Source organism: Oncorhynchus tshawytscha, linkage group LG08 (genome assembly GCF_018296145.1).
Source record: "Oncorhynchus tshawytscha isolate Ot180627B linkage group LG08, Otsh_v2.0, whole genome shotgun sequence".
NCBI lineage: Eukaryota > Metazoa > Chordata > Actinopteri > Salmoniformes > Salmonidae > Oncorhynchus > Oncorhynchus tshawytscha.
The window spans coordinates 81,451,412-81,561,411 of NC_056436.1; the positions used below are offsets into that span (position 1 = coordinate 81,451,412).

Below are 110,000 nucleotides of genomic sequence, written 5' to 3' on the forward strand. Positions count from 1 at the left end.
AGCTACAACAGATAACCTACAAATAACAGATAACCTACAAATAACAGAAAAGCCAAATAACAGCCAACAAATAACAGCCAGCCTACAAATAACAGCCTACAAATGGCAGCCAACAAATAACAGCCAACCTACAAATAACAGCCAATCTACAAACAACAGCCAACCTACAAATAACAGCCAACAAATAACAGCCAACAAATAACAGCCAACCTACAAATAACAGCCAACCTACAAATAACAGCCAACAAATAACAGCCAACAAATAACAGCCAGCCTACAAATAACAGCCAACAAATAACAGCCAACAAATAACAGCCAACCTACAAATAACAGCCAACAAATAACAGCCAACCTACAAATAACAGCCAACCTACAAATAACAGCCAACCTACAAATAACAGCCAACCTACAAGTAACAGCCAACCTACAAATAACAGCCAACCTACAAATAACAGCCAACCTACAAATAACAGCCAGCCAACAAATAACAGCCAACCTACAAATAACAGCCAACAAATAACAGCCAGCCTACAAATAACAGCCAACAAATAACAGCAAGTCTACAAATACAGCCAACAAATAACAGCCAACCTACAAATAACAGCCAACAAATAACAGCCAACAAATAACAGCCAACCTACAAATAACAGCCAACAAATAACAGCCAAGAAATAACAGCCAGCCTACAAATAACAGCCAACAAATAACAGCCAACAAATAACATTCAACAAATAACAGCCTACAAATAACAGCCAACAAATAACAGCCAACAAATAACAGCCAATAAATAACAGCCTACAAATAACAGCCAACAAATAACAGCCAACAAATAACAGCCAACAAATAACAGCCTACAAATAACAGCCAACAAATAACAGCCAACCTACAAATAACAGCCAACAAATAACAGCCAACCTACAAATAACAGCCAACAAATAACAGTCAACAAATAACAGCCTACAAATAACAGCCAACAAATAACAGCCAACAAATAACAGCCTACAAATAACAGCCTACAAATAACAGCCAACAAATAACAGCCAACAAATAACAGCCAACAAATAACAGCCAGCCAACAAATAACAGCCAACAAATAACAGCCAGCCAACAAATAACAGCCAACAAATAACAGCCAACTGTATAATGTGTTTTCCAGGCGGTGTATACGTCCACACTGGACGGTACTCTTGAAGAGGTGAGGTATGGAGTAGGAATGGAGTAGGTATGGAGTAGTACGGAGTATGTATGTAGTATGTATGGAGTATATATGGAGTATGTATGGAGTATGTATGGAGTATGTATGGAGTATGTGCGGAGTATGTATAGAGTATGTATAGAGTAGTATGGAGTATGTATGGGGAATGTACGGAGTATGTATGGAGTAGGTATAGAGTATGTATGGAGTATGCATGGAGTATGTATGGAGTATATATGGAGTATGCATGGAGTATGTATAGAGTATGTATGGAGTAGGTATAGAGTATGTATGGAGTATGTATGGAGTATGTATGGAGAATGTATGGAGTATGTATGGAGTAGGTATGGAGTAGGTACAGAGTATGTATGGAGTATGTATGGAGTATGTATGGAGTATGTATGGAGCAGTATGGAGTATGTATGGAGCAGTATGGAGTATGTATGGAGTAGGTATGGAGTATGTATGGAGTAGGTATGGAGTAGGTATGGAGTAGGTATAGAGTATGTATGGAGTATGTATGGAGTATGTATGGAGTATGTATGGAGCAGTATGGGGTATGTATGGAGCAGTATGGAGTATGCATGGAGTAGGTATGGAGTATGTATGGAGTATGTATGGAGCATGTATGGAGCATGTATGGAGCAGTATGGAGTATGTATGGAGTAGGTATGGAGTATGTATGGAGTATGTATGGAGTAGGTATGGAGTATGTATGGAGTAGGTATGGAGTATGTATGGAGTGTGAATGAAGTATGTATGGGGTATGTATGGAGTATGTATGGAGTTTGTATGGAGCAGTATGGAGTATGTATGGAGTATGTATGGAGTATGCATGGAGCAGTATGGAGTATGTATGGAGTAGGTATGGAGTATGTATGGAGTAGGTATGGAGTATGTATGGAGTAGGTATGTAGTATGTATGGAGTAGGTATGGAGTATGTATGGAGTAGGTATGGAGTATGTATGGAGTATGTATGGAGTAGGTATGGAGTATGTATGGAGTAGGTATGGAGTATGTATGGAGTATGTTGGAGTAGGTATGGATTAGGTATGGAGTATGTGTGGAGTATGTATGAAGTATGTATAGAGTATGTATGGAGTAGGTATGGAGTATGTATGGAGTATGTATGGAGTAGTATGGAGTATGTATGGAGTAGGTATGGAGTGGGTATGGAGTAGGTATGGAGTATGTATGGAGTAGTATGGAGTATGTATGGAGTATGTATGGAGTAGTATGGAGTATGTATGGAGTAGGTATGGAGTAGGTATGGTGTAGTAAGCTGATCCTTTCTGTCTATGGTGTTGTGGTTTTAAAGTCAATCTAAGCTGATCCTTTCTGTCAATGGCCTCTGGAATACTTCAGAAGACGGTGCGAATGACGTGAACATGATCCAAGCAGCTGATGTCGGCGTCGGTATATCGGGACAGGAGGGCATGCAGGTTTGTGTCAGGGCTTTTACTCTGAAGATTCTCTGACATAGCCTTGTCCCAGATCTGTTAGTGCTGTCTTGACAATGACCATATGATTTGACAAGACAGCACAAACACATCTGGGACCAGGATGAAGGTATGTATGGAGTAGGTATGGAGTATGTATGGAGTATGTATGGAGTAGTATGGAGTATGTATGGAGTAGTATGGAGTATGTATGGAGTAGTATGGAGTATGTATGGAGTAGTATGGAGTATGTATGGAGTAGGTATGGAGTAGGTATGGAGTAGTATGGAGTAGGTATGGAGTAGGAATGGAGTAGTATGGAGTATGTATGGAGTAGTATGGAGCATGTATGGAGTAGGTATAGAGTATGTATGGAGTAGTATGGAGTATGTATGGAGTAGTATGGAGTAGGTATGGAGTATGTATGGAGTATGTATGGTGTATGTATGGAGTAGGTATGGAGTATGTATGGAGTATGTATGGAGTAGGTATGGAGTATGTATGGAGTAGGTATGGAGTATGTATGGAATATGTATGGAGTAGGTATGGAGTATGTATGGAGTAGGTATGGAGTAGGTATGGATTATGTATGGAGTATGTATGGAGTAGGTATGGAGTAGAAATGGAGTAGTATGGAGTATGTATGGAGTGGTATGGAGTATGTATGGAGTAGGTATAGAGTATGTATGGAGTAGGTATGGAGTATGTATGGAGTATGTATGGAGTATGTATGGAGTAGGAATGGAGTAGTATGGAGTATGTATGGAGTAGTATGGAGTATGTATGGAGTAGGTATAGAGTATGTATGGAGTAGTATGGAGTATGTATGGAGTAGTATGGAGTAGGTATGGAGTAGGTATGGAGTAGTATGGAGTAGTATGGAGTATGTATGGAGTAGTATGGAGTATGTATGGAGTAGGTATAGAGTATGTATGGAGTAGGTATGGAGTATGTATGGAGTATGTATGGAGTATGTATGGAGTAGGAATGGAGTAGTATGGAGTATGTATGGAGTAGTATGGAGTATGTATGGAGCAGGTATAGAGTATGTATGGAGTAGTATGGAGTATGTATGGAGTAGTATGGAGTAGGTATGGAGTAGGTATGGAGTATGTATGGAGTAGGTATGGAGTATGTATGGAGTAGGTATGGCGTATGTATGGAGTATGTATGAGTATGTATGAGTATGTATGGAGTAGTATGGAGTATGTATGGAGTATGCATGGAGTATGTATGGAGTATGTATGGAGTATGTATGGAGTAGTATGGAAGTCCAGGAGCTGCCCGGACCACAGCCCCTCCAACGGCCTGGTGATTAATGGGCATACCCTGGGCATGGCTCTGGAGTCAGATCTGGTGGAGCGGTTTGTGGAGCTAGCTCGGCGCTGCCGCTCTGTGCTATGCTGCAGGGTCACGCCTTTACAGAAGAGCAACGTTGTTAAGGTGGTTAGGGAGAGACTGAAGGTCATGATCCTGGCTATAGGTAAAGAGATCCCCAGGATGGATCCATGAGAAGTCAATAAGAAAGTGTAATGTATTGTAAACTTAAACAGTTCTGTGACCAAATGGAATGTCTTAGGTTTGGGAAGGGTTTTAGAATGTCTGTAGATATCCCCTTTAGTGTCTATGGTGTTGTGGTTTTAAAGTCAATCTAAGTATAGCTGATCCTTTCTGTCTATGGTGTTGTGGTTTTAAAGTCAATCTAAGCTGATCCTTTATGTCTATGGTGTTGTGGTTTTAAAGTCAATCTAAGTATAGCTGATCCTTTATGTCTATGGTGTTGTGGTTTTAAAGTCAATCTAAGCTGATCCTTTATGTCTATGGTGTTGTGGTTTTAAAGTCAATCTAAGCTGATCCTTTCTGTCTATGGTGTTGTGGTTTTAAAGTCAATCTAAGTATAGCTGATCCTTTATGTCTATGGTGTTGTGGTTTTAAAGTCAATCTAAGTATAGCTGATCCTTTATGTCTATGGTGTTGTGGTTTTAAAGTCAATCTAAGTATAGCTGATCCTTTATGTCTATGGTGTTGTGGTTTTAAAGTCAATCTAAGCTGATCCTTTCTGTCTATGGTGTTGTGGTTTTAAAGTCAATCTAAGTATAGCTGATCCTTTATGTCTATGGTGTTGTGGTTTTAAAGTCAATCTAAGCTGATCCTTTATGTCTATGGTGTTGTGGTTTTAAAGTCAATCTAAGCTGATCCTTTATGTCTATGGTGTTGTGGTTTTAAAGTCAATCTAAGCTGATCCTTTATGTCTATGGTGTTGTGGTTTTAAAGTCAATCTAAGCTGATCCTTTCTGTCTATGGCCTCTGGAATACTTCAGGAGACGGTGCGAATGACGTGAACATGATCCAAGCAGCTGATGTCGGCGTCGGTATATCGGGACAGGAGGGCATGCAGGTTTGTGTCAGGGCTTTTACTCTGAAGATTCTCTGACATAGCCTGGTCCCAGATCTGTTTGTGCTGTCTTGACAATGACCATATGATTTGACAAGACAGCACAAACACATCTGGGACCAGGATATGAAAGCTTTTCATTCGCTGTCATTCTAAACTCAACCAAACACATGTTGAAGGAGCTGTGTGCGTTTGATTCTCTGTCCTTCTTAACTCAACCAAACACATGTTGAAGGAGCTGTGTGTGTTTGATTCTCTGTAATTCTAAACTCAACCAAACACATGTTGAAGGAGCTGTGTGCGTTTGATTCTCTGTCCTTCTAAACTCAACCAAACACGTGTTGAAGGAGCTGTGTGTGTTTGATTCTCTGTAATTCTAAACTCAACCAAACACGTGTTGAAGGAGCTGTGTGCGTTTGATTCTCTGTAATTCTAAACTCAACCAAACACGTGTTGAAGGAGCTGTGTGCGTTTGATTCTCTGTCCTTCTAAACTCAACCAAACACGTGTTGAAGGAGCTGTGTGCGTTTGATTCTCTGTCCTTCTTAACTCAACCAAACACATGTTGAAGGAGCTGTGTGCGTTTGATTCTCTGTCCTTCTAAACTCAACCAAACACGTGTTGAAGGAGCTGTGTGTGTTTGATTCTCTGTGTTTGATTCTCTGTGTGCGTTTGATTTGATTTAGATTTCATTTGGATACATTCTAGTCCTCATTTGGACTAATCTTCCAAGAGTCCTTAACAAATTTGAACATTTAATTTAAAAATACAGTGATGTTTTTCTGTTTATCTTCTGTCTGCAGGCTGTCATGGCCAGTGACTTCTCCATCTCCTGTTTTAAACACATGAAGAAGCTTCTCCTGGTCCACGGTCACTGGTGTTACAGCAGACTGGCTAACATGGCCATCTACTTTTTCTACAAGAATGTGGTGGGCATTTCACCCCGTCCATCCACCACCAATGCATCACACCAATCTAAACACTTGTGTTGATAGGCGCCTTACAATCTCTTCCAAGTCAGATATTCTTCTTCTTATTGGTTCAAGGCCCAGTAAGGACTTTGGGCCATTTATAATCTGTCCCCCAGACCTATGTCAACTTCCTCTTCTGGTACCAGTTCTACTATGGGTTCTCTGGCATGACCCTGATCCAAACTTTAACCCTAACCCTAACCCTAACCCTTAACCCTATCCCTAACCATAACCCTATCCCTAACCCTAACTCTAACCCTAACCCTAACCCTTAACCCTATCCCTAACCCTTAACCCTACCCTATAACCCTTAACCCTATCCCTAACCCTAACCCTTAACCCTATCCCTAACCCTAACCCTTAACCCTATCCCTAACCCTAACCCTAACCCTAACCCTATCCCTAACCCTTAACCCTATCCCTAACCCCCTAACCCTAACCCTAACCCTAACCCTAACCCTTATCCCTAACCCTAACCCTAACCCTAACCCCCTTAACCCTAACCCTATCCCCCTAACCCTAACCCTAACCCTAACCCTAACCCTAACCCTAACCCTAACCCTAACCCTAACCCTAACCCTAACCCTAACCCTAACCCTAACCCTAACCCTTAAGCCTAACCCTAACCCTAACCCTATCCCTAACCCTTAACCCTAACCCTAACCCTTAGGGGTCAGAGGTCAGGGTGTCACAACTCATTTCTATCGGTGAGAAGATGCTTGCTGTGTCGATATTAGTGTTGGTGGTGAGACCCCAATGTGTAATGTCTGTAAATAGATGAGTACTTTATTGCGTATCTCTTTAGGCTAAAATGTGTGTCTCTGATTTTAGGGATATAATCACTTTACATTTTGGATCTCCATGCTGGACGCATTCTATCAAAGTCTGGTTTGTTTCTTCATTCCATTTTGGGTAAGAATGACACTCGAAAAACTGTACAGTCACCTCTAATAGCTTGTATAATTTGGCAATTTCAGTGGACAATAACGTTTTCAAAACAAATGTAAAATATAATGAGTTAATTGTCACTTTTCCAGACCTACCATGGATCAGACATAGACATCTACACGTTTGGAACTCCTATTAACACTGTGTCTTTATTCACAATCCTTCTGCATCTGGCCATAGAGATCAAAACCTGGGTGAGTCACATCTGGTTTTAGTGAGCGAGCTACGGCTCTCAGCTATGGTCAAAATACTTTTTAATACACTCTAACTTTTCATTCCCAACCCCATCCATATCTGTTATATCTATTCATAACCATTCATATCTGTTATATCTATTCATAACCATCCATTCATATCTGTTATATCTATTCATAACCATTCATATCTGTTATATCTATTCATAACCATTCATATCTGTTATATCTATTCATAACCATTCATATCTGTTGTATCTATTCATAACCATTCATATCTCTTATATCTATTCATAACCATTCATATCTGTTATATCTATTCATAACCATTCATATCTGTTATATCTATTCATAACCATTCATATCTGTTATATCTATTCATAACCATTCATATCTGTTGTATCTATTCATAACCATTCATATCTCTTATATCTATTCATAACCATTCATATCTGTTATATCTATTCATAACCATTCATATCTGTTATATCTATTCATAACCATTCATATTTGTTTGTTGATCTTGTCTTGTTTACTTCTCTACCCATGTGTTATTGATAATATATTAGCCCATGTGTTATTGATAATATATTAACCCATGTGTTATTGATAATATATTAACCCATGTGTTATTGATAATATATTAACCCCATGTGTTATTGATAATATATTAACCCATGTGTTATTGATAATATATTAACCCATGTGTTATTGATAATATATTAACCCCTGTGTTATTGATAATATATTAACCCCTGTGTTATTGATAATATATTAACCCCTGTGTTATTGATAATATATTAACCCCTGTGTTATTGATAATGTATTAACCCATGTGTTATTGATAATATATTAACCCCTGTGTAATTGATAATATATTAACCCCTGTTTTATTGATAATGTATTAATCCATGTGTTATTGATAATGTGTTAACCCATGTGTTATTGTCTTATTGCTCCTCTAGACTGTAGTCCACTGGTTGATCATGCTGGGCAGTGTATCTCTGTACTTCATGGTGACCCTGGTCTACAGTGCTGTGTGTATCAGTTGTAATCCACCATCAGACCCCTACTGGATCTTACAGCAGCAAATGACTGACCCCATGTTTTACCTGGTCTGTGTCATCACTACTGTGGTCGCCCTGCTGCCCAGGTAAACATAACATTACTATAGTACTATATAGCATTTATATGTTATAATGTATATCTACAACTGAGTCATGCAGCAACAACAGACGGTCTACCTGGTCTGTGTCATCACTACTGTGGTCGCCCTGCTGCCCAGGTAAACATAACATTACTATAGTACTATATAGCATTTATATGTTATAATGTATATCTACAACTGAGTCATGCAGCAACAACAGACGGTCTACCTGGTCTGTGTCATCACTACTGTGGTCGCCCTGCTGCCCAGGTAAACATAACATTACTATAGTACTATATAGCATTTATATGTTATACTGTATATCTACAACTGAGTCATGCAGCAACAACAGACGGTCTACCTGGTCTGTGTCATCACTACTGTGGTCGCCCTGCTGCCCAGGTAAACATAACATTACTATAGTACTATATGGCATTTATATGTTATACTGTATATCTACAACTGAGTCATGCAGCAACAACAGACGGTCTACCTGGTCTGTGTCATCACTGCTGTGGTCGCCCTGTACATAGTAATGTACATTAAACTATATAATTACTTTAGCATATATATAGCTGTATTTCAATAGAAACCCTGAAAGGAGCTAGACTGTAGAAGGAAGTCGTACTAGTTTACACCATCATTTCTGTGGAGGCACTGTTACTGCTACCTGGCTAGCAGACAGTTTGGTCGGGGTTCAAGCTATGGATTTATTTATAAAAGTATTTGTCTTGGATCTTCCCTGGACGAGTGTTGGCTGTGTGTGTGTGTGTGTGTGTGTGTGTGTGTGTGTGTGTGTGTGTGTGTGTGTGTGTGTGTGTGTGTGTGTGTGTGTGTGTGTGTGTGTGAGAGAGAGAGAGAGAGAGAGAGAGAGAGAGAGAGTGAGTGAGTGAGTGAGTGAGTGAGTGAGTGAGTGAGTGAGTGAGTGAGTGAGTGAGTGAGTGAGTGAGTGAGTGAGTGAGTGAGTGAGTGAGTGAGTGAGTGAGAGAATTGGCCTGAGATTAAATTAAATGATAATCAGATTAACTGAGTTGATCATGAAGAGAAATATGATGGGCACAGAGCCCTTGATGACAATAATTTAGGGCCTCATTTCATTAGTTAAATGAGGCCTTAATAACAGTAATTCAGGGCCTCATTTCATTAGTTAAATTAGTCCTTAATAACAGTCATTCAGGGCCTCATTTCATTAGTTACATTATAATATTGATGTCTACATTTCTCTGTAGGTCAGTGCAGATGCTGAAAAGATCAGGGGTGTGTTGCGACTCAGTCAGCCTCTCTTCTCTCTCTGAGTTGAATCCATGCCCCTGAACGAGCTTCATATTCACAGACTTGACACACACACACACACACACGCACACGTGCACACACACACACACACACCCACGCACACAGAACTCAGAACGGGCGTCGTGTTCACAATGCTCTGATTTACATCAAATGGGCACATATTTTATACTGGCCTGCTTTCCCTCCACCACCACCATTACCACACCATCTCTCTCTCTCTCCTCCAGGTACACATGCCGTGTGCTGATTAACACAGTAGCCCCCTCCACCATCGTACGGGCTAGGCATCTGGAGCGACTGGACCCCACCACCAAGGAACAGTGGATCAGGGAGTGGAGGGGGCTCAGGGGAGAGAGCCCATGGGGGGTGGGCGCCGGAATAGACCCAGAAACAGGAGCCTTCTCTGGGCAATCAATGTCACCACTGCCTCACCATCATCCACCTTGGGGCCCTTCTCCTCAGAGCACAGTCCGGTTTGAACTCCAACAACAACCAGTTGAGACATCACAGAAAGTGACATCATGATGAACGTCATCACCAAGAGATCTCTGAACCCCTTTCTGTCTTGAGAACCTGGGGGATCCTGGGAAAACCTGGGCGATTCTGGGAGAACCTGGGGGATCCTGGGAAAACCTGGGCAATTCTGGGAGAACCTGGGGGATCCTGGGAAAACCTGGGCGATTCTGAGAGAACCTGGGGGATCCTGGGAGAACCTGGGGGATCCTGGAAGAACCTGGGGGATCCTGGGAGAACCTGGGGATCCTGGGAGAACCTGGGGGATCCTGGGAGAACCTGGGGGATCCTGGAAGAACCTGGGGGATCCTGGGAGAACCTGGGGGATCCTGGGAGAACCTGGGGATCCTGGGAGAACCTGGGGGATCCTGGAAGAACCTGGGGGATCCTGGGAGAACCTGGGGGATCCTGGGAGAACCTGGGGGATCCTGGGAGAACCTGGGGGATCCTGGGAGAACCTGGGGGATCCTGGGAGAACCTGGGGGATCCTGGAAGAACCTGGGGGATCCAAGGGGAAACTTTAGTACATCACACAGAGGAGCAATGAAGAATGAATTATATTTATTACAATGTCATTTTGACAAAGATGGGACTGATTATCTATATATGATTAATCAAGTGATGTGATGATAATGATGTCCAAAAAGCTATATTTGTATAATGATGCAAAGTATCACTACTTCTGTCTGTCTTCTGGTGTCAAATGCTGTGTCAAGTTTCCATTGTATTTGAATACTAAAATATACAACAGACAGAGAGGCACCTCTCTTCACTCTCCACTTCCCCTCAGAACAAGGGAGGCTCCACTCTTCTCTCTCCACTTCCCCCTCAGAACAAGGGAGGCTCCACTCTTCTCTCTCCACTTCCCCTCAGAACAAGGGAGGCTCCACTCTTCTCTCTCCACTTCCCCTCAGAACAAGGGAGGCTCCACTCTTCTCTCTCCACTTCCCCTCAGAACAAGGGAGGCTCCACTCTTCTCTCTCCACTTCCCCTCAGAACAAGGAACAAGGGAGGCTCCACTCTTCTCTCTCCACTTCCCCTCAGAACAAGGGAGGCTCCACTCTTCTCTCTCCACTTCCCCTCAGAACAAGGGAGGATCCACTCTTCTCTCTCCACTTCCCCTCAGAACAAGGGAGGCTCCACTCTTCTCTCTCCACTTCCCCTCAGAACAAGGGAGGCTCCACTCTTCTCTCTCCACTTCCCCTCAGAACAAGGGAGGCTCCACTCTTCTCTCTCCACTTCCCCTCAGAACAAGGGAGGATCCACTCTTCTCTCTCCACTTCCCCTCAGAACAAGGGAGGCTCCACTCTTCTCTCTCCACTTCCCCTCAGAACAAGGGAGGCTCCTCTCTTCACTCTCCACTTCCCCTCAGAACAAGGGAGGCTCCTCTCTTCACTCTCCACTTCCCCTCAGAACAAGGGAGGCTCCACTCTTCTCTCTCCACTTCCCCTCAGAACAAGGGAGGCTCCTCTCTTCACTCTCCACTTCCCCTCAGAACAAGGGAGGCTCCACTCTTCTCTCTCCACTTCCCCTCAGAACAAGGGAGGCTCCTCTCTTCACTCTCCACTTCCCCTCAGAACAAGGGAGGCTCCTCTCTTCACTCTCCACTTCCCCTCAGAACAAGGGAGGCTCCACTCTTCTCTCTCCACTTCCCCTCAGAACAAGGGAGGCTCCACTCTTCTCTCTCCACTTCCCTCAGAACAAGGGAGGCTCTACTCTTCACTCTCCACTTCCCCTCAGAACAAGGGAGGCTCTACTCTTCACTCTCCACTTCCCCTCAGAACAAGCCTCCTTAGGAAACACATTAGCCTGTTACTCTACCAATGGTTTTCAGAGCACACTGATAACCCAATCAGTCTCGCCTCTCTTCCCACCCTGCACCGTCCACCCCATCCTTACACCCCTCTCCAAAAAACAACCTCCACTTTTCCAGAACAAAGCACTTAGTATGTTTTATTTAAACTTCCCCTGCCTCACCTAGGCTGCTTTGTGTCATTAATGGCTCCGTATTCCCTATATAGTGCACTACTTTAGACCAGAGCCCTATGGAACCCTCTTCTCTTTATAGTGCACTACTTTAGACCAGAGCCCTATGGCACCCTATTCCCTATATAGTGCACTACTTTTGGCACCCTATGGTCCCTGGTCAAAAGTAGTGGACTATATATGGAATAGGGAGCCATTTGGGACACACCCAGACCTAGACACCTGAGAGAAATTTGCTCAATGGACAGACGCTCCAAATCCCATCCCATCACCTCTCGCTCTGTGGCCACAGACACACCGTACCATAACTCACGTGTCCCTGTCCAACTCCCAAGCTACCCATCATGACGTAGTTGGTACACTGCAGATGGTGCATCATGTAGTGGCGTTTTCAGTTCACAGACATCGGTCCAAATGGCACCCTACTACTTTTGACCAGGGCCCTAGCTGGTCAGAAGTAGTGGACTGTGTATGCATTAGGGTAACATTAGGAACACAGTTCATGTGTCGAGAATTTAGAACATTTAGAACACAGTTCATGTGTCTAGAATTTAGAACATTTAGAACACAGTTCATGTGTCTAGAATTTAGAACATTTAGAACACAGTTCATGTGTCTAGAATTTAGAACATTTAGAACACAGTTCATGTGTCTAGAATTTAGAACATTTAGAACACAGTTCATGTGTCGAGAATTTAGAACATTTAGAACACAGTTCATGTGTCTAGAATTTAGAACATTTAGAACACAGTTCATGTGTCTAGAATTTAGAACATTTGGAACACAGTTCATGTGTCTAGAATTTAGAACATTTAGAACACAGTTCATGTGTCTAGAATTTAGAACATTTAGAACACAGTTCATGTGTCTAGAATTTAGAACATTTAGAACACAGTTCATGTGTCTAGAATTTAGAACATTTAGAACACAGTTCATGTGTCTAGAATTTAGAACATTTAGAACACAGTTCATGTGTCTAGAATTTAGAACATTTTGAACAGTCCTGTATAAAGGTGTCAGGATGAGAACATCAAATTGTAATAAGTCTGGCCTGTCTGAAATTCAATGTCAATTCATCTATATAGATTATTTGATAATATTACAAAAATAAACCCACATATATACACAGGTCGAATAAATATGACATTTTTACATTTGAGATTTGTACATGGGATGTGATCACCCGTATATGTATATGCATCAAAGAAAGAGAAACGTCATGGGAAGGAATATATAAATGATCAAGTTCATGTTCAGCATTTGTGTAATTCAAGTGGCTTCTGGTGAAAAGGTCTAGCTGTGATTCCATTGGTCAAATTCATTATATTGTCTGTTTATATAACGTCCTGGCCTTCTCTACTGCTTCCTTCTTAGAACGGCTCTGCTCTCTAGTGGCTGATGTGGGAACTGCAATAAGATTATTTGAGAATTGGGACAATGTCACGGATGTTTCATCTCATGTTTGCTGATGGGGGTGTTACAATACTATACATAGCCCACAAACAACACACACCATGATTCATTCATTAACAGTGTGGTGCATGGAGGCCGTTGCCATGGTAAAACTGACAATCGTGAAATCTCTGATCTGAGTGTAATTTAATGCCATAGGTCTACTACTGTAGCCTTCGTGTGGAATAGCTCAAATGTCTTATAATTACAATTAAACAGTCAACCTTACAGTTCTCACTGCAAGAATTACAGGACCCATAGTAAATGGAAAATACTTCATTTATTTTTCATAAAATCTTGTCCCCAAGTCCCCAGGAAATACAATAGGAGTGAAACTAGGCCACATACACATAGTATTGTATGGTGTAGCCAAACCATCACGTTCCTTTATAATCTCACATAAAATGCAGCTGCACAGGAGTTCCACATCCTGTTTTTGTTTTATATTTTCACAAAGAATCAACAGCTGCTAGGCCTCTAGGATCCCTTTCTAGTCAACACGTGGCACACCTTACCATTTGGTAATACAGTCATCATATAATACACCTGGATATTAGACAACTGTTGATAAAGCCTCACCCTTTAATCAGACAAATATAAAACATATTTTAATATTTGCAAATATTATGATACTATTTGAGCCAGCAATATGTAGACGCACAAACTAACTCAGTCCACAACGAACTTATAAAAAACAGATGTATTTTGGTTGAATCAGAGCAACGAATTCCTAACAAACATGTTACAAAAAAACATGACTCATTTGTAATCATCCCCTTCTCCAGATCATTACCAGGTGGTCTGGCCACATCCCCTCCTCCAGATCATTACCAGGTGGTCTGGCCACACCCCCTCCTCCAGATCATTACCAGGTGGTCTGGCCACATCCCCTCCTCCAGATCATTACCAGGTGGTCTGGCCACACCCCCTCCTCCAGATCATTACCAGGTGGTCTGGCCACACCCCCTCCTCCAGATCATTACCAGGTGGTCTGGCCACACCCCCTCCTCCAGATCATTACCAGGTGGTCTGGCCTAATCCCCTCCTCAAGATCATTACCAGGCTGGCCGGCCACACCCCCTCCTCCAGATCATTACCAGGTGGTCTGGCCACACCCCCTCCTCCAGATCATTACCAGGCTGGCCGGCCTCATCCCCTCCTCCAGATCATTACCAGGTGGTCTGGCCTCATCCCCTACAGATCATTACCAGGTTGTCTGGCCTCATCCCCTCAGATCATTACCAGGCTGGCCGGCCACACCCCCTCCTCCAGATCATTACCAGGTGGTCTGGCCACACCCCCTCCTCCAGATCATTACCAGGTGGTCTGGCCTCATCCCCTCCTCCAGATCATTACCAGGTGGTCTGGCCTCATCCCCTCCTCCAGATCATTACCAGGCTGGCCGGCCACACCCCCTCCTCCAGATCATTACCAGGTGGTCTGGCCACACCCCCTCCTCCAGATCATTACCAGGTGGTCTGGCCACACCCCCTCCTCCAGATCATTACCAGGCTGGCCGGCCTCATCCCCTCCTCCAGATCATTACCAGGTGGTCTGGCCACACCCCCTCCTCCAGATCATTACCAGGTGGTCTGGCCACACCCCCTCCTCCAGATCATTACCAGGCTGGCCGGCCTCATCTCTCCTCCAGATCATTACCAGGTGGTCTGGCCACACCCCCTCCTCCAGATCATTACCAGGCTGGCCGGCCACACCCCCTCCTTCAGATCATTACCAGGTGGTCTGGCCACACCCCCTGCTCCAGATCATTACCAGGTGGTCTGGCCACCCCCTCCTCCAGATCATTACCAGGTGGTTTGGCCATCCTTCAGATCATTACCAGGTGGTCTGGCCACATCCCCTCCTCCAGATCATTACCAGGTGGTTTGGCCATCAGATCATTACCAGGTGGTCTGGCCACATCCCCTCCTCCAGATCATTACCAGGTGGTCTGGCCACACCCCCTCCTCCAGATCATTACCAGGTGGTCTGGCTACATCCCCCTCCTCCAGATCATTACCAGGTGGTCTGGCCACACCCCCTCCTCCAGATCATTACCAGGTGGTCTGGCCACACCCTCCTCCAGATCATTACTAGGTGGTCTGGCCACACCCCTCCTCCAGATCATTACCAGGTGGTCTGGCCACATCCCCCTCCTCCAGATCATTACCAGGTGGTCTGGCCACACCCCTTCTCCAGATCATTACCAGGTGGTCTGGCCTAATCCCCCTCCTCAAGATCATTACCAGGCTGGCCGGCCAGATCATTACTAGGTGGTCTGGCCACACCCCCTCCTCCAGATCATTACCAGGTGGTCTGGCCACATCCCCCTCCTCCAGATCATTACCAGGTGGTCTGGCCACACCCCCTTCTCCAGATCATTACCAGGTGGTCTGGCCTAATCCCCTCCTCCAGATCATTACCAGGCTGGCCGGCCACACCCCCTCCTCCAGATCATTACCAGGTGGTCTGGCCACACCCCCTCCTCCAGATCATTACCAGGCTGGCCGGCCTCATCCCCTCCTCCAGATCATTACCAGGTGGTCTGGCCTCATCCCCCTCCTACAGATCATTACCAGGTTGTCTGGCCTCATCCCCTCCTCCAGATCATTACCAGGCTGGTCCTCCAGATCATTACCAGGTGGTCTGGCCACACCCCCTCCTCCAGATCATTACCAGGCTGGCCGGCCTCATCCCCTCCTCCAGATCATTACCAGGCTGGTCCTCCAGATCATTACCAGGTGGTCTGGCCTCATCCCCTCCTCCAGATCATTACCAGGTGGTCTGGCCTCACCCCCTCCTCCAGATCATTACCAGGCTGGGCCACACCCCCTCCTCCAGATCATTACCAGGTGGTCTGGCCACACCCCCTCCTCAGATCATTACCAGGTGGTCTGGCCACACCCCCCTCCTCCAGATCATTACCAGGCTGGCCGGCCTCATCCCCTCCTCCAGATCATTACCAGGTGGTCTGGCCACACCCCCTCCTTCAGATCATTACCAGGTGGTCTGGCCACACCCCTCCTCCAGATCATTACCAGGCTGGCCGGCCTCATCTCTCCTCCAGATCATTACCAGGTGGTCTGGCCACACCCCCTCCTCCAGATCATTACCAGGCTGGCCGGCCACACCCCCTCCTTCAGATCATTACCAGGTGGTCTGGCCACACCCCCTGCTCCAGATCATTACCAGGTGGTCTGGCCACCGCCCCTCCTCCAGATCATTACCAGGTGGTTTGGCCACACCCCCTCCTTCAGATCATTACCAGGTGGTCTGGCCACACTAGAGAGGTGATAAAGCAGAGACTGGAGAACACCACTCTGTGTTGTGACACTGACCTACATACAGTAGTATTCCTGAAACCCAGACTGCAGGAAATAACTGTCACGATCGTTGTAGTGAGGAGACCAAAGCGCAGCGTGATGTGAATACATCTTATTTTAATGAATGAAGAACACACAGAACACTTAAACAAAAATGAACGTGACGCTATGACACCGAGTGCAGACACAGGCAACTACACATAGACAATAACCAACGAAATACCCAAAGAAGATGGCTTTCTAAATATGGTTCCCAATCAGAGACAACGATAAACACCTGCCTCTAACTGAGAACCAATCTAGGCAACCATAGACATATATAAACACCTAGATGATAAACAACCCCTTAAATGTACAAAACCCCTAGACAGTACAAAAACACATAAATCACCCATGTCACACCCTGACCTAACCAAAACAATAAAGAAAACAAAGAATACTCAGGTCAGGGCGTGACAATAACACCTAACAGGAAGAGGTTCGGTTTTACAATGTTAGATGAATTTAAAATATCATAACAACACAGCTGTATTATTGTGAACTGGGGTAATATTGAAGTAGACTTTTCTAGACAATGTAGCCGGTGCTATACTGCACCGCTGTAACTCTGCATTGTGTGTGGTTGATAGAGACTATAAACGTGGACTTTGGAGATCAGGTAGTTTTAATCAAGCAGAACTGACTCTCTGCATCCTGCATCTGCATCCAAAAGGAAATAAAACATTTGTAAAGCACATATGTTCTGAGACTCGTCGCCTCTTTCTCTCTCAGTGCATCAAAATGATTCTAGACATTTTCCAGAAACAAACCGGAAGAACACAATAACTGGAAAGTCATACTTAGAAGGAACAACTTATCATTCCTTTTCCCTTTCCTATCATTTCTCCTGGAATGATGAGACAAAGTTACAGGTCATTTCCCGACTGAGCCGACATATGCAGTGTTTACAGTGAATGCAGTCTACGCAAAAAAAAATAAAAAAAAGGAACATTGCCTTTAAATTTCAATCACGTTGTGAAGCTGAACTTCCACGATGCGGATTGAATAAACCCCAAGTATATACTGTTTGTCCTGGAAAAGACGGACCCGGTTAAAGGACTTCATCTTCTGATAGCCTTGAACATCTCTCTGTTGTCTCGGAGAGCATTATATCCAGACCCATGATGACATACAATCACATATAGAAGTTTCTGTCAATTGGTCTCTGTGGGTCTCTCTCTCCATCTCTCTCAATTCAATTTAAGGGCTTTATTGGCATGGGAAACATATGTTAACATTACCAAAGCAAGTGAAGTAGATAATAAACAAAAGTGAAATAAACAATACAAATGAATAACAGTAAACATTACACATACAGAAGTTACAAAATAATACATGTCATATTATGTCTAGTGTTGTAACATTGTGCAAATAGTTAAAGTACAAAAGGGAAAATAAATAAACATAAATATGGGTTGTATTTATTTATTTATAATGGTGTTTGTTCTTCACTGGTTGACCTTTTCTTGTGGCAACAGGTCACATATCTTGCTGCTGTGATGGCACACCGTGGTATTTCACCCAATAGATATGGGAGTTTATCAAAATTGGATTTGTTTTCTAATTCTTTGTGGATCTGTGTAATCTGAGGGAAATATGTGTCTCTAATACGGTCATACATTTGGCAGGAGGTTAGGAAGTGCAGCTCAGTTTCCACCTCATTTTGTAGGCAGTGTACACATAGCCTGTCTTCTCTTGAGAGCCAGGTCTGCCTACGGCAGCCTTTCTCAGTAGCAAGGCTATGCTCACTGAGTCTGTACATAGTCAAAGCTTTCCTTAATCTCTGTCTCTCCATCCATCCACCTCTCTCTCTCTCTCTACCAGGTAGGCATCATAACAGGGTACCACATGCGTCCCAGGTGCTTGGACACCTCTGTGTGTATCTGTTCTATGTCACTATAATCATCATCAGGCACCAGGACCTCCTCCATGATGGACATCTGAGTTAGTCTCTTCCCACACATCTTCACAAACTCCACCTCAGGTGACCTCACACTCCCAGAGGCCAATGGCTTACAGGCTCTTATAAGGCTCAGCAATCCTGAACAGCTCCTCATCCAATAGCTGCAGCCCATTGGCACAGACCACCAGCTCCTCTAGATGAGTAAAGTACAGGCCGATGTGACCCAACATCGCTGTGAAGTTAAATTTACGGATAAATTATATGAGCTACAATGCCAGAAGATATCACTTGAAACCATTTTATCAGGAATCACAGATTTTTTATTTAATTATTTATCCGTTGTTTTACCAGGTAAGTTGACTGAGAATGCATTCTCATTTACAGCAACAACCTGGGGAACATTTACAGGGGAGAGGAGGGGCATGAATGAGCCAATTGTAAACTGGGGATTATTAGGTGACCATGATGGTTTGAGAGCCAGATTAGGAATTTAGCCAGGACACCGGGGTTAACACCCCTACTCTAACAATAAGTGCCATGGGATCTTTAATGACCTCAGAGAGTCAGGACACCCGTTTAACATCCCATCCAAAAGACAGCACCCTACACAGGGCAGTGTCTGCCCTGGGGTATTGGGATATTTTTTTAGACCAGAGGAAAGAGTGCCTCCTACTGGCCGTCCAACACCACTTCAAGCAGCATCTGGTCTCCCATCCAGGAACTGACCAGGACTGACCCTGCTTAGCTTCAGAAGCAAGCCAGCGTGGTATGCAGGGTGGTATGCTGCTGGATTGTTGACAATGTGCCTTTTAAAGTGTTACCATGTTTGCAAAGAACAAATTCACGGTAAACACTGCATATGTTGGCTTAAATATAAAAAACTTTTTCCAAAGTGGTAAAACAAATAACATCTAATGGCAAAAGGTACATTTTTAATCTCTATCAAATCATTTCTGGGGAACAATTAAGTACTTTACTGTGATTGTTTTCAGTTAAAATGATCAAAAAGAACAGCCTGGTCTCAGAGCAAAACATATTATATTTGACAATAATCTTTGCCACTCCTATTAGTGTGCTATGTTACTTTAAATTACGCAACATTAATTTGCCCTACGTAAATCCGTGACACTCAAATTAGTATGATATGTTAAGTTTGGTGTGACTGTAGGCTTCATAAGGCATAAACAAAAGGAGGGTAGTCGGTTGGAGTGAATGGGTGGGTGTAAAATGGAAACGTTTAGCAACCCAAAGGTTGCGTGTTCAAAACTCATCACAGACTTTAGCATTTTGGCTAATTAACAACTTTGCAATTACTTCCTACATTTGAGCTACCTTGTCACTACTTAGCATGCTAACTAACCTTTCCCCTAACCCTAACCTTAACCCTTTAACCCGTTAAGCCCTATGATCACTTGGCTACGCATGCCTCTCCCTAATGTCAATATGCCTTGTCATTTGCTGCTTTGGTTAGTAATTATTGCCTTATTTCAATGTAGAGCCTCTAGCCTTGCTCAATACGCCTTAATGAACCCTTTAGTTCCACCTCCCACACATGCGGTGACCTCACCTGGTTTAAATGATGTTTCTAGAGACAATATCTCTTTCATCGTCACTCAGTGCATAGGTTTACCTCCACTGTATTCACATCCTACCATACCTTTGTCTGTACATTATGCCTTGAATATACTCTACCGTGCCCAGAAACCTGCTCCTTTTACTCTCTGTTCCGAACGTACTAGACAACCAGTTCTTATAGCCTTTAGCCGCACCCTTATCCTACTCCTCCTCTGTTCCTCTGGTGGTGTAGAGGTTAATCCAGTCCCTGCAGCGCCTGGCTCCACTCCCATTCCCGACACTCTCATTTGTTGATTTCTGTAACCGTAAAAGCCTTGGTTTCATGCATTTTAACATTAGAAGCCTCCTCCCCAAGTTTGTTTTATTCACTGCCTTAGCACACTCTGCCAACCCGGATGTCCTCGCCGTGTCTGAATCCTGGCTTAGGAAGACCACCAAAAACCCTGAAATTTCCATCCCCAGCTATAACATTTTCCAACAAGATAGAACTGCAAAAGTTGGCGGAGTTGCAATCTACTGCAGAGATAGCCTGCAGAGTTCTGTCTTACTATCCAGGTCTGTGGCGAAATAATTTGAGCTTCTACTTTTAAAAATCCACCTTTCCAGAAACAAGTCTCTCACCGTTGCCACTTGCTATAGACCACCTTCTGTCCCCCGCTGTGCCTTGGACACCATATGTGTATTGATTGCCCCCCATCTATCTTCAGAGCTCGTACTATTAGAAATACACCTCTGCACTCTTCAACCAGGATCTCAGTGATCACTGCCTCGTTGCCTGCCTCCGTAATGGGTCTGCGGTCAAACGACCACCCCTCATCACTGTCAAATGCTCCCTAAAACACTTTAGCGAGCAGGCCTTTCTAATTGACCTGGCCCGGGTATCCTGGAAGGATATTGACCTCATTCCGTCAGTAGAGGATGCCTGGTTTCCTCACCATCTTAAATAAGCATGCCCCATTCAAAAAAATGTAGCACCAGGAACAGATATAGCCTTTGGTTCACTCCAGACCTGACTGCCAGCACAAAAACATCGTACTGCATTAGCATCGAATAGCCCCCGCGACATGCAACTTTTCAGGGAAGTTGGGAACCAATATACACAGGCAGTTAGGAAAGCAAAAGCTAGCTTTTTCAAACAGAAATTTGTACCCTGTAGCACAAACTCCAAAAAGTTCTGGGAAACTGTAAAGTCCATGGAGAATAAGAGCACCTCCTTTCAGTTGCCTACTGCACTGAGACTAGGAAACAGATAAATCTGCGATAATCAAGAATTTCAATAAGCATTTTTCTACAGCTGGCCATGCTTTCCACCTGGCTTCCCCTGAACCCGGTCAACAGCCCTACACCCCCCACAGCAACTTGCCCAAGCCTCCCCCATTTATCCTTCACCCAAATCAGGATAGTTGATGTTCTGAATGAGCTGCAAAATCTGGTCCCCTACAAATCAGCCGTGCTAGACAATCTGGACCCTCTCTTTCTAAAATTTTCAGCCGAAGATGTTGCAACCCCTATTACTAGACTGTTCAACCTCTCTTTCGTATCGTCTGAGATCCCCAAAGATTGGAACGCTGCCGCGGTCATCCCCCTCTTCAAAGGGGGAGACACTCTAGACCCAAACTGCTACAGACCTATATCTATCCTACCCTGCCTTTCTAAGATCTTCGAAGGCCAAGTTAACAAACAGATCACCGACCATTTCGAATCCCACCGTACCTTCTCCGCTATGCAATCTGGTTTCCGAGCTGGTCATGGGTGCACCTCAGCCACGCTCAAGGTCCTAAACTATATCATAACCACCATCAATAAGAGACAATACTGTGCAGCTGTATTCATTCACCTGGCCAAGGCTTTTGACTATCAATCACCACATTCTTATCGGCAGACTCAACAGCCTTGGTTTCTCAAATGACTGCCTCGCCTGGTTCACCAACTACTTCTTAGTTCAGTGTGTCCGGACCTCTGGCAGTCTCTATGGGGGTGCCACAGGGATCAATCCTCAGGCCGACTCTTTTCTCTGTATACATCAATGATGTCGCTCTTGCTGCTAGTGATTCTCTGATCCACCTCTATGCAGATGACACCATTCTGTATACTTCTGGCCCTTCTTTGGACACTGTGTTAACTAACCTCCAGACGAGCTTCAATGCTTCAACCGATCGCTGCCCACACCTGCCCGCCCGTCCAGCATCACTACTCTGGACGGTTCTGACTTAGAATATGTTGACAACTTCAAATACCTAGGTGTCTGGTTAGACTGTAAACTCTCCTTCCAGACTCACATTAAGCATCTCCAATCCAAAATTAAATCTAGAATCGGCTTCCTATTTCGCAACAAAGCATCCTTCACTCACGCTGCCAAACATTCCCTCGTAAATCTAACTATCCTACCGATCCTTGACTTCGGCGATGTCATTTACAAAATAGCCTCCAACACTCTACTCAGCAAATTGGATGCAGTCTATCACAGTGCCATTCGTTTTGTCACCAAAGTTCCATATATTACCCACCACTGTGACCTGTATGCTCTCGTTGGATGGCCCTCGCTTCATATTCGTCGCCAAACCCACTGACTCCAGGTCATCTATAAGTCTTTGCTTTGTAAAGCCCCGCCTTATCTCAGCTCACTGGTCACCATAGCAGCACGCACTCCAGCAGGTATATTTCACTGGTCACCCCCAAAGCTAATTCCTCCTCTGGCTGCCTCTCCTTCCAGTTCTCTGCTGCCAATGACTGGAACAAACTGCAAAAATCACTGAAGCTGGAGACTCATATCTCCCTCACTAGCTTTAAGCACCAGCAGTCAGTACAGCTCACAGATCACTGCACCTGTACATAGCCCATCTGTAAATAGCCCATCCAGCTACCTCATCCCTATACTGTTATTTATTTTATTTATTTTGCTCCTTTGCACCCCAGTATCTCTACTTACACACTCATCTTCTGCCCATCTATCACTCCAGTGTTTAATTGCTATATTGTAATTATTTCGCCACTATGGCCTATTTATTGCCTTACCTCCGTTAACCTACCTCATTTGCACACACTGTATATAGACTTTTTCTATTATATTATTGACTGTATGTTTGTTTATTCCATGTGTAACTCTGTGTTGTTGTTTTTGTCGCACTGCTTTCTCTTGGCCAGGTCGCAGTTGTAAATGAGAACTTGTTCTCAACTAGCCTACCTGGTTAAATATAGGTGAAATAAAATAAATAAAACCTAACTCCTAACCTTAACCATAACTTTAACCTTGAACTTAACCCCTAACATAACATAATACATCATTCTAAAGCAGTCAAATGTAATATTTTATACTTAACGGGTCAAAGCAAACTGGTGCGATCAAGAGGTAGGATACTATACGTCCTACAATTCAGATTATACTGTACAACCACGATTATATTGGTAGACCAATGTAATGTAACCTAACGTAAAGTAACATACTGTAACATAGTAAATCGAGTGGCATTATTTTTGTAAAATATAATATTTATTGCTCTGAGACCAGGTTGCAAAGAAAGAAAAATTTGATTTTTTGCAAAGAGCAATTTCTCAAGCAGAATTTTGCTATGACTTTCTGGGAGTGGTTTGAGTGGGGAGTGTTACTGGCAGAGAGGTTTGGAATTTTTGTTCTTATTGGTCTATTAACTAATTTACCCCATGGTGATGTCACCATGGAAGGCCAAAACTCCTCCCACCAAAACAGGCAGACATTTTCAAACAGCTCTTACACTTAAAGGGCATTATCATCATTTTCATTTGACAGCATTATTCCAACCTCATAGTTTTGAAACATATCTAAAAATAAAGCACAGGAAATCTAGTGTTTTACTGCACTGGGCCTTTAAAGACAACATAAAGTGCTAAAAGAAATAGCATCTAATGAGTAAAGACAATACAAAGTTACTAGACAAAAACATTATACACATCACCTTTAATCACGGTCCTGCAAAAGTACAGGTGTGTGACTGGAGTCTCTTCTCTGAAGAAGGGCTTGAACTCAACGTCATTAAACAGGAAGAAGCACATAATGATGTTGACCTGAGGGGAGCTTTTATTTATCTTTTTCAGAAGTGGGGTTACAGGTACAAAAACCATCAAATAAATAAATGCATAAAAAGATAACCTCCGACCCATCCCCCCCCTCAGTCCCCATCAACCCACCCACCCACCAGCCTACCAACCCACATCCTCCCTCCCCACCCAGAAACCATGCTATATCAGTAGTTGGGTTTTACAAGGGACTCCATAGGCCAGCATAGCTGACATAAATTGTAACTATAGAAAGAAGGAGTTGCCTGGTAATGTGTATGTATCTATTAAATCTTGGAATGTTCTCAAGCCATTACTGTCCATGATATCAGGAAGGGGTAACGGTATGGATTCCACATTTAGACCATTGGCGGAGACCACCTCTTCCTGAGCAGTAGGAGACACCATATTACATTGGTTAAGGGATATATCAGTGGAGACCACCTCTTCCTGAGCAGTAGGAGACACCATATTACATTGGTTAAGGGATATATCAGTGGAGACCACCTCTTCCTGAGCAGTAGGAGACACCATATTACATTGTTTAAGGGATATATCAGTGGAGACCACCTCTTCCTGGGCAGTAGGAGACACCATATTACATTGTTTAAGGGATATATCAGTGGAGACCGCCTCTTCCTGGGCAGTAGGAGACACCATATTACATTGTGTAAGGGATATGTCAGTGGAGACCACCTCTTTCTGGGCAGTATAGGAGACACCATATTACATTGTGTAAGGGATATATCAGTGGAGACCACCTCTTCCTGGGCAGTAGGATATATCAGACACAGTAGGAGACATATTACATTGGTTTATAGTGGATACAGTCACCATATTACATTGTTTAAGGGATATATCAGTGGAGACCACCTCTTCCTGGGCAGGGCTCCATAATACATTGAGACCCCCTCTTCCTGGGCAGTAGGAGACACCATATTACATTGTGTAAGGGATATGTCAGTGGAGACCACCTCTTTCTGGGCAGCAGGAGACACCATTTCTCTCTATACTCAGCCAGGGGACAGAATAATCATGTCTAAACCAATTAAGGATGGGGTGAAATAGTAGAACCTGGAAATACAATTTAAAGTTTGGTACGGATAGTCTTCCCAGGTCTTTCCCTCTTAGTAAATGTATCTGGGATTGTTTACTTTGTCATATACATTTTTAAAGCGCACTATGAATTTTATCCCAATAGCTAAAGGGGGAGACATGAGAAACAGTGGACTACAGAAATTCAACCCTGACAATATATTCATCTTGACAATAGATATTCTGCTGGTTAAAGAAACTGGGATATTACTCCATCAACTGAGGTCGGATTGAATCGATTTCAGCATTTCTGGCAATGATTTTATCTAAAGAAGGAAATATCTCTACTCTCAAATATTAAAAATGGGAAATGATTGTGGATTCCATAAGTAGAGATGGAGTCCTCCATCAGGGTCCTGAGAGGCAGTAGTGTCACGCCCTAACTTGAGATATCTCTGTTTTCTTTATGTTTTGGTTAGGTCAGGGTGTGACTAGGGAGGGTAAAGCGGTTTGTGGTGGCTGTGTGTTGTGATTAACTCTCTGCCATGCAGATACTGGTCAAACTTGTCACATGCAAAAACAATGGAGAGACATTCTTTCTCAGTTGGTGCCTATCTTTGTTCTGTCTGAGTGTTTTGGAGGCAAATGCAACAGGTTGTCCTTTCTGTAGAAGGGCTTCGCCTGAACCTGTATCACTGGCATCACACTGCAGGGTGACTTCCTCATTCAGGTCATAGTATTCAAGCACTTGGTGTTGTGTGACTGACTGTTTGATGGTCTCAACTGATACATCACGCTACAGTATCCAATTCCAGTCACTCAAATCAAAGTTTATTTGTCATGTGCGCTGACAGTGAAATGCTTACAATGTCCTTGTCAGTCAGTGATCTGAGCGGCTCACACACATCAGATAGGCGGGGCATGAATTTTGCAAGAGAAGTCACAAACCCCAACAGCCGCTGAAGTAACTTTGACGTCAGTCGGAGGACCCTTGTTCTGAATGGCTGTTATTTTCTCTGGGTCAGGACGAAAGCCCGTTAGTGGTGAGAGGGTGACCCATGTATGTCACACCTGGCAGCTTTAACCGGAGTTTATTTCTGTTGACATCTCTTGCTCTCTGCAGGAGAGCCATGAGATGTCTGCGATGATCTGCCATCGCCCTTTTCGTGTGTGTCACCACAACCATACAGTAGAATGTCATCTGCGATCACACTCATTTTAGTCCCTGCAGTGCTTCACACTGTCTGCGCTGGTATTCTTCAGCTGCTGGCTTGATTCCAAACGGCATTCTCAGCCATCTATATCTAACTACAGGTGTCCAGAAAGTTGTTAGATAGCTGCCCACTTCATCAAGTTTGACTTGCCAATATCCATATTTGGCACTGAGTACTGAGAATACCTCTGCATTTGATTTCTTTGGTAGCCGGGTGGCGCATCTAGGGGGGTATTGTCATGCCTGCTGCTGCTCTTCCCCCTGGTGCTCAAGTGCGCCAAGCTCCCCAGATTTGCGCACTCCTGCCACCATCATTACGCACTCCTGCCACCATCATTACGCACTCCTGCCACCATCATTACGACTCCTGCCTTCCCCCTGTCACGCGCATCAGCGATTATTGGACTCACCTGGACTCAATCTCCTCTGTCATTACCTTCCCTATATATGTCTGGATCCTCACTCTGTTCCCTGCTTCAGCATTAATTGTTGTTTGTCTTTGTCTACCCGTGTGCTGACACTGTTCCTGTCCTGTTACCTGTCTGTTCCCCATTAAATGTTCAACTCCCGTACCAGCTTCTCATCTCTGGGGTCGGTCCTTATAGCATCTGGAAGTGTGATCTCAGTAAGGCTTCGTTGAGTGCACTGGGCTCCATGCATATTGGTAGTTAATCAGGTTTTTCAATGACAACCATGCTGTTAATCCAGGGTGTAGGCTCTGTGACTTTCGTGATAATGTCTGCATTGTACATATATGGCCTTTGTGATCCTTTCACTTTAGGTATCCGTCTTGGTAGCTGCTGCACCGGCCGGGCTGCATTGTCTACTTCTAGGTGTGGCTCTCCAGGAAGGCAGCCAAGCCCATCCAACACGTCCTTGTACTTGGAGATGATCTCCTCAGTTGTCATGACGACCTCAGTGGATGTGGTGCTTCGGGTGTTGACAGTGATGAAACACATGGCTGTGATTCACATGACCTGAAATTTGCTAAGAAACCTTTTTTCATCATGGTCTGTTTTGAAATTGCATTCTCCTGTTGTCTTTATCAGTGTGACGTCACATAGCTTGAGTGGAGCTTCGCTGGGTTGGAGAACTGGATTGCCGTCTTGCGTGACTTGCTGTAGGTCCCCATAGCTTGTGACATTCACTGTTGATCCTGTGTCTAGTTGACATTTAATTGTATGGCTGGGTCATGTGTCAAAGGCTCGTCACTGATTGGAGCTAGCTTAAGGTTAATTAACCATTTTTTTTTGTCTTGCTTTCCACAGAATTAACCTGCGTATCACATTGCCTCTGTTGTTTGGTCATTTGACTCATTATCTTCCTCTACTAGATTGAGTTGAGGTCTGTGTTGTGCTGGTTTACAAAGTCGTTTTGTTTGCCACATGCTTTACAGGTGACACCATACGCTGGGCATTTGGCTTTGGCGTGTATTGAACCACAGTAATAACAGGGTAAAACGTCAAACATATTTATGTAAACAGTTGTTTGGCATTCTATGTTTCTTATTATCCCCTGTAAACTCTCTGTTTACTATCATATGTTTGGCGTTTTGATTCTGAACGTCGCTCACGGGAGGTATAATGTACAGTCTCTGGTTCACCTCCATCAATTTTTCTGATTTGCCTTTGTGCTTGTTCACTTGAATGACACATCAATAGCTTTGTTCAGTGTGAGGTTCGGTTCTCTGAGAATGCGCGCTCGCCCAGCTATATTTTTAGTGCCTTTGACAAGCCTGTCACGGACTAGTTCCTCTCGTAATGCGCCAAATTCACGTGTCTGCTAGCTTTCTCAGATTTGCAATGTACTGCTCTGTTGTTTCACATTGACTTTGTTGACAAATATTAAACACGTACCTCTCCTAGATCACATTCCTGGATGGCTCAAACTGTTTCTGTAGCGTCTCTATCATTTTTACCGGGTCAGTTCTCTCTGCTTCAGGTAAGATGGAGCCCACAGAGATGGTCGCCTCTCGTCTAGTCCTTAGGAAACTACACAGTATTCGTTTTTTTATGTATTATTTCTTACATTGTTAGCCAATAAAATCTTAAGTGTCGTTACATACAGCCGGGAAGAACTATTGGATATCAGAGCGAAGTTGTCACGGCTGTCTTCGTCCTCCTCATCTGACGAGGAGAAGCAAGAAGGATCGGAGGACCAATACACAGCATGGTAAGTGTTCGTCATTTTAATTGAAAAAACTGAACACTACAAAACAACAAAATGACAACCGTGAAGCTAGTAAACAATAGTGCTGACACAAACACTACACATAGACAATCACCCACAACCCACAATGACAAAACAGGCTACCTAGATATGGTTCCCAATCCGAGACAACGACTAACACCTGCCTCTGATTGAGAACCATATCAGGCCAAACACAGAAACAGACAAACTAGACATCCAACATAGAATGCCCACTCAGATCACACCCTGACCAAACAAAACCTAAAAACATACAAAGCAAACTATGGTCAGGGCGTGACAGAGGTCAACTTACCAACATTACAACCAGGAATACGACTTTCCCAAAGAGGATCCTTTGTTCGCACCACCACCCAGGACATTGGATCTAATCCCAGAGGTCGACCCAAAACAACGTAGTCGGAAAAAAGGTAGACAGAGCGGCCTCCTGGTCAGACTTTAAAGGCATCCACACCACCCACCGCTTCCCAGTACATTACTCCCCAATGTCCAGTCTCTAGACAACAAGGTAGACTAAATTAGGGCAAGGGTTGCCTTCCAGAGAGACATCAGAGATTGTAACATTCTCTGTTTCACGGAAACATGGCTGTCTCGGGATACTAAGGAGATGATTGTGGACTTCAGGAAACAGCAGAGGGAACACCCCCCCATCCACATCGATGGAACAGTAGTGGAGAGGGTAGCAAGTTTTAAGTTCCTCGGCATACACATCACAGACAAACTGAATTGGTCCACTCACACAGACAGCATCGTGAGGAAGGCGCAGCAGCGCCTCTTCAACCTCAGGAGGCTGAAGAAATTCGGCTTGTCACCAAAAGCACTCACAAACTTCTACAGATGCACAATTGAGAGCATCCTGGCGGGCTGTATCACCACCTGGTATGGCAACTGCACCGCCCTCAACCGTAAGGCTCTCCAGAGGGTAGTGAGGTCTGCACAACGCATCACCGGGGGCAAACTACCTGCCCTCCAGGACACCTACACCACCCGATGCTACAGGAAGGCCATAAAGATCATCAAGGACATCAACCACCCGAGCCACTGCCTGTTCACCCCGCTGTCATCCAGAAGGCGAGGTCAGTACAGGTGCATCAAAGCTGGGACCGAGAGACTGAAAAACAGCTTCTATCTCAAGGCCATCAGACTGTTAAACAGCCACCACTAACATTGAGTGGCTACTGCCAACACACTGTCAATGACACTGACTCTACTCCAGCCACTTTAATAATGGGAATTGATGGGAAATTATGTAAATATATCACTAGCCACTTTAAACAATGCTACCTTATATAATGTTACTTACCCTACATTATTCATCTCATATGCATACGTAGATACTGTACTCTATATCATCGACTGCATCCTTATGTAATACATGTATCACTAGCCACTTTAACTATGCCACTTGGTTTACATACTCATCTCATATGTATATACTGTACTCGATATCATCTACTCTATCTTGCCTATGCTGCTCTGTACCATCACTCATTCATATATCCTTATGTACATATTCTTTATCCCCTTACACTGTGTATAAGACAGTAGTTTTTTGGAATTGTTAGTTAGATTAATTGTTCGTTATTACTGCATTGTCGGAACTAGAAGCACAAGCATTTCGCTACACTCGCATTAACATCTGCTAACCATGTGTATGTGACAAATAAAATTTGATTTGATTTGATTTGATACGTTGTCGGAGTCGGTACAGCCACCGGGATTCTTTATGTGTCGTGCCAACAGAGATAAACATCTCTCTGGGAAGAAGAAGGGCGGAGGTGTATTCCTCATGATTAATGACTCATGGTGTAATCATATCAACATACAGGAACTCAAGTCAAATGCTGACCATATTATCTCCCAAGAGAATTCTCGTCGGTGATTGTAACAGCCGTGTATAGCCCACCTCAAGCCGATACATCATAGGCCCTTAAGGAACATCACTGGACTCTATGCAAACTAGAAACCATACATCCTGAGGCTGCATTTATTGTAGACGGACATTTTAACAATGCAAATTTGAGAACAAGGCTACCTAAATTCTATCAGCATATTGATTGTAGCACTCGTGTGGGCAATACACTGGATCACTGCTACTCTAACTTCCGCGATGCATACAAGGCCATCCCCCGCCCTCCCTTCGGCAAATCGGACAACGACTCAATTTTGATCCTACCGTCCTCTTGGCAGAAACTCAAACAGGATGTACCCATGACAAGACTATTCAACGCTGGTCTGACCAAATGGAATCCACGCTTCAAGATTGTTTTGATCAAGCGAACTGGGAAATGTTCTGGGCAGCCTCAGAGAATAATATTGATTTATATGCTGATTCGGTGAGTGAGTTCAGAAGTCCATTGGAGATGTTGTACCCACTATGACTATTACAACCTACCCTAACCAGAAACTGTGGATAGATTGCGGCGTTCGGGCATAATTAAAAGCACAAACCATTGCATTCAACCATGGAAAGATGTCTGGGAACATGGCCGAAAATAAACAGTGTAGTTATTCTCTCCGCAAGGCAATCAAACAAGAGAAATGTCGATATAGGGACAAAGTGGAGTCATAATGTGACCAGCCACGTCACGGACACTGACGTCTTGCTTCCAGACAAACTAAAAACCTTCTTTGCCCGCTTTGAGGATAATACAGTGCCACCGACGCGGCCCGCTACCATGTACTACTGGGCCCCCCTCTGCTACTCTGTGGCCGACGTAAATAAGACATTTAAACGCATTAACCCTCGCAGGGCTGCCGGCCTAAACGGTATCCCTGGCCGAGTCTTCAGAGCATGCGCAGACCAGCTGGCTGGTGTATTTACGGACATATTCAATTGCTGCCTATCCCAGTCTGCTGTTCACACTTCATTCAAGATGGTCACTATTGTTCCTGTACCCAAGAAGGCACAGATAACTGAACTAAATGACTACCGCCCCGTAGCACTCACTTCTGTCATCATGAAGTCATTTGAGAGGCTAGTCAAGGATAATATCACCTCCACCTTACCTGCCACCTTAGACCCACTTCAATTTGCATACCGCCGCAATAGGTCCACAGACGATGCAATTGCCATCACACTGCACACTGCCCTATCCAATCTGGACAAGAAGAATACCTATGTGAGAATGCTGTTCATTGACTACAGCTCAGCATTCAACACCATAGTACCCTGCGAGCTCATCATTAAGCTTGAAGCCTTCGGTCTCAACCCCGCCTTGTGCAACTGGGTCCTGGACTTTCTGATAGGCCACCTCCAGGTGGTGAAGGTAGGAAGCAACATCTCCACTTCGCTGATCCTCAACACTGGGGCCCCACAAGGGTGTGTTTTCAGCCCCCTCCTGTACTTCCTGTTCACCCATGACTGCGTGGCCACGCACGCCTCCAACTCAATCAAGTTTGCAGACGACACAAGAGTAGTGGGCTTGATTACAAACAATGACGAGACAGCCTACAGGGAGGAGGTGAGGGCACTCGGAGTGTGTTGCTGGGAAAACTACCTCTTACTCAATGTCAACAAAACAAAGAAGATGATCATGGACTTCAGGAAACAGCAGAGGGAGCGCACCCCCCCCCTATCCACATCGACGGGGCAGCAATGGAGAAGGTGGACAGTTTTAAGTCCCTCTGCTGAACACATCACAGACAAACTGAAATGGTCCACCCACACAGACAGTGTGGTGAAGAAGTCGCAACAGCACCTTTTCAACCTCAGGAGGCTGAAGAAATTTGGCTTGGCATCTAAAACCCTCCCAATCTTTTAAAAATGCACAATTAAGAGCATTCCGCCGGGGCTGTATCACCGCCTTGTAGGGCAACTGCAACTGCACCGCCCACAGCCGCAAGGCTCTCCAGAGGGTGGTGCGGTCTGCGCAATGCATCCCCGAGGGCAAATTACCTGCCCTCCAGGACACCTACAGCACCCGATGTCACAGGAAGACACAAAAAGATCATTAAGGACAACAACCACCCGAGCGACTGCCTGTTCAGAAGGCGAGGTCAGTACAGGTGCATCAAAGCTGGGATTGAGAGACTGAAAAACAGCTTCTGTCTCAAGGCCTTCAGACTGTTAAACAGCCATCACTAACACAGAGACAGACTACATACAGACTCAAAATAATTGGCCACTTGATAAATGGAACACCAGTCACTTTAATAATGCAACTTTAATAATGTTTACATATCTTACATTACTCATCTCAAAAGTATAAACTGTATGTTATACCATCTATTGCATCCTGCCTGTGCCGCTCGGTCATTATACTGTTACAATCGCTTATCCACATATTTATATGTATATATTCTTATTTCATCCCTTTAGAGTTGTGTGTATTAGGTAGTTGGTGTGGAATTGTTAGATAACTTGTTATGTTACTGAACTGTCGGAACTAGAAGCGCAAACATTTCACTGCACTCGCATTAACATCTGCTAACCGTGTGTATGTGACCGATAACATTTGATTTGATATGAAGATGCCGCTGTAAGAGATGACATTCCTTTCCCCATCACGGTTAGCAGAGTTGCTATGCGGACTTTTGCTTCCTTTTTGTCCAGACCGGTAGCTATCCCATAGTTTTCCCATTGACAGAAATGTCCAGTTGTTGTATGTATCGCCCTTCATTTCCATAGGTTCTGGTTCTGGGATTACCGGGTAAGCCATTGTTGTCCTTATTATTATTATTATTTGTAGCTGGTTAGCTGGTTGGCACCTCCCTTCCTACTGTGCATTTATCCATGTGTCGTTTTGATGAGTTTACATTTTTTTTTTTTTCACCTTTATTTAACCAGGTAGGCTAGTTGAGAACAAGTTCTCATTTGCAACTGCGACCTGGCCAAGATAAAGCATAGCAGTGTGAACAGACAACACAGAGTTACACATGGATATACCTATTTGGTTCTGACTTCTGACTCCATGTTTTGTGAGGTGTTTGTTCGATACCAAACCAAGGTAATGTGGATTAGAAAGTCCGTACTTACGCAGCACTGTGTAGCATGCATACAGCTCCATTCAGTGCATGGTAAGTCATGCCTAACTTGGAAAAGAATAGAATGGAATAGAAATAAAAAACATGTCCAAGCCTAATCGACACAATGCCATTTGCTTTTTGTTCAGCTGTGAACAACATAGGCTACAAAATATGAACTATGCTAAAGGTATTCACAGATCCGTGCAAATGAAGCGAAGGAGACAAGGATAGGAGACAAGGATAGGAAACCAATGGATGAAACCAGTTTAGAATATTTAGAGGCAGCAGTGGTGTCAAGTACTTAAGTATAAATACTTAAAGTACTACTTAAGTAGCTGTTTTGGGTATCTGTACTTTATTTTACTATTTAAATAGTGACAACATTGACTTTTACTCCACTACATTCCTAAAGAAAATAATGTACTTTTTACTCCATACAGGAAAATGGTCTAATTCACACGCTTAAAGACCTAGTCGTCCCTCCTGCATCTGATCTGGCGAACACACTAAACACAAATGCTTTGTTTGTAAATTATGTCTGAGTGTTGGAGTGTGCCCCTGGCTAAATTTTTAAAACAATGTGCTTAATATAAGGAAATTAAATTATTTCTACTTTTACTTTTGAGACTTAAGTATATTTTAGCATTACATTTACTTTTGATACTTAAATATATTTAAAACCAAATACTTTTGGACTTTTACTCAAGTATGATTTTACTGGGTGACTTTCACTTTTACTTGAGTTATTTATTTTAAGGTTTCTTTACTTTTACTCAAGTATGACGATTAGGTACATTTTCCACCACTGAGAGGTACCCCCAAGTTCATCACATGTAGCAGGCAGCTCATCCATCTCTCTCTTGCGCAGGTCCCCCGCAATTTAAACCGTGTGACGTCACCATGGAAAACCACACATCGACACCCTAAACAAGGCATGTCAATGTTCTTGTACTTAGATACAAGCTGGAGTACAGCACTTGTTGCGGCTATAAGGAGGCCACTAACTTGCTAGCAAGGAAATAAGCCAGGAAAGTCAACTTTCTCCACCCTTAACAACTCCGAATATCGTTTTTGCAACGTCAACATCTTCAATTTAGCTAACGTTACATGGTTGTCTTCTAGTTAAACAGGTAAATATCTGAGAATGTTTTGTCTTAAATAACGTTTGCTTTAGCTACTTATAGCTATCTAGTTTTAGTAGCTAACAGCAGTTTGTTGGTGCTTGATTGGAAAGCAGATCCAAAGAATTAAAAGCCAGCTAGCCCTTGATCATGACATTTAGTGCATTTACATTACACATAGGAGTCATTGGAAGAATGCGTCTTCTTTATGGGGGAGTTTAGCCCCGACGAAAAATACAATCGGCTGCAACTGCGTTTAAACAGTGTACAAATAAAAAAATCTAATCATACTTTATTTGCTCCATGTTTCTAGAACCGTACCGCAATTGAGAATCCATTCATGTTTAAATGGAGTATTGGCTGTTTTGGCTTCCAGAACCAATGTATCTTTAAAATGAACATGTAACAAAACAAGCAATGTGAAATATATATATTTCATAAACCAAAGTTGTTAGCTAAGGTCCGAGTATTTTTTTATCTAACTACCTTTCGGTTACTAGTCCAATGCTCTAACCATTAGGCTACCCTGCCGCCCCTAGTAACATAGGTTCCTTTAGTCCATTATTGGACTAGCTATGCTAATATTATATAGCTATGATTTAAAATACAGATTGCACCTCATTAGAAAATAAATGACTGAGCATTTGCTGTGGTGTCATAGTTTTCTATTAATCCAATGTGAGTAGAAATATAACTTATAGAAATGTTATTTTCATTGAAAGTAAGTCTAAGACGTGGTAGATTTGTTCTATGTGCGCTATTTCTTCACTGCCCATCTTTAAAGTTAATTTTTGCTTCTTTGGCTTTCGGTTTTGTACACCAGCTTCAAACAGCTGAAAATACAAAAATGTTGGTTATTGAAAATATATTTCACAGTGCTTGTTTTGTCACAAACTATTATTTTAGTAACCAGGAAATCAAATCAAATCATACTTTATTTGTCACATGCGCCGAATACAGCAAGTGTAGACCTTACCGTGAAATGCTTACTTACAAGCCCTTAACCAACAATGCACTTCAAGAAGAGTTAAGAAAATATTTACCAAATAAACTAAAGTAAAACAATAACAATAGCGAGGCTATATACAGGGGTTACCGGTACCAAGTCAATGTGCGGGGTTACAGGTTAGTTGAGGTCATTTGTACCTGGGTGATTCTGCATCTTCGGGCACTTTGTCCCGGCAAGCTTTCAGAAATTAAAATGTATTGCAACACCATTTTACCAGTATTATAATCGTCTTTGATTTGTCTAGAAATAATGTCTGATAATGGCTGCGATTGTCCTATTTAGGAATGTATATATTTTCGTCATTTTTCTCAAACAGCCATAGACGAATGTCATTTCCATCACATCATTAAATCAATCAATGAAATTATACATAATATAATAATTTACCAAAAAATATGGTTGTGGTGGAAATGACATCTATTTCCACTCAAACCACCATGTCTGCTCACCAGCATCAAAGTCAGATGTTTTAAGCTATTTTGCTTGGCAAAGGGAGCACTCTGTGTACATGTACTCTTTCTTCAGGTTCTGACAGCACAGAGACTCACTAACTTTCTCAGTGTTGCTGCAGCTGATCACTTTGATGCTGTAGTTTGTCCACTGTGAACTGGAGGTTGGCGTGGGTTTTGCAGAGACATGTGTCCCTATCCTGGACTGTTGGCTTGACAACCCCAAAAGGATGTGTTTTAAAGAACTCATAGTAGGACATTTTTTAATCTCTGATTATTCCCTCTTAAAATCCTGATAAAGGTTCTGAATTGTGCCGTTCAAGAAGCACTTCTGCTTTGTCTTCTTGTTCCTCGTTACTGTCCTTTTCCCCTGTTGTTGTTCTACTGTTGACATCTCGTTGATAGAATCTAGTGATGTTCTCTTCTGTGGCTGTGCTAATTATGTCACACTGATTTTTCCTGGAGTATTGAAGACTTGTTGGTCTGTTTTCATTTGCCCTCATTGCTTTTGCTGAAAATCCAAATTCTCTGTTTGCAGCTTTGACCAGGCCGTACTTTCTCAGGATGTTTCCTCTGAGCATTTTTGAAGCCACTTGTTTGTCCTTGGCACTGTGCATTTTTTGATACTTTTGCTTTAACTCTGCAATGATGGTATTTTGAAACACTAAAATCCTTCTCAAGTTCTTCAGAGTTCCCTGCATTTTCTGTTTTGTCTTTGGGTAATTTTGTCTATCTATTTTCTTCATCAGTTGATCATTGCTTTTTTGTTGTTGGTATTTCTCAGTTTTCCGTTAAGCTTTATCAGGTTTGACATTTGTCATGCAAAGATCTCTGTTTTTGATCGACCTCTTCCACCTTTTTCCTTCCAGCAAGAATTAGACTTCTTATTCCTGTTGCAGACGATGAGGACGGGGTATCAGGGCAGGTGAGTTAGGGGCAGGTGAGTTAGGGGCAGGTGAGTTAGGGGCAGGTGAGTTAGGGGCAGGTGAGTTAGGGGCAGGTGAGTTAGGGGCAGGTGAGTTAGGGGCAGGTGAGTTAGGGGCAGGTGAGTTAGGGGCAGGTGAGTTAGGGGCAGGTGAGTTAGGGGCAGGTGAGTTAGGGGCAGGTGAGTTAGGGGCAGGTTAGTTAGGGGCAGGTTAGTTAGGGGCAGGTAATTTAGGGGCAGGTAATTTAGTGGCAGGTAAGTTAGTGGCAGGTAAGTTAGTGGCAGGTGAGTTAGTGGCAGGTGAGTTAGGGGCAGGTATATCAGGGGCAGGTATATCAGGGGCAGGTATATCAGGGGCAGGTATGTCAGGGGCAGGTATGTCAGGGGCAGGTGAGTTAGGGGCAGGTGAGTTAGGGGCAGGTGAGTTAGGGGCAGGTATGTTAGGGGCAGGTGAGTTAGGGGCAGGTATGTTAGGGGCAGGTATGTTAGGGGCAGGTATGTTAGCCTCATGTTCTGGTTGCAGGTCATCTGGTGACTGAGGTATTGTGTTGCCTGATAGGTATGTCTCCATTGTAACTGAGGTGGTGTGTTGGCTGATAGGTAGGTCTCCATTGTAACTGAGGTGGTGTGTTGGCTGATAGGTAGGTCTCCATTGTAACTGAGGTGGTGTGTTGGCTGATAGGTAGGTCTCCATTGTAACTGAGGGGGTGTGTTGGCTGATAGGTAGGTCTCCATTGTAACTGAGGTGTTGTGTTTCCTGATAGGTAGGTCTCCATTGTAACTGAGGTGGTGTGTTGGCTGATAGGTAGGTCTCCATTGTAACTGAGGTGGTGTGTTGGCTGATAGGTAGGTCTCCATTGTAACTGAGGTGGTGTGTTGGCTGATAGGTAGGTCTCCATTGTAACTGAGGGGGTGTGTTGGCTGATAGGTAGGTCTCCATTGTAACTGAGGGGGTGTGTTGGCTGATAGGTAGGTCTCCATTGTAACTGAGGTGGTGTGTTGGCTGATAGGTAGGTCTCCATTGTAACTGAGGTGGTGTGTTGGCTGATAGGTATGTCTCCATTGTAACTGAGGTGGTGTGTTGGCTGATAGGTAGGTCTCCATTGTAACTGAGGGGTGTGTTGGCTGATAGGTAGGTCTCCATTGTAACTGAGGGGTTGTTGGCTGATAGGTAGGTCTCCATTGTAACTGAGGGGGTGTGTTGGCTGATAGGTAGGTCTCCATTGTAACTGAGGGGGTGTGTTGGCTGTAACTCCATTGAAACTGAGTGGTGTGTTGGCTGATAGGTAGGTCTCCATTGTAACTGAGGGGGTGTGTTGGCTGATAGGTAGGTCTCCATTGTAACTGAGGTGTTGTGCTGGCTGATAGGTAGGTCTCCATTGTAACTGAGGTGGTGTGTTGGCTGATAGGTAGGTCTCCATTATAATTGTTTTCTTTAAAGTCTGTCTTCTATTCCGTTGGTTACATTTCCATCTCTTGTTTCTTTGTTCTCTCTTTGTAAGCTCAGAGATGGATATCACTTCTCCCTTCTCTTTTTTTCTTCCAGTATCTCTCCCTGTCTTTTTGCAGATGTTCCTGGTATTGTATAGGATCATTTTGTGTCTATATGTCTGTGACCTCTGCTGTTTTATGTGGCATCTTCTAAAAACAAAGAAACTACTTAAGTTTTCCAATTGTGCACACCTTGGAGCATTTTCTAGATTAAAGTAATTTAAAACATGATTAAATAAGCCTGTATAAAAAGTACAAAGTAATAACATAATGGATTTTTGTCATTTCCACCACAGTTAAGTTTGTGATGGAAATGACTGTGATGGAAATGATGCATATTGTTTAAATAAAATCCCCAAAATTGAGCCTGAGGACATAGAAGTTCTTGTAGTTGCAGAATTACCCACCTGTAGGTAGGGGTGAAGTGACTAGGCATAGATAATAAACAGAGAGTAGCAGCAGTGTACAAAATAAATTGAGGGGAGGGGGGTGTCAATGTAAATAGTCCGTTGGCCATTTGGTTAATTGTTCAGCAGTCTTATGGCTTGGGGGTAGAAGCTGTTAAGGAGCCTTTTGCTCTTAGACTTGGCGCTCTGTTATCTCTTGCAGAGAAAACGCTTGGGAAACTGGTGTCTATGTCAATTTTATGCGCTTTCCTCTGACACGCCTATTATATAGGTCCTAGATGGCAGGAAGCTTGGCCCCAGTGATGTACTGGGCCATATGTACTACCCTCTGTAGCGCCTTACGATCAGATGCCGAGCAGTTGCTATACCAGGTGGTGATGCAACCGGTCAGGATGCTCTCGATGGTGCAGATTTTGAACGTTTTGAGGATCTGAGGACCCATGCCAAATATTTTCAGTCTCCTGAGGGGGAATAGGTTTTGTCGTGCCCTCTTCACAACTGTCTTGGTGATGTGGACTTTAACGTTAGAAATGCCAATCCCAAAAATATAATTAAGCTACGTTATGCAAAGCTAATCCAAGGACTTTCATGCCATGGCTAGCTAACCTAGAGGAGTCCTATGATGTAACTTGTCTGAGGTCGATGTAGCTAGTCCTGAGAGCCCTAGATGTGTCCAAATTGTGTGTACAGTGACCCACCTGTCTCAGAGAAGCACGGGTTTGAACTTCTCAGTTGCCCCCTTTAGTGTGGAAATTGTGATCGAATCAACGTATTATTAGCCACTTTCAATGTAACATACCGAAAGAAACCAAACTGTGCAAGACTTAGTATGCAAAACTAACTATGCAAGAGATTTTGTTGTAGCTAGAATGCATCGGAGTAGGATTCTATTGCATTGACAGGCACGACTCAGGCCTGTACTGTAAACAGACCAGTGCACCATAACCAATCAGAGCTGGGGTAGGCCAATATGTAAATAAACCATTGCCATATATGGATCTGTGCCATACACTTTGAACTGGACTGTTTACACAGCATGAGCGGTTGTCAGTAGATGCACTTGTTTTGAGATCAAAGCCAGTGTGTGTACATGTTCATATCTTTCGAGTTATTAACCCAGTTACAGATCATGTGTAGTCAACAATGGGGGGAGTGATTGCTTCCTACAAGATGTGTGCATTTCTGGACATCTTTGAAAAACAAGTCAGTGTTTTTTTTATATCTTAAAGGGGCAGTGGTGTATTTTGAGATTGGCTTGAATAATCTAAGTAGCCAATGGGCAGAGGGTAATATAATGTGTCTGATTCTCTGTAATAATGGTATGGGAATAATGATGCATTTTATTTTGTAAAGTGGTTTCTTCCATCAAACAACACAACAACATTTTCAGTCACCTCCTTGTCTGAAGGACAAGTAAATAAACAGGTTCATGTCAAGCCATGTGTGTTTTTTCAGATGTCTGATGGTATGTAGGCCTTCATTGAACACCACACATTGGCTGATACTGTAGACTGAGTGATATAACAGCTAATTCCATGTTAAAATGTTATGGGAGACATTCTCTCCATAGTTTTTTATGGCAGGCCACTCTGGTATGCCTACATTATTGTCAAATAGCCATAGTATCAATCAATCAATCACATTTATTTATAAAAACCCTTCTTACAACAGCTGATGTCACAGTGCTGTACAGAAACCCAGAACCCCAAACGGCAAGCAATGCAGGTGTAGAAGCACGGTGGCTAGGAAAAAACTCACTAGAAAGGCCAGAACCTAGGAAGAAACCTAGAGAGGAACCAGGCTATGAGGGGTGGCCAGTCCTCTTCTGGCTGTGCCGGGTGGAGATTATAACAGAACATGGCGAAGATGTTCAAATGTTCATAGATGACCAGCAGGGTCAAATAATAATAATAATCACAGTGGTTGTCGAGGGTGCAACAGGTCAGCACCTCAGGAGTAAATGTAAGTTGGCTTTTCATAGTCGATCATTAAGAGTATCTTTACCACTCCTGCTGTCTCTAGAGAGTTGAAAACAGCAGGTCTGGGACAGGTAGCACGTCCGATGAACAAGTCAGGGTTCCATAGCCGCAGGCAGAACAGTTGAAACTGGAGCAGCAGCACGGCCAGGTGGACTGGGGACAGCAAGGAGTCATCATGCCAGGTAGTCCTGAGGCCTGGTCCTAGGGCTCAGGTCCTCTGAGAAAGAAAGAGAAAATTAGAGAGAGCATATTTAAATTCACACAGGACACCGGATAAGACAGGAGAAATACTCCAGATATAACAGACTGACCCTAGCCCCCCAACACAAACTATTGCAGCATAAATACTGGAGGCTGAGACCGGAGTGGTTGGGAGACACTGTGGCCCCGTCCGACGACAGGGCCAAGATACCTCCGACAGGGCCAAGATGCCTCCGACAGGGCCAAGATACCTCCGGACAGGGCTAAGAAGGCACGATTTAACCCCACTCACTTTGCCAAAGCACAGCCCCCACACCACTAGAGGGATATCTTCAACCACCAACTTACCATCCTGAGACAAGGCCGAGTATAGCCCACAAAGATCTCCACCACGGCACAACCCAAGGCCCAAGGTGGGGATCAGTAGACTTCTTGACCACTGATAAAGTAACTTAAAACCTCTTTGGGATAGGGGGCAGCATTGGAAAGTTTGGATGAAAAGCGTGCCCAGAGTAAACTGCCTGTTACTCAGGCCCAGAAGCTAGAATATGCATAGTAGATTAGTAGATTTGGATAGGAAACACTCTAAAGTTTCCAAAACTGTTAAAATAATGTCTGTGAGTATAACAGAACTTATATGGCAGGTATGAGAAGAAAAAAAAACTGAGAAAAATCCAACCAGGAAGTGGGAATTCTGAGGTTTGTAGTTTTCAAGTGAATGCCTATCAAATAAATATCCAGTGTCTGTGGGGTCAGATTGCACCTCCCAAGACTTCCAGTATATGTCAACAGTCTTTAGAAGTTGTTTCAGGCTTCTATTGTGGAAGGGGAGAGAATAAGAGCACTCAAAGAAAGTGGCTCAGCTGAAAGCCATAAGTTATTTATTGCACGTGGCCGTGACGTTCGTTCCCTTTCCTTTCTAATGAAAACTGTATTGTCCGGTTGTTTATTATTGAACATTTATGATAACACCCTAAGGATTGATTAGGAACATTGTTTGACATGTTTCTATGAACTTTAATGGAACTTTTTTGACTTTTCGTCTGCATGTTGTGCCCGCGTTTTGTGCATTTGGATTACTGGACTCAACATGTGAACATAAAGGAGGTATTTGGACATAAAGATGAACTTTATCGAACAAAACAAACATATTTATTGTCAAACATGGAGACCTGGGAGTGCCATCAGATGAAGATTATCAAAGGTAAGTGATTAATTTTAACGCTATTTCTGACTTTTGTGACACCTCTCCTTGGCTGGAAAATGGCTGTATGGTTTTCTGTGCCTAGGCGCTGACCTAACATAATCGCATGGTGTGCTTTCGCCGTAAAGCCTTTTTGAAATCGGACACAGCGGCTGGATTAACAAGAGGTTTATCTTTAATCCTATGTAGAACACTTGTATCTTTCAACAATGTTTATGACAAGTATTTGTGTAATTAGATGTGGCTCTCTGCAATTTCACCGGATGTTTGTTTGAGAAATGTTTGCATTTCTGAACATAACGCACCAATTTCAAATTAGGTTTTTGGACATAAAGATTAACTTTATCGAACAAAACAAACATTTATTGTGTAACATGGAGTCCTGGGAGTGCCACCAGATGAAGATCATCAAAGGTTAGTGATTCATTTTAACGCTATTTCTGACTTTTGTGACACCTCTCCTTGGCTGGAAAATGTCTGTGTGGTTTTAGTGGCTAGGCGCTGTCCTAACATAATCGCATGGTGTTCTTTCACCGTAAAGCCTTTTTGAAATCGGACACTGTGGTTGGATTAACAAGACGTTTATCTTTAAAATGGTTTATAATACTTGTATGTTTGAGGAATTTTAATTATGAGATTTCTGTTTGAATTTGGCACCCTGCAATTTCACTGGCTGTAGGCCAGGTGTTCCGCTAGTGGAACCCCCTTCCCAGAAAGGTTAAAGCAGGTACAGCCTCAGTGTTCATAGTAAACTCGTGCCAGAAGTTGCACATCATTTTCACCTAGTTCATGTTTGTGCTCAGCAGTGCTTAAATGTGCTCAGTGATGAAAAACATTAACGGGAACATTGCTTGTAGCTGCTTTTAGCAAAGCTAGTATTTACAGTGCCTTCAGAAAGTATTCATACCCTTGACTTATCCCACATTTTGTTGTTACAGCCTGAATTGAAAATAGATTAAACATTTTTTGGGGAAAGGCACACATCCGTTTATATAAGGTCCCACAGTTGACAGTGCATGTCAAAGCCAAAACCAAGCCATGAGGTCAAAGGAATTGTCCATAGAGACAGGATTATGTAGAGGCACAGATCTCGAGAAGGGTACCAAAACATTTTTGCAGCATTGAAGGCCCCCCAAAAACATAGTGGCCTCCATTTTTAAATGGAAGAAGTTGCCACCGTACACAACCCAAGGACATACCAAACACAGAACAGGCCTGGAGCAGAACAGTGTCAGCCTTGCACTTGAAGCAGTTAGGTGGCAAAGTGCCTTAATCACCGAGGCAGTAGGGGATGGAGCCTGACACCAAGGCAGTAGGGGATGGAGCCTGACACCAAGGCAGTAGGGGATGGAGCCTGACACCAAGGCAGTAGGGGATGGAGCCTGACACCAAGGCAGTAGGGGATGGAGCCTGACACCAAGGCAGTAGGGGATGGAGCCTGACACCAAGGCAGTAGGGGATGGAGCCTGACACCAAGGCAGTAGGGGATGGAGCCTGACACCAAGGCAGTAGGGGATGGAGCCTGACACCAAGGCAGTAGGGGATGGAGCCTGAAACCAAGGCAGTAGGGGATGGAGCCTGAAACCAAAGCAGTAGGGGATGGAGCCTGACACCAAGGCAGTAGTGGAGGCTGAAGGCACAAAAGCACTCACAAACTTCTACAGAGCCTGAAACCAAGGCAGTAGGGGATGGAGCCTGACACCAAGGCAGTAGGGAGAGTGAGCGCCTAACATGCAGTCAGGAGGGTGGGCGCCTGAAAATAAAAGTTGTTTGCTCTTTTGACCAATCGATTGGTCATATTGTTCAAACGCATATTTTTTTATGTGCAGACGCATCGCATGTGTTTAAATCAAATCAACTCAATGCACTGAGTTGGTCTGGTGCTTTAAGGGCTCTGTGTGATTAAATAATTAAGACACAAATTACTAGAGGGAGTATGACCGCAATTGATTTGATTGTGCAGAGCCAGGCTCAGAATTGCTGTGTAAAAATAAAAATAAATACTTCCATTGACTGTGTGACTGGCGCCCATTCTGCGGCAACCACCACAGAACATCAGCAGGGTTTATCGCGCTGTCCGTGTTGCTGAAGCTGCAACATAATTACAGCCAAACTCCGAACATCGTAACACATGTGAAAGCAAAATGAAGGCAGAGGACGTGACAAATATACTCAAAATGGGGGAATGTTTACTGGTTGCTCAGGCGGTAAAGGGGAATGTGTCAGATGTGTGGAATAAATTTGACTAGTTATGGAAAATACTGGAGATAAAGAAGATAAGGAGCCAGCACCCCGTGCGTATTATGTACCAAACAGGTGCTGTTAGATTACAATATCATTTGGAGCAATGTAAGCAACACTAAATAAATAAATAAATAAATAAATGATAAGCCTACCAGAGAGTCTGTCATGTTTTTTTGGTAAATACTTTATTACAGCAAAGACTATAAACAGTTGCATTCATTCGTGAATGCAATTTATGAAATTGACATTATTATGATCATCATTATAATAATAAGTAATAATAACAATAATAACAACAACAATGAGATCACAAAAAGGAGGGTTATTATTAATATATATTTTTCTGACCATTTGGAACAGTGTAAACGACACTAAATAAATTATAAACAACACTAAATAAATTGTAAACAACACTAAAGAAATTGTAAACAACACTAAATAAATTGTAAACAACACTAAATAAATTATAACTAAAACCAGAGAGGCTGTTCTAACAAACAAGAAAGTGTAAAGCCTTTTATTTCAGCATAGCAAAGATTAAAAACGGTTGAATTTGTGAAATTGGGTGATTCCCACCGATGTAGGCTATTAAACAAACACTCAAACAGGCAACAGAAACAGGATCTGTCTTCTGTAGATATATATATGGATGATTCATAAAGCCAGGCACATTCAACAGTTTCCCCTCTCTCCTCACTTTCCTTAGACAATTTTAAGGCAAGGGCTGTTTTCTGGTCCTCTAACTCTGCTGCTGTCTCCGCCACATTGTTCTCAATACCGATAAGGCTTGTTAACTTAGTTATTATTCACATAGCAACATGGTCTAGGAAAAGGTGCCAATTCAACAGCCCACTGATGTGTTTCAGAACCGTGGACAGAGACCGCTATCCAATGCGGGAGAAAACACATTGGGTATAATATAGGTGATATTAGTGTTGCGTCTTGTTCTTACCTAATATAACCATATAAATGTTCAGTAGCACATGTCTTAGACGTATGGACTGTGCCACCCCCACGGCCTCCGTAATGGATCAGTCCAATCAGACAGGTGTGGGGGGGTGTATTTTTTTGCTACTGCTCGACTAAAGCAATCTTGGTTGACCAACAGCCCATCGACTAAACAATGGACAAGTCCACTAAATGGGGTCAGCCCTAATGTAATATTTACTGGCCTGTTTTCTTTCGGTTTCTCTCTTGCCGTGGGAAACAAGATCCTTGTCATGAGCTAAGAAATAGTCTCTGACCTTTCTTGTTTGCTTTCTGGAATGTGAACTATTTTTTTTGTTTAACCATGCTATTTCCTTGTTGGTTCTCAGACTAAGGACTCACCATGACACTGAAGGCCAAGCTGAGCTCAGTATGTCTGGGTATAGAGGGGATGACCTGTGGTTCCTGTGTTCAGTCTATTGAGCTGCGCATTGGGCGTCTGCCTGGAGTCCTACACATCAAGGTGGGTCCGGTTTCCACATAGGGACTCCAGTCAGTATGATTTTTTAGTTCAGGAATAGGTGCCAATCTGGGGAAACTGGACCAATGTGTTTAACAGGTGTATAACAACTATAGGATAGGTCTATGTGTAAACCTACACATCCAGCTGATTTTACAGGATCTGAAGGATGTTTTCACCCTTAAAGCTTTGTGTTCATCATTGTCACCTTTTGAACTTTGAAACGGAATGTCTTCAAACTGCCAAGTCTGCATTTCTAATATATGCTTGACACCATTGTACAATTTCAAGAACTGTAAAATAGCTGCGTTTGCTAAACAAACAAACAAACAAAAAAACAGGTTTCAGAACATTATAAAAACTAGATGGGAAACTAACCAGTTAGAATTGAGAAGGCAGCAATAACACTTCTCATTTATATGTTACCAACCATCATTTTTATTTCATTTGACAAATGTCACCCAACATAAATATCCAGGCAGGTTTCCAGGCTGCATCCCAAATCTCACCCTATGCCCTACATAGTGTACTAATTTTGACCAGGGCCCATAGGTTCAACTATTTAGGGAATAGGGTGCCATGTGGGATCTAACCTCAGCCTCTTCCTCTCCTCTAAGGGGTTGGCTGGTTTATGTAGCTTAATTGAAGATAAACAGTGATCCGTAATTCCGTGTAGCATCTATAAGAACGTTCTAGATGGCAGTAAATGTGGCCTTCTCTGTGTGCTTACCCCTCAGGCACAGGTTAATGAGGATATCATGTGACGGTGTTGTTCCTGACTGACAGCTGGTCTTTACAGGACTGTCATTGGTCGTTGTGGGTCGATAACTGTCTGGAGGTTAGCAGACAGAGGGTTGGAAAATGTCATTCATTCTTTAAAAGGGGGATGTTAATGTGTGTTATTGTAAAGAACAGCACATGGCCTTAAAGGTAGGATTTATTATTAAAGTGTTTTCAGTTTGTTTGACGTACATATTTCCTGGTAGGTGTCTCTGGAGCTGAAGAATGCCAGCATCATCTTCAACCACAGCCTCCACACCCCAGAGGATCTGGCGGAGGCCATCGAGGACATGGGGTTTGACTCCATCCTCTCAGACACTACCACAGCCTCCGAGGTCCCCACAGACACACAGCTGATCCCCACCCCAGCCCTTCTCACCCCCGATGCCCAACGGGAGGCTCTGGCCAGGTTAGCTCAGCTCCAGGGGGTCCTGGAGGTCCAGGAGAACAAGGACCAGAGGGGGGTGTTCATTACCTTCATCCCTGCCCTGATCAGTGCACTGCAGCTGGGGGAGGTGGTTAGTAGCTTGGCCTCCTTCCTGGAGGCCCCTACAGAGGAAACCCTAGTCTCAGTCCCAGACCCTGTCTCAGTCCCAGCCTCTGTCCCAGCCCTGGTTCCAGGTTTAGCCCCTGTCCCAGACCCGGCCACACCCTCACAGGTGAAGATGCGTATCGAGGGCATGGTCTGTCTGTCCTGCATCACCACCATCGAAGGAAAGATTGGCAAACTGAAAGGAGTTGAGAAAATTAAAGGTGACTTACTTACCTTGTATTAAGTAGTAGTCATTATCATTTGATCGTAGTAGTCACAGGTTTTACACTGAAGGTCATTATCATTTGATCGTAACTCATTGAGTGCTGACCTAGTGTAGTGCTGACCTGGTTACAGGTCCAATTCAACAGTCTTTATATCAATATCAAATCATTTCTGGGTAACAATTAAGTACCCTACTGTGATTCATTTTGTTTCTTTTAAATTGAAAACAAACAAAAATAGCTTCTTAGCAAAGAGTAATTTCTCAATCATGAATTTGCTAGGACTGTCTGTGAGTGGTCTGAGTAAGGAGGGGAAAACTGAAAGGTTTTGGAACTCTTTATTGGTTTAACTAGTTTACCACCTGGGGATGTCACCAGGCAGGCCAAAATGTCATCCCATCAAAACGGGCAGAAATTTCAGGTGGTCTTTTCAAACAGCTCTTTTCACAATTTCACAGTATTATTCCAACCTCATACAGTTGAAGTCAGAAGTTTACATACACTTAGGTTGGAGTCATTAAAACTTGTTTTTCAACCACTCCATAAATGTCTTGATAACAAACTATAGTTATGGCAAGTTGGTTAGGACATCTACTTTGTGCATGACACCAGTAATCTTTCCAACAATTGTTTACAGACAGATTATTTCACTTATAATTCACTGTATCACAATTCCAGTGGGTCAGAAGTTTACATACACTAAGTTGACTGTGCCTTTTAATAAACAGCTTGGAATGAAGCTTGGAATGATGAAATAAATAAAAGCTGAAATAAATCATTCTCTCTACTATTATTCTGACATTTCACATTCTTAAAATAAAGTGGCGATCCTAACCGACCTAAGACAAGGAATTTTTACTAGGAGTAAATGTCAGGAATTGTGAAAAATGTAGTTTAAATGTATTTGGCTAAGGTGTATGTAAACTTCCGACTGTATAAAACACAGGAAAAACATCCACTGGACCTTTTACTGACCTGGCGTTCTATAGCAATAAATGAATATGGGAGGTTGTTGTAGTCTAGTATTCTCACTTAACATAAACTTGTCGTCAGAAATAATCTTGAAACATCTCAGAATCTCCTGTTAGTCTGTACTCCCCACTCTGTGATACTAGGATTGTTGGGAGATTAGAAATGTTTCCCCTGTGTGTTCTCCACCCAGTGGTTCTAGACTCCCAGGAGGCCACGGTTCTCTACCTGCCATACCTCATCACCATCGACGACATCATCACCCAGATCGCCAAGACCGGCTTCAAGGCCATGCCCAAGTCCAAGTCCCGCCCCCTGCAGCTGTCCGTCAGTGAGATGGAGTGGTTGCTAAGCGCTGCCTCATCACCCACAGAGCCGGTGGATACTTCCACCGAGGATTCTGAGGTGTCCACAGACTCGGCCCAGACTACCCTCAGGGTGACGGGCATGCACTGCCGCTCCTGTGTGGTAAACATCCAGGATAACATCTCCAAGCTGGCTGGGGTGACCTCCATAGAGGTATTGTTGGAGAGCGAGAGCGCCTCCATTCTCTATGACCCAGGGAGGGTGACTGTGTCTGGGCTACAGCAAGCCATCGAGGCCCTGCCACCAGGGATGTATAAAACCCAACCCTGGAGCTCTACCTCTGGAGGTGTTAGCCCTACATCCACCACACCACCACCGTCGTCCCAGGCCGGCCTCTCCTCCACCCAGCCCTGCTACAGCCAGCCTCTGACGGCCACGGCCCTAATCCATATCGAGGGGATGACCTGTGGGTTCTGTGTTCAGTCCATCGAGGGAAGGCTGTCTCAGAGGAAGGGGGTGCGGTCAGCCAAGGTGTCGCTGGCCAATCACAGAGGGGCGTTTGAGTACGACCCTCTCCTCACCCAACCAGAAGAGCTCAGGGAGGCCATAGAGGACATGGGATTTGATGCCTTCCTGCCTGGTGAGTTGATGGGCGGTTTGTATTATTTTATCCTCCTAACTAGGGTTTCAGCATTCAGTAAACATTACATACATTCCCAGGTTTTTCAGAGATCCTGGTTGGATGATTCCCTCCCTCCTGATTCTAGGAATCCTACAACAGGAATTTCTGTCTTAGGTGAAGTTTCCGGAGTTTAGTAACACAACCCCTAATAATATCTCTAGCTGTGAAACAAAACGAATTACTCTGTCTCTGTTTGTAATAATATCTCTAGCTGTGAAACAAAACAAATGAATCTGTCTCTGTTTGTAATAATATCTCTAGCTGTGAAACAAAACAAATGAATCTGTCTCTGTTTGTAATAATATCTCTAGCTGTGAAACAAAACGAATTACTCTGTCTCTGTTTGTAATAATATCTCTGTTTGTAATAATATCTCTGTTTGTAATAATATCTCTAGCTGTGAAACAAAACAAATGAATCTGTATCTGTTTGTAATAATATCTCTGTTTGTAATAATATCTCTAGCTGCGAAGCAAAACAAATGAATCTGTATCTGTTTGTAATAATATCTCTGTTTGTAATAATATCTCTAGCTGCGAAGCAAAACAAATTACTCTGTCTCTGTTTTGTAATAATATCTCTGTTTGTAACTCATGGAAACTTCCCAGAACAGTAGTTGGAGAACTGCCATAGAAAGCAGAATGAGAAATTGAAATGTTTATGAAACTCATTGTTGCTATGTTGTCCTTTTAGAAACCAACTCCCTGTTGACCGTCCCAGTTATCCGTCCCCCCTCGTCCTGCTCCCTGTCCCCTGAGGGTGTTAAGGAGCACCCGTACACCCTCGCTAAATGCTTCATCCAGATTGGTGGAATGACCTGTGCGTCCTGTGTGGCCAACATCGAGAGGAACCTGAAGAATGAACACGGTGAGAGGAGATGTGAGAATCAGGGTTATGTTCATTAGGGCATGCCATTTTTTTGCAACATTTTACTCCCTGTTTTATTTGGTAATAAACACAACTTAGCTACTGATGGGAACTATGGTGTAGTTGTATTAGGGACACTTGTTCTTTACAGCAGCTATCTGTCTTTCTGGGACAGTAAAGTGTCATGAACAGTTGTAAACTGTGTCATATTAAGATTTACGATTTTAAGCAACATAATGTAGGAGGAATGTGGAACGTATTTAGGAAGTTATGAAGACTGAACTTTTACCTTTTTCATAAAACCCCTTTTTTTAAAGGCATTCACCATTTCTACAGTTGAAGACGGAAGTGTACACACACTTCATTAAAACTCGTTATTCAACCACTCCACAAATTTCACAAATAGTGTGGAAAATTCCAGAAAATTATGTCATGGCTTTAGAAGCTTCTGATAGGCTAATTGACATAATTTGAGTCAATTGGAGGTGTACCTGTGGATGAATTTCAAGGCCAACCTTCAAACTCAGTGCCTCTTTGCTTGACATCATGGGAAAATAAAAAGAAATCAGCCAAGACTTCAGAAAATAATTGTAGACCTCCACAAGTCTGGTTTATCCTTGGGAGCAATTTCCAAATTCCTGAAGGTGCCACGTTCATCTATACAAACAATAGTTCTCAAGTATAAACACCATGGGACCTCGCAGCCATCATACCGCTCAGGAAGGAGACGCCTTGTGTCTCCTAGAGATTAACGTACTTTGGTGAGAAAAGTGCAAATCAATCCCAGAACAACAGCAAAAGACCTTGTGAAGATGCTGGAGCAAACAGGTACAAAAGTATCTATATCCACAGTAAAACGAGTCCTATATTGACATAACCTGAAAGGCCGCTCAGCAAGGAAGAAGCCACTACTCCAAAACCACCATAAAAAGGCCAGACTACGGTTTGCAACTGCACATGGGGACAAAGATTGTACCTTTTGGAGAAATGTCCTCTGGTCTGATGAAACAATAATAGAACTGTTTGGCCATAATGACCATTGTTATGTTTGGAGGAAAAAGGGGGAGGCTTGCAAGCCGAAGAACAACATCCCAAAAGTGAAGCGTAGTGGTGCTTTGCTGCAGGAGGGACTGGTGCACTTCACACAATAGATGGCATCATGAGGTAGGAAAATTATGTGCATATTTTGAAGCAACATCTCTAGACATCAGTCAGGAAGTTAAAGCTTGGTCGCAAATGGGTCTTCCAAATGGACAATGACCCTAAGCATACTTACAAAGTTGTGGCAAAATGGCTTAAGGACAACAAAGTCAAGGTATTGGAGTGGCCATCTCAACGCCCTGACCTCTATCCCAATAGAATATTTGTGGGCAGACCTGAAAAAGCGTGTGCGAGCACACACTTTTTGTGGGAACTTATTGTGGGAAGCTTGTGGAAGGCTACCCGAAACGTTTGACCTAAGCTAAACAATTTTAAAGCAATGCTACCAAATTCTAATTGAGTGTATGTAAACTTCTGACCCACTAGGAATGTGATGAAAGAAATAAAAGCTGAAATAAATCATTCTCTACTATTATTCTGACATTTCACATTCTTAAAATAAAGTGGTGATCCTAACTGACCTAAGACAGGGAATTTTTACTAGGATTAAATGTCAGGAATTGTGAAAAACTGAGTTTAAATGTAGTTGGCTAAGGTGTATGTAAACTTCCGACTTCAACTACTGTATATTAACTGTTGTCTCCATTGAGCATCAAACTCATGTATCAGTTTGGTAGGAAGGTGAATAAAATGTAACGTGTCTAACATTGTCCTGTGTTGTTCTGTGCAGGTATCTACTCTGTGCTGGTGGCCCTGATGGCTAGTAAGGCTGAGGTCCGTTATAACCCTGAGGTGATGGACCCTCTGAAGATAGCAGAGTATGTCAGAGAGTTGGGCTTCACTGCTTCTGTCATGGAGAACTATGAGGGTTCTGATGGAAGCCTGGAACTTGTGGTGAGTGTTCTCATTCTAATCAACACACCATAATGGTTTGATCTTCTGTTTGGTGTTCTGATTCTAATCAACACACATAATGGTTTGATCTTCTGTTTGGTGTTCTGATTCTAATCAACACACATAATGGTTTGATCTTCTGTTTGTTTGGTGTTCTGATTCTAATCAATACACCATAATGGTTTGATCTTCTGTTTGGTGTTCTGATTCTAATCAACACACCATAATGGTTTGATCTTCTGTTTGGTGTTCTGATTCTAATCAACACACATAATGGTTTGATCTTCTGTTTGTTTGGTGTTCTGATTCTAATCAACACACCATAATGGTTTGATCTTCTGTTTGGTGTTCTGATTCTAATCAACACACCATAATGGTTTGATCTTCTGTTTGGTGTTCTGATTCTAATCAACACACCATAATGGTTTGATCTTCTGTTTGGTGTTCTGATTCTAATCAACACACCATAATGGTTTGATCTTCTGTTTGGTGTTCTGATTCTAATCAACACACCATAATGGTTTGATCTTCTGTTTGGTGTTCTGGATGAATCTCACAATCATGATGTTTATAAGGCTGGTGATATTTCCACTGGCATAAGCACTGCTTCTGTTAACTCTTCCATAATCAAAGATCTCTTTATGTCTACACCATCCTAACTGGTCCTCATCAAATCTAATTGTATTGGTCTCATAATTTTATTTATTTAATTTAACTAGGCAAGTCAGTTAAGAACAAATTCTTATTTGCAATGATGGCCTACCCCGGACAAGGCTGGGCCAATTGTGTGCCACCCTGTGGGACTCCCAATCACGGCCGGTTGTGATACAGCCTGGAATCGAATCAGGGTCTGTAGTGACGCCTGTAGCACTGAGATGCAGTGCCTTAGACCGCTGTGCCACTCTTTAGCCCTGTTTACACATGTTTAGTGAAATACTTGTGTTCCAGGCTCCAACAGTGCAGTTGTATCTAATAATTCACAACAATACACACAAATCTAAAAGTAAAATAATGGAATTAGGAAATGTATAAATATTAGGATGAGCAATGTCAGAGTGGCATTGACTAAAATACAGTAGAATAGAATACAGTATATACATATGAGATGAGTAAAGCAGTATGTAAACATCTAAATCGTGTATTAACAGTACACTCTCCTCTCCACCTCTCTCCAGGTCAGGGGAATGACGTGTTCCTCCTGCGTTCACAAAATACAGTCCAGCCTGATGGAAGAGAATGGTATCGTCCACGCCTCTGTTGCCCTGGCAACCAACAAAGCCCACATCAAGTACGACCCGGAGGTGACGGGACCGAGAGACGTCATCACATTCATAGAGGTACTTCATTTTGTTTGTCCGTTCGTTTGTTCATCCCAGCTGGGTCATCCAACACCCTCTCCTCTGCCCCAGGTTGTTGCTTTAAATGAAGTATGGGATATCAGTTTGCCTAGTTAGATTTGTTCATTCATTTTGTCTGTTTATCAGAACCTGGGCTTCGAGGCATCTCTGGTGAAGAGGGATCACACAGGCAATCACTTGGACCACAGCAGAGAGATCACACAGTAATGGAAGGGAATGGGAGGTGTGGGATAACGGGCTGTTTAGCTTTTTACTCACTGGTTATTTAGACATCTTCTTCTCCATCTCTTCTTCTCCTCTCCATCTCTTCTCTTTTTTTCTTCTTCTCCTCTTCATCTCTTCTCCTCTTCATCTCTTCTTCTCTTCTTCATCTCTTCTCATTTTTCTTCTTCTCCTCTTCATCTCTTCTCCTCTTCATCTCTTCTTCTCTTCTTCATCTCTTCTTCTCTTCTCCATCTCTTCTCTTTTTTCTTCATCTCTTCTCCTCTTCATCTCTTCTTCTCTTCTTCATCTCTTCTTCTCTTCTTCTTCTCTTCTCCTTCTCTTCTCCATCTCTTCTCTTTTTCTTCTTTTTTTTTTCTTCATCTCTTCTCTTCTTCATCTCTTCTTCTCTTCTCCATCTCTTCTTCTCTTCTCCATCTCTTCTTCTCTCCATCTCTTCTCCTCTTCTTCTCTTCTCCATCTTCTCTTTTTTCTTTTTTCTTCATCTCTTTTTTTCTTCATCTCTTCTCTTCTTCATCTCTATCTTCTTTTCCTCTTTATCTCTTCTTCTCTTCGCTTAACACATATGGACCCAGAACTTAATGGAGCAGCTGACCAATTACACAATACTTTAGTTCTGGGTTAACCGAGATGACTCTTTATCTCTGTCTGTGTCTGACTAACTGTCTGTCTGTCTCCATCTCCGTACCTCATTCTCCAATTACGCGAAACTTTAGTTCTGGGTTAACCGAGATTACTCTGTCTGTGTCTGTGTGTCTGACTTACTGTCTGTCTGTCTGTTTCCATTCCCCTACCTCTCTCTTCTCCCAGATGGAGGAAGTCGTTCCTGGTCAGCCTGTTCTTCTGCGTCCCAATCGTGGGGATGAGGATCTACATGTTCATAGTAGATCACCAGATCAGCACGTCTCACCAGCACAACACCACCGCACAGGACCGGGAACACTACCACACCACCATGTTCCTGGAGAGACAGCTGTTCCCAGGCCTCTCCATCATGAACCTGATCTCATTCCTCTTCTGTGTCCCTGTACAGGTAGGAGAGATGGACTGAGAGGGAGAGAGATGGACTGAGAGGGAGAGAGATGGACTGAGAGGGAGAGAGATGGACTGAGAGGGAGAGAGATGGACTGAGAGGGAGAGAGATGGACTGAGAGGGACTGAGAGAGATGGACTGAGAGGGAGAGAGATGGACTGAGAGGGAGAGAGATGGACTGAGAGGGAGAGAGATGGACTGAGAGGGAGAGGGACTGAGAGGGAGAGAGATGGACTGAGAGGGAGAGAGATGGACTGAGAGGGAGAGAGATGGACTGAGAGGGAGAGAGATGGAGAGATGGACTGGACTGAGAGGGAGAGAGATGGACTGAGAGGGAGAGAGATGGACTGAGAGGGAGAGAGATGGACTGAGAGGGAGAGAGATGGACTGAGAGAGGGGACTGAGAGATGGACTGAGAGAGGATGGACTGAGAGGGAGAGGATGGACTGAGAGGGAGAGAGATGGACTGAGAGGGAGGGATGGACTGAGAGGGACTGGACTGAGAGGGAGAGAGATGGACTGAGAGAGGGAGAGAGATGGACTGAGAGAGGGAGAGAGATGGACTGAGAGAGGGAGAGAGATGGACTGAGAGAGGGAGAGAGATGGACTGAGAGAGGGAGAGAGATGGACTGAGAGAGGGAGAGAGATGGACTGAGAGAGGGAGAGAGATGGACTGAGAGAGGGAGAGAGATGGACTGAGAGAGATGGACAGAGAGAGATGGACAGAGAGAGGGAGAGAGATGGACTGAGAGAGGGAGAGATGGACAGAGAGGGAGAGAGGACTGAGAGAGGGAGAGAGATGGACAGAGAGATGGACAGAGAGATGGGGAGAGAGATGGACTGGGGAGAGAGGGAGAGAGGACTGAGAGAGAGGGACTGAGAGAGGGACTGAGAGAGATGGACTGAGAGAGATGGACTGAGAGAGATGGACAGAGAGAGATGGACAGAGAGAGATGGACAGAGAGATGGACAGAGAGATGGACAGAGAGATGGACAGAGAGAGATGGACAGAGAGAGGACAGAGAGAGGAGAGAGATGGACAGAGAGAGATGGACAGAGAGAGGACAGAGATGGAGAGAGATGGACAGAGAGATGGACAGAGAGAGAGATAGGGAGAGAGAGAGGGAGAGATAGGGAGAGAGAGAGGGGAGAGAGATGGACAGAGAGAGAGGAGAGAGATGGAGAGAGAGAGAGGGAGAGAGATGGACTGAGAGAGGGAGAGAGATGGACAGAGAGATGGACAGAGAGATGGACAGGACAGGGAGAGAGAGGGGAGAGAGAGAGGGAGAGAGATGGACAGAGAGAGGGAGAGAGATGGACAGAGAGAGGGACAGAGAGATGGACAGAAAGGAGGGAGAGAAATGGACAGAGGGAGAGGTACAGAGAGAGGAGAGGTAAATAGACAGAGGGAGAGGTAAATAGACAGAGGGAGAGGTAAATAGACAGAGGGAGAGGTAAATAGACAGAGGGAGAGGTAAATAGACAGAGGGAGAGGTAAATAGACAGAGGGAGAGGTAAATAGACAGAGGGAGAGAGAAATAGAGGGAGAGAGACACTGTAATATATAACAAATGTATGTGGACACACCTTCAAATGAGTGGATTCGGCTATTTCAGCCACACCCGTTGCACACAGCCATGCAATCTCCACCGACAAACATTGACAGTAGAATGGCCTTACTGAAGACCTTAGTGACTTTAAATGTGGCACCGTCATAGAATGCCACCTTTCCAGCAAGTCAGTTCGTCAAATATCTGCCCTGCTAGAGCTGCCCCGGGCAACCTAAGTGCTGTTATTGTGAAGTGGAAAAATCTAGGAGCAACAACGGCTCAGCCGTGAAGTGGTAGGCCACACAAGCTCACAGAACGGGACCACCATGTGCTGTATCACATAGCACATAAAAATTGTCTGTCGTCATTTGCAACACTCACTACCGAGTTCCGCACAAGAACTGTTTGTTGGGAGCTTCATGAAATGGGTTTCCATGGCCAAGCAGCTGCACACAAGCTTAAGATCACCGTGTGCAATGCCAAGCGTCAGCTGCAGTGTGTGTATATATACAGTGGGGAGAACAAATATTTGATACACTGCCTATTTTGCAGGTTTTCCTACTTACAAAGCATGTAGAGGTCTGTAATTTTTATCATAGGTACACTTCAACTGTGAGAGACGGAATGATCATGAGGAAGGTGAGGGATCAGGCCAGAACTACACGGCAGGACCTGGTCAATGACCTGAAGAGAGCTGGGACCACAGTCTCAAAGAAAACCATTAGTAACACACTACGCCGTCATGGATTAAAATCCTGCAGTGCGCGCAAGGTCCCCCTGCTCAAGCCAGCGCATGTCCAGGCCCGTCTGAAGTTTGCCAATGACCATCTGGATGATCCAGAGGAGGAATGGGAGGAGGTCATGTGGTCTGAGGAGACAAAAATAGAGCTTTTTGGTCTAAACTCCACTCGCCGTGTTTGGAGGAAGAAGGATGAGTACAACCCCAAGAACACCATCCCAACTGTGAAGCATGGAGGTGGAAACATCATTCTTTGGGGATGCTTTTCTGCAAAGGGGACAGGACGACTGCACCGTATTGAGGGGAAGATGGATGGGGCCATGTATCGTGAGATCTTGGCCATCAACCTCCTTCAATCAGTAAGAGCATTGAAGAAGGGTCGTGGCTGGGTCTTCCAGCATGACAACGACCCGAAACACACAGCCAGGGCAACTAAGGAGTGGCTCCATAAGAAGCATCTCAAGGTCCTGGAGTGGCCTAGCCAGTCTCCAGACCTGAACCCAATATAACATATTTGGAGGGAGCTGAAAGTCTGTATTGCCCAGCGACAGCCCCCAAACCTAAAGGATCTGGAGAAGGTCTGTATGGAGGAGTGGGCCAAAATCCCTGCTGCAGTGTGTGCAAACCTGGTCAAGAACTACAGGAAACGTATGATCTCTGTAATTGCAAACAAAGGTTTCTGTACCAAATATTAAGTTCTGCTTTTCTGATATATCAAATACTTATGTCATGCAATAAAATGCAAATTAATTACTTAAATATCATACAATGTGATTTTCTGGATTTTTGTTTTAGATTCCGTCTCACAGTTGAAGTGTACCTATGATAAAAATTACAGGCCTCTACATGCTTTGTAAGTAGGAAAACCTGCAAAATCGGCAGTGTATCAATACTTGTTCTCCCCACTATGTATGTATGTATGTATATTTAGAAATAATGTATATGTATATAAATATACATACATACACAGTATTTACATACACAGCTGATTGTTATGAAAACTTTAAAATCGGCCCTAATTAGTCGCCCATGCCGATTTAATCGGTCGACCTCTAGTGGAAAGCCTTCCCAGAAGAGTGGAGGCTGTTAAAGCAGCAAAGGAGGGACGAACTCCATATTAATGCCCATGATTTTGGATGATATGTTCGACGAGCATGTATCTACATAGTTTTGGTCATGTAGTGTATAGACAGAGGGAGATTATAGGCATAGGCGGAGAGTGGGAGACATAGGCGGAGAGTGGGAGACATAGGCGGAGAGTGGGGAGACATAGGCGGAGAGTGGGAGACATAGGCGGAGAGTGGGAGACATAGGCGGAGAGTGGGAGACATAGGCGGAGAGTGGGAGACATAGGCGGAGAGTGGGAGACATAGGCGGAGAGTGGGAGACATAGGCGGAGAGTGGGAGACATAGGCGGAGAGTGGGAGACATAGGCGGAGAGTGGGAGACATAGGCGGAGAGTGGGAGACATAGGCGGAGAGTGGGAGACATAGGCGGTGACTATTACAACCTACCCTAACCAGAAACTGGATGGATGGCGGCATTCGCGCAAAACTGAAACCACGAACCACCGCATTTAATCATGGAAAGAGGTCTGGAAATATGGCTGAATATAAACAGCGTAGTTATTCCCTCCAAGGCAATCAAACAAGTGGAATGCCGGTACAGGGACACGGTGGAGTCGCACTTCAACGACTCCGACACGAGACGTATGTGGCAGGGTCTACAGGCAATTACGGACTACAAAGAGAAAACCAGCCACATCACAGACACCGACATCACTCTTCCAGACAAACTAAACACCTTTGCCCGCTTTGAAGATAATACAGTGCCACCATTGCGGCTCGCTATCAAAGACTGCCCCCCCCTTCTCCTACTCTGTGGTTGACGTGAATAAAACATTTAAACGTGTTAAACCTCGCAAAACTGCTGGCTCAGATGGCATCCCTAGCCGCGTCCTCAGAACATGTGCAGACCAGCTGGCTGATGTGTTTACGGACATATTCAATCGCTCCCTATCCCAGTCTGCTGTTCCCACATACTTCAAGATGGCTACCATTGTTCCTGTACCCAAAAAGGTAAAGATGACTGAACTAAATGACTATCGCCCCGTAGCACTCACTTCTGTCATCATGAAGTTCTTTGAGAGACTAGTCAAGGATCATATCACCTCCACCTTATCGGCCACCCTAGACCCACTTCAGTTTGTATACCGCCCCAATAGGTCCACAGATGACACAATCGCCATCACACTGCCCTATCCCATCTGAACAAAAATAATACCTATGTAAGAATGCTATTCATTGATTATAGCACAGCATTCAACACCATAGTACCCTCCAAGCTAATCATCAAGCTCGAGGCCCTGGGTCTCAACCCTGCCCTGTGCAGCTGGGTCCTGGACTTTCTGACGGGCCGCCCCAGGTGGTGATGGTAGGAAACAACATCTCCACTTCGCTGACCCTCAATACTGGGGCCCCACAAGGGTGTGTGCTCAGCCCTCTCCTGTACTCCCTATTCACCCATGACTATGTGGCCATGCACGCCTCCAACTCAATCATCAAGTTTGCAGACGACACAACAGTAGTGGGCTTGATCACCAACAACAATGCGACAGCCTACAGGGAGGAGGTGAGGGCACTCGGAGAAGGTTGTCGGGAAAACAACCTCTCTCTCTCTCAACGTCAACAAAACATAGGAGAGGATCGTTGACTTCAGGAAACAGCAGAGGGAGCACCCCCCTATCCACATCGAAGGGACAGCAGTGGAGAAGGTGGAAAGTTAAGTTCCTGGTCGTACACATCACAGACAAACTGAAATGGTCCACCCACACAGACAGTGTGGTAAAGGTGCAACAGCGCCTCTTCAACCTCAGGAGGCTGAAGAAATTTGGCTTGTCACCTAAAACCCTGACAAACTGTTACAGATGCACAATCGAGAGCATCCTGTCGGGCTGTATCACAGCATGGTATGGCAACTGCACCACCCTCAACCGCAAGGCTCTCCAGAGAGTGGTGCTGCAGTCTGCACAACTTGTTCACACCACTATCATCCAGGACGAGGTCAGTACAGGTGCATCAATGCTGGGTCAGAGATATTGAAAAACAGCTTCTTTCTCAAGGCCATCAGACTGTTAAACAGCCATCACTAACCCAGAGCGGCTGCTGCCTGCATTGAGACCCAATCACTGGACACTTTAATAAATGGATCACTAGTCACAATGCCACTTTAGACAATGCCACTTTAATAATGTTTACATATCTCACATTACTCACGTGTATATACTGTATTTTGCCCATGCCGCTCGACCATCGCTCATCCATATACGTACAGTTGAAATCGGAAGTTTACATACACTTCGGTTGGAGTCATGAAAACTTGTTTTTCAACCATTCCACAATTTTTTTCTTGATAACAAACTATAGTTTTGGCAAGTCGGTTAGGACATCTACTTTGTGCATGACATAAGTACTTTTCCAACAATTGTTTACAGACAGATTATTTCACTTATACTTCACTGTATCATAATTCCAGTGGGTCAGAAGTTTACATACACTAAGTTGACTGTGCCTTTAAACAGCATGGAAAATTCCAGAAGATGATGTCATGGCTTTAGAAGCTTCTGATAGGCTAATTGACATCATTTGAGTGAATTGGAGGTGTACCTGTGGATGTATTTCAAGACCTACCTTCAAACTCAGTGCCTCTTTGCTTGACGTCATGGGAAAATCAAAATAAATCAGCCAAGACCTCAGAAAACAAATTGTAGACCTACAAAAGTCTGGTTCATCCTTGGGAGCAATTCCCAAATGCCTGAAGGTACCAGGTTCATCTGTACAAACAATAAGACGCAAATGTAAACATCATTGAGTCGTCATACTGCTCAGGAAGGAGACACGTTCTGTCTTCTAGAGATGAACGTACTTTGGTGCGAAAAGTGCAAATCAATCCCAGAACAGCAGCAAAGGACCTTGTGAAGATGCTGGAGGAAACAGGTACAAAAGTATCTATATCCACAGTAAAACGAGTCCTATATCGACATAGCTTGAAAGGCCGCTCAGCTTGAAAGGCCTCTTCCTCAGATTCACTTTCCTCCTCCTCATCTCCATCTCCCATCCTGACCACCTGCCCTTCCTCTCTAGTCAGGGCCTCCACACCAGGCAAAGGTACCATGGTGCTCTTGACCACAACCCTTTTTCCTTTTCCACTCTTACACTTCCCCACTATACTCTCCTCATCCACTGGCGTAACCTGACTAGACCCAGCCTCATCTACACCACCATCTATAACCTGACTAGGCCCAGAATCATCTACACCACCCTCCATAACCTGACTAGACCCAGCCTCATCTACACCACCATCTATAACCTGACTAGGCCCAGAATCATCTACACCACCCTCCATAACCTGACTAGACCCAGCCTCATCTACACCACCATCTCTAACCTGACTAGACCCAGCCTCATCTACACCATCATCACGAACCTGACTAGACCCAGCCTCATCTACACCATCATCACTAACCTGACTAGACCCAGCCTCATCTACACCACCATCCATAACCTGACTAGACCCAGCCTCATCTACACCACCATCCATAACCTGGCTAGACCCAGCCTCATCTACACCACCATCCATAACCTGACTCGACCCTGCCTCATCTACACCACCATCCATAACCTGACTAGACCCAGCCTCATCTACACCACCATCTATAACCTGACTAGACCCAGCCTCATCTACAACACCATCTATAGTATGACTAGACCCAGCCTCATCTACACCACCCTCCATAACCTGACTAGACTCAGCCTCATCTACACCACCATCCATAACCTGACTAGACCCAGCCTCAGCTACACCACCATCTATAACCTGACTAGACCCAGCCTCATCTACACCACCATCACTAACCTGACTAGACCCAGCCTCATCTACACCACCCTCCATAGCATGACTAGATCCCCAGCCCATCATCTAGACCCAGCCTCATCTACACCCCATCTATAACCTGACTAGACCCAGCCTCATCTACACCACCATCTATAACCTGACTAGACCCAGCCTCATCTACACCACCATCCATAACCTGACTCGACCCAGCCTCATCTATACCACCATCTATAACATGACTAGACCCAGCCTTATCTACACCACCATTCATAACCTGACTAGACCCAGCCTCATCTACACCACCCTCCATGGCCTGACTAGGCCCAGCCTCATCTACACCACCATCCATAAACTGACTATACCCAGCCTCAGCTACACCACCATCCATAGCATGACTAGGCCCAGCCTCAGCTATACCACCATCCCTGGCATGACTAGGCCCAGCCTCAGCTACACCACCATCCCTGGCATGACTAGACCCAGTCTCTGCTGTCTGCATCTCATTGCCCCCTGCACAGTGACCTCGATTTCCCCCACTGGCGCTTGTGCCCTCACCTTGTCTATGGCCCCACACTCAAAACAACGTAGGCTATCTGCCCCTCACCATGCCTCACTTTAAAATGCACATTTAGCTGTTGCTCATTGTTATTCAGAAACATAAACACTTGGCCTCCGGAACGAAACAACGTGCTTAACGGCATCTGCCTGAAAACCTACTGACACGAAAACCGCTAGCAAACTTACCAAAACGACTCAGCTCTTTCCTCAGGACACGAAAACCGCTAGCAAACTTACCAAAACGACTCAGCTCTTTCCTGAGGACACGAAAACCGCTAGCAAACTTACCCAAATGACTCCGCTCTTTCCTGATTTGATCCTCCGTAATAAACGGAGGCAAATTTGCAACTACCACCCTTGTCAAAGGGGTAGAAAGAGGTGGGGAAAAAACGTACAAATATTCCACTAGCAATTAGCCTACCAACCAATTTGGCTCTTTTCATGAACACAACCACAGCTTTGTTAATTATAGAAGCGGAATGTATAAATTCAGCTCCTACCTGCTCCTACCGACTGCAAGCAGAACCTCCTCCACTTTAACTCCATTCTCAGCAACACACCTGAATCCATGCCGTATCGACAGCGCTAGGCTGAGAAGCCATCGCGCACACCACACCTTCCAAACCCCAGGAAACTAACTCTGTACTCCTCCACACTAACTTTGAAAAAACCTGTGGATACCGCTAAAACAAATAGTGCATTAACCCTCCACCATAGAAAATAAAATTGAAAGAAAAGACCAAGGACAGAATAACGAAAGTTAGGAGAGAGAGAGAATTGATTACACCCCCTCCCCCATATGCATACAATACCTCATAATGACAAAGCAAAATCAGGTTTTTAGAAATGTTTGCAAATGTATAAAAAACTAAAAACCTTATGCTGCTACCAGCTTGACACACCTGTATTTGGGGAGTTCCTCCCATTCTTCTCTGCAGATCCTTTCAAGCTCTGTCGGGCTGGATGGGGAGCGTCAATGCACAGCTATTTTCAGGTCTCTCCAGAGATGTTTGATCAGGTTCAAGTCTGGGCTCTGGCTGGGCCACTCGAGGACATTCAGAGACTTGTTTTCGAATCTAATAAAATTGAACACAAGAAAATGACATAACAATAACGAGGCTATATACAGGAGGTTACCAATACCGAGTCAATGTGCGGGGTACAGGTTCGTCGAGGTAATTTGTAAAGTGACTATGCATAGTCTTGACTGTGTGTTTAGGGTCATTGTCTTGTTGGAAGGTGAACCTTCGCCCGAGTCTGAGGTCCTGAGTGCTCCTAACTAGCCTCCCAGTCCCTGCCTCTGAAAAACATCCCCGCAGCATGATGCTGCCACCACCATGCTTCACCGTAGGGATCAAATCAAATCAAATTGTATTTGTCACATACACATGGTTAGCAGATGTTAATGCGAGTGTAGCGAAATGCTTGTGCTTCTAGTTCTGACAATGCAGTAATAACCAACAAGTAATCTAACTAACAATTCCAAAACTACTGTCTTATACACACAAGTGTAAGGGGATAAAGAATATGTACATAAAGATATATGAATGAGTGATGGTACAGAGCAGCATAGGCAAGATACAGTAGATGGTATCGAGTGCAGTATATACATATGAGATGAGTATGTAAACAAAGTGGCATGTGATACATGTATTACATAAAGGATGCAGTCAGTGTAATGTTGGCATTGCAGCCACTCAATGTTAGTGGTGGCTGTTTAACAGTCTGAACAGTGGCCTTGAGATAGAAGCTGTTTTTCAGTCTCTCGGTCCCAGCTTTGATGCACCTGTACTGACCTCGCCTTCTGGATAATAGCGGGGTGAACAGGCAGTGGCTCGGGTGGTTGTTGTCCTTGATGATCTTTATGGCCTTCTTGTAACACCGGGTGGTGTAGGTGTCCTGGAGGGCAGGTAGTTTGCCCCCGGTGATGCGTTGTGCAGACCTCACTACCCTCTGGAGAGCCTTACGGTTGTGGGCGGAGCAGTTGCTGTACCAGGCGGTGATACAGCCCGCCAGGATGCTCTCGATTGTGCATCTGTAGAAGTTTGTGAGTGCTTTTGGTGACAAGCCGAATTTCTTCAGCCTCCTGAGGTTGAAGAGGCGCTGCTGCGCCTTCTTCACGATGCTGTCTGTGTGGGTGGACCAATTCAGTTTGTCTGTGATGTGTATGCCGAGGAACTTAAAACTTGCTACCCTCTCCACTACTGTTCCATCGATGTGGATAGGGGGGTGTTCCCTCTGCTATTTCCTGAAGTCCACAATCTTCTCCTTAGTTTTGTTGACGTTGAGTGTGAGGTTATTTTCCTGACACCACACTCCGAGGGCCCTCACCTCCTCCCTGTAGGCCGTCTCGTCGCTGTTGGTAATCAAGCCTACCACTGTTGTGTCGTCCGCGAACTTGATGATTGAGTTGGAGGCGTGCGTGGCCACGCAGTCGTGGGTGAACAGGGAGTACAGGAGAGGGCTCAGAACGCACCCTTGTGGGGCCCCAGTGTTGAGGATCGGCGGGGTGGAGATGTTGTTGCCTACCCTCACCACCTGGGGGCGGCCCGTCAGGAAGTCCAGTACCCAGTTGCACAGGGCGGGGTCGAGACCCAGGGTCTTGATGACGAGCTTGGAGGGTACTATGATGTTAAATGCCGAGCTGTAGTCGATGAACAGCATTCTCACATAGGTATTACTCTTGTCCAGATGGGTTAGGGCAGTGTGCAGTGTGGTTGAGATTGCATCGTCTGTGGACCTATTTGGGCGGTAAGCAAATTGGAGTGGGTCTAGGGTGTCAGGTAGGGTGGAGGTGATATGGTTCTTGACTAGTCTCTCAAAGCACTTCATGATGACGGAAGTGAGTGCTACGGGCGGTAGTCGTTTAGCTCAGTTACCTTAGCTTTCTTGGGAACAGGAACAATGGTGGCCCTCTTGAAGCATGTGGGAACAGCAGACTGGGATAGGGATTGATTGAATATGTCCGTAAACACACCAGCCAGCTGGTCTGCGCATGCTCTGAGGGCGCGGCTGGGGATGCCGTCTGGACCTGCAGCCTTGCGAGGGTTAACACGTTTAAATGTTTGACTCACCTCGGCTGCAGTGAAGGAGAGGCCGCATGTTTTGGTTGCAGGCCGTGTCAGTGGCACTGTATTGTCCTCAAAGCGGGCAGTAAAGTTATTTAGTCTGCCTGGGAGCAAGACATCCTGGTCCGTGACTGGGCTGGTTTTCTTTTTGTAATCCGTGATTGACTGTAGACCCTGCCACATACCTCTTGTGTCTGAGCCGTTGAATTGAGATTCTACTTTGTCTCTATACTGACGCTTAGCTTGTTTGATTGCCTTGCGGAGGGAATAGCTGCACTGTTTGTATTCGGTCATGTTTCCGGTCACCTTGCCCTGATTAAAAGCAGTGGTTCGCTCTTTCAGTTTCACGCGAATGCTGCCATCAATCCACGGTTTCTGGTTTGGGAATGTTTTAATCGTTGCTATGGGAACGACATCTTCAACGCACGTTCTAATGAACTCGCACACCGAATCAGCGTATTCGTCAATGTTGTTGTCTGACGCAATACGAAACATATCCCAGTCCACGTGATGGAAGCAGTCTTGGAGTGTGGAATCAGATTGGTCGGACCAGCGTTGAACAGACCTCAGCGTGGGAGCTTCTTGTTTTAGTTTCTGTCTGTAGGCAGGGATCAACAAAATGGAGTTGTGGTCAGCTTTTCCGAAAGGAGGGCGGGGCAGGGCCTTATATGCGTTGCGGAAGTTAGAATAGCAGTGATCCAAGGTTTTGCCAGCCCTGGTTGCGCAATCGATATGCTGATACAATTTAGGGAGTCTTGTTTTCAGATTAGCCTTGTTAAAATCCCCAGCTACAATGAATGCAGCCTCAGGATCTATGGATTCCAGTTTGCAAAGAGTCAAATAAAGTTTGTTCAGAGCCATCGATGTGTCTGCTTGGGGGGGAATATATATGGCTGTGATTGTAATCGAAGAGAAGTCCCTTGGTAGATAATGCGGTCGACATTTGATTGTGAGGTATTCTAAATCAGGTGAACAGAAGGACTTGAGTTCCTATATGCTTTTGTGACCACACCACGTCTCGTTAGCCAAATCAAATCAAATTTATTTATATAGCCCTTCGTACATCAGCTGATATCTCAAAGTGCTGTACAGAAACCCAGCCTAAAACCCCAAACAGCAAGCAATGCAGGTGTAGAAGCACGGTGGCTAGGAAAAACTCCCTAGAAAGGCCAAAACCTAGGAAGAAACCTAGAGCGGAACCAGGCTATGTGGGGTGGCCAGTCCTCTTCTGGCTGTGCCGTGTGGAGATTATAACAGAACATGGCCAAGATGTTCATAAATGACCAGCATGGTCGAATAATAATAAGGCAGAACAGTTTAAACTGTTGGGGGCGTAGCCATAAGGCATACGCCCCCGCCCCTCTTCTTACCAGAAAGGTGTTCGTTTCTGTCGGCGCGATGCGTGGAGAAACCAGCTGGCTGCACCGACTCTGATAGCGTCTCTCCAGTGAGCCATGTTTCCGTGAAGCAAAGAACGTTACAGTCTCTGATGTCCCTCTGGAATGCTACCCTTGCTTGGATTTCATCAATGGTATTGGCCAGGTGATGAGCGGTGCCTAGTTTCCTCTAGACGTGACACTTGGCATTCAGGACAAAGAGTTCAATCTTGGTTTCATCAGACCAGAGAATCTTGTTTCTCATGATCTGAGAATCCTTTAGGTGCCTTTTACCAAACTTCATGTGGGCTGTTATGTGCCTTTTTACTGAGTAGTTGCTTCCGTCTGGCCACTACTATAAAGGCCTGATTGGTGGAGTGCTGCAGAGTGACCATTGGGTCCTTGGTCACCTCCCTGACCAAGGCCCTTCTCTCCTGATTGCTCAGTTTGGCCGGGCAGCCAGCTCTAGGTGGAGTCTTGGTGGCGCCAAAGTTCTTCCATTTAAGAATGATGGAGGCCACTGTGTTCTTGGGACCTTCAATACTGCAGAAATGTTTTGGTACCCTTCTCTAGATCTGTACCTCAACACAATCCTGTCTCGGAGCTCTACGGACAACTCCTTCGACTTCATGGCTTGGTTTTTGCGCTGACATGGACTGTCAACTGTTGGACCTTATAGAGACAGGTGTATGCCTTTCCAAATCATGTCCAATTAATTGAATTTAACACTGGTGGACTCCAAACTGTAGAAACATCTCAAGGATGATGTTGCTCTGTGTGCATGCTATGTCTTGCTTGTCCTATGTTGCTCTGTGTGCATGCTATGTCTTGCTTGTCCTATGTTGCTCTGTGTGCATGCTATGTCTTGCTTGTCCTATGTTGCTCTGTGTGCATGCTATGTCTTGCTTGTCCTATGTTGCTCTGTGTGCATGCTACGTCTTGCTTGTCCTATGTTGCTCTGCGTGTGCTGACTGGTCAATGATAGTCTGTATTGTAATAGTTTTTAATAACCTGCCCAGGGACTGGGGCTGAAAATTAGCCAGCTGGCTAAAACCGGCACTTCTACTAAAACGTTGATTAATTACTGTCCCTGTAAAAATATATAATTATCACCATTTGTGAACCAAGTGTGGAAGCCATTTTCAAATCAAACCCGAAATTAATATTTTTCCTACTCTAACGTTCCTCTCTTTAGTTTATTGGTGCGTGCAACTTCTACACCCATGCCTACAAGGCCCTGAAACACAAAACAACCAACATGGACGTGCTCGTCATGCTGGCCACCTCCGTAGCCTTCACCTACTCCGTGGTCATCCTCATGGTTGCCATGACAGAGAGGGCCAAGGTCAACCCCATCACCTTCTTTGACACGCCCCCCTTGCTCTTTGTCTTCATCTCGCTGGGGCGCTGGCTGGAGCAAATCGCCAAGGTACTGGACCGGTATATCTTCTAGAATATATGCTTCTATGTCTTTATAGTTACATAACAGTTGTACTGGACCTCTCTATCTTCTAGAATATATGCTTCTACGTCTTTATAGTTACATAACAGTTGTACTGGACCTGTATATCTTCTAGAATATATGCTTCTATGTCTTTATAGTGACATAACAGTTGTACTGGACCTCTATATCTTCTAGAATATATGCTTCTACGTCTTTATAGTTACATAACAGTTGTACTGGACCTCTCTATCTTCTAGAATATATGCTTCTATGTCTTTATAGTTACATAACAGTTGTACTGGACCTCTATATCTTCTAGAATATATGCTTCTATGTCTTTATAGTTACATAACAGTTGTACTGGACCTCTCTATCTTCTAGAATATATGCTTCTACGTCTTTATAGTTACATAACAGTTGTACTGGACCTGTATATCTTCTAGAATATATGCTTCTACGTCTTTATAGTTACATAACAGTTGTAGCGATAAAGCATGGTGTTATTTCTGTAGCTGGAGTACGTCTCTTTAATGCAAAGTTATCCGTCTGTGTCATACCTAAAGTTTTCTTTAATATAGCTATTGCAACCTGCTCTGTCTCTCTCCTCCAGGGTGAGACGTTAGAGGCTCTGTCCAAGCTGATGTCCCTCCAGGCCAGCGAGGCCACAGTGGTCACTCTCAACACAGACATGTCTGTACTCAGGTACTTCACTCATTAGGAATTGGATAAGGCAGATATTTGTTACTGTTTCAAGTGTTTTTAAGTTTAATTTCAATGTTTAATCAGAACGGACCCCAGGCTGACATTGAACAGCAAACCCTTTGAGACTTGGATATGGCATATAACCAGTGTATTGTAAACCTGCCTACATGCGGGTCTCTCTGTCCGTGTCAGTGAGGAGCAGGTAGATGTAGAGCTGGTCCAGAGAGGAGACGTGGTCAGGGTGGTTCCTGGAGGGAAGTTCCCCGTAGATGGGAGGGTCATCGAGGGATACAGCATGGCTGACGAGTCTCTCATCACAGGTGGGTTACAGTGGAGGATCAACTCTGGCCATACTGGAGAAGATGCTTCTGAAGCTTCCTTTCCTCATTTCCTTAACACTACTGTGAAATGACTGTTTCTTCATGCACGGTTACTATTTCTCTGTGAAACTGTATTATTTATGTTGTGTTCCTGGCTAATGTCTCGTCTCTGACTTGTTTTGTGTTCCTGGCTAATGTCTCATCTCTGACGTGTTTTGTGTTCCTGGCTAATGTCTCATCTCTGACGTGTTTTGTCTCAGGTGAGGCCATGCCAGTGACTAAGAAGCCAGGCAGCTCAGTGATAGCTGGCTCTATCAACCAGAACGGCTCTCTGCTCGTCAGTGCTACACACGTAGGCCTGGACACAACCCTGTCTCAGATAGTTAAACTACTGGAGGAGGCTCAGACATCTAAGGTGAGGGTGGTGGTGGTGGTAATATGTTAGTTTTGTGTAAATGGTTTCCTGGAGTTTCAGTTGGATAAGAGATGTAGGTATTTGTCAATATGTGATGTTTACAGAACTGACCCTGGGCAACACATGATGGAGGATTCTCCTCAGAAAACATTTTTAACTGGTTCTGAGCTGGAAGAGCTTTACCTCTGTGACCTCTGACCTGTGCTTTAACATTTGACCTCTGTCACCTCTGACCTCTCCGCTGCAGGCTCCCATACAGCAGTTTGCGGATAAGATCAGTGGCTACTTTGTCCCGTTCATCGTTGGAGTCTCTCTCTTCACTCTGTTCGCCTGGATCCTCATTGGCTTTGTCGACTTTCCACTGGTGGAGAAATACTTCCCTGTGAGTAGCCTTTACTATACAGATATCTGTGAGTAGCCTTTACTATACAGATATCTGTGAGTAGCCTTTACTATACAGATATCTGTGAGTAGCCTTTACTATACAGATATCTGTGAGTAGCCTTTACTATACACATATCTGTGAGTAGCCTTTACTATACAGATATCTGTGAGTAGCCTTTACTATACACATATCTGTGAGTAGCCTTTACTATACAGATATCTGTGAGTAGCCTTTACTATACACATATCTGTGAGTAGCCTTTACTATACAGATATCTGTGAGTAGCCTTTACTATACAGATATCTATGTAAAACCTTTACTATACAGATATCTATGTAGAGCCTTTACTATACAGATATCTATGTAGAGCCTTTACTATGTTGATATACTATACAGATATCTATGTAGAGCCTTTACTATACAGATATCTATGTAAAACCTTTACTATACAGATATCGATGTAAAACCTTTACTATGTTGATATACTATACAGATATCTATGTAGAGCCTTTACTATGTTGATATACTATACAGATATCGATGTAAAGCCTTTACTATGTTGATATACTATACAGATATCTATGTAGAGCCTTTACTATACAGATATCTATGTAAAGCCTTTACTATGTTGATATACTATACAGATATCGATGTAAAGCCTTTACTATGTTGATATACTATACAGATATCTATGTAGAGCCTTTACTATACAGATATCTATGTAAAGCCTTTACTATGTTGATATACTATACAGATATCTATGTAAAACCTTTACTATACAGATATCTATGTAGAGCCTTTACTATGTTGATATACTATACAGATATCTATGTAAAACCTTTACTATGTTGATATACTATACAGATATCTATGTAGAGCCTTTACTATGTTGATATACTATACAGATATCTATGTAAAACCTTTACTATGTTGATATACTATACAGATATCTATGTAGAGCCTTTACTATACAGATATCTATGTAAAACCTTTACTATGTTGATATACTATACAGATATCTATGTAGAGCCTTTACAATACAGATATCTATGTAAAACCTTTACTATGTTGATATACTATAAGATATCTATGTAAAGCCTTTACTATGTTGATATACTATACAGATATCTATGTAGAGCCTTTACTATACAGATATCTATGTAAAACCTTTACTATACAGATATCGATGTAAAACCTTTACTATGTTGATATACTATACAGATATCTATGTAGAGCCTTTACAATACAGATATCTATGTAAAACCTTTACTATGTTGATATACTATACAGATATCTATGTAAAACCTTTACTATGTTGATATACTATACAGGCCTTTACTATACAGATATCTATGTAGAGCCTTTACTATACAGATATCTATGTAAAGCCTTTACTATACAGATATCTATGTAAAACCTTTACTATGTTGATATACTATACAGATATCTATGTAGAGCCTTTACTATACAGATATCTATGTAAAACCTTTACTATGTTGATATACTATACAGATATCTGAGAGCCTTTACTATACAGATATCTATGTAAAGCCTTTACTATGTTGATATACTATACAGATATCTATGTAGAGCCTTTACAATACAGATATCTATGTAAAACCTTTACTATGTTGATATACTATACAGATATCGATGTAAAACCTTTACTATGTTGATATACTATACAGATATCTATGTAGAGCCTTTACAATACAGATATCTATGTAAAACCTTTACTATGTTGATATACTATACAGATATCTATGTAAAACCTTTACTATGTTGATATACTATACAGGCCTTTACTATACAGATATCTATGTAGAGCCTTTACTATACAGATATCTATGTAAAGCCTTTACTATACAGATATCTATGTAAAACCTTTACAGAGGGTGTATTTAGCTAAATCATTCCACCTAAATCAGGTATTTACATCATTTAAATTTAAATCCTGTCTCCTCTTCGTGAGCGCAGTATGGGAAAGGCCTAGAGGGGAATCTGCTGTCACCTGTCCACTTCCTGTTTAAAACGTTGAGGTTGATCAAAGGGAGGAAGCAGGGAGAGGAAATCAACATTAGACTATTGAAATGTAACCCAGACTGTTTCACTGTCTCTCCGTCTCCCTCTACAGGGCTATGATAATAGCATCTCAAAGGCAGAAGCTGTGATCAAGTTTGCCTTCCAGACCTCCATTACAGTGTTGTGTATCGCCTGCCCCTGCTCTCTGGGCTTGGCAACCCCGACAGCTGTGATGGTGGGCACGGGGGTGGGCGCTCAGAACGGTATCCTCATCAAGGGAGGGAAACCACTAGAGATGGCACGCAAGGTGAGGGGAGAAGATGCTACCAATCAGACCATAGTCGATCACTAATAATATCACGTTGATAGAAAAAATCATTAGGTAGGTTTGATATGTTGTGCCTCATGTTTGTAATCAGAATCTATTTAACTGTGACTGTTGCAGTAACTGAGTGTATGGTTGTAAATGATCTGAGATTCACTTTATAAACACTTCCCTTATTCCTACCTTGTTACAAAAAAATGGTGTATTTTCCAGATCCAGACAGTGGTGTTTGATAAGACGGGTATCATCACCTACGGAGCTCCTAAAGTCATCCAGGTGAAGATTGTAGTGGAGGGGAACAGGATGCCTCGCTCCCGTCTGCTGGCCATCGTAGGGACTGCAGAGAACCACAGTGAACACCCGCTGGGAGCTGCCATTACCAAGTACTGTAAACAGGTGGGTCTGATGTCATCACCAAGTACTGTAAACAGGTGGGTCTGATGTCATCACCAAGTACTGTAAACAGGTGGGTCTGATGTCATCACCAAGTACTGTAAACAGGTGGGTCTGATGTCATCACCAAGTACTGTAAACAGGTGGGTCTGATGTCATCACCAAGTACTGTAAACAGGTGGGTCTGATGTCATCACCAAGTACTGTAAACAGGTGGGTCTGATGTCATCACCAAGTACTGTAAACATGTGAGTCCACCTGAACCTCTGAGAGGTAGGAGACAGTTTGTGAGTTGATCATTCCATGTGTCTAGAAGACCTCCCAAAATATTTGTGTCCTATCAGTCACTGCGGGTCCAGATGAAGTGTACTAATCTGTCTCTCTGTCTCTGTATTAGGAGCTGGGTACAGAGTCCCTTGGTGTGTGTGCTGAGTTCCAGGCTGTACCAGGCTGTGGTATACGATGCCAGGTCAGTAACACTGAGACCCTGCTGAGACAACATCAGGAGGAAGGTGAAGACAACAACCAGGGAAACAGTATTCTGGTCCAGATCAGGGACTGCAGAACCAGGCCAGGATCACACCCCCTCATCATGGATGCGCAGCCTCTCCGTACGTACTGGGATATGTCGTCTAAAATAGGACAGCTATTTAAAAATGTTTTTTTTTAGGTGGAATAAGTACACAACCCTGAGTTACCCCTTATTGTCAATTACTATTCAACACAAGGCCTAAAGATTCCCCTGTGTTTCCACTGCATTGATTAAATGCATGCTATACATTCTGCCTACATTCTAGGCTACATTCTAGTCTAACCCCTATTCCCCTTTCTGTTCCTCTATAGCCCTGGTGCAGAGCCAGTAACCTCTCTGTGTGTTCCTCTATAGCCCTGGTGCAGACAGCATCCTACGTGGTGTTGATAGAGAGCCAGTAACCTCTCTGTGTGTTCCTCTATAGCCCTGGTGCAGACAGCATCCTACGTGGTGTTGATAGAGAGCCAGTAACCTCTCTGTGTGTTCCTCTATAGACCTGGTGCAGACAGCATCCTACGTGGTGTTGATAGAGAGCCAGTAACCTCTCTGTGTTCCTCCATAGCCCTGGTGCAGACAGCATCCTACGTGGTGTTGATAGAGAGCCAGTAACCTCTCTGTGTGTTCCTCTATAGCCCTGGTGCAGACAGCATCCTACGTGGTGTTGATAGAGAGCCAGTAACCTCTCTGTGTGTTCCTCTATAGCCCTGGTGCAGACAGCATCCTACGTGGTGTTGATGGGGAACAGGGAGTGGATGAGGAGGAACGGACTGCAGATCAGTCCTGATGTTGACGAGACCATGACTGAACATGAACGCAGAGGACGCACTGCTGTACTGGTGGCTGTCGACAGTGAGTTGATCAGAAATACAGTGTAGACGTTGTTAATGTTGTAATTGACTATTGTAGCTGGAAAGAGCTGATTTTTAATGGAATATCTACATAGGCGTGCATAGGCCCATTATCAGCAACCATCACTCCTGTGTTCCAATGGCACGTTGTTAGCTAATCCAAGTTTATAATTTTAAAAGGCTAATTTATCATTAGAAAACCCTTTTGCAATTATTTCTGCACAGCTGAAAACTGTTGTTCTGATTAAAGAAGCAATAACACTGGCCTTGTTTAGACTAGTTGAGTATCTGGAGCATCAGCATTGTGGGTTCGATTACAGGATCAAAATGGCCAGAAACAAAGACCTTTCTTCAGAAACTCGTCAGTCTATTCTTGTTCTGAGAAATGAAGGCTATTCCATGTGAGAAATTGCCAAGAAACTGAAGATCTCGTACAACGCTGTGTACTACTCCCTTCTCAGTACAGCGGACTGGCTCTAACCAGAATAGAAAGAGGAGTGGGAGGCCCCAGTGCACAACTGAGCAAGAGGACAAGTACATTAGTGTCTAGTTTGAGAAACAGACGCCTCACAAGTCCTCAACTGGCAGCTTCATTAAATAGTACCCGCAAAACACCAGTCTCAGCGTCAACAGTGAAGAAGCGAGTCCGGAATGCTGGCCTTCTAGGCAGAGTTCCTCTGTCCAGTGTCTGTGTTCTTTTGCCCATCTTAATCTTTTCTTTGGCCAGTCTGAGATATGGCTTTTTCTTTGCAACTCTGCCTAGAAGGCCAGCGTCCCGGAGTTGCCTCTTCACTGTTGACGCTGAGACTGGTGTTTTGCGGGTACTATTTAATGAAGCTGCCAGTTGAGGACTTGTGAGGCATCTGTTTCTCAAACTAGACACTCTAACGTACTTGTCCTCTTGCTCAGTTGTGCACCGGGGCCTCCCACTCCTCTTTCTATTCCGGTTAGATATCTACACCTATGTAGATATTCCATTAAAAAATCTGCTGTTTCCAGCTACAATAGTCATTTACAACATTAACAATGTCTACACTGTATTTATGATCAATTTGATGTTATTTTAATGGACAAAAAATTAGCTTCTTTCAAAAACAAGGACATTTCTAACTGACCATAAACTTTTGAACGGTAGTGTATTGCTTCATTTTAGATTCTGGATATTGGAACGTAGCCTTAGGAGTTTCCAAACATTTAATCCATTGTGTTGCTGAATCTATAACCACCCTTTGTCTATAACCATTGTCTATCTGTCTATAACCACCCTCTCTCTCTCTCACCTACCTCCCTCTCCATCTCCCGTTGTCTCTCTCTCCTTGTCTCTCTCTCCCTGTCTCTCTCTCTTCCTTGTCTCTTTCTCTCTCTCTTCCTTGTCTCTCCCTCTCTCTCTTCCTTGTCTCTCCCTCTCTCTCTTCCTTCTCTCCCTCTCTCTCTTCCTTGTGTCTCTCTCTCTCTCTCTCTTCCTTGTGTCTCTCTCTCTCTCTCTCCTTCCTTGTCTCTCTCTCTCTCTCTCTCTTCCTTGTCTCTCTCTCTCTCTCTCTCTCTTCCTTGTCTCTCTCTCTCTCCTACCTCTCTCTCCATCTCCCGTTGTCTCTCTCTCCTTGTCTCTCTCTCCCTGTCTCTCTCTCTTCCTTGTCTCTTTCTCTCTCTCTCCTTGTCTCTCCCTTCTCTCTTCCTTGTGTCTCTCTCTCTCTCTCTTCCTTGTGTCTCTCTCTCTCTCTTCTTCCTTGTGTCTCTCTCTCTCTCTCTCTTCCTTGTCTCTCTCTCTCTCTCTCTCTCTCTCTCCTTGTCTCTCTCTCTCTCTCTCTCTCTTCTTGTCTCTCTTGTCTCTCTCTCTCTCTCTCTCTCTCTTCCTTGTCTCTTCCTTGTCTCTCTCTCTCTCTTCCTTGTCTCTCGCTCCCTGTTTCTCGCTCCCTGTCTCTCTGTGTAGGTCTGCTATGTGCCATAATAGCCATAGCAGACACAGTGAAGCCAGAGGCAGATTTAGCGGTTCACACCCTGCAGGCCATGGGTCTGGAGGTGATTCTGATGACTGGAGACAACAGCAAGACAGCACGGGCCATCGCTGCTCAGGTAGGTGACAGGACTGGCTTGGCTTGGGATTTTTATGAATGTATGCACTAAACCAGAACATTCATTACAGATGAAAATGAATGTTGTTTTGTAAGTCACTCTGGATAAGGGCATCTGCTAAAGAACCCAAATGGAGTTTTATTGTAGGTTGTGAACTGTCATTTAGCTGTCTCTATGTCTCCTCCAGGTGGGTATCAGGAAGGTGTAAATGTAGTTTTATTGTAGGTTGTGAACTGTCATTTAGCTTTCTGTCTCCTCCAGGTGGGTATCAGGAAGGTGTTTGCGGAGTTGCTGCCGTCCCACAAGGTGGCCATGGTAGAGCAGCTGCAGCAGGCAGGGAAGAGGGTGGCCATGGTGGGTGACGGGGTCAACGACTCGCCCGCTCTGGCCATGGCAGACGTTGGCATCGCCATAGGAACTGGCTCTGACGTGGCCATAGAGGCAGCTGACGTGGTGCTTATCAGGGTGAGGAGAAGAGGGCAAGACTGGGTTTATGGATGGATGTTTACCTGTCTGTCTGATAATCTCTACATGTTAATATGTCTGTCTGTCTCAGGGTTTCCGTTATCTGGTAATAGCTGGCTTTTGGCCCAAAACATGAAATAAAAAATGAGTAGCTGATGAATAAAATATTAATTGCCCGGGACGAGAAAAAAAAATCCCATTTCAAAATGATGCTTTTTAGCCATTGATGGAAATACATTTGACCTGGCATGCTTATTGGTCTTTTGGTTCATTTGCATAATTTAGTGGAATTAAATTGGAGCTTCGTTAGTCGTTGTGTATCATATTCATCACAGCATGATGAGCGGAAATCTGTCAGAGTGAGAGCTGCTGCTACAACTTCTCAAACAGCCCGTTCGTTGATGCTGGAGTGAAACATGCTTTTTATTAAGTGCACAACAATTCTAAATGCAAATGTGTGTTAAAACCTGTTTATTTCTCACCTGGTAAATGAAGCTCGCTTGCCATTAAAGTGTATAGACAACGGTAGGCAGGCGGCAGTATACATTTTGAAAACATATACTTAATTGTTTGAAACCTGAATGTTTTACTTCATATTATGCGGTATGTCTTACCTTGTTACCTTACCTTACCCTACCTTACCTTACCCTACCTTGTCTTACCTTGGTTCAAAGTAGCCAAAATCCTACCATATATGTCATGGAGGCAATTGTTTTATAAAGACTTCCATATGCTATTGAAGCCAGTAGCATTTTTCTCTCGTGTTCTATTGGTTTTCAAATCAACTTTCTTTCAATGTCCAGTAGCCAAAGGCACAATCCTAGTCATATTAGCAATGCTAGTTGCTAGTTGTTGCATCCTTAGATCTCCCTTCTTTCTAGGTTTCTTAGTCACATGAAAGCGCTCACGTGTAGAGTGTCTTTTTTTACAACAGTGTTTTTCTGCTAATTGCATTATGGAATGCACATTCGCGTGTAGCCTACTGCCTTGTGTGCATTGCTGTGCTTATAATGTGAAGAAATAATAGTTGATTAACATTTTAATAACATAAACGTTCTGATCTGTTGCATCAGACTCGTTGATTTTTAACTGTTTTTTTTTTCAAATGTATCCTAAGGCCTACTGGTTGTATGAATTTGGGATCTATCTTCCTACAACTGTCCCAGAGTCTGTTTGGAATAGGATATTTCTTTCTAGCGCAGAACGACAAGGTGACCAACAGAAAATGGCCACTTTTCTACTATGGGGGATAGTAGATTGACGGCTAGTGATTTAGCTGTTTGTTACTCGTCTTGTTGGCTGAGGACAGCTGTTCTAACATCTTTAAAGTGCACATCAGAATTCAGCAAGAAGGACGCATCCTGTCAGAATTCAGTAAGAAGGATGCATCCTGTCAGAATTCAGTAAGAAGGACGCATCCTGTCAGAATTCAGCAAGAAGGACGCATCCTGTCAGAATTCAGTAAGAAGGACGCATCCTGTCAGAATTCAGTAAGAAGGACGCATCCTGTCAGAATTCAGCAAGAAGGACGCATCCTGTCAGAATTCAGCAAGAAGGACGCATCCTGTCAGAATTCAGCAAGGGACGCATCCTGTCAGAATTCAGTAAGAAGGATGCATCCTGTCAGAATTCAGTAAGAAGGATGCATCCTGTTAGAATTCAGTAAGAAGGACGCATCCTGTTAGAATTCAGTAAGAAGGAACGCATCCTGTCAGAATTCAGCAAGAAGGAACATCCTGCATCCTGTCAGAATTCAGTAAGAAGGATGCATCCTGTCAGAATTCAGTAAGAAGGATGCATCCTGTCAGAATTCAGTAAGAAGGATGCATCCTGTCAGAATTCAGTAAGAAGGATGCATCCTGTCAGAATTCAGTAAGAAGGACGCATCCTGTCAGAATTCAGCAAGAAGGACGCATCCTGTCAGAATTCAGCAAGAAGGACGCATCCTGTCAGAATTCAGTAAGAAGGACGCATCCTGTCAGAATTCAGTAAGAAGGACTCATCCTGTCAGAATTCAGTAAGAAGGACGCATCCTGTCAGAATTCAGCAAGAAGGACGCATCCTGTTGGATCCTCAAATACAATCCTCAAATTGTTCTGTTAAAATGAATTACCATAATGTAAATGTGATTTCTGTCATTCTGAACACCGTGGGTGGCCGCCCTAATCAGGTTAATTATTCTGAGCACCGTGGGGTGGACGCCCTAATCAGGTTAATTATTCTGAACACCGTGGGGTGGAAGCCCTAATCAGGTTCCGTACCCAATGCATATGGGTCAGGTACATTTACGGAAACCGTGGTATGTCAAATAGTCTCTACATGTTAATATGTCAAATAGTCTCTACATGTTAATATGTCAAATAGTCTCTACATGTTAATATGTCAAATAGTCTCTACATGTTAATATGTCAAATAGTCTCTACATGTTAATATGTCTGAGTAATCTCTACATGTTAATATGTCTGAGTAATCTCTACATGTTAATATGTCTCAGTAATCTCTACATGTTAATGTCTCAGTAATCTCTACATGTTAATATGTCTCAGTAATCTCTACATGTTAATATGTCTCAGTAATCTCTACATGTTAATATGTCTCAGTAATCTCTACATGTTAATATGTCTGAGTAATCTCTACATGTTAATATGTCTCAGTAATCTCTAATGTTAATATGTCTCAGTAATCTCTACATGTTAATATGTCTCAGTAACCTCTAATGTTAATATGTCTCAGTAATCTCTACATGTTAATGTCTCAGTAATCTCTACATGTTAATATGTCTGAGTAATCTCTACATGTTAATATGTCTCAGTAATCTCTACATGTTAATATGTCTCAGTAATCTCTACATGTTAATATGTCTGAGTAATCTCTACATGTTAATATGTCTGAGTAATCTCTACATGTTAATATGTCTCAGTAATCTCTACATGTTAATATGTCTGAGTAATCTCTACATGTTAATATGTCTGAGTAATCTCTACATGTTAATAAACTCAGCAAAAAAAGAAACGTCCTCTCACTGTCAACTGTGTTTATTTTCAGCAAACTTAACATTCCACAACTGAGGCATAAACTGAACAAGTTCCACAGACATGTGACTAACAGAAATGGAATAATGTGTCTCTGAACAAAGGGGGGGGATCAAAAGTAACCGTCAGTATCTGGTGTGGCCACCAGCTGCATTAAGTACTGGAGTGCATCTCCTCCTCGTGGACTGCACCAGATTTGCCAGTTCTTGCTGGGAGATGTTACCCCACTCTTCCACCAAGGCACCTGCATGTTCCTGGACATTCCTGCGGGGAATGTCCCTAGCCCTCACCCTCTGATCCAACAGGTCCCAGACGTGCTCAATGGGATTAAGATCCGGGCTCTTTGCTGGCCATGGCAGAACACTGACGTTCCTGTCTTGCAGGAAGTCATGCACAGAATGAGCAGTATGGCTGGTGGCATTGTCATGCTGGAGGATCATGTCAGCATGAGCCTGCAGGAAGGGTACCACATGAGGGAGGAGGATGTCTTCCCTGTAACGCACAGCGTTGAGATTGCCTGCAAACTCAGTCTGATGATGCTGTGACACACCGCCCCAGACCATGACGGACCCTCCACCTCCAAATCGATCCCGCTCCAGAGTACAGGCCTCGGTGTAACGCTCATTCCTTCAACGATAAACGCGAATCCGACCATCACCCCTGGTGAGACAAAACCGTGACTCGTCAGAGAAGAACACTTTTTGCCAGTCCTGTCTGGTCCAGCGATGGTGGGTTTGTGCCCAGAGGCAATGTTGTAGCCGGTGATGTCTGGTGAGGACCTGCCTTACAACAGGCCTACAAGCCCTCAGTCCAGCCTCTCTCAGCCTATTGTGGACAGTCTGAGCACTGATGGAGGGATTGTGCGTTCCTGGTGTAACACTGGCAGTTGTTGTTGCCATCCTGTACCTGTCCCTAAGGTGTGATGTTCGGATGTATCGATCCTGTGCAGGTGTTGTTACACGTGGTCTGCTACCGCGAGGACGATCAGCTGTCCATCCTGTCTCCCTGTAGCACTGTCTTAGGCGTCTCACAGTATGGACATTTTTTGCCCTGGCCACATCTGCAGTCCTCATGCCTCCTTGCAGCATGTCTAAGGCACGTTCATGCAGATGAGCAGGGACCCTGGGCATCTTTCTTTTGGTGTTTTTCAGAGCCAGTAGAAAGGCCTCTTTAGTGTCCTAAGTTTTCATAACTGTGACCTTAATTGCCTACCGTCTGTAAGCTGTTAGTGTCTTAACCACCGTTCCACAGGTGCATGTTCATTAATTGTTTATGGTTCATTGAACAAGCATGGGAAACAGTGTTTAAACCCTTTACAATGAAGATCTGTGAAGTTATTTGGATTTTTATGAATTATCTTTGAAAGACAGGGTGTTGAAAAAAGGGACGTTTCTTTTTTTGCTGAGTTTATGTCTGCTAATCTTTACATGTTAATGTCTATCTGCCTCCCTGTCCTCTGTCTGCCTCCCTGTCCTCTGTCTGCCTCCCTGTCCTCTGTCTGCCTCCCTGTCCTCTGTCTGCCTCTGTCTGCCTCCCTGTCCTCTGTCTGCCTCCCTGTCCTCTGTCTGCCTCCCTGTCCTCTGTCTGCCTCTCTGTCTGCCTCACTGTCTGCCTCCCTGTCCACTGTCTGCCTCCTGCCTCCACTGTCTGCCTCCCTGTCCACTGTCTGCCTCCCTGTCCTCTGTCTGCCTCCCTGTCCTCTGTCTGCCTCCCTGTCCTCTGTCTGCCACCCTGTCCTCTGTCTGCCACCCTGTCCTCTGTCTGCCACCCTGTCCTCTGTCTGCCTCCCTGTCCTCTGTCTGCCTCCAAAATTAGTTTTTATGAATTGCAAGATGTTATAGTAATATAGAAATGGTAAAGCTCACTAACACATACTAAGTTTTCATCTCCCCATCTCTCTCTCTTTCTCGCTCTCTCGCTCTTTCTCTCTTTCTCTCCCTCCCCCTCCCCATCTCCCTTTCTCTCTCTCCCTCTCTCTCCCCATCTCTCTTTCTCCCCCATCACACTCTCTCTCTCTTTTTCCCTGTCTCTCTACCCCAATCACTCTCTCTACCTCTCTCTCCACTGTCCAGAATGACCTGCTGGATGTGGTGGGGAGTATTGACCTGTCCAAGAAGACCGTCAAGAGAATCAGGATCAATTTTGTGTTTGCTCTGGTCTATAACCTGGTGGGGATCCCTATCGCTGCTGGGGTGTTCATGCCTGTTGGTCTGGTTCTCCAGCCGTGGATGGGTTCTGCTGCCATGGCCCTCTCCTCTGTCTCTGTGGTGCTGTCCTCTCTACTACTCAAATGGTGAGTTACCAGACCAGGTGCCAGTTTACCATCAAGCTGTGGTATTCGTGTGTGTGTGTGTGTGTGTGTGGGTGTGTGGTGGGTGGGTGGGGGGGTTACTTGCAGTTACTCTAAATTTCATTAACTCTCCTCTCTCTGTTTGTAGTTACACTAACTCTCCTCTCTCTCTGTTTGTAGTTACACTAACTCTCCTCTCTCTGTTTGTAGTTACACTAACTCTCCTCTGTCTGTTTGTAGTTACACTAACTCTCCTCTGTCTGTTTGTAGTTACACTAACTCTCCTCTGTCTGTTTGTAGTTACACTAACTCTCCTCTCTCTCTGTTTGTAGTTACACTAACTCTCCTCTGTCTGTCTGTTTGTAGTTACACTAACTCTCCTCTCTCTGTCTGTTTGTAGTTACACTAACTCTCCTCTGTCTGTTTGTAGTTACACTAACTCTCCTCTCTCTGTTTGTAGTTACACTAACTCTCCTCTGTCTGTTTGTAGTTACACTAACTCTCCTCTCTCTGTCTGTTTGTAGTTACACTAACTCTCCTCTCTCTCTGTCTGTTTGTAGTTAAACTAACTCTCCTCTCTCTCTGTTTGTAGTACACTAACTCTCCTCTCTCTGTCTGTTTGTAGTTACACTAACTCTCCTCTCTCTGTCTGTTTGTAGTTACACTAACTCTCCTCTCTCTGTTTGTAGTTACACTAACTCTCCTCTCTCTGTCTGTTTGTAGTTACACTAACTCTCCTCTCTCTGTCTGTTTGTAGTTACACTAACTCTCCTCTCTCTGTCTGTTTGTAGTTACACTAACTCTCCTCTCTCTGTCTGTTTGTAGTTACACTAACTCTCCTCTCTCTGTCTGTTTGTAGTTACACTAACTCTCCTCTCTCTGTCTGTTTGTAGTTACACTAACTCTCCTCTCTCTGTCTGTTTGTAGTTACACTAACTCTCCTGTCTGTTTGTAGTTACACTAACTCTCTCTCTGTTTGTAGTTACACTAACTCTCCTCTCTCTGTCTGTTTGTAGTTACACTAACTCTCCTCTCTCTGTCTGTTTGTAGCTACACTAACTCTCCTCTCTCTGTCTGTTTGTAGCTACACTAACTCTCCTCTCTCTCTGTTTGTAGTTACACTAACTCTCCTCTCTCTCTGTTTGTAGTTACACTAACTCTCCTCTCTCTCTGTTTGTAGTTACACTAACTCTCCTCTCTCTCTGTTTGTAGTTACACTAACTCTCCTCTCTCTGTTTGTAGTTACACTCACTCTCCTCTGTTTGTAGTTACACTAACTCTCCTCTCTCTCTGTTTGTAGTTACACTAACTCTCCTCTGTTTGTAGTTACACTAACTCTCCTCTCTCTCTCTGTTTGTAGTTACACTAACTCTCCTCTCTCTGTTTGTTTGTAGTTACACTAACTCTCCTCTCTCTGTTTGTAGTTACACTAACTCTCCTCTCTCTGTCTGTTTGTAGTTACACTAACTCTCCTCTCTCTGTCTGTTTGTAGTTACACTAACTCTCCTCTCTCTGTTTTTGTAGCTACACTAACTCTCCTCTCTCTGTTTGTAGTTACACTAACTCTCTCTCTCTGTTTGTAGTTACACTAACTCTCCTCTCTCTCTGTTTGTAGTTACACTAACTCTCCTCTGTTTGTAGTTACACTAACTAGTTACACTAACTCTCCTCTCTCTCTCTGTTTGTAGTTACACTAACTCTCCTCTCTCTGTCTGTTTGTAGTTACACTAACTCTCCTCTCTCTCTGTTTGTAGCTACACTAACTCTCCTCTGTCTGTTTGTAGCTACACTAACTCTCCTCTCTCTCTGTTTGTAGCTACACTAACTCTCCTCTCTCTCTCTGTTTGTAGTTACACTAACTCTCCTCTCTGTTTGTAGTTACACTAACTCTCCTCTCTGTTTGTAGTTACACTAACTCTCCTCTCTCTCTCTGTTTGTAGCTACACTAACTCTCCTCTCTCTCTCTGTTTGTAGTACACTCCTCTCTCTCTGTTTGTAGTACACTAACTCTCCTCTCTCTGTCTGTTTGTAGTACACTAACTCTCCTCTCTCTGTCCGTTTGTAGTTACACTAACTCTCCTCTCTCTGTCTGTTTGTAGTTACACTAACTCTCCTCTCTCTGTCTGTTTGTAGTTACACTAACTCTCCTCTCTCTGTCTGTTTGTAGTTACACTAACTCTCCTCTCTGTTTGTAGTTACACTAACTCTCCTCTCTGTTTGTAGTTACACTAACTCTCCTCTCTCTCTGTTTGTAGTTACACTAACTCTCCTCTCTCTCTGTTTGTAGCTACACTAACTCTCCTCTCTCTGTTTGTAGTTACACTCACTCTCCTCTCTCTGTTTGTAGTTACACTAACTCTCCTCTCTCTCTGTTTGTAGTTACACTAACTCTCCTCTGTTTGTAGTTACACTAACTCTGTTTGTAGTTACACTAACTCTCCTCTCTCTGTTTGTTTGTAGTTACACTAACTCTCCTCTCTCTGTTTGTAGTTACACTAACTCTCCTCTCTCTGTCTGTTTGTAGTTACACTAACTCTCCTCTCTCTGTCTGTTTGTAGTTACACTAACTCTCCTCTCTCTGTCTGTTTGTAGCTACACTAACTCTCCTCTCTCTGTTTGTAGTTACACTAACTCTCCTCTCTCTCTGTTTGTAGTTACACTAACTCTCCTCTCTCTCTGTTTGTAGTTACACTAACTCTCCTCTGTTTGTAGTTACACTAACTCTCCTCTCTCTCTGTTTGTAGTTACACTAACTCTCCTCTGTTTGTAGTTACACTAACTCTCCTCTGTTTGTAGTTACACTAACTCTCCTCTCTCTCTCTGTTTGTAGTTACACTAACTCTCCTCTCTCTGTCTGTTTGTAGTACACTAACTCTCCTCTCTCTCTGTTTGTAGTACACTAACTCTCCTCTCTCTGTCTGTTTGTAGTACACTAACTCTCCTCTCTCTCTGTTTGTAGTACACTAACTCTCCTCTCTCTGTCTGTTTGTAGTACACTAACTCTCCTCTCTCTGTCTGTTTGTAGTTACACTAACTCTCCTCTCTCTGTCTGTTTGTAGTTACACTAACTCTCCTCTCTCTGTCTGTTTGTAGTTACACTAACTCTCCTCTCTCTGTCTGTTTGTAGTTACACTAACTCTCCTCTCTCTGTCTGTTTGTAGTTACACTAACTCTCCTCTCTCTCTGTTTGTAGTTACACTAACTCTCCTCTCTGTTTGTAGTTACACTAACTCTCCTCTCTGTTTGTAGTTACACTAACTCTCCTCTCTGTTTGTAGCTACACTAACTCTCCTCTCTCTCTGTTTGTAGTTACACTAACTCTCCTCTCTCTCTGTTTGTAGTTACACTAACTCTCTTCTCTGTTTGTAGTTACACTAACTCTCCTCTCTGTTTGTAGTTACACTAACTCTCCTCTCTCTCTCTCTGTTTGTAGTTACACTAACTCTCCTCTCTCTGTCTGTTTGTAGTACACTAACTCTCCTCTCTCTCTGTTTGTAGTACACTAACTCTCCTCTCTCTGTCTGTTTGTAGTACACTAACTCTCCTCTCTCTGTCTGTTTGTAGTTACACTAACTCTCCTCTCTCTGTCTGTTTGTAGTTACACTAACTCTCCTCTCTCTGTCTGTTTGTAGTTACACTAACTCTCCTCTCTGTTTGTAGTTACACTAACTCTCCTCTCTGTTTGTAGTTACACTAACTCTCCTCTCTGTTTGTAGTTACACTAACTCTCCTCTCTCTCTGTTTGTAGCTACACTAACTCTCCTCTCTCTGTTTGTAGTTACACTAACTCTCCTCTCTCTCTGTTTGTAGTTACACTAACTCTCCTCTCTCTGTTTGTAGTTACACTAACTCTCCTCTGTTTGTAGTTACACTAACTCTCCTCTCTCTCTCTGTTTGTAGTTACACTAACTCTCCTCTCTCTGTTTGTTTGTAGTTACACTAACTCTCCTCTCTCTGTTTGTAGTTACACTAACTCTCCTCTCTCTGTCTGTTTGTAGTTACACTAACTCTCCTCTCTCTGTCTGTTTGTAGTTACACTAACTCTCCTCTCTCTCTGTTTGTAGTTACACTAACTCTCCTCTCTCTGTCTGTTTGTAGTTACACTAACTCTCCTCTCTCTGTCTGTTTGTAGTTACACTAACTCTCCTCTCTCTGTCTGTTTGTAGCTACACTAACTCTCCTCTCTCTGTTTGTAGTTACACTAACTCTCCTCTCTCTCTGTTTGTAGTTACACTAACTCTCCTCTCTCTCTGTTTGTAGTTACACTAACTCTCCTCTGTTTGTAGTTACACTAACTCTCCTCTGTTTGTAGTTACACTAACTCTCCTCTGTTTGTAGTTACACTAACTCTCCTCTGTTTGTAGTTACACTAACTCTCCTCTCTCTCTCTGTTTGTAGTTACACTAACTCTCCTCTCTCTGTCTGTTTGTAGTTACACTAACTCTCCTCTCTCTCTGTTTGTAGTTACACTAACTCTCCTCTCTGTTTGTAGTTACACTAACTCTGTTTGTAGTTACACTAACTCTCCTCTCTCTGTCTGTTTGTAGTACACTAACTCTCCTCTCTCTCTCACTAACTCTCCTCTCTCTCTGTTTGTAGTACACTAACTCTCCTCTCTCTCTGTTTGTAGTTACACTAACTCTCCTCTCTCTGTCTGTTTGTAGTTACACTAACTCTCCTCTCTCTGTTTGTAGCTACACTAACTCTCCTCTCTCTCTCTGTTTGTAGCTACACTAACTCTCCTCTCTCTCTCTGTTTGTAGTTACACTAACTCTCCTCTCTCTCTCTGTTTGTAGTTACACTAACTCTCCTCTCTCTCTCTGTTTGTAGTTACACTAACTCTCCTCTCTCTCTCTGTTTGTAGTTACACTAACTCTCCTCTCTGTTTGTAGCTACACTAACTCTCCTCTGTTTGTAGTTACACTAACTCTCCTCTCTCTCTCTGTTTGTAGTTACACTAACTCTCCTCTCTCTCTGTTTGTAGCTACACTAACTCTCCTCTCCTCTCTGTTTGTAGCTACACTAACTCTCCTCTCTGTTTGTAGCTACACTAACTCTCCTCTCTCTCTCTGTTTGTAGCTACACTAACTCTCCTCTCTCTCTCTGTTTGTAGCTACACTAAGCCCAGTGCTGAGCTACTGGAGTCTCGTTTGGGCAGTCAAAAGAGACACGCTGCAAGCCTATCAGATGTCAGCGTCCACATCGGCATGGGCGATTTGCGCCGCCCCTCCCCCAAGTTGAGGCCATTTGACCGTGTCGTCAACTTCTTCCGCGCATCCATCAACTCCCTCCAATCAAAGCACTCCCTCAACTGCATGGCCCTCAGCGACTCCGACAAATACTCATTGCTGGTGGGGGAGGCCCACTGCGAGGAGGAGTTTGTCTGAGGCTAGGTTAGTCTGTGCTAACTTAAGCTGGTTTAGCCATTATATGCTTGGCTAAGCTAAGCTAACTTACGGTAGCGAAAGCTAGCCCATGCTAACTAAGTGGGTTACATAGGTTAATTTTCCCATCCAGCTATACAGGTGCCCCCAGGGCAGCATCTATTGACTTGAAAAAGCCTTTCTGTTGCCCCTCCCCCTCTGTCTGACTGACAGTGTGCACTCTAATGGATGGATGCTTGGGATGACTTTATGTTCACTACCGCTGCCAAAATGTCTTTTGTCAACGGCTACAGGGTGAAGGGATCTTACACTAGGGTTTATAGGATCTCTGGCTCTCTTTGTTCAGGGGTTTGAGACAATGCAGGTGTCAGCCGCTAGGAAGATGTGTTGTCTTTTTTCTGTGTTTATAATATGAAGGTTTGCAGAGACTATCTTTGACATCTGTCCAAAGACACTCTAAAATGGCGCCCGATGTTAAAATGTACTTAACACGAGTGCCTTTTTCCTTCTGAGGGATCAGAAGTATAATAATTATGCTGTTGTATATTATGATTATATAAGTGTTTACGTTAGTCTTATTTAAAAACGTAAAAACAATTATCACAGTACTTATTTGTACTTTGTCATATATTTTCCTTGGAAAACAAAGGAATGTTGTTGAGCATATACCGATGTCATTTGTCATCTAAATGTTTTCATCGTAAACATTGGTTTCTCAAATCAGGAAATATATTCTGTATGTGAACAATCATTTAAGAATGTACAGTATGAAGTATAAACTCTAAGGATCTCTTTCTACAGAACACTTATGGAACCATGTGTACCAGTAAATGTTACTCCAAGTGCCAATTGTAGACTCTCTCTCTCTCTCTCTCTCTCTCTCTCTCTCTGTCCAACACATTTCAAAGATAACGCTGCACTGAGCAGGCGTCTGCAGGAGGACCAGGGTTTTTTTGTACTGAATGTGTACGGTGATGAGGACACTGATTGGTAGACTACGATGCTGAAGTGGTCCAAATCATGCCTGTACAATCACTGACAGTCTGCTATACCAGTGCTGATCTAGCAGTGGTGTAAAGTACTTAAGTAAAAAATACTTGAAAGTACTACTGAAGTAGTTATTTGGGGGTATATGTACTTTACTATTTATATTTTGGACAACTTTTACTTCACTTCATTCCTAAAGAAAATATTGTACTTTTTACTCCATATACAGTGCCTTGCGAAAGTATTCGGCCCCCTTGAACTTTGCGACATTTCAGGCTTCAAACATAAAGATATAAAACTGTATTTTTTGTGAAGAATCAACAACAAGTGGGACACAATCATGAAGTGGAATGACATTTATTGGATATTTCAAACTTTTTTAACAAATCAAAAACTGAAAAATTGGGCATGTAAAATTATTCAGCCCCCTTAAGTTAATACTTTGTAGCGCCACCTTTTGCTGCGATTACAGCTGTAAGTCGCTTGGGGTATGTCTCTATCAGTTTTGCACATCGAGAGACTGAAATTTTTTCCCATTCCTCCTTGCAAAACAGGGTCAGTAACAACTGGGTCTGAGAGGGAACCAGGAAGACTTGGGTCAGTAACAACTGGGTCTGAGAGGGAACCAGGAAGACTTGGGTCAGTAACAACTGGGTTTCAGAGGGAACCAGGAAGACTTGGGTCAGTAACAACTGGGTTTCAGAAGAAACCAGGAAGACTTGGGTCAGTAACAACTGGGTTTCAGAGGGAACCAGGAAGACTTGGGTCAGTAACAACTGGGTTTCAGAGGACACCAGGCAGACTTGGCTCAGTAACAACTGGGTCTGAGAGGGAACCAGGAAGACTTGGGTCAGTAACAACTGGGTTTCAGAGGGCACCAGGAAGACTTGGGTCAGTAACAACTGGGTTTCAGAGGGCACCAGGAAGACTTGCTAGAGACAATATGAAACACCCAATGTGAAGCTAGCAGGACTAGAAGGATAGTAGCTTGTAAGTCCCCTTCATTCAGATTGCGGTCATGTTTGATCATGCCAGAAGGCTGCTTGTTAGTTGAACTAGAAGTGGCTTGTCATGTGTTTAATTTATCTGAGTTCCTGCACTTTCACTGTGAATATTGTGAATGATGTAATCATGATACACAATGTAGACACATACTGGTTCCTCCACATTAGATGCCAGTTTCATTGTGCTCTTATATACACTCCATAGTGTCAGTCAGCACCAGCATCTAGCCATCCGGGGGGGAATTGTGATAGCCATCCGGGAGGGGGGGGAGTTGTGATAGCCATCCAGGAGGGAGGTGTGTGTGTGTGTGTGTGGAAGCTTTCCGGGAGGGAGGGGTGTGTGTGGAAGCCATCCAGGAGGGGGTTGTGTTGAAGGCATTAGCGATTGTATTTCTATAAATTGTATAATTCTTCCTGGAATAAACTGCTTTGACATTGTTCTTCTGTTTTATTATTTTTAGTTGAAAAACACAGGATCATTTTGGCACATCAAACCCAGTTGATTAGCTTTTTAAATTGGTTAAAACATTCTTATTGCAGTACAAATCCACTGTGTTGGAAAAAGGCCTCTGCTGTGTCCAACCTTGACCAGTAGATGGCTGTAGGCAAGCAGTGGTTCTGCCTGTCTGGGTTTGAATGAGAGCAAAGATTAAAGCTGAGGAAAATGTTGTATTTATAGACTGTTTCATATTTGATTATTTTGTTACATGGAGATGGAATTAGCCATGTGACCTGACCAGGGGAAAAGCCAGTAAGGCTCCAGTCCTGCCCTCCAGGACATCTACAACACCTGATGTCACAGGAAGGCCAAGAAGATCCTCAAGAACCTCAGTCACCCGAGCCACTGCCTGTTCACCCTGCTACCATCCAGAAGGGGAGGTCAGTACAGGTGCATCAAAGTTGGGACCGAGAGACTGATAAACAGCTTCTATCTCCAGGCCATTAGACTGTTAAACAGTCCCCACTAGCCGGCCTCCACACAGTACCGTGCCCTGAACCTTAGACACCGTTACTAGCCAGCTTCAACCCGGTACTCAACCCTGCACCTTAGACACATTGAACACTGGTCACTTTAATAATGTTTACGTACTGTTTTACCCCCTTCATATGAACACTGATTGTACAAAACATTATGAACACCTGCTCCTTCCATGACATGGACTGACCAGGTGAATCCAGGTGAAAGCTATGATCCTTTACTGATGTCACCTGTTAAATCCACTTCAATCAGTGTAGATGAAAGGGAGGATACCGGTTAAAGAAAGATATTTAAGCCTTGAAACAATTGAGACATGGATTGTGTATGTCTGCCATTCAGAGGGTGACTAGGCAAGACAAAAGATTGAAGTGCCTTTGAACGGGGTATGGTAGTAGGTGCCAGGTGCACGGGTTTGTGTCAAGAACTGCAACGGTGCTGGGTTTTTCACGCTCAACAGTTTCCCGTGTGTATTAAGAATGGTCCACATCCAGCCAACTTAACACAAATGTGGGAAGCATTGGAGCCAACATGGGCCAGCATCCCTGAGGAACACTTGACACATTGTAGAGTTCATGCCCCAACGAATTGAGGCTAGTTCTGACGTCAAAGGAGGGGGGGCTGCAACTCAATAATAGGAAGGTGCTCTTAATGTTTTCTAATTTGAGTGAATATTCTGTATAATAAATTGGATGGTTCGAGCCCTAAATGCTGATTGGCTTACAGCCGTGGTATACGACAAAACGTGTATTTTTAATGCTCTAATTACATTGGTAACCAGTTTATAATATCAATCAGGCACCTCGGGTGTGTGATTGTTATTGTGTTGCAAGATATTAACATATGGATGATGTGTGTAGTGTTGTGTTGATAGATATTAACGTATGGATGACGTGTGTAATGTTGTGTTGATAGATATTAACGTATGGATGACGTGTGTAATGTTGTGTTGATAGATATTAACGTATGGATGACGTGTGTAATGTTGTGTTGATAGATATTAACGTATGGATGACGTGTGTAATGTTGTGTTGCTAGATTTTAGCGTATGGATGACGTGTGTAGTGTTGTGTTGATAGATATTAACGTATGGATGACGTGTGTAGTGTTGTGTTGCTAGATTTTAGCGTATGGATGACGTGTGTAATGTTGTGTTGATAGATATTAACGTATGGATGACGTGTGTATGGTTGTATTGATAGATATTAACGTATGGATGACGTGTGTGTGGTTGTATTGCTAGATTTTACTGCACTGTTTTTTTATTCATTTAATTGTATTTCACCTTTATTTAACCAGGTAGGCCAGTTGAGAACACCTTTATTTAACCAGGTAGACCAGTTGAGAACACCTTTATTTAACCAGGTAGGCCAGTTGAGAACACCTTTATTTAACCAGGTAGGCCAGTTGAGAACACCTTTATTTAACCAGGTAGGCCAGTTGAGAACACCTTTATTTAACCAGGTAGACCAGTTGAGAACACCTTTATTTAACCAGGTAGGCCAGTTGAGAACACCTTTATTTAACCAGGTAGGCCAGTTGAGAACACCTTTATTTAACCAGGTAGGCCAGTTGAGAACACCTTTATTTAACCAGGTAGGCCAGTTGAGAACACCTTTATTTAACCAGGTAGGCCAGTTGAGAACACCTTTATTTAACCAGGTAGGCCAGTTGAGAACACCTTTATTTAACCAGGTAGGCCAGTTGAGAACACCTTTATTTAACCAGGTAGGCCAGTTGAGAACACCTTTATTTAACCAGGTAGACCAGTTGAGAACACCTTTATTTAACCAGGTAGGCCAGTTGAGAACACCTTTATTTAACCAGGTAGGCCAGTTGAGAACACCTTTATTTAACCAGGTAGGCCAGTTGAGAACACCTTTATTTAACCAGGTAGACCAGTTGAGAACACCTTTATTTAACCAGGTAGGCCAGTTGAGAACACCTTTATTTAACCAGGTAGACCAGTTGAGAACACCTTTATTTAACCAGGTAGGCCAGTTGAGAACACCTTTATTTAACCAGGTAGGCCAGTTGAGAACACCTTTATTTAACCAGGTAGACCAGTTGAGAACACCTTTATTTAACCAGGTAGACCAGTTGAGAACACCTTTATTTAACCAGGTAGACCAGTTGAGAACACCTTTATTTAACCAGGTAGACCAGTTGAGAACACCTTTATTTAACCAGGTAGACCAGTTGAGAACACCTTTATTTAACCAGGTAGACCAGTTGAGAACACCTTTATTTAACCAGGTAGACCAGTTGAGAACACCTTTATTTAACCAGGTAGACCAGTTGAGAACAAGTTCTCATTTACAACTGCGACCTGGTCAAGATAAAGCAAAGCAGTGCGACACAAACAACAACACAGAGTTACACATAAATAAACTTAGTCAATAATATAATAGAAATTAAAAAAGAGTCTATATACAGTGTGTGCAAATGGCGTGAGGAGGTAAGGCAATAAATAGGCCGTAGTAAAAGTGTTGGAGATAGTCAAATGCTTATGTTTCTGCACCTGCGATAAAATCTGCAAATCTGTACGAGACCAATTATCTTTGTTTTATTAATAAAAAACACAGCACAACCCTTTTGAGATTTTAATTTTTTATTTTATTTCATCCAGTTAGGTCTAGACATTACATCCCAAATTTAATCGCAAAAAAAACAAAAACAATGAACTACTATTAACAGTATTTCATAATACCCTTTCTTAAAAATAGCCATTTCATTTATATTACAGTAAACTGTCATGACTTATTCCTTTCCAGTGGATTTGTATCACTTTGGCTAGATTGACATTCAAGCAGATTGATTTGGCAGATAGGTAAATAACGATAAATAGCCTTCAGTATAATATTTGTATTTTGTAATAATTAAGGTTTGTTCGGGCAGGTTCGTTTGGCATTTCTTGGGGTTTAATACATCAAGTTAAAGACTAAGGAAAAGAGACACTCAAATACATTGTCCACTGGTTGAAAAATATTCAGTTATTAGAATCCATTGTGCTTATCTCTCGCTAATTGTTGTTTTTTAAAGTTACATTGAATCTATTTGATTAATGAATGTGCTTAAATAAATGTATAGGACTTTAAGTTTGAAATACTGAGAAATAGAAACGTGCATTGTGTCCGATCAAACATCAATCACAATATTGTGCTTTTTCATCTTGTATTTTCCCAAACATAGCATTCAACGTTTTACATATGAGGAAACACCGAACAACGAACAGATGCTGAGACCGTAGAGAGCAGCACACTAACGTCATTTACACTTCAACGGGTGCAGCGTTTTAATGTGATCTCGGTGGGAACGTCAGAGAAATTGCCTTTAAAAAAAATTTAAATTTAAATTAATTTTTTTTTTTTTTTTTTAAAAGGTGCATTGTCAGTCCAATGCCACTGGCTCTATAACACGGCTTAGATTGAATCACGGCCTAGATCTGCTGACGCTACGTTCAACTACTGAAATGCACAGAAACATTATCCATCGCTTCCTATCATCTGTAAGAACAACTTCTATAGCAGGATTCTCTCTGAAAAGACATATATAGAACTGTATTACGTCAATACTGGTAGATATTTTTCCATACTTAAAACATTTAAAAACACCTTACAAAAAAACACCTAATGTGATGAACCAAGGACGATACTTTTATCAACCAAACGGAATGCTCACAATAATTATCTAAAAACATATTTTTTCAAAAAATTATATACTTCTATTTTATTTTCGGACAAACTCTGGAAGAAACAGCATTGAGACTATCAATTTCTCTATTGTTTCTGTGTATACATCACTTTATTTTTTACAAGGTACTGCTATTATCCAGTTGGTTTTCTCTGACAGTACTGCCACCAGTAGGCTTTTGCTACGCTGATATGTCTGTCGTCCAGAGTCTAACATCATGTGCATTTGAGGGAATCTTCCAGCAGATCACAAGGTCTAGCTATTCCTTAAATTTCACTGTCATATAGATTTTTTAAATTAGGGATTGACAAATATGCACAAGACATGCTGTGCTTGTGTCGAGCCTGAGAGATGGTCTAAGCTAGCCTGAGACAGCAGCACAGGAGCACAATAAAACATATCATCAGCTCTTTGGCACATCGTTCAGCAAGGTCTGTGGGAGCCTCGTGACCGGGTTGCATTCAGGACCGCACGGTTTTGCTCTTTAACAAAGCGATCTGGCAACCCCCCCCCACATATCAAACTGTAGACAGTATTTGTAGAACATAAGATTTTGTCATCGTTTTTGAAACACAGCTGCTGTGGATGCCACCCTGAATGTAGCCCTGAAGTGACTATACAGACAGACTAGTTGACTCGGCCTGAAACACACCTGTAACCAACCATATGCCACACTATCACTGATGAGGAGTGGTTTGTTCATGCATGGTTTGGGAAGCAGAATAAATAGTCTGGAATAAACATCAATTATATGACGATATTGCATCAAAAGCACCAGTAATATACGGAACAACGGTCATTGTAAACCATTGTAAGATCTCACATTGTTAGAAGGAGTAAACCCTGGTCATGGAGCCAATATAGAGTTCCATCCCAAACGGCACCCTATAATTCCCCACGTAGTGCACTACTTTTGGCACCCTATTATTCCCTACGTAGTGCACTACTTTTGGCACCCTATTATTCCCCACATAGTGCACTACTTTTGGCACCCTATTATTCCCCACGTAGTGCACTACTTTTGGCACCCTATTATTCCCTACGTAGTGCACTACTTTTGGCACCCTATTATTCCCTACGTAGTGCACTACTTTTGGCACCCTATTATTCCCTACGTAGTGCACTACTTTTGGCACCCTATTATTCCCTACGTAGTGCACTACTTTTGGCACCCTATTATTCCCTACGTAGTGCACTACTTTTGGCACCCTATAATTCCCTACGTAGAGCACTACTTTTGGCACACTATAATTCCCTACATAGAGCACTACTTTTGGCACCCTATAATTCCCTACGTAGTGCACTACTTTTGGCACCCTATAATTCCCTACGTAGTGCACTACTTTTGGCACCCTATAATTCCCTACGTAGTGCACTACTTTTGGCACCCTATAATTCCTTACGTAGTGCACTACTTTTGGCACCCTATAATTCCCTACGTAGTGCACTACTTTTGGCACCCTATAATTCCCTACGTAGTGCACTACTATTTGCACCCTATTATTCCCTACGTAGTGCACTACTTTTGGCCAGAGCATTTATAGGAATCGGATGCCATTTGGGACGCAGCCTGGCGAAGTTCACTCATTTGGCAAATATGAATTCATTCAAATGAACTGTACGTCATATTGTTATCCTCTGAAATGACACTAATATATTACTAGAGGCTGTGTATTGTTGAGAGGTCTCACAAACCATTGTTGAGATTTGGCAAATACTTGAACTGAATATTGGAGTAGGCATCACAGTTAGATTAAGACTGACTAATACTGATTACTGCTATTGTTACTAATACAGGAATACAGACCTTGTTATTTTTCCTGTTTTGGCAGCTAAATACAATTGACCCCCCCAAAAAAAAGAAAAAATCTGACTAAAAAACTGGGTGGGAATACAAACAAACAAATGTCTATCTTAGAAGCCTCTCCTCTTACTGTACACAGACCCACTATAAACCACCATCATCACAGCTCCACAATGAGAGACAATATCTTTCACAACATAACAGCAACAAGGCAAACATCTCAAAAAGACTGAAGGAGACAGAGGGGAGGAGGGAGAGAGAAGATGGAGAGAGGGAGACAGGGGAGAAGGGAGAGAGAAGATGAAGAGAGGGAGACAGGGGAGGAGGGAGAGAGAAGAGGGAGAGAGGGAGACAGGGGAGGAGGGAGAGAGAAGAGGGAGAGAGAAGATGGAGAGAGGGAGACAGGGGAGGAGGGAGAGAGCAGTGAGAAGAGAGAAGACTGAGAGAGGGAGACAGAAGAAAGAAAGAGAGAGAGAAGAAAGAGAGAGACAGAAGAAAGAGAGAGGGAGAGACAGCACGAGAGAGAGGGGGGAGGGAGACGGAAAGGGGAGAGAACCAAGGGATTCTGTCTGAGGAGCAGAGGACAGAAAAGAGGAGAGGATGAGAAGCAGAAGTGAACTTTGGCACACAGAATGAGGAGGGTTGTGGTGTCTGCCAGTAGAGCTGCTCTGAGGAACGCTACTGTTGGGCTGGACACTCATAGTCCTTTATTGAAGTAGACCCTCTCCACACCGGGGTGGCTCACACGGATCTTCTCCTGAAGCTCTGGCTCCAATCGGCTTACTGACATAGAGCTGGAGAGAGAGGGACAAGAGAGATGCGAGAGCGAGCGATGGCCAGAAAGAAAAAGAGAGATGGGGAGACAATACAAAACCATTCCTGATCAACACAGCTGATCAACACAGCTAGCAATGATAATTCACTCACCTCTTCTGGGGGAACAGTGCACAGCACAGCGGAGTGGCAAACACCAGGCTGAAAGACAAGCAACACATAAGGGTTAGCAACGCATAAGGGTTAGCAACGCATAAGGGTCAGCAACACATAAGGGTTAGCAACACATAAGGGTTAGCAACACATAAGGGTCAGCAACACATAAGGGTCAGCAACACATAAGGGTTAGCAACACATAAGGGTTAGCAACACATAAGGGTTAGCAACGCATAAGGGTTAGCAACGCATAAGGGTTAGCAACGCATAAGGGTTAGCAACGCATAAGGGTTAGCAACGCATAAGGGTCAGCAACACATAAGGGTCAGCAATGCATAAGGGTCAGCAATGCATAAGGGTCAGCAACGCATAAGGGTCAGCAACGCATAAGGGTTAGCAACACAAGGGTCAGCAACGCATAAGGGTCAGCAACACAAGAGTTAGCAACACATAAGGGTCAGCAACGCATAAGGGTCAGCAACACATAAGGGTCAGCAACACAAGGGTCAGCAACACAAGGGTCAGCAAATCAAATCAAATTTTATTTGTCACATACACATGGTTAGCAGATGTTAATGCGAGTGTAGCGAAATGCTTGTGCTTCTAGTTCCGACAATGCAGTAATAATCCAACAAGTAATCTAACTAACAATTCCAACAACAAAAAACTACTGTCTTATACACAGTGTAAGGGGATAAAGAATATGTACATAAAGATATATGAATGAGTGATGGTACAGAGCAGCATAGGCAAGATACAGTAGATGGTATCGAGTACAGTATATACATATGAGATGAGTATGTAAACAAAGTGGCATAGTTAAAGTGGCTAGTGATACATGTATTACATAAGGATGCAGTAGATGATATAGAGTACAGTATATACGTATACATATGAGATGAATAATGTAGGGTATGTAAACATTATATTAGGTAGCATTGTTTAAAGTGGCTAGTGATATATTTTACATCATTTCCCATCAACTCCCATTATTAAAGTGGCTGGAGTTGAGTCAGTGTGTTGGCAGCAGCCACTCAATGTTAGTGGTGGCTGTTTAACAGTCTGATGGCCTTGAGATAGAAGCTGTTTTTCAGTCTCTCGGTCCCAGCTTTGATGCACCTGTACTGACCTCGCCTTCTGGATGATAGCGGGGTGAACAGGCAGTGGCTCGGGTGGTTGTTGTCCTTGATGATCTTTATGGCCTTCCTGTAACATCGGGTGGTGTAGGTGTCCTAGACGGCAGGTAGTTTGCCCCCGGTGATGCGTTGTGCAGACCTCACTACCCTCTGGAGAGCCTTACGGTTGTGGGCGGAGCAGTTGCCGTACCAGGTAGTGATACAGCCCGCCAGGATGCTCTCGATTGTGCATCTGTAGAAGTTTGTGAGTGCTTTTGGTGACAAGCCGAATTTCTTCAGCTTCCTGAGGTTGAAGAGGCGCTGCTGCGCCTTCTTCACGATGCTGTCTGTGTGAGTGGACCAATTCAGTTTGTCTGTGATGTGTATGCCGAGGAACTTAACTTACTACCCTCTCCACTACTGTTCCATCGATGTGGATAGGGGGGAGTTCCCTCTGCTGTTTCCTGAAGTCCACAATCATCTCCTTAGTTTTGTTGACGTTGAGTGTGAGGTTATTTTCCTGACACCATACTCCGAGGGCCCTCACCTCCTCCCTGTAGGCCGTCTCATCGTTGTTGGTAATCAAGCCTACCACTGTTGTGTCGTCCGCAAACTTGATGATTGAGTTGGAGGCGTGCGTGGCCACGCAGTCGTGGTTGAACAGGGAGTACAGGAGAGGGCTCAGAACGCACCCTTGTGGGGCCCCAGTGTTGAGGATCAGCGGGGTGGAGATGTTGTTGCCTACCCTCACCACCTGGGGGCGGCCCGTCAGGAAGTCCAGTACCCAGTTGCACAGGGCGGGGTCGAGACCCAGGGTCTCGAGCTTGATGACGAGCTTGGAGGGTACTATGGTGTTGAATGCCGAGCTGTAGTCGATGAACAGCATTCTCACATAGGTATTCCTCTTGTCCAGATGGGTTAGGGCAGTGTGCAGTGTGGTTGAGATTGCATCGTCTGTGGACCTATTTGGGCGGTAAGCAAATTGGAGTGGGTCTAGGGTGTAAGGTAGGGTGGAGGTGATGTGGTCCTTGACTAGTCTCTCAAAGCACTTCATGATGACGGAAGTGAGTGCTACGGGGCGGTAGTCGTTTAGCTCAGTTACCTTAGCTTTCTTGGGAACAGGAACAATGGTGGCCCTCTTGAAGCATGTGGGAACAGCAGACTGGTATAGGGATTGATTGAATATGTCCGTGAACACACCGGCCAGCTGGTCTGCGCATGCTCTGAGGGCGCGGCTGGGGATGCCGTCTGGGCCTGCAGCCTTGCGAGGATTAACACGTTTAAATGTTTTACTCACCTCGGCTGCAGTGAATGAGAGTTCGTATGTTTTCGTTGCAGGCCGTGTCAGTGGCACTGTATTGTCCTCAAAGCGGGCAAAAAAGTTATTTAGTCTGCCTGGGAGCCAGACATCCTGGTCCGTGACTGGGCTGGTTTTCTTCTTGTAGTCCGTGATTGACTGTAGACCCTGCCACATACCTCTTGCGTCTGAGCCGTTGAATTGAGATTCTACTTTGTCTCTATACTGACGCTTAGCTTGTTTGATAGCCTTGCGGAGGGAATAGCTGCACTATTTGTATTCGGTCATGTTACCAGACACCTTGCCCTGATTAAAAGCAGTGGTTCGCGCTTTCAGTTTCATGCGAATCCTGCCATCAATCCACGGTTTCTGGTTAGGGAATGTTTTAATCGTTGCTATGGGAACGACATCTTCAACGCACGTTCTAATGAACTCGCACACCGAATCAGCGTATTCATCAATGTTGTTATCTGACGCAATACGAAACATATCCCAGTCCACGTGATGGAAGCAGTCTTGGAGTGTGGAATCAGCTTGGTCGGACCAGCGTTGGACAGACCTCAGCGTGGGAGCTTCTTGTTTTAGTTTCTGTCTGTAGGCAGGGATCAGCAAAATGGAGTCGTGGTCAGCTTTTCCGAAAGGAGGGCGGGGCAGGGCCTTATATGCGTCGCGGAAGTTAGAGTAACAATGATCCAAGGTGTTTTCCGCCCTAGTTGCGCAATCGATATGCTGATACAATTTAGGGAGTCTTGTTTTCAGATTAGCCTTGTTAAAATCCCCAGCTACAATGAATGCAGCCTCAGGATGTAGAGATTCCAGTTTGCAAAGAGTCAAATAAAGTTCGTTCAGAGCCATCGATGTGTCTGCTTGGGGGGGAATATATACGGCTGTGATTATAATCGAAGAGAATTCTCTTGGTAGATAATGCGGTCGACATTTGATTGTGAGGAATTCTAAATCAGGTGAACAGAAGGATTTGACTTCCTGTATATTTCTGTGATCACACTACGTCTCGTTAGCCATAAGGCATACGCCCCCGCCCCTCTTCTTACCAGAAAGATGTTTGTTTCTGTCGGCGCGATGCGTGGAGAAACCCGCTGGCTGCACCGCCTCCGATTGCGTCTCTCCAGTGAGCCATGTTTCCGTGAAGCAAAGAACGTTACAGTCTCTGATGTCCCTCTGGAATGCTACCCTTGCTCGGATTTCATCAACCTTGTTGTCAAGAGACTGGACATTGGCGAGAAGAATGCTAGGGAGTGGTGCACGATGTGCCCGTCTCCGGAGTCTGACCAGAAGACCGCCTCGTTTCCCTCTTTTACGGCGTTGTTTTTTTGGCTGGGATCCATTCCGTTGTCCTGGTTGAAAGGCAGAACACAGGATCCGCTTCGTGAAAATCATATTCTTGGTCGTACTGATGGTGAGTTGACGCTGATCTTATATTCAGTAGTTCTTCTCGACTGTATGTAATGAAACCTAAGATGACCTGGGGTACTAATGTAAGAAATAACACGTAAAAAAACAAAAAACTGCATAGTTTCCAAGGAACGCGAAGCGAGGCGGCCATCTCTGTCGGCGCCGGAAGATGAGGGTCAGCACATAAGGGTCAGCAACACATAAGGGTCAGCAACGCATAAGGGTCAGCAACGCATAAGGGTCAGCAACGCATAAGGGTCAGCAACGCATAAGGGTCAGCAACGCATAAGGGTCAGCAACATAAGGGTCAGCAACACATAAGGGTCAGCAACACATAAGGGTCAGCAACACAAGGGTCAGCAACACAAGGGTCAGCAACACATAAAGGTCAGCAACACATAAGGGTCAGCAACACATAAGGGTCAGCAACACATAAGGGTCAGCAACACAAGGGTCAGCAACGCACAAGGGTCAGCAACGCACAAGGGTCAGCAACGCACAAGGGTCAGCAACGCACAAGGGTCAGCAACACACAAGGGTCATCAACACATAAGGGTCAGCAACACATAAGGGTCAGCAACGCATCAGTGCGTTTGTATGTTTGTTTTACTCCATGTGTAACTCTGTGTCGTTGTATGTGTCGAACTGCTTTGCTTTATCTTGGCCAGGTCGCAATTGTAAATGAGAACTTCTTCTCAACTTGCCTACCTGGTTAAATAAAGGTGAAATAAAATAAATAAAAATAAGGGTTAGCAACGCATAAGGGTCAGCAACGCATAAGGGTTAGCAACACACAAGGGTCAGCAACACACAAGGGTCAGCAACACACAAGGGTCAGCAACACATAAGGGTCAGCAACACATAAGGGTCAGCAACATATAAGGGTCAGCAACACATCTACTATATAGAGCTAGACAGTAGATTAGATACCACAGCTATAATTCCTGGCCCTTTCCCAAGACACAATGTTGCTTCAAAACAGCTGTTGTGATATCTAAACGACACTGTACTTATGTTTACGTGATAGTTTTATCAGGGGTGCGTCACAGCGTTTACAGTATATGTTACGGGTGCGTCACAGCGTTTACAGTAAATGTTACGGGTGCGTCACAGCGTTTACAGTAAATGTTACGGGTGCGTCACAGCGTTTACAGTAAATGTTACGGGTGCTTCACAGCGTTTACAGTATATGTTACGGGTCCTTCACAGCGTTTACAGTATATGTTACGGGTCCTTCACAGCGTTTACAGTAAATGTTACGGGTCCTTCACAGCGTTTACAGTATATGTTACGGGTCCTTCACAGCGTTTACAGTATATGTTACGGGTCCTTCACAGCGTTTACAGTATATGTTACGGGTCCTTCACAGCGTTTACAGTATATGTTACGGGTCCTTCACAGCGTTTACAGTATATCCTTCACAGTTTACAGTATATGTTACGGGTCCTTCACAGCGTTTACAGTAAATGTTACGGGTCCTTCACAGCGTTTACAGTATATGTTACGGGTCCTTCACAGCGTTTACAGTATATGTTGTTACGGGTCCTTCACAGCGTTTACAGTAAATGTTACGGGTTCCTTCACAGCGTTTACAGTATATGTTACGGGTCCTTCACAGCGTTTAAAGTAAATGTTTCACAGCGGGTCCTTCAAAGCGTTTACAGTATATGTTATCAACAGTCCTTCACAGCGTTTACAGTATATGTTTTACAACAGTCCTTCATCAGCGTTTATCAGTATATGTTTTATCAGGTGCTTCACAGCGTTTTTCATCAACAGTCCAAATGGTGGTTTATCAACAGTCCAAATGGTGGTTTATCAACAGTCCAAATGGTGGTTTATCAGCAGTCCAAATGGTTTATCAACAAATGTCCAAATTGCAAATGTTTATCATCAAATGGTCAAAAATGGTGGTTTATCAACAGTCCAAATGGTGGTTTATCAACAGTCCAAATGGTGGTTTATCAGCAGTCCAAATGGTGGTTTATCAACAGTCCAAATGGTGGTTTATCAGCAGTCCAAATGGTGGTTTATCAACAGTCCAAATGGTGGTTTATCAACAGTCCAAATGGTGGTTTATCAGCAGTCCAAATGGTGGTTTATCAGCAGTCCAAATGGTGGTTTATCAGCAGTCCAAATGGTGGTTTATCAACAGTCCAAATGGTGGTTTATCAGCAGTCCAAATGGTGGTTTATCAACAGTCCAAATGGTGGTTTATCAGCAGTCCAAATGGTGGTTTATCAGCAGTCCAAATGGTGGTTTATCAACAGTCCTTTGCTGGCCACTTACCAGAATCCCACCAAGACCACTTGAATAGGTGCACTCATCCACGGGAACTTCTGAAAAGACCAGAAAACAATGAGACAAACAAAGGGATACATTCCATTACTCTGAAATGGCTTCCTCTGTTCTGTCCTATTTCCTCACACTGACTGATCACTGAAAGGGCTGGAGTGCAATAGGCAATATGCCTGAGGGCTATAGTTTAGTAGGCACCATTTTGTTTCTTCCTATCCAGTTAGTTTGAATCAGGATGAGGAAATAGAGCATTTGGACTTAGCCTGCTGACCGTGTCTAGAAGACTGCTACGGAGGGCTAGGGCTAGGGTTAGGGCTGGCTAGGGTTAGGGTTAGGGCTAGGGTTAGGGCTAGGGTTAGGCTCACACAACACAGCGACAGGCCATTATATATACACACTGTCTCTAGTATAGCCACTTATCAAAAGGCTGACTGCCGTCACAGATACGAGAAAGTAAGGCTGACAGCCGTCACGGATACGAGAAAGTAAGGCTGACAGCCGTCACGGATACGAGAAAGTAAGGCTGACTGCTGTCACGGATACGAGAATGTAATTCTGACTACCGTCACGGATACGAGAACGTAAGGCTGACAGCCGTCACGGATACGAGAAAGTAAGGCTGACTGCCGTCACGGATACGAGAATGTAATTCTGACTGCAGTCACGGATACGAGAATGTAAGGCTGACTGCCGTCACGGATACGAGAAAGTAAGGCTGACTGCCGTCACGGATACGAGAATGTAAGGCTGACTGCCGTCACGGATACGAGAAAGTAAGGCTGACTGCCGTCACGGATACGAGAATGTAAGGCTGACTGCAGTCACAGATACGAGAAAGTAAGGCTGACTGCCGTCACGGATACGAGAATGTAAGGCTGACTGCCGTCACGGATACGAGAAAGTAAGGCTGACTGCCGTCACGGATACGAGAATGTAAGGCTGACTGCCGTCACGGATACGAGAACGTAGGTAAATATGTGATCATACATGAACAAACAAAATGCTAAATGATATGAATAATACCTTCAGGAATGCTTTCTTTTCCAAGGTGTTCATTAAAAACGGAGGGATAGCTGAAAAACAAAATAGTAAAATAAAATGTTAATCCTTTATAAAGGTTTATTCATACATCATAATCAACCTATACAAACATGATCTTTCACCTGACAACATGGTGGATTTCAAGCTTTTATCATTTCCAGTGTATCATATGGAGTTGCCAGGTTGGAGTCACAGATTGCATGGGTTGCCAGGTTGGAGTCACAGATTGCATGGGTTGCCAGGTTGGAGTCACAGATTGTATGGGTTGCCAGATTGGTTCTAAAGCCTATTGTGTAATACGTACCCATTCCAGGAGAGGCCATGAGGATTCTAGACACCACCACCTGGGAGATAGCCTGCTTAGCGGCGGTGGTTGACTCTCCTAACCGGTTATCGTTCTCGTCGGTTATCGGAATGCCGTGTTTCAGTTCCCTGGACAAAAAGTTGAAGAAGAAAAGTAAACATCTGTTAAACTATTATCTTTCTGTTGAAAGACCTTATAGAACCTGGCATTGATGATAAAGACCCTTTCTGTTGAAAGACCTTATAGAACCTGGCATTGATGATAAAGACCCTTTCTGTTGAAAGACCTTATAGAACCTGGCATTGATGATAAAGACCCTTTCTGTTGAAAGACCTTATAGAAACTGGCATTGATGATAAAGACCCTTTCTGTTGAAAGACCTTATAGAAACAAACTGGCATTGATGATAAAGACCCTTTCTGTTGAAAGACCTTATAGAACCTGGCATTGATGATAAAGACCCTTTCTGTTGAAAGACCTTATAGAACCTGGCATTGATGATAAAGACCCTTTCTGTTGAAAGACCTTATAGAACCTGGCATTGATGATAAAGACCTTATAGAACCTGGCATTGATGATAAAGACCCTTTCTGTTGAAAGACCTTATAGAAACAAACTGGCATTGATGATAAAGACCCTTTCTGTTGAAAGACCTCATATAACCTGGCATTGATGATAAAGACCCTTTCTGTTGAAAGACCTTATAGAAACTGGCATTGATGATAAAGACCCTTTCTGACCCTTGAAAGACCTGGCATTGATGATAAAGAAAAGACAAAACTGGCATTGATGATAAAGACCCTTTCTGTTGAAAAAGACCTTATAGAAAACTGGCATTGATGATAAAGACCCTTTCTGTTGAAAGACCTTATAGAAACTGGCATTGATGATAAAGACCCTTTCTGTTGAAAGACCTTATAGAAACAAACTGGCATTGATGATAAAGACCCTTTCTGTTGAAAGACCTTATAGAACCTGGCATTGATGATAAAGACCCTTTCTGTTGAAAGACCTTATAGAACCTGGCATTGATGATAAAGACCCTTTCTGTTGAAAGACCTTATAGAAACAAACTGGCATTGATGATAAAGACCCTTTCTGTTGAAAGACCTTATAGAACCTGGCATTGATGATAAAGACCCTTTCTGTTGAAAGACCTTGTCCAAGTTGTAGAAAGAAAAATGTAAATAAGCGATGAGTGGTATATGTTATAAAAATAAAAATAAATTTTAAAAAGGAGAGAATTGAGCATTGTAGTAATCTAATCCACATTTCAAACATTTAACACTACATATTAGTAGAGCATTGAGAAGAAAAACAGTTAAAATGCTGAATGAATATTTGCAAAGACATATTTCCAAACAGAAGGTGGTACAGGCTGGTCTTACCGTTGCCTCATGAGAGGGATGTTGATGCAGTTTGCAGCAGCAACAGCAGCGAAGGGAACTAACCTCCCTACGAGGGGAGATATGTGCTGGACAACAACAACAACAGGTTGGAGTTAAATAGACAGACAGGAGTTGAATTGATCTATACATTCTAATATTTTTCCAAAGCTTTAAAAGCTCTTTGTGTATGTCATGATGGTTATGATGAGCGACATTTGTTTCCACAATGGGAATACCGTATGAAATACACAACATTTTCTCTCTCTTTCAACACATTGACAAACCAGCAAAGCAGGCAGCAGGCAAAATATGTAGACTACTTCTATTCGTGGTTACTAGTCACTTCTATTCACTATTTTGGACATGATAACTACTCATGATATGACTTGTGAGTAGCTACGTTTGATAACACTCCCTTGTGATGTGGTTGATGGTAAATGAATGAATGAGAACAGGGTTTCAGTGGGTTAATACCTTTGTTAGTGCATTTAGTCCTAGAGCCGTGGCTACTGCCCCTGTGGTAGCAGATACATAGGCTGTGCCAAGCTGACTGCAAACGAGAGACGCATTCAGAAATTCACATAGTCATATTATCCAAACCACAAAAATTACAGGGTTAATAGGTATCAGAAACACACAAGACAAAAAAACTACCAGAGCAACATCAGCTAAAAAAATGTATATAGAACAGGGCTGTTCAACTGGCGCCCAGATTCGGCCTGTTTATTCATTTAGACTGGCCCTTTGATCAATTCTGATCATGAACAAAAGATCTGAAAATAAATCCCCGTCAGAATCCGACATTCCGTGTCAAAATGACAAGAACTACGGTGGTTGTCTATAGTGTGGTTTCTAGCACTACGGTGGTTGTCTATAGTGTGGTTTCTAGCACTACGGTGGTTGTCTATAGTGTGGTTTCTAGCACTACGGTGGTTGTCTATAGTGTGGTTTCTAGCACTACGGTGGTTGTCTATAGTGTGGTTTCTAGCACTATGGTGGTTTCTATCACTATGGTGGTTTCTATCACTATGGTGGTTGTCTATAGTGTGGTTTCTATGACCGGTGGTTGTCTATAGTGTGGTTTCTATGACTACGGTGGTTGTCTATAGTGTGGTTTCTATCACTACGGTGGTTGTCTATAGTGTGGTTTCTAGCACTATGGTGGTTTCTATAGTGTGGTTTCTACTACGGTGGTTGTCTATAGTGTGGTTTCTATGACTACGGTGGTTGTCTATAGTGTGGTTTCTATCACTACGGTGGTTGTCTATAGTGTGGTTTCTATCACTACGGTGGTTGTCTATAGTGTGGTTTCTAGCACTATGGTGGTTTCTATCACTACAGTGGTTGTCTATAGTGTGGTTTCTATCACTACGGTGGTTGTCTATAGTGTGGTTTCTAGCACTACGGTGGTTGTCTATAGTGTGGTTTCTAGCACTACGGTGGTTGTCTATAGTGTGGTTTCTATGACTACGGTGGTTGTCTATAGTGTGGTTTCTATGACTACGGTGGTTGTCTATAGTGTGGTTTCTAGCACTACGGTGGTTGTCTATAGTGTGGTTTCTAGCACTACGGTGGTTGTCTATAGTGTGGTTTCTATGACTGGTTGTCTATAGTGTGGTTTCTATGACTACGGTGGTTGTCTATAGTGTGGTTTCTATGACTACGGTGGTTGTCTATAGTGTGGTTTCTATCACTACGGTGGTTGTCTATAGTGTGGTTTCTATCACTACGGTGGTTGTCTATAGTGTGGTTTCTATGCTATAGTGTGGTTTCTATCACTACGGTGGTTGTCTATAGTGTGGTTTCTATCACTACGGTGGTTGTCTATAGTGTGGTTTCTAGCACTACGGTGGTTGTCTATAGTGTGGTTTCTAGCACTACGGTGGTTGTCTATAGTGTGGTTTCTATGACTACGGTGGTTGTCTATAGTGTGGTTTCTATGACTACGGTGGTTGTCTATAGTGTGGTTTCTAGCACTACGGTGGTTGTCTATAGTGTGGTTTCTATGACTACGGTGGTTGTCTATAGTGTGGTTTCTATCACTACGGTGGTTGTCTATAGTGTGGTTTCTATGACTACGGTGGTTGTCTATAGTGTGGTTTCTATCACTACGGTGGTTGTCTATAGTGTGGTTTCTATCACTACGGTGGTTGTCTATAGTGTGGTTTCTAGCACTATGGTGGTTTCTATCACTACAGTGGTTGTCTATAGTGTGGTTTCTATCACTACGGTGGTTGTCTATAGTGTGGTTTCTAGCACTACGGTGGTTGTCTATAGTGTGGTTTCTAGCACTACGGTGGTTGTCTATAGTGTGGTTTCTATGACTACGGTGGTTGTCTATAGTGTGGTTTCTATGACTACGGTGGTTGTCTATAGTGTGGTTTCTAGCACTACGGTGGTTGTCTATAGTGTGGTTTCTAGCACTACGGTGGTTGTCTATAGTGTGGTTTCTATGACTACGGTGGTTGTCTATAGTGTGGTTTCTATGACTACGGTTGTTGTCTACAGTGTGGTTTCTATGACTATGGTGGTTGTCTATAGTGTGGTTTCTATGACTACGGTGGTTGTCTATCGTGTGGTTTCTATGACTGCGGTGGTTGTCTATCGTGTGGTTTCTATGACTACGGTGGTTGTCTATAGTGTGGTTTCTATGACTATGTGGCAGGTTGATTTTTTTTTCTTCATATGAAGCTCTATCGTTTGAACAATTTAAGCTACAAAAGTATGTGGACACTCTTTCAAATTAGTTGAGTCGGCTGACAGGTGTACCCAGCCATGCAATCTCCATAGATAAACATTGGCAGTAGAATGAAGAGCTCAATGACTTTCAACATGGCACTGTCATAGGATGCCAACTTTCCAATAAGTCAGTTTGTAAAATGACCTGCCCTGCTAGAGCTGGGGGGGGGTGGGCAACTCCATATTGATGCCAATGTTCAACGAGCAGGTGTCCATATACTTTTGGTCATGTAGTGTATCGTTGTATTAAATTACTGAGATGCTCAGTTTTCAGACGATTTTCAAATGACCTAATTACTTTTAAGACATTTAATAAATAAAAAAGGTGCGCAGGCGTTGTTTCCTTTTCATGATTATCAAATGTTTTGGTTGCCACCTCGACTCCAGCTGGTTGAGAACATTTCATTTTAAGACAAGTCAGTTATTGGTGTGTGTTTGGCTTTTTATTTATTTATATATATATATACATATATATATACATACATACATACATACATACATACATACACACACACACACACATGAAAAATATCTGGCCCCCCTGCAATCAAACTCTTTTTTTTTACACATCTGGCCCCTGTAAGAATATATAAAACCAACTTACTTGACTGAGAGAGGAGCATCTCCACTCCTATTGGTGTAGTTGACTATTGCATTGAAGGACTGATTGATCCACTGCCATAAGACTACAGCTGGAGTTGTCCTGAAGAGAGAGAGAGAGAGAGAGGGGACACTTCAATTAGACTACAGCTGGAGTTGTCCTGAGGAGAGAGAGAGAGACTTCAATTAGACTACAGCTGGAGTTGTCCTGAGGAGAGAGAGAGAGAGAGACTTCAATTAGACTACAGCTGGAGTTGTCCTGAGGAGAGAGAGAGAGAGAGACTTCAATTAGACTACAGCTGGAGTTGTCCTGAGGAGAGAG

General features: G+C 43.6%; 3 protein-coding genes across 5 annotated transcripts in view; 2 read left to right on the plus strand and 1 right to left on the minus strand.

Moving 5' to 3' along the window:
- Window positions 1-10,108, plus strand: part of atp10b (ATPase phospholipid transporting 10B) — a 108,656-nt gene extending 98,548 nt beyond the window's left edge. The window contains 8 exon segments of the mRNA XM_042326329.1: window positions 3,916-4,118; window positions 4,957-5,033; window positions 5,834-5,959; window positions 6,118-6,183; window positions 6,833-6,913; window positions 7,039-7,143; window positions 8,109-8,296; window positions 9,811-10,108. Coding sequence (XP_042182263.1) covers window positions 3,916-4,118; window positions 4,957-5,033; window positions 5,834-5,959; window positions 6,118-6,183; window positions 6,833-6,913; window positions 7,039-7,143; window positions 8,109-8,296; window positions 9,811-10,108 — 1,144 coding nt within the window.
- A 24,627-nt stretch (window positions 10,109-34,735) lies between these two features.
- LOC112237575 (copper-transporting ATPase 1-like) lies at window positions 34,736-88,938 on the plus strand. Of its 2 annotated transcripts, XM_042326063.1 has the most exons (22): window positions 34,736-34,960; window positions 46,177-46,310; window positions 47,294-47,840; window positions 49,006-49,758; window positions 50,494-50,667; window positions 52,499-52,662; window positions 53,838-53,999; window positions 54,147-54,223; window positions 55,053-55,275; window positions 68,655-68,888; window positions 69,514-69,605; window positions 69,798-69,925; window positions 70,186-70,340; window positions 70,588-70,722; window positions 72,860-73,054; window positions 73,286-73,468; window positions 73,863-74,076; window positions 74,700-74,846; window positions 76,776-76,918; window positions 77,180-77,383; window positions 82,488-82,708; window positions 87,819-88,938. In XM_042326063.1, the coding sequence occupies exons 2-22, from the start codon at window positions 46,191-46,193 to the stop codon at window positions 88,090-88,092; spliced, it is 4,545 nt and encodes a 1,514-aa protein (XP_042181997.1). In that variant the 5' UTR covers window positions 34,736-34,960; window positions 46,177-46,190; the 3' UTR covers window positions 88,093-88,938. The 2 variants fall into 2 exon arrangements, with proteins under 2 accessions (XP_042181997.1, XP_042181998.1); XM_042326064.1 differs by lacking the exons at window positions 34,736-34,960; window positions 46,177-46,310 and having other exon boundaries at window positions 47,325-47,496.
- Window positions 88,939-97,027: 8,089 nt separating this feature from the next.
- Window positions 97,028-110,000, minus strand: part of sfxn1 (sideroflexin 1) — a 34,232-nt gene continuing 21,259 nt past the window's right edge. For both annotated transcript variants that reach the window (XM_042326066.1, XM_042326065.1), the window contains exons 4-11: window positions 109,683-109,781; window positions 106,814-106,889; window positions 106,340-106,425; window positions 104,952-105,079; window positions 104,630-104,679; window positions 103,598-103,647; window positions 97,481-97,528; window positions 97,028-97,347 (exon numbers count right to left, since the gene is read on the minus strand). In XM_042326066.1, coding sequence (XP_042182000.1) covers window positions 97,251-97,347; window positions 97,481-97,528; window positions 103,598-103,647; window positions 104,630-104,679; window positions 104,952-105,079; window positions 106,340-106,425; window positions 106,814-106,889; window positions 109,683-109,781 — 634 coding nt within the window. In that variant the 3' untranslated portion in view covers window positions 97,028-97,250. The remainder of the gene's footprint in view (window positions 97,348-97,480; window positions 97,529-103,597; window positions 103,648-104,629; window positions 104,680-104,951; window positions 105,080-106,339; window positions 106,426-106,813; window positions 106,890-109,682; window positions 109,782-110,000) is intronic.

Coding starts and splice junctions, on each gene's coding strand:
- LOC112237575 (XM_042326063.1), top strand. CDS start 46,191: ATGACACTGAAGGCCAAGCTGAGCTCAGTATGTCTGGGTATAGAGGGG. Junction 74,847..76,775: donor TGTACTGGTGGCTGTCGACA/GTGAGTTGATCA, acceptor CTCTCTGTGTAG/GTCTGCTATGTGCCATAATA. Junction 77,384..82,487: donor CTGACGTGGTGCTTATCAGG/GTGAGGAGAAGA, acceptor TCCACTGTCCAG/AATGACCTGCTGGATGTGGT.